At 34.0% G+C, this 130,737-nt stretch overlaps 4 protein-coding genes across 5 annotated transcripts; all 4 read left to right on the top strand.

Annotated features, from left to right (window-relative positions):
* The first annotated feature begins 2,222 nt into the window (after positions 1-2,222).
* On the top strand, positions 2,223-4,449 carry LOC127792098 (peroxidase P7-like). Its single transcript, XM_052322445.1, has 3 exons — positions 2,223-2,523; positions 2,682-2,873; positions 3,779-4,449. The coding sequence occupies exons 1-3, from the start codon at positions 2,302-2,304 to the stop codon at positions 4,328-4,330; spliced, it is 966 nt and encodes a 321-aa protein (XP_052178405.1). The 5' UTR covers positions 2,223-2,301; the 3' UTR covers positions 4,331-4,449.
* Positions 4,450-53,938: 49,489 nt separating this feature from the next.
* Positions 53,939-130,016, top strand: LOC127791916 (peroxidase P7-like). Of its 2 annotated transcripts, XR_008021027.1 has the most exons (4): positions 53,939-54,246; positions 54,378-54,569; positions 54,856-55,596; positions 129,950-130,016. XR_008021027.1 is itself a non-coding variant. In XM_052322095.1 (3 exons), exons 1-3 carry the CDS (start codon positions 54,025-54,027, stop codon positions 55,405-55,407), a joined length of 966 nt encoding a protein of 321 aa, XP_052178055.1. In that variant the 5' UTR covers positions 53,939-54,024; the 3' UTR covers positions 55,408-55,733. The 2 variants fall into 2 exon arrangements, 1 of the variants encoding a protein (XP_052178055.1); XM_052322095.1 differs by lacking the exon at positions 129,950-130,016 and having other exon boundaries at positions 54,856-55,733.
* LOC127791611 (probable aminotransferase TAT2) lies at positions 87,876-90,901 on the top strand. The gene is made up of 4 exons (XM_052321595.1): positions 87,876-88,018; positions 88,240-88,468; positions 88,556-88,649; positions 90,514-90,901. The coding sequence occupies exons 1-4, from the start codon at positions 87,876-87,878 to the stop codon at positions 90,630-90,632; spliced, it is 585 nt and encodes a 194-aa protein (XP_052177555.1). The 3' UTR covers positions 90,633-90,901.
* On the top strand, positions 128,291-130,016 carry LOC127791917 (peroxidase P7-like). Its single transcript, XM_052322096.1, has 3 exons — positions 128,291-128,597; positions 128,729-128,920; positions 129,207-130,016. The coding sequence occupies exons 1-3, from the start codon at positions 128,376-128,378 to the stop codon at positions 129,756-129,758; spliced, it is 966 nt and encodes a 321-aa protein (XP_052178056.1). The 5' UTR covers positions 128,291-128,375; the 3' UTR covers positions 129,759-130,016.
* Positions 130,017-130,737: the final 721 nt, after the last annotated feature.

Here is a 130,737-nt window from a genome sequence, read left to right as displayed (position 1 = left end):
GTTTGGAGGGTAAAAAAGTTATTTTAAGAGGTTCTCTCTACAAAAAAATCTATTCTGTTGCTCTCTCTTCCCTTCCTTTGCTCTCATCGTCTTTCTCTCGCTGTTGAACTTCTTGCCGTTGCATTCTCACCCTGCCGTTGACCTTCCTGTCGTTGCATTCTCACCCCGCCGTTGACCTTCTTGCCGTTGCATCCTTACCACCTTGTCATTGTTGCTTTACCTCGCTGCTCTCCCTTTTCGTGACAGTCAACAAAGATGCAAAGGAGGTCGCGCGCGTGAGAGTCGACGAGAGGATTGTTGGAGAATGAAAGGAAAGAAGAGAAAAGAGAAAGGAGAAGAGAAAAAAGACAAGAGAGACGAAAGCCTCACAAAATTGATAAAAATTACATACATCAATTAAAGTGGGGTGCACAAAATCGCACTCACTAAGTGACAAATGCAAATAATTATCATCATTGCTTTATTTTGTATTCAAACTATAGTTTACTATCTTATTGTAATCAGAAATAATATTAAAATTATGATAAAAAGTAACATTTTGACAAAATACCTTGGTTTTGGGGAGACAGCTAGCAAAAGGACTTAGATGGGGCAGTAGTTGGAAGTTTGACATTTAGGGCAAAAGTGATCTCACCTACCACCTCTACGCATATAAATAATTAAATTAAAAATAATAAATTGCACCAAGGCCATTGTAGTTTAAACCATTTGTAAAGAGATTTCTTGTTACCTAAAAATATTACCTCATTGGGTCCTAATAATTTTATTTTAAATTTCATCTCGTAGACGTGACCATTGTAACACAGTTACAAACCCCTTGTGAGGTATTGCATTTAGTTACTCAAATTTGACATTTAAAAAAAAACCCATTTAAATTATTAATTTAATAATAAAAGGGTTTAAATTGTGTGAAAAAAGAAAATTATCAAAACTTTAAAAATATATTTTCAAATTACAATTTTTTTTTTCTACAAATAGAGTAAAGTAAGAGAACTTTAAGTGCAAGTATAATTACTCGATTATAAAAAAAATATTAAAGAGAAGACTTTTGCCTCTTAACTCATGCTTTACCAAACCATATCCACATTATATATCCTTATCATGGGGACCAATGACACATGCATGTGTCTACTTCTACGTTAATTAAATCTATATAATTAGAGTGGAGTTTGTCAAACATAATTTACTCAGAAGCAACATATATATCTATATATATCTATATATATGTAAAATAAAGTCAATTCTCCATTGACTAACTCTCTCTCTCTCTCTCTCTATTCGTGCTCTTTCTTTTTTCTTTTTCTTTTTTAAATAGAAAGATACATATAGACAGGAGGAATTAAGCAATATTATCTGGAGGGGCAAAGTCTACAGCCAAAAATAACAAGAACAAAAATGGATATTGTGATTGGCTGCGTCTACTCTCACTAAATGGACATGGACTAGAATTTTTCCATTAAGAGTAAATATATATTATGTTTTCAAAATTACAATGAAATTTACTTTTATCTCATAGACAGTGGAATGCAAATCATGGAGGCCAACATCCACCACCACCACCACCACCACCACCAGTGAAGTGATCCAAAGAATCAATTAAATAGTAATTATAGTACTAATCATGGAGATTCCTTAATTTCGTCTCCGGTCAATCTCAAATGTTTATCAAAAAAAAAAAAAAATGTTCATTTTACCCTTACATTAGTTATAATACTTAATTAGCAATCAATATATATAGGGGCAAACACACATTTTGTTAACTTGAAATCTGAATTTGGCCTCTAGTTTTCAAAATAAAATCATTATCTTAAATTAGTTGGGAGATGAATCAACAATCCAGCTAGAAGAAATATATATATATATATAGGTACGACGGATGGCTAAGATTTTATATTATGTTAATAAAAAAATTTAAATTCGAGCAATTATAAAAAAAAATGAAATAAAAATTAATCAAATTTAGAATTATTGATTTACTTTTAATCATTAAAGGTAAGAGCGACATGCGCCAGTGCTACTTTAGAAGTGGAAGACCACCCTGTGAAGTAAACCCTTCAGGATAAAGCTAGACCTCCAAATTAACACCGCGTGGTAGCAGCCAAGTTTGAATCTCTGTCTCCGCCTGCCTGTCTCCACATCATCTCTCTCTCTCTCTCTCTCTCTCTCTCTCTCTGCATGGACCAACTAAATATTGCTCTATAAATAGAAGTCCCCATGCAAATTAAATCTCTCACCCAGAAGAGAAGATCAGTAGTAATCAATCATTTAATTAAGCTCATATATATATATATATAGCCAGCCATGGCGTACATTAATACTATTGCCGACTTCTTGGCCACACTGTCCTTGGTTTCTCTACTAGCCTGCAGCCACGGCAGCGCCCAGCTTTCGCCAACTTTCTATTCCAGCACTTGCCCTAATCTCCAGACCCTCGTGCGAGACGCCATGCGCCAAGCTGTTAACAAGGAGGCTCGAATGGCCGCCTCCATCCTTCGCCTCTTCTTCCACGATTGCTTCGTCCAGGTGTCCACAGAACGATCTTCATCCATCTAATTAATAAGTTCCATATATATATTTGATTTAGTTTTTGTTAATTCGTTTTCGCTGATTACAAGTAGTGTGTGTGTACGTATCTGATTACGACGAGTGTGTAAATCCATGCATGCATGCTTATTCTTCAGGGCTGCGATGCGTCGATTCTGCTGGACGACACGGCGACTTTCACCGGCGAGAAAAACGCTAACCCGAACAGGAACTCGGCGAGAGGGTTTGAAGTGATCGACACCATTAAAACTCGGGTGGAAGCTGCCTGCAATAATACCGTGTCCTGCGCAGATATCCTTGCTCTCGCTGCTCGAGATGGGGTTGTGTTGGTAGGCACAGTACTCTTCACACACAACTTTAATTAAATTTAAAAATAATTAAAGAAAAAACACTCATTCCAGAGGTTTGGCCTGCCTAGCTACAACTAGTGGGTATATATCCATAGTAAATTTATTTTATTTTTTTAATTTAATATCATAACACATTATATATTTCATTGTTTTAATTAGTTCTACAATATCATATATTTAAGTAATTAACTAAGAAAATTTTGTGCTATAACATATTCCAACTAACTAATTGTCAAACTCATTAAATTAAGATGGATAAAGTCTCTTTTACAAGTATATTCTATTTATATTAATTAGTTATTTGGATAATAATTTAAACTTCTAATCTTTAATCAAAGATCAATATGAAGATCTAATGAGTTTATCTTGACTCAATTTTTTTTTTTTTGAAAACTTTTATTTTCTTATAGAACTATTTCATAAATATAATCTATTAAGATAATTTTTAATGTCCTCTTTGGAAAGTTTCATTAAAATTACCCCCATTTCTATATTCCTGTTTACTTTTTTTTTTTATGACTCTAATTAAACATTTTAAAATGTCATATAATGAGTCACCATTTTCTTTTTCTTTTTTTTAGTTACCCATGACCTTTTGTTTTTACTATTCTTTTTTCAGATTGACACATATATTATATATTTAGGAGGGGCAATTTTGAAAAAGTTTTACAAATATCACGTTCTATATGCAATTTCTTGCAAACTTTAGATGGGTCATTTTTGAAAAAGGTTCACAAATATCATGTTCCACATGCAATTTTACAAACTTGAGAGGGAGCAATTGGGTCAACATATTATTAATTGTTAGTTAACCGACATGTTATTGATCATGAAAAATGATGCATTGTGTCTAATGAATGAATGAATGAATTAATTGGTGGCAGCTGGGAGGGGCAACATGGACAGTGCCACTAGGCAGAAGAGACGCAAGAACCGCCAGCCAAAGCGCAGCCAACACCCAAATCCCTTCCCCATTTGCCAGCCTCTCAACCCTAATCTCAATGTTCTCCGCCAAAGGCCTCTCCGCCCGGGACATGACGGCGCTCTCCGGCGGCCACACCATCGGCCAAGCTCGCTGCTCCACCTTCCGAACCCGAATATACAACGAAACCAACATCGATCCTAACTTTGCAGCCACCCGGCGGCCCAACTGCCCGGCCTCCGGCGGCGACACCAACTTGGCCCCGCTCGACATCCAAACCCCGGCCCGGTTCGGCAACGACTACTTCCAAAACCTGGTGGCTCGGCGGGGGTTGCTCCACTCGGACCAAGAGCTCTTCAACGGCGGATCACAAGATGCGCTTGTGAGGACTTACAGTGGGAATAATGCAGCTTTTTCCAGTGATTTTGCAGCTGCGATGGTGAGAATGGGCAACATCAGTCCCCTTACGGGAACTAAGGGAGAGATTAGGAAGAACTGTAGGGTGGTCAATTAACTGGTTTAATTTGGCTAAGGCTTTAGAGAACTCGGAGAGTTCTTATGGGGTTGTAACAAGCTTTTTTCTTTGTTTTTGTAATTTTATTTTCTATGTAAGGTTCTTGGGTTGACTTTTTTTTTTTCTTTTTCTAATTTTTGTTTTTGTTCGTTTATCTTCTGTTCTTTTGGTAACCTTATTTATTTATTTATTTTTGACGTAAATTGAGAGAACCCATACATGTTAAACAACAGAGAAAACATAAGGGATACAAGAGGCTTTTTAATTTTGTCATTCAATTTTGTTTTGAGAGGCTTTCTTTGGTTGTACCCTTCGGGTAACTTTTTAATTGATTGTAGGTGAATTTATTGTTAATTAATTGGACTGAGTTTTACTATATAACTAGGGGTTTAGGGTTATTTATTTTAAAGAATTATTTTAAGAATACAATTCTACGGTCATGTTTATGTATCTCTAAGTGAAAAATTGAATAATAACGTCAATGGGTTGTAATTATATTTTGATCGTATTACTTTAAATATGACATAAAAGATAATAATCTAAATATAATTAACACTACAAAAAAAAGAGTTATGAACGATCAAAAGCTAACGATGAGATTAATTTTGATGGTTAATATAGTATTATTATTGACTAAATATAAATCATATCATTATAAGATAAATTTTAACAACAGACTAAATTAATTAGTCGTCGTTATTAAACCATTTTTCTGTCGTTATTGACTAAACTTTTTAATTCAAACCATGAAATAATATAAAAGAATTATTAATATTTAAGTACTACTTATATAAACAATTCTAATATAATTATATTTTTCTATAAATGCACAAATATTATTATTTTATTAGTTATCATAATAATAAATTATTTTATTTTTTTCAATTAAATAATTAATATTATTTTTTTCATAACTAGTTGAGAGAGAGAGAGTAGATGTAATGTAAATGTATTCAATGAAAATGACATCCTTTTATTGATTCCGAAGTTAGAGGCCACTTAGAGTTAACTACAACTTCTAGGGTTGTATTCTCTTCAAGATTATGAGAGAAAAAATTAAAAAAAAAAAGAAAAAAGAAAGAAATGGTTAAAAGTTAAAACTAGGTTTCATTTGAGAATGATGTCAATTTTTATATCTATTTTAGTTACTGCCTTCTTATGTGTAGTTGAAAACATTTATAGCAACGAAGAAGAAGAATAAGAAGAAGAAGAAAGATGATCATAGAAATTAATAAAATGCTAAAAATGTGAACACAAAAACACTAATTTAAATATAAAAAAAAAACAAGAATGTATAACTTTTTGAAATGGAGGACAAATTCTGTTTTATTTTTGTAAATTCTCTCTTTCACATTAATTTTGTTTACAATTTATTGGCCACAACTTTTGGGCCTTGGTTGTTATATAAAAACTGAAGTTAATAATAATGTAGTTGATTTCTTAAGGCTTATGAAATCAAATTGGTTGTTAATAATGAAGTTAATAATAATAAATTAACAAATTGGTTGTTAATTTATTGGCCAGACAAATTTTGTTATAAATAACCAACTCTATTTCTTAAGATTTAGCTAAACGATGTTATTGTTATATTGTTTAGGTGAATTATAAGATTTTGTTATTCTTTTACGAAATAATAGCACCTAGTACTAAAGAGTGGATGAACAAATTAAATAGTTATGTTAAATAGTGATTACTCTAAACTTTTCATTTTATTTAGAGAGGCAAAAGTGTCATGAACCCAATTTAGCAGATCTATGGTTTGCAACTAGAAAGAAATGTGAGAAGTTGGTGGAGTCGAAAGAACAAGAAACATATGTTAGTAAAATAGTTAATGACACCTGTTTTAATTTCCTTCTTCAATTTTTCTCATCAAAGTATATTTAATGTGTATTAAATTATATCATGAGCATGTTTTGTAGGATCAATTCGTTCAAATTATCCAATCGAATCTAGAAATGTCTAATCTAGAAATCATTGAGACTTGTTTCGGCCCCCCAATTGAAGAATCATGTTTTTTTGTATGGTGGTGGGGTGGGACTTAAAGAACTAAAACCCACGACTTCAAGGAAAAATGAATTGGAAGAAAAGAATAAAAGGCTTAAAGATTGTGTGGAAGCTCTAGAAGTTGCATTTAAGGAATTCATGTAATCTAGGAGTCAAGATCAACCTTCTACATCTCAGCCTACTCAGGTAATATATATTTCTTCATTACATCCAGCTTCATGGCTTCTTTTGGAGCCAATTTGGTAAATAATATGATTAATAAATGTAATCACACCCTTGTGGATATAATGAGAAGTATGATTTGTGTTTGTCAAATTTTGTTATTGGGTTATGGAGCGTGTTAGTCAAATTTTGTTGTGTTTTGGTGCATTTTAGTGGTTGTATGTTATGTAGCTTGTGATGGAGTCATTTTGTGCTTTGTTAATTCTATTTTTAATCTTTTATAAAGAAAACATGAACACATCTTTGACTCTAATTTCATATTTTATTTTTTTCTGTAGGCCAATGAGACAACAAAACTCTAAAAGAAGCAACTTCTGTCTTGGACTACATGAACAGTTCTATGAAAATAATTTCAATCAATTCTTTGACTATAGTGTTTTGGTGTACATTTTTGTATAGTATATACGGTTGTCAAAGTGTTGCTTTTCGTTGAACATATTTTTTGGTGTAGTTTGTGGACAATTAACACTTATATAGATACTACTTTTGGTGTGTAAATGCTAATGGATAATGATGCTTTTTATTTTGGTAGAACATATATTACTTTGAAGTTAGTTAAATGACATGTTTAATTTTATGAATTTTATTCCAATTTGACATGGATAATGATATATAGGTTTGATAGTTTACATCAAAACAGAATGTCGTTGTCACTGATGACTAATTTCCCTTTTTACACTATTAACGACGAGAAATATTGTTGTTATTGATTTATATTTTGATAGCTAAATAACATTTTTTAATGATAAGAATTATACAGTCACTAAATGTTCACACTATTAATGATAGGAATTACTGTCGTTATTATTAAGGGGTTTGGTAGCTAAAAATTATTTTTAACAATGGGAATCATATGATCGTTAATTATTCACATTATTAACGATGAAAAATATTGTCGTTATTGAGTTATAATTTGGTTGCTGATAATTATTTTTAACGGCAAGAATCATACGGTCATTAATTATTCACACTATTAACGACGGGAAATATTGTCGTTATTGAGTTATAATTTGGTTGCTGATAATTATTTTTAACGACGAGAATCATACGCTCATTAATTATTCACACTATTAACGATGGGAAATATTATCGTTATTAGGTTATAATTTGGTTGCTAATAATTATTTTTTTACAACAGGAATCATACTGTAGCTAATACAATTAACGACGGATTTATTATTCTCGTCGTTAAATTCTTTTATCTGCGGAAGCAATAACGACGGGCGACGACAGGAAAATTCTCATTGTTAAAATATTTTAACGACGGGGAATCAACTTTCAACGATTGATTTTCTCGTCGTTAAAACCTGTTTTTCTTGTTGTGAGTATATGTGATAATAATTAATAAAGACGATTTAAATCTAAAATTAAAATAACCAATCCTATTTAATGAATTTTATGATTATGATTATTATTTTGTGTGATAATATGAGCTAGCTAGCATATATATATATATACTAGGGAATGCCCGTGCCTAAAGGCACGACGTAAATAATATTTTGTAAATAATATTATTAAAGTTGTATAATAAAAAATAAAAAAGTTAAATTAAAAAAAATAATTTACAATTTGAACAAATTAAATTAAAAGTTAAATATCAAACAATACATATCAGTTAGTGCTATTGCTGCCAATCAAATATAAAAAAAATAAAATATCAAATACTACTGCTACTGCTGCAAAATAGAAATTAAAATTAAAATACACACCAATTAGTGCTACTGCTGCCAATCAAATTATAATCTATATAATAAGAGAGGATAGTTTTTGAAATTGAGAAATAAATGTGAGGGGGATATTTTTGGATGGTTGAGATAGCTTTTCTAAAGATTTGATGGCTGAGATTATTGGCTTTTCCCCCTCAAACGCATCACATCCCATCCTCCTTTCTTCTTCTTTGCCACTCCCTCTCTGTCAAACCCACTTTCTGCCAGCCTCCCCCATTCTCTCTCTCTCTTTCTCTCTCAAAGGCCCTGCATCGTCGCCCTTGCAGCCCATTGTCGTCACGCCCCGCCAACCCAGCTCAAAGGTATATATATGTGTATCTCCATCTCATATATATCATTCCTTATCTCTCACTCCTCACTATGTATGTATATAGTGAATGTAAGGCCTCTATTTTTGGGTTGAAGTACAACAGTTATGGACAATATCACTATTTTTGGTCAAGTAAGTTTTTTTTTTTTCTTCATATAATTTTAAGTACCTCTCTTATAATGTAAGGCCTATTTTTAAAAAAAAAAAAAAAATTATCATATCTAATTTTCTTCTAATAGAATGTTTTTTTCCTCATACTTTATAGATGGATGGAGACTTACACCGAACCGTAATATCAATTCCCTTTACTAATTTTTTTATTTATGTGTATAAAGTTTTATTTATCACTCTAACATGTTTGTATGTATAGGTTCAATTTCTTCAAGAAAGAAATGTTAATGTTGTTATTCGCGATGAGCGTGACCTTAATACTATTCGCATTCGTGAGGTAAGAATATACATTTTCTTACTATTTAAAAAATAATTTATAAATATATTCTAGTTATTTTTTATTATAGGCAAAGGCAAAGGAAAAAGAAAAGGCTATCCCTTCTGGAAAAAGAAAGAAAAAAGCACATCATGTGGTATGGTTTCTCAACAAGTTTTAAAAGTTTCTTTTACGAATATTATCATATAGATTTTTTTAGGAATTACATAGTGTCATATACTCTTTTTTATGTATATTTTTAATTTTTTTTTTCAAATATTTATTCAAAATTCTTTTTATTGAATGTGAAATATTTTTCTAAAGCATGTTAAAGTAAGCATTAATCTGAATTTTTAATATGTTTGTCTATTAAAAAGAGAAGAAAACGAATAAGAGAAGAAAATATATAAGAGAAAAACATAAAAAAAAATAGGAAACTACATAATATAGTTTTTTTAATTTTTTATTTTCCTTATAAGAAGTTTTTAAGGAAAGAATAAGAAGAGTGAAAAGGAAATTAGAAAATATTACACGCTAAAGAGATGGGTAATGTCTTTAAACTAACAAGTGCATACTCTTAAAATATTCCCATTATAGGCACACAATAATAATGTGTTATCAAAAGCTGCATTGGCCCAGCGTGCACGACGAGAACGTGAAAAAAATCAAAAGTCATGTTCTGCATATCAATTGGGACAACGTTTGCGACGAGAACGAGAAAGATCAAGTGAATGTATTAACCCAAGACAATTTTCTTTAACACCAATTCGTCGCGATCGCACTCGCCTGGAGTGGGAAACAATAACTGAAGATTCTTATTCGGCACAAAAACGAATAATGGTTACCCATCATTCTACATGTTCGTTTTCTATACCAATCACATCTTTGGCTCCGCAAAGGAATCGATAAGCTATTGTGTATAATCTTGAAATATATACCTTACTCATACCGTTTTGTTTTACAAATTTTTATTTATACACAAATATTCATAGGTCTACTCCTATAAATCAATTTCTTCAAGAATATTTATGTACGGATGATGAATTAGAAGATATGCCTATGAGTACATCAATTGACGTCCGAGTACACAAAGATTCTTACCGTCATTATCTTGGCAAGATGGATGTATTATGTCCTTATTGTTCAGCCTTACATTGGATAGATGAAAAATTGACAAAATCATCTATGAAGCGCCCCTTATTCGGAACTTGCTGTTTAGAAGGAAAGGTTAGGCTACCTTTACTTATTACACCCCCTCCACCACTTCAGGCGTTGTATGATGGGAATAATGATCAATCAAAATCATTTCAAAGTTATACTCGAGTGTACAACGCAGCCAATGCTTTTACGAGTCTTGGTGCTACATTAGATCCTAGAGTACTCAGTGGAATGGGCCCTACATCATTCACAATTCATGGGGAATTGCGACATCGAATAGGATCGCTACAACCACAACCAGGGCAGGATGCGAGTTATGCTCAACTATATATCTATGACCCTGATTCAGCTTTAGAAATTCGTAATCATAGAAATCCTATCTTGAGAAGGGATGTTCTCAAAACTATTCAGGATAATTTGTTGCAAGTCAATGCATTTGTAGATAAATTTTGCCAGGCTCATGTCATTTTACATCAATTAGACTCGGCAGGACACAATATACCTGCTCATCTTCATTACAATTCAAGAACTGATCGACGTCGGTATAACCTACCAACTGCAGATGAGATTGCGATTGTAATACCAGGTGATGGAACATAGGCAAGTTGAATGAGAGATATTATCTTACATTTTCGAGGAAATAATGAGTTAATGCAAATTAATGAATGTCACCCAGCATATTTGCCATTACATTATGTTCTATTATTTCCATATGGTGAGCTTGGATGGGAACCTGAGCTGAAATTGTGGAATGTTCAGTATGATCGACCTTCAACTGATCGACTTACTCAAATGAATTTTTATAGTTATCGTTTGTTTGAACGACCCACAGAGTATTCAACAATTTTAAGAGGTGGGAAACTATTTCAAGAGTTTTTGGTAGATGCTTGGGCTGCAACTGAGCAAAATCAATTGACATACTACAAGCTTAATCAAGGGAAACTTCGGGTTGAGCTTTACCAAGAGTTGTCGGATATGGATCTAGATTATGTACGACCTGGTCAAATTGGTCAAAGGTTTGTTTTGCCATCTTCATTTACTAGTAGTCCTAGACATATGTTTGAAATTTTTCAAGATTCAATGGCTATCACGCGATACAACCAACACCCAGATATTTTCCTGACCATGACTGCAAATCCCAATTGGTCAGAAATTACTTCAGCATTATTACCACATCAAAAACCTATTGATCGTCCTGATTTAATTGCCCGTGTTTTTTAGTTGAAGAGAAAATGTTTGATGAAGGTGATAGAAACAAATAAAGTGTTTGGAAATAAAGTTGCACATGTTTTTACAATTGAATTTCAAAAACGAGGCCTCCCTCATATGCATGCACTTTTATTTCTTAAAGGCCTAGACAAAATTCGGACATGTGCTCAAGTAGATAAATTAGTCTCTGCAGAATTTCCAGACCCAAAAGATGATCCTATGCTTTTTGAAACTATCAAATGTTGTATGGTACATGGACCGTGTGGTGCTCGAATTTCGCAAGCATCATGTATGGAAAATGGTAGATGCACTAAGAGATACTCTCGAGTTTTTACAGAAACAACAACTATGGATCAAGATGGATACCATATCTATCGTCGTCGCAATAATGGTCAAGTACATACTGTGAAGGGGCAAGAAGTTGATAACAGGGATGTCGTACCATATAATGCATATCTTTCTAAACTTTTCAACTGTCATATAAATGTGGAAGTTTGTGCTAGAATGAGATGTGTCAAGTATATACATAAGTACATTTATAAGGGTTATGATCGTACAACGATGGTGTTAGGAATGATAAATCAGATTCAACAATATCTCGATGCAAGGTATATTGGCCCTCCAGAAGCTTCTTGGCGAATATTTGGTCATCCTTTGCATGCAGAGATGCCAACAGTTGTACGATTGGCACTTCATTTACCTGGAATACATCGCGTTGTTTTTAACCCAGAAGAATCATTAGAAACGATTCAATCTAGAGTTGGTCAACAAATGTCAACTCTTACTGGCTTCTTTGCATATTGTGCTGGTAGTGAAGATGAATGTCCATTCACTTATCAAGAATTTCCACAACATTATGTTTGGCTCAAGTCTGAAAAGAGATGGAAATCAAGAGAAAGGGGATATGCAATTGGTAGAATGTATTTTGCTAGCCCTAATTGTGGTGAAAGATTTTATCTACATTTGTTACTAACCGTTGTTAAAGGACCAAAGTCGTTTCAGTCTTTATGCACGGTCGATAATGTTGTGCATGATACATTTAAATTAGCATGTGTTGCAAGGGGGCTTTTAGAAGATGATGAAGAATAGATACAATGCTTGAAAGAGGCTGTAGTTATGAAAACTGGATATCAATTGAGGAGATTGTTTAGTATTATTCTCACCCAGTGCTCTCCACTAAATCCATGTGCATTATAGAATCAATTCTCAACGCATATATGTGATGATCTTGCACATAAGATTCGTACATTGTTTGCCATTTCTAACCCAATTGAGGCTCAAATTAAAGATTATGGTCTCTATCTTTTGAATCAAATGCTTCATGAATCAGGCAAAAGTTTAATTGACTTCTCACCCATGCCACAACCTACTACAAATTGGAGTGCAATAGTTGGTAATCGATTGATATTCGAACATCGACAATTGCAGAGTGAGGCACAACAGACAAATCCACAAATTTCCATTTATTGTCTCAACAATGGACAGCGGAATGCTTATAACACAATCAATTCTTCATTTTTTCAAAATAAAGGAGTTGTTTTCTTTCTGAATGGGGGTGCTGGAATAGGGAAAACATTTTTGTACAATACGATAGCATTAAAATGTCGCAACCTTGGGCATATCGTTATTACTGTGGCTTCATCTGGAATTGCATCATTGTTACTGGTTGGAGGTCGCACTGCACATTCAACATTTTCCATCCCATTAGATGTGTTGGAAAATTCAAATTATGGGCTTAGTAAACAATCATTACAAGCTGAGTTATTTAGAGAAACAAAACTAATAATTTGGGATGAAGTTCCGATGCAACATAGACATTGTGTTGAGGCGGTTGATTGTACATTGAGGGATATTTGTGATAGTGACAAACCATTTGGGGGTATTACTGTTGTTCTTGGTGGAGACTTTCGACAAATCTTACCAGTTATACCCAAAGGAGTTCGTGAGCAAATTGTGAATGCATCATTAAGACACTCTGTTCTATGGAAGCATATACATATCTTAACTTTGGATTTGAATCATGAAGATCGTGAAAATGCTAATTTTGCAAATTTCTTGATGGAGGTAACACTACTATAACATTTGTGCCATATTATATAGATTATTTTAAATTAATAAATTGTGTTTTCATTCTTATTTTTTTTATTGATTTCACTTTTTTTAGATTGGGACCAATCCTCAAGAAATCGTTAACCTTCCATCAACAATACACAAATGTCAAGATTTGAATGAATTACTCTCTATAGTTTACCCACGATTGAACATAATAGAGACGTCAACCCCAACATTTTTAACTGAACGCACAATTCTATCTGCGCGTAACGATGATGTCAGTGACATCAATACTACTGCATTGAATATCTTTCCAGGGAGATTACATACTTATCTTGCAGCAGATAAAATGTCTGAAGATAATGAAGTCGATCCTACTATTACAAATAGATATCCTAATGAATATTTAAATTCATTGGATCCTCCTGGGTTGCCAACTTTTAAGTTAGAGTTGAAGGTGAGTTGTCCTGTAATATTGTTGAGAAACATTGCACCGAAAGATGGACTATGTAATGGTACAAGATTGATGGTTACTAGGTGCAACACTCGCATAATTGAAACTCAAATTTTAACTGGAGAAAAGTTTGACAATTTGGCATTCATACCAAGGATATCTTTGGCACCATCTTCTTCAGAAATGCCTTTCCAAATGACAAGACGTCAATTTCCAGTCCGATTGGCATATGCCTTGACCATTAATAAATCTCAAGGACAATCTGTGAAATTTGTTAGAGTTGATTTGCGCATACCAGTGTTTAGCCATGGGCAATTATATGTGGCATTGTCTAGATGTACATCATTTGATCGTATAAGTATTCTGCTCCCTAAAGATTGTTTGGATTCTACTACAAATATTGTTTATCTTGAAGTGTTGTTGTAGTGTTCAAAAGGTAACCATGTAGATTTATTTCTATTAATTATATAACTTTTTTTAAAATTTAAATTTGATAATAATTTGAAATATGGACTTCTATAGGATTGGATGGAAAAATATATGGAGCTTAAAAGGAGAAATACAACTGTCTTGCTTCGATAGTGATGTAATAAGGTAATTTCAATCTCAAAGTATATTTTGATATGTATATTTCCAATAAATGTACTAGTCTTTTTTTTTTTTATTTCACAAATTACCAGATTATTGTGCATGTTTCTCATTGGGGATACATACAAGTTGATACGAAGACTTTTTGGAAAGTAATGAGGAGGAAGTTCGGGCAAACACATGTTTGAAGACATGTTATTGACACATTTTTTTGTAAAACATACATATTTTGTAAAGGTTTAACCTACTTTTTGTAAAATTTTAACCCACTCTTTTGGTGAATGACAATATAATATTTATTTTTTTTATATAACTAGGGAATGCCCGTGCCTGAAGGCATGGCGTAAATAATATTTTGTAATAATACTAGGGAATGCCCGTGCCTGAAGGCACGGCGTAAATAATATTTTGTAAATAATATTATTAATGTTGTATAATAAAAAATAAAAAAGTTAAATTAAAAAAAATAATTTACAATTTGAACAAATTAAATTAAAAGTTAAATATCAAACAATACATACCAGTTAGTACTAATGCTGCTAATCAAATATAAAAAAAATAAAATATCAAATACTACTGCTACTGCTGCAAACAGAAATTAAAATTAAAATATACACCAATTAGTGCTACTACTGCCAATCAAATTATAATTATATAAAAAAAATAAACATTATATTGTCATTCACCAAAAGAGTGGGTTAAAATTTTACAAAAAGTAGGTTAAACCTTTACAAAATATGTATGCTTTACAAAAAAATGTGTCAATAACATGTTTTTAAACATGTGTTTGCCCGAACTTCCTCCTCATTACTTTTCAAAAAGTCTTCGTATCAACTTGTATGTATCCCCAATGAGGAACATGCACAATAATCTGGTAATTTGTGAAATAAAAAAAAATATAGATTAATACATTTGTTGGAAATATACATATCAAAATATACTTTGAGATTGAAATTACCTTATTACATCCCTATCGAAGCAAGACAGTTGTATTTCTCCTTTTAAGCATCATATATTTTTCCATCCAATCCTACAGAAGTCCATATTTCAAATTATTATCAAATTTAAATTTTAAAAAAAGTTATATAATCAATAAAAATAAATCTACATGGTTACCTTTTGAACACTACAACAACACTTCAGGATAAACAATATTTGTAGTAGAATTCAAACAATCTTTAAGGAGCAGAATACTTATACGATCAAATGATGTACATCTGGACAATGCCACATATAATTACCCATGGCTAAACACTGGTATACGCAAATCAACCCCAACAAATTTCACAGATTGTCCTTGAGATTTATTAATGGTCAAGACATATGCCAATCGGACTGGAAATTGACGTCTTGTCATTTGGAAAGGCATTTCTGAAGAAGATGGTGCCGAAGATATCTTTGGTATGAATGCCAAATTGCCAAACTTTTCTCCAGTTAAAATATGAGCTTCAATTATGCGAGTGTTGCACCTAGTAACCATCAATCTTGTACCATTATATAGTCCATCTTTCGGTGCAATGTTTCTCAACAATATTACAGGACAACCCACCTTCAACTCTAACTTAAAAGTTGGCAACCCAGGAGGATCCAATGAGTTTAAATATTCATTAGGATATCTATTTGTAATAGTAGGATCGACTTCATGATCTTCAGACATTTTATCTGCTGCAAGATAAGTATGTAATCTCCTTGGAAAGATATTCAATGCAGTAGTATTGATGTCACTGACATCATCATTACGCGCAGACAAAATTGTGCGTTCAGTTAAAAATGTTGGGTTGACGTCTCTATTATGTTCAATCGTGGGTAAACTGTAGAGAGTAATTCATTCAAATCTTGACATTTGTGTATTGTTGATGGAAGGTTAACGATTTCTTGAGGATTAGTCCCAATCTAAAAAAAGTGAAATCAATAAAAAAATAAGAATGAAAACACAATTTATTAATTTAAAATAATCTATATAATATGGCACAAATGTTATAGTAGTGTTATCTCCATCAAGAAATTTGCAAAATTAGCATTTTCACGGTCTTCATGATTCAAGCGCATATTCAAATCCAAAGTTAAGATATGTATATGCTTCCATAGAACAGAGTGTCTTAATGATGCATTCACAATTTGCTCACGAACTCCTTTGGGTATAACTGGTAAGATTTATCGAAAGTCTCCACCAAGAACAACAGTAATACCCCCAAATGGTTTGTCACTATCGCAAATATCCCTCAATGTACGATCAACCGCCTCAACACAATGTCTATGTTGCATCGGAACTTCATCCCAAATTATGAGTTTTGTTTCTTTAAATAACTCAGCTTGTAATGATTGTTCACTAAGCCCGCATTTTGAATTTTCCAACACATCTAATGGGATGGAAAATGTTGAATGTGCAGTGCGACCTCCGACCAGTAACAATGATGCAATTCCAGATGAAGCCACAGTAATAACGATATGCCCAAGGTTGCAACATTTTAATGCTATCGTATTGTACAAAAATGTTTTCCTTGTTCCAGCACCCCTATTCAGAAAGAAAACAACTCCTTTATTTTGAAAAAAATGAAGAAGTGATTGTGTTATAAGCATTCCGCTGTCCATTGTTGAGACAATCAATGGAAATTTGTGGATCTGTCTGTTGTGCCTCACTCTGCAATTGTCGATGTTCGAATATCAATCGATTACCAACTATTGCACTCCAATTTGTAGTAGGTTGTGGCATGGGTGGGAAGTCAATTAAACTTTTGCCTGATTCATGAAGCATTTGATTCAAAAGATAGAGACCATAATCTTTAATTTGAGCCTCAGTTGGGTTAGAAATGGCAAACAATGTACGAATCTTATGTGCAAGATCATCACATATATGCGTTGAGAATTGATTCCATAATGCACATGGATTTAGTGGAGAGCACTGGGTGAGAATAATACTAAACAATCTCCTCAATTGATATTCAGTTTTCATAACTACAGCCTCTTTCAAGCATTGTATCTATTCTTCATCATCTTCTAAAAGCCCCCTTGCAACACATGCTAATTTAAATGTATCATGCACAACATTATCGACCGTGCGTAAAGACTGAAACGACTTTGGTCCTTTAACAACGGTTAGTAACAAACGTAGATAAAATCTTTCACCACAATTAGGGCTAGCAAAATACATTCTACCAATTGCATATCCCCTTTCTCTTGATTTCCATCTCTTTTCAGACTTGATCCAAACATAATGTTGTGGAAATTCTTGATAAGTGAATGGACATTCATCTTCACTACCAGCAGCACAATATGCAAAGAAGCCAGTAAGAGTTGACATTTGTTGACCAACTCTAGATTGAATCGTTTCTAATGATTCTTCTGGGTTAAAAACAACGCAATGCATTCCAGGTAAATGAAATGCCAATCGTACAACTGTTGGCATCTCTGCATGCAAAGGATGACCAAATATTCGCCAAGAAGCTTCTGGAGGGCCAATATACCTTGCATCGAGATATTGTTGAATCTCATTTATCATTCCTAACACCATCGTTGTACGATCATAACCCTTATAAATGTACTTATGTATATACTTGACACATCTCATTCCAGCACAAACTTTCACATTTATATGACAGTTGAAAAGTTTAGAAAGATATGCATTATATGGTACGACATCCCTGTTATCAACTTCTTGCCCCCTCACAGTATGTACTTGACCATTATTGCGACAACGATAGATATGATATCCATCTTGATCCATAGTTGTTGTTTCTGTAAAAACTCAAGAGTATCTCTTAGTGCATCTACCATTTTCCATACATGGTGCTTGCGAAATTCAAGCACCACACGGTCCATGTACCATACAACATTTGATAGTTTCAAAAAACATAGGATCATCTTTTGGGTCTGAAAATTCTGCAGAGACTAATTTATCTACTTGAGCACATGTCTGAATTTTGTCTAGGCCTTTAAGAAATAAAAGTGCATGCATATGAGGGAGGCCTCGTTTTTGAAATTCAATTGTAAAAACATGTGCAACTTTATTTCCAAACACTTTATTTGTTTCTATCACCTTCATCAAACATTTTCTCTTCAACTCAAAAACACGGGTAATTAAATCAAGACGATCAATAGGTTTTTGATGTGGTAATAATGCTGAAGTAATTTCTGGCCAATTGGGATTTGCAGTCATGGTTAGGAAAATATCTGGGTGTTGGTTGTATCGCGTGATAGCCATTGAATCTTGAAAAATTTCAAACATATGTCTAGGACTACTAGTAAATGAAGACGACAAAACAAACCTTTGACCAATTTGACTAGGTCGCACATAATCTGGATCCATATCCGACAACTCTTGGTAAAGCTCAACCCGAAGTTTCCCTTTATTAAGCTTATAGTATCTCAATTAATTTTGCTCAGTTGCAGTCCAAGCATCTACCAAAAACTCTTGAAATAGTTTCCCACCTCTCAAAATTATTGAATACTCTGTGGGTCGTTCAAACAAACGATAACTATAAAAATTCATTTGAGTAAGTCGATCAGTTGAAGGTCAATCATACTGAACATTCCACAATTTCAGCTCAGGTTCCCATCCAAGCTCACCATATGGAAATAATAGAACATAATGTAATGGAAAATATGCTGGGTGACCTTCATTAATTTGCATTAACTCATTATTTCCTCAAAAATGTAAGATAATATCTCTCATTCAACTTGCCTCTGTTCCATCACCTGGTATTACAATCGCAATCTCATCTGCAGTTGGTAAGTTATATCGACGTCAATCAGTTCTTGAATTGTAATGAAGATGAGCAGGTATATTGTGTCCTGCCGAGTCTAATTGATGTAAAATGACATGAGCCTGGCAAAATTTATCTACAAATGCATTGACTTGCAACAAATTATCCAGAATAGTTTTGAGAACATCCCTTCTCAAGATAGGATTTCTACGATTACGAATTTCTAAAGCTAAATCAGGGTCATAGATATATAGTTGAGCATAACTCGCATCCTGCCCTGGTTGTGGTTGTAGCGATCCTGTTCGATGTCGCAATTCCCCATGAATTGTGAATGATGTAGGGCCCCTTCCACTGAGTACTCTAGGATCTAATGTAGCACCAAGACTTGTAAAAGCATTGGCTGCGTTGTACACTCGAGTATAACTTCGAAATGATTTTGATTGATCATTATTCCCATCATACAACGCCTGAAGTGGTGGAAGGGGTGTAATAAGTAAAGGTAGCCTAACCTTTCCTTCTAAACAGCAAGTTCCGAATAAGGGGCGCTTCATAGATGATTTTGTCAATTTTTCATCCATCCAATGTAAGGCTGAACAATAAGGACATAATACATCCATCTTGCCAAGATAATGACGGTAAGAATCTTTGTGTACTCGGACGTCAATTGATGTACTCAGGCATATCTTCTAATTCATCATTCGTACATAAATCTTCTTGAAGAAATTGATTTATAGGAGTAGACCTATGAATATTTGTGTATAAATAAAAATTTGTAAAACAAAACGGTATGAGTAAGGTATATATTTCAAGATTATACACAATAGTTTACCGATTCCTTTGCGGAGCCAAAGATGTGATTGGTATAGAAAACGAACATGTAGAATGATGGGTAACCATTATTCGTTTTTGTGCCGAATAAGAATCTTCAGTTATTGTTTCCCACTCCAGGCGAGTGCGATCACGACGAATTGGTGTTACAGAAGATTGTCTTGGGTTAATACATTCATTTGATCTTTCTCGTTCTTGTCGCAAACGTTGTCCCAATTGATATGCGAAACATGACTTTTGATTTTTTTCACGTTCTCGTCGTGCACGCTGGGCCAATGCAGCTTTTGATAACACATTATCATTGTGTGCCTATAATGGGAATATTTTAGGAGTATGCACTTGTTAGTTTAAAGACACTACCATCTCTTTAGCGTGTAATATTTTCTAATTTCCTTTTCACTCTTCTTATTCTTTCCTTAAAAACTTCTTATAAGGAAAATAAAAAATTAAAAAAACTATATTATGTAGTTTCTTATTTTTTTTTATGTTTTTCTCTTATATATTTTCTTCTCTTATTCGTTTTCTTCTCTTTTTAATAGACAAACATATTAAAAATTCAGATTAATGCTTACTTTAACATGCTTTAGAAAAATATTTCGCATTCAATAAAAATAATTTTGAATAAATATTTGAAAAAAAAACTTTTTAAAAATATACATAAAAAAGAGTATATGACACTATGTAATTTCTAAAAAAATCTATATGATAATATTCGTAAAAGAAACTTTTAAAACTTGTTGAGAAACCATACCACATGATGTGCTTTTTTCTTTCCTTTGCCAGAAGGGATAGCCTTTTCTTTTTCCTTTGCCTTTACCTATAATAAAAAATAAGTAGAATATATTTATAAATTATTTTTAAAATAGTAAGAAAATGTATATTCTTACCTCACGAATGCGAATAGTATTAAGGTCACGCTCATCGCGAATAACAACATTAACATTTCTTTCTTGAAGAAATTGAACCTATACATACAAACATGTTAGAGTGATAAATAAAACTATACACATAAATAAAAAAATTAGTAAAGGGAATTGATATTACGGTTCGGTGTAAGTCTCCATCCATCTATAAAGTATGAGGAAAAAAACATTCTATTAGAAGAAAATTAGATATGATAATTTTTTTTTTTTTTTAAAAATAGGCCTTACATTATAAGAGAGGTACTTAAAATTATATGAAGAAAAAAAAAAAACTTACTTGACCAAAAATAGTGATATTGTCCATAACTGTTGTACTTCAACCTAAAAATGTTTAATTGGCAATGTCATGTTATTTCCAAATCAGTTGCTACCAAATCAAATAATAAAATTTAATATTTTATTTAAATAAATAACTGCCATGGATGGAAAATACTTAACAGGTTATAGTCAAGATGTATTTTAACAATCACATTAAAATAATAAAATTAAAATTAGAGTACAACAATTGTCCAAATTTGAACTTTTATCTTTCCTAGCTGACTACAGTTTTATATAAATGAAATTAAAACCAAAATCAAAGTCTGATATGAATAATTATCACATGGAAAGTTCAAACATAAATTTAGGCAAAAAAATAAATTTCAACAAATAATAATGTCATTTTATAAATAATAATGAATAATTATTTCATACACACATTTATATATATATACACGAACACACATGGCTACAGCCATGGCAACCGTCGCCCGCTGCCTGCCGCCATGGTTGCGGCCATCAATGGAGGGAATCCTGATTCGAGGTCGAAGAATCTTCTGTTCCTGATAGTGAGTGATCGGAAACCCTTGTGTTCCCCCGAGCCCCATGGGTCAGGAACTCTTGGTTGGGGAACACGTTTTTTTTATGTTATTTTAATTGAAAAATATTTATTATAATAAATGAATTCTTTTTGAGTAACCAATTTCAATTTACACTATTGGTTTTTTTACATTGTTGGTTTTTTTTATTTAAAAAAATTTAAATGTTATAGTCCATAATTATTTTTTTTTTAAAATAAAGCTTACACTGTTGATAGTCCATAATTTTTTAAAAAATTGATATTTAGAATACTTAATTGATATTTAAAATTAAATATTAATTTTTAAGAAAAATAAATTTTTAAAAAATTACCACGCATGGAGCATCTTTTGCCGCCCATACAAATATATACACATACTCATACATGTGCTACATAAATATACATGTGAAACTTTATTTGAGAGAATACCATTTGACAGAAAACATTAAACATTAGAGAAAGAGAGAGAAGCAAACATTAGATTTCATTTGAAATGAGCAAATATTAGATTCCAAACATTAAACATTAGATTCCAAACGTAACTTGAATGAGCAGCAAACATTATATTGTTTTTGTGCATACATAAACATTAAACATTAAACAAAGAACAACAAACATTATATAGTCAAACGTAACTCAAATGAGCAAACATTAGATTCCTAAGAACATCAAACATTAGATTGCTTCTATGCATACATATAAAATTTAATTCCAAAATTTGTATACATATAATTCCAAAGAACAATGAACATATATGTATGTAAACAACGAACATCATCGTTTTTGGCGTACATTACATACATACACAGAAGGGGCAGGGGCGACAGGGATGGCGAGGCGAGCTGTGTTGTGGCCGGGTGGAGGCGACAATTGGTGTGAGCAGCTGCAGGGGCGACAGCGGTGGCCGGGTGAGAGCGATGGCAGTTCGAGTGGCCGCAGGGGCAGGGGAGATAGAGAAAGAGAGAGAATGAGAAGGGAAGGGATAGAGGCAGAGCAGCCAGCAGTGGGTTTGGCGCTTTGAGAGAGAGAGAAAGGGAGGGGCCGGGACAGAAGAGAAAGAGTGTGTGCGTGTGAGGATGGGATGATTTTGGGGGGGAGAGGGGAAACATAGCTTGATCTTAGCCATTGATGAAAAATCAAAACCCATCTCAACCATTGAAAAAATGTCCCCCTCACATTTGTGTTATACAATTCAAAAATCTTCTTGCTTTATTATATACATATAATATATATACAAACACACATGGCTGCGGCCATGACAATCACCGCCTACTGTCGGCCGTCATGGCTGTGACCATCAATTGAGGAAACCCCGATTTGGGGTCGAAAAAACTTGGGTTCACGACTGTGAGTGGTCGAGAACCCTTGTGTTCCCCGACCCCTATGGGTTAGGAATTCTTGGTCGGAGATCACGTTTTTTTTTTATGTTATTTTAATTAAAAAAGATTTTATTATAATAAAATAAAAATGTAGAATTAATAAAATTAAAAAAAATATTCATTATTAAACTAATTTCTATTAAACTCAATAAATTAAATATTCTTTTTGAGTAAAATAACAAATATTAAATTTATAAAATAATTATTCATTATTCATATAATTATTCATTATTATTAATATTCATAATATAATTATTATTAGTCATTTTATAAATAATTTATAAATATAAATAATAATATTTTAACAGATAACAAAGTCACGTCTACTGTTGGTGTCTTTTTCTATTTTAAAAATTTCAATTATGGACTATTGAAAGCAAAGGCTAGGTTTAAATAGAAAGTAAAGGCTAGGTTTAGGTGTTGAACGAATGCATTGCATCATTTATAGTAATAATTAATCCCCTCACTCAAGCTTAAAGTATAATTTTATTTACTTGTGATTTCTCTTCTTTCTTTTTTTTTATTTAATTAATTTGGTGCAATCAATCAGTGGTTATGTCGTGTGGCAGTGATCACTTGGCTTTGATACAGAAAGAAACAAAGAGGATAAATCTGTTTGAAAAATTAGAAGATCACGCCCTAAGTGAGTTAATGAAATTTTTAATAAATGTGTGTTCTTTCACCATTAAGTGTTAATGATCGATAAAAATATCATTAAGTGTTAATGATATTTTTAGCAGAATATTATTTTTTAGAAATGCTCTCATAATATTATGTGTATAATTAAATTATTGAGAGAATATCCATCCTGCTTTGCACACCATTTTATATACAAACACATACAGTAACTATAATTAATTAATTAGAAATATCATTAAATGTTCTCATAATTAATTAATTAAATTATTTATTTAATTGACAAATGACTAGCTTTCGTGAGAAACTTCCAAGACACAATGAGTGCCTCCTGCCAGCCCTCAGCATATATACAAACACACACAGTAATTATATACACACAATAGATACATACAAACACACACATTGGATATGCGCACAAACATAAACACAATGATATACAAACACAGTGATACACACACAATCGCGTATATACACATAAACTAAAGAAATATATATGCACAGTGACTATATACATACAAACACAGTTGCGATGGTCCATGACTATATACATACAAACACAACTGCAACTGTCACGATGGAGTTCCAGCGGTTGCGGAATATATATTGAGGAGTGAGAGATAAGGAATGATATATATGAGATGGAGATACACATATATATACCTTTGAGCTGGGTTGGCGGGGCATGACGGCAGTGGGCTGCAAGGGCAACGATGCAGGGTCTTTGAGAGAGAAAGAGAGAGAGAGAATGGGGGAGGCTAGCAGAAAATGGGTTTGACAGAGAGGGAGTGGCAGAGAAGAAGAAAGGGAGGATGGGATGTGATGCGTTTGAGGGGAAAAAGCCAATAATCTCAGCCATCAAATCTTTAGAAAAGCTATCTCAACCATCCGAAAATATCCCCCTTACATTTGTCTCTCAATTTCAAAAACCATCCTCCCTTATTATATAGATATATATATATAGCATAACCCTTCAAGGAACTTTGTTTGGAGTCTAAAATTTGTCCCTCTACTTTCTAATTTAAAGGACCAAACCCTCAGTTTGACTAAATTAATGTGCTTGATTGGTTTTAAGAACAAAGCATCACATGTCCATATATGATTTTTGGGCATGCACATGCAATTGTTTAAGCTTAATTCAACATGTCAACCAAGTCTCCAAAGGAATTAATTAATAAAGGGATAATTATGCTCCATATTATTTTTATGTTTAAAATAAATATAAATAATATTTAACATTTAAAAAAAATATATAGCAAGTGCGTTGCATAAATAAATCTGTCTTCCTTTCTTTTAAGCAAGTCTTGCTTAAGGCAACAACCCTTGACCGTCTCCATATCTCTTTATAGTCTATACCATATATTTTTCTCTCTCATCTCTTTATCCATCTCTTTGTCTCACTCTTCCTCTTTGATTTGGGTATTAAATTTTTATTTTAACTTTTATGTAAATACAGTATATATGCATTTGTAATATTCATAGAAAAATATCTTTAGATATATATTTTTATTATTTTATATATAAATCTTAGAAAATATAGAGGCTGGAAAAATATTTTTTATATTTGATTTATATTATCAGTAATTTAATGATATATTTTTCAAAAAAGTATGTATCATTAGTTTAATTAGAAGTAGATTTTCTAAATATATTTTTGTTCAAGTAGAATTCATATATATTTAGTTAAAGATTAGAAAATAGAATTTTCCTAATTAAAGTTATATCTTTATAATATAAGTTATAATGCGAATTTTTATAGTTGTTTGAATATAATAATAATATTTAGAATAACAAAGAATTCATCTTAAAGCCTATAAATTCTTACAAGGAAGAACACTACCAGAGAGTATATGGCGCAATTCTCACACAGACATTCTGATACTTAAATTAATAAATGATTTGATTGTTAAATAATGACATACTTGGCGATAGGAGTCCTCCTCTATTTATAGAAATGATTTCCTTAAAAGAGGTAAGACTTCTTGTTGGATAAGAACTTTTATTTAGGTGAAAATTGCACAAACTGACCATCCACCAAATAAAAAATCCGTTTCTAACCTCTTTTTTGAAAAAAATCATCTTTGTCATTTCCAAACAAATTAATTGCATGTTATACCCACTTTACCACTTATGACCCCGCCATAGCTGATCACTGACGCTGACAACCATCGACACCACTCATACCGACACCACTTCTGCCGCCACAATTGCCCGATTGGATCGGAATAAAATAATATATTTTTTTGTTAAAAAATTATTTAAAATTATATAGTATTTTCTTTTTAATATATGATCAAGATTCCTGTTTTCATCAGGAATCCTCTCAGCACATACACTCCCACACAGCCCATATACACTCAAATATAATAGATGCCACGGTTAAATCTCAATTCCCAAACTGGAGTCCCTCAACAATCAAATTAGCCATAATGACAACAGGTTAGCACTTATCAACAAGCAGATCAACTGGCATTAAAGTTTTGGTTATTACCAGCCTAAGTAAAGCAACTCTGTGATTTAACCTGCAACAACTCAAACCAATAACATGAAGGGCACAATAACAACAGTTTAGGTTTGGTCGGCAACCAAACTTGATGACCGGGTTTGGTTGTCCACCAAACTCGATTTTAAATTTTAGGCTTTTTTTTTTGATAAATTATACTTTTATTTTTGAATAAATTTATTATTATTATTATTACATGATCTTGATGTTGTTAGTAATTAGAATACTTGATCAATTGGTCACACACCAAGTCAAAGATTTTGCTATTTGTTATGATTTATACATTCAATTAACCCGAGAATCATAAAAAGACATCATTTTAATGTTAAGGAACCCACTAATTTATAGGAAAAATTAAAAAAATTTAAACCGGGTTTACCCGAGTTTTGTTGCCCACTAAACCCGATTTTAAATTTTAGGTTTTTTTCTTTTTTTTGTCCATTGATTTTTTTCCAAGTTACACGATAGTCCCAAAAAGAGATTATTGTATAAAAATTACATTTTTATTTTTTGATAAATTTGTTATTATTATCCTTATATCATCTTGGTGTTGTTATTAATTAGAACACTTAATCATGCATTGGTTGTGTTGGTATTGGCCACACACACCAAGTCAAAAATATTGCTATTTGTTGTGGTCTATACATTCAATTAACCTAAGAATCATAAAAAAATATCATTTTAGTACTAATGGAAGCCACTAATTTACAAAAAAAATAAAAAAAAAAAAATTTAAAACCGGATTTAGTTGGATATAAAACCCGATTACCGGGTTTGGTATCCCACCAAACCCAATTTTAAATTTTAGTTTTTTTTTTTGTCCATTGATTTTTCAAGTTACACGATAGTCCCAAAAAGAGATTACTGTTTAAAAAGTATACTTTTATTTTTGGATAAATTTATTATTATTATCTTTACATAATCTTAGTGTTGTTATTAGTTAGAACATTTGATCATGCATTGGTTGTATTGGTATTGGCCACACACACACCAACTCAAAGATCTTACTGTTTGTTGAGATTTATACATTGAATTAACTCGAGAATCGTAAAAAGACATCATTTTAGTACTAATGAAAGTCACTAATTTATAAGAAAAATAAAAAAAATAAAAAAATTTAAAACTGAGTTTAGTGGAAAACAAAACCCAATCACCAGGTTTGGTTTCCCACCAAACCCAGTCTTCGGGTTTTGTGGGCAACCAAATTCGACGATTAGGTTTTATTACTCACTAAACCTGATTTTAAATTTTAGGTTTTTTCTTTTGGTCAATTGGTTCTTTTCAAGTTACATGACAGTCCCAAAAAGAGATTATTGTTTAAAAATTACCCTTTTTTTTGGAATAAATTTATTATTATTATCTTTACATCATCTTAGTGTTGTTATTAATTAGAACACTTGATCAAGTATTGGTTGTGTTGATATTGGCCATACAACAAGTCAAATATATTGTTGTTTGTTGTAATTTATACATTCAATTAAAAGATATCATATTAGTGCTAATGAAATCCACTAATTTATAAAAAAAAAAAATTAAAATCGGATTTAGTGGGAAACAAAACCCGATCATTGGGTTTGGTGGGAAACAAACTCGATCTGGGTTTTTTTGCCTATTAAACTTGATTTTAAATTTTGGGCTTTTTTTTTTTTTTTTTATCCATTGGTTTTTTTCAAGTTACGCGATAGTCCCAAAAAGAGATTATTGTTTAAAAATTACACTTTTATTTTTGGATAAATTTATTATTATTATCATTACATCATCTTGGTGTTATTAGTAGTTAGAACACTTTACTTGATCATACATTGGTTGTGTTGATATTCGTTATATATACTAAGTCAAAGATATTGCTATTTATTGTGATTTATACATTCAATTAACCCGAGAATCGTAAAAAAACATAATTTTAGTGCTAATGAAACCCACTAATTTATAAGAAAAAAATAAAAAATAAATAAAAATCGAGTTTAGTGGGAAACAAAATCCGATGACCGAATTTTGTTGCCCACTAATAGGGGTGTTCACGGTGCGATTTGGCCAGTCTGAACCATTTTCAGCAAGCCAAATCGCTAGTGCGATTTTCTGATAAAACCAGACCGCGGTCTGGTTTGGGTGCGGTCAAATCGCACCAAACCGCACCGCATTTGCAGTCTAGTTTGGTGCGATTTACCGCGGTTTGAAAATAACTATTGACAACATATAATATATTATAAAACTATTGAAAAGAATGATATATATTATTATAAACTATTATAATCTGTTGGCAATTATAATAGTTATATATTATTATAAACTTGTTATATATTATTACAAAAATATAAGGTGATTTTTATAATAATAAGGGTTGTAGGGGCTGTTGGGGTAATTTTTATAATAATATATTTTTTATATTTTCTCGGGCAGTTTGGTTTAAAACCAAACCGCCAACCATACAAACCGCAAACCGTGCGGTTTGTACAAGTTTGGACCGCAAAAAAAAAAAAAAAAAAAAAAACTAACTGGTTCGGTTTGGTTTGGTTTGGCCGGTTTCCGCGGTGCACCGATTTTTTTGAACACCCCTACCCACTAAACTCGATTTTAATTTTAGGCTTTTTTGTCCATTGGTTTTTTTAAAGTTATGTGATAGTCCAAAAATAAGATTACTGTTTAAAAATTACACTTTTATTTTTGGATAAATTTATTATTATTAACTTTACATTATCTTGGTGTTGTTATTAGTTAAAACACTCGATCATGTATTGGTTGTGTTTGTAGTGGCCACACACACCAAGTCAAAGATACTGCTATTTGTTGTGATTTATACATTCAATTAATCCAATAATTGTAAAAATACATCATTTTAGTGTTAATGGAACCCACTAATTTAAAAGAAAAATTAAAAAATTTAAAACCCGGTTATCAGGTTTTGTTTCCCACCAAACTCGGTCATCGGGTTTAGTGGGCAACAAAACTCAATGATTGGGTTTTGTTGTCCACTAAACTCGATTTTAAATTTTAGGTTTTTTTTTTTCCATTGATTTTTTTCAAGTTACATGATAGTCCCAAAAAGAGATTATTGTTTAAAAATTACCCTTTTATTTTTGGATAAATTTATTGTTAGTATCTTTACATCATCTTGGTGTTGTTATTAGTTAGAACACTTGATTATGCATTGATTGTTTTGATATTGGCCACACACACCAAGTCAAAGATATTGCTATTTGTTATGATTTATACATTCAATTAACCCGAGAATCATCAAAGGATATCATTTTAGTGCTAATGAAACCCACTAATTTATAGACAAAATAAAAAAAATAATAAAATTAAAAATCGAGTTTAGTGGGAAACAAAACCCGGTCACCGGGTTTGGTGGGCAACCAAACTTGGTTCGGGTTTTTTTGCCTACAAAACCCGATTTTAAATTTTGGGCTTTTTATTTTTATCCATTTGTTTTTTTTTCAAGTTACGCGATAGTTCCAAAAGAGATTACTTTCTAAAAATAATTCTTTTACTTTTGGATAAATTTATTATTATTATCATTACATCATCTTGGTGTTGTTAGTAGTTAGAACACTTGACTAGAACATGTATTGCTTGTGTTGATATTGGCCACACACACTAAGTCAAAGTTATTATTGTTTGTTGTGATTAATACATTCAATTAACCTGAAAATCATAAAAAGACATCATTTTAGTGCTAATCGACCCCACTAATTTATAGAAAAAATAAAAAAAAGTTAAAAAATTTAAAATCGAGTTTAATGGGAAACAAAATCCAGCCACTAGGTTTGGTTTCCCACCAAACCTGGTCATCGAGTTTAGTGGGCAATCAAACCCCGAGTTTGGTTGCCCACTAAACCTGCTTTTAAATTTTTTTACTTTTTATTTTTTTATCTATTGGAGGATTTTAATATAACACATTTAGGAACAAATGCTTAAGAATTCAAATTTTGTTAAATAATATGTAAAATTAAATATATTGAATTAAATATTTTATATTATTTTACTCATATATTGTAATATCCCGAAATGTTGGAGACGATAATAATTATTAAATTTCAGTATCTGGGGTCCGTAATGAAAATTTGAGGATTTAAGGTAATTAAATAATAGTAGACATAATACTAATAATAATAATAAATGTGTAAAATATGTAATTTAATTTAAATTAATGAATTAATATATAAATACATATATATATTGCCAATAATAATAATAATAATAAGAATAATAATGATAATGATAGGTTAAATCAAATTGAATTAAATTAAATCAACTAATATATATATATATATATAACCGTGCGTGGCCTCCAAGCTATCTACATTGACCATTTATTTTAAATTGAAACAGAGGTGAGAGAGGGAGAGTTTGGGAGGGATAATATATATATATATATGTGTATGCATATGCGTGCCTTCTGTTGGCCATTTATTTTTGTGGCTTAAAAGCCACTTGGATTGAGTATAAAAGGGCCAATTTTGGCCTTCTTTGAGTCGGCGAGTGAAGGAGAGAAATGAGAAGAAAAATGGAAGAGGCGCACAGCAGCGAGGAAACGAGGAAATTTGAAAATCTTTGAAATTAATTCGCGATTAAAGTGTTCAGGTGAGTGGATAAAATTAGTATAAATATCATATGTCTAAATTATAAATTTTTCACGGTTAGAATTAATTAATTTAAGTCCCAGTTGTGTTATTTGTTAGGAAATGATTTAATTTGCATCGGGAGCACAAGAGAGACTGAAATCAACCATTTTCAGGCAAGCTCCTAACCCTCTCTTCGCGTTATTTATTTCCCTTGAAAGTCTTTGAGGTTTCTTCTACTCTAAACCCTCCCTCACCGTGACTCGGTTCTACGCATAAATAATAATAATCCGCGTAGTAACCATTTTATGACTTTTATTTTATTAATGAGTTTATTGTTAATGGGATAAGCTAAGTAAGGATGTCATGGCGTCTTTTATTTCGACCGTCACGGAGCTTCGTATCGCTCCGCTTTCCTTGGGAATGATGCCGTACCCGTTGGATTAGGTTCTTAGAAAAGTTGTTTATGGTTTAATGGGGTTTTATTAATAATTTATTATGTATGTTGGGATGGCTTTATGTGAATTAAAAGGAAGGAGAATGGTATCGTGATGATATGTGGATATGTACATAAAGGGTTATGAGTTATGGAGAAATGTTATGTAACGTCAAGCTGGGAAGATATAAAGTTAATAGTGTCAGAAAGTGTGTTTAAGGGTATGGGTACAAAGCCACTGACTATCGACCATGGGTCATGGCAGTTGATAGCTGGATGTATGGGCGCTAGTCATCGGTTGTTACGATAAGCGCTAGACGGCCAGAAGAGCTGGTACTCCAAATTCCCGCCTTGGTTTGTGCATTTCATGATGTGTGTGCTACAAGGGGCTGGGTTCCATTCACGACGGGACATGCTTTGTGTGTGATGGGATGTGTGAGCATTTGCATGACCCGGTTGGTCTAAGAGCCAATTTGGGTACCCTAGGTGAGCATATGCATTTAGAGGCATCTCGCATGTGTGAATTCTTATGTGAGCGTTAGCATGGCCTGATGCTTGGTTTATGGGGGCCTTGTCATCACGTTTATGCTACAAAAGCCGTTGCATTTCTTATTTGTTGCATGGTGAGAATGTGCGTTTTAGGTGATAAGTATGGGTGGTAGGCGTGGTCACGGTAAGACCTTGGGGTGAGACCCACGGCGGCGTGATCCACGATGTGGCCACGGTAAGAACTTGGGGTGAGACCCACGGCGGCGTGGTCCACGATAAGACCTTGGGGTGAGACCCACGGCAACATTAAGACCTTGGGGTGAGACCCACGGCAACAGATTATGATGTGAGCAATAGGAATGGGCAAGTTAAGGACATGGTATGGAGGTAGCTTATAAAAGGCTGCCAACAGGTATGTATGCGGGACTCGGGTGCCAATGTGTGACTTATGTGGGCCCCTAGTTCCTTATGTGCAGTTAATTTTATGTTATGCATGTAGAAGTAAGGTACATGTGGATCATGGCATGGTGTGGTTGCATTGGCATAAGTTGCATGGGGTGTCATGGGAAGAGTCATATCCTAAGCCCTCGGCCTTTCTTTTCTAGAGCTTGCTGAGTCTCGCGACTCATGTTGTTTTACATCATTCCAGGTACGTTCATCGGGGTTGAGTCCAGATCGACGTGTCATGGTAGCAAGTGCAGAGCTCTCCCAAACCTAGATCCTGGGTGTCGTGTGCCTGGATGAAAGTAATGCTTTATGTTTGTGAGATGGAGGCATATTACGTAAGCCCAAGTGATGAAAGGTTTGTAAAGATGTTTATGAGATGTTATAATAAAAAGAGATTATGATTTAAATAAGGGTTATGTTATTGTGAGTGTGTTGTAGTTGTGTCATTGTTCGGTATCATTTTAGTAATGACCCTCACATGGATCCTCTTGGTGCTCGGGGGCTCCGGGAGGCGGGCCGTTACATATATTATATACATCAAATTATTTAACAAAATACACATATTATTTTAAAAATAATATATAAAACCATATCGGGTTTTGTGGCCCACAAAACCCGATAACGATGTACAGTTCCGAAAAAAAAAATTTATGCAAATTAGTATAGATTTGGAATGATATCTACCAAAATATGTTTTTCTCACAACCACAATCATTTTATACAGACTTAATAAGCAATGTGAACACAAAAATTATTTAAAAAAATAAAACAAATAGAAATCAAATCGATAGCTTGAGATTGAGTGATATTGTTTGTTGGAGAGAAAGAAACTTGTTGAATGGGACTTCAATAAGGTTGTTGCAATTGATGAAGAAGGTTGAATGACCAATAAGAAAAAAGATTGAATATATGAAAAATGACTAAGTTTGGATAGTTTGTCAATGGAGATGTAACACCCGGTGTAACCGGTGTTAAGAGAATAGGAAAGGAAGTAAGTAAACTTCCAAAAATGCCCTTGAGAAAGAGATGATCCTTGAGATTGAGAATGCCCATGAGAAGGGTATTTTGGTAATTTGGGTAAAGAAATCCAATAAAAGAGTATTTTGATAAATTAAAAAAAAAATTCCTATGTGGAATTAGGTTTATAAGTGAATAAAAATCCCAATTTGGTATTATGAGGAGATATATGGGATTAATAAATTCAAAAATAGTATTTGGGAATTTTGGAGTGATTCCATGAAGGAAATTAATTTTGGGAATAGGGAAAATGGTGGATATTGAATTATTTGAGGAGAATAATTATATTTTCCCTAAGTTAGTGAATAAATGTGGTGTTGCCACATGGATGACCAAGATCAAGAATTGGAAGCCAAGTTTGTGTCTTAGAGTGACACTTGGCATAATCTTTGAAATTTGAGAGGAATCATATATATTAGAAATGTGGGAGCATGTATATATATATATGGATTTATGAGTTGGAGAATGATTTAATTAAATGCAAAAAGAAAGGATAATTGGTCTTTCAAGCATTTAATGAGAGGCATTATGGTGTTGGATTAAAGAAAATCCAAATGAAATGGAAAAATAGTCACCATTAATGTTTGAAATTATGGTGAATTAAATAAATGTAATGGAAAATGGGAAAATGGTCACCCATTAATGCTTGAAAAATGGTGTGATTTATTTAAATGGAAAATGAGGGATTTATGTCTTTCAAGTGGTCTCTCATGTGATGGTGGAAATTAGTCCCATTAAATTAAATGGGAAGGAAATTAATTATGTCTCTCAAGTATGATGTGTTGAAATTAGTTAAAATAAATATATGAGAAAATGACTAATTTTGGTATTGGAAGACTAAAATGATCCAAGGGTTAGGATCAAGTCTTGAAAAGGTGAGATATATCCAATGGCTTATATTTAAGTCTTGAAGATGGATATGAAAATAGTTTAATTAAGTAAATGAGAATTAAATGAAAATTTCAAGAGATCTAGTGGTTGAAATGCATTCTTGATAGAGAATAAATCCAATGGTGGGGATTTAAAGAAAGTAAATGGCATGGATTGCCAACATATTTAAATGTGTGTTTTCTCTTAGAGAGGAGACTTGTTTGTTTTAAATGAATGGTTGAGATTAGTTTTCCCTTAAGCACATGGATTGTGCCTTTAGTGAATGGCTAGGATGCATTCTTGAAATATGGGAAAACTAGTATAAAAGGGCAAGTGTGGGAGACTTGTCTCCCTTTTGGCCATTTGTAGAAATGAAGAAGGAAGAAAGAAGAGAGATAGGAAGAAGTCTCTCATGGAGGAAAGAAATGGAGAAGAAAAGAAGAAGAAGTTAAGGTAAGATTTATTCTTTCTTCTCTCCATTTTAGTATGCTTGTATGCAAAGTAAATTTCTTTTGGAATGCCATTTTAGATGGGAGAAAATGATGTTGGAAGCTCTCTTGAAGTGAAGATTTAATTATTCAAGAAGAAGTAAGGGATGGCCCCATGGGAGGGTGACCTTGCAATGGGTTTTAAATATGTTTCATAAATGTATATGTTGCATTTGGCATGTTCTTTGTGTTCATGAGATTTATGGCCATAGGTTAGTTTGAGAACATGGTTGAAATGGTGGGTTGATGCCTCTAACCTTGGAGGATTGTGAGGGCAAAGAAACCTAGCCACATTTGCATGCATTTGGCATCATATAACTTGCTATGTTCATATTTATTTGGCATTGCACCCTTATTGAGCTTAATAGCTCATGAGGTTTTTACCCTCACATGTAGGTTGTGAAAGCATGGTAAAGTAAAGGAAATGGTGGAATGGCATGTGGAAGCATGGAAAGAATATTCAAGTGTATGTTATGGCTTATGGAAGCCTATGTTGATGTGTTTGATTTATGAGATGTAATGTATTTCATTTTTGTAATGTTTGATTTTATGTTGAAATGAGGCATTGGCTTAGGGCATGTTGAAGCCTAGGTTGGGTGAAAGCCTCATTGTTGGGTATGTTGTGGGAAGCAACCAAGATGTAAGTAAATGATTTTTTTGTTGGAAAAATTAGTGGGTGTTTGATGTATGTTGTGGAAGCATCAAGAATATTGTTTAAGCCTTAATTATGGAGAATAATAGGCTAAAATTGAAAGCATGTGAAGTATTTTTATTCTTTTTAATTTCTGGAAATTTGGGGTGTAAATGCCCAAGAAAAGAAAAAAAAAAAGAAAAGAAAAGAGGTGAAAAAAAAAAGGCAGCAGCAGGCTGTTGGGCGCGCGCGGGGGTGCGCTGGTGGCGAGCGTGGGCGCGCGGATGCGCGCTGGGGCGCGCGGGTGGCGCGCCCGCGTGCGGGTGCGGGGGGCCGCGCGGGGGCTCGTGCAGGCGCGGGCGGCTGCGAGGAGGCGCACGCGCGCGTGCGGCAGGTGCGCGCAGCTTGCGCTGCACGCACACCGTGGGGCCCCGGGCGGGCCCCCAGGCACGCCAGTGGGCCCCGCCGTCCAATTTTTTTTTAAATTTGGACTTTTTGGGGATTTTGTGCCATTTCTTAATTGATTTGGGGCCACGGAGGAATTTTCAAAATAAAGGGATTTTTCGGGCATTTTTGGAGAAAATGCCAAAAATTTGAAAAATTGAAAATTTGAGTTTTTCCTCCAAAATTAGTAATCAATCAATGGATTGATTTAAATGGTGATTTATGGAGCCCGGTAAAATTCTTGGATGGAAAAGAATTAAATAAAAATGAGAAAATGGCGATTGGGCGTCTGGAGGAGATTTTCTTTATAGCCTATGCAGTGTGGTTAAAGCCCAATTCTGCTAGTGAATCCTGGGGTTCAAGGAAGGGAAGGACGAGCTTAGTTCCCACCTAGGGCGTTTCGTCTTGAAACATGGTCCACCCTTCACCTAAGGCCGGGCAGGTGGACAATTCGGGTGATTGTTCATGAGTAACACCCGTAAGTGGGAGCGGGGCGTTACAGGAGAGAAAAAGAGTAACGTGAATGTTGGAAGAGGAGAGAGAGGAAAGGTTATAGGAAAGAGACAAGAGTATTTTGGTAAATGAGGCTAAGGACAATGTGGGTTTTCTATTTTAAAATCTCATTAAGGGTATTTTTGGTATCAAACATAAAAGTGGTTATAAAGTGTAGTTAGTTTGTTTGAATAATCAAAAATGTTTTTTTTTTTATGAAAGGAATAAAAACGATTTTGTACATTTGGTCTAGGATAATTATGAATTCCTCTTTTTATTAAATAAGTCTTATCAGTTGAGAGATTTTTAAAATGGATATCAGAGGTAAAACTGCATGTTTAATTCTTCGTGGGATACCTCGTATTTGATCACCTAGAAGACTTAGTTAAGAGGGGAGGGGGAGGGGTTTTGTAATGACCCGCTAGGGGGTCTAGGCGTTTTCGAGTATTTCATTTTAGGCTCAAAATTTTTTGCTTTAGTTAATTGAAAATTAGAAATATATATTTTTTAAATAAAGTGTAACTGGAAATAAAAATTTGGGAGCCCATTCAAATGGGATTTAAAGATGTGAAAAAAGTTCAAATGAATTGGACCATTGAGATGTCTTAGAATTTTAATTGTGAATGAAGGGGGATTGGGCTTTGGAATTGAGTTAGAACCAAGTGTAAAGTTGATACAAATAAGTGAAGGTTGAAAGAAGAACCGTTGGGCCTCAATTTAGTTGGGCTTAGTTTATTTGAGATGGATAAATGGGTTGGGCTTGAGCCCATTTGCAATTAATAATTGAAATTTAATATGAAATTGAAATGAAATGTAAAATGTCTAAAATGGGTTAATGAATGGTTATGCATGGTAAAAAGATAAGGGCAATTGTGTAATTCCAATTGGGTTGAATAAAGAATATGAGAAAAGAAATAGAGAAAATGGTAAATGTCAATAGTGCCTTTGGACCTTCGTTTGACTGTTGTTAGGTGAGGGGTAGATCTGTCAATTTCTTAGGTAGGCGCAGCGTGCAGCTTCTTCCTCTTCCTTTTGTTTTCATTTTTCTATGCACTGATACTCTTGTACCTTTGCAACGATTTGTTGTTGATTCTTTCTGTTATTCCATCAGCCATCACTTTCTTTTCCTTCTTTAGCTGCTACATAATCTTCTTCATCTATTTCTTTTACTTCATCTCTTTCTTTTACTTCTACTCATTGTTGTTGCTACGTTGTTGTTATTTTTCATCTTCTTCATTACTGTGGCGGAGTAAGTTCAGTGGAAAGAGGCTAGTGGTGTTCTTCTTGGATTTCTTCTTCTCTCTAGACAAGTTTTTCTTACACTCTCTTCTTATATATGTGTGTGTATGTTGCTGTATGTGTTCCCCCTCTCTACTGTTGTGTCTTTGGATTTCTCTACTTGTTTTCTTGTGGTCTTATCAATGTCTCTTTGGGGTTTGAATCATCCCAAGTTTCCTTCGTGAATGGCATTTATATAGCTAGGGAAGGATGAGAACCTTTGCTCGTTCTGCATTCGAATGAGTAGTGTTAAATATATATACGTGTATATCATATATATCCGAATGAGCCCACTATCCATCCGAATGCCTTTGAAAATGTTGTAAATTCATCCAAATCACTCCAATTCATTCGAATGGCTCATAAACCCATTCGAATGCCTTAGCTTATTAAGCCACACATCCAAATATATATATATATATATATACCAAACCCATTCGAATGTTGCATCAATGATAACCATTTCTGTATAGATCATAATAGCAACAACTTCAAGCCCAATTTAGACCTCTATTCATTCTGAATCTATGAAAACTCAAAAGATAAAAGTTATAGATATTTTTCTTTTCTTTCTATATCATCTTGAATCACCTAAATTGGAGCTTGAATGAGAGAGTTATTCCCGGAATACCAAACATTGTCGAAACTATATAGTCACATTCGAATGTATCGCAATAACAGAAACTTCAAACCCGATTTTGACCTTGATAAAGCCCGAATATCTTAAAAATTAAAACATGAAAGTTGTATATATTTTTCTTGGATTTCCATATCATCTTGAATCAGCTCAATCAGAGCTCAGAGGACAGAGTTAGGCCTAAATTACCAAACCATGTCAAAATTATCCAAAATAGCCTCATTCGAATGAATGCCTCCTACATCCGAATGAATTTCATGAAATTTGATCAAATTTCTCTGATTTTTGTCTATAATTCGAATGCAACAGTTTCCTCATTTGAATGAATTTCCTATCATTTGAATGTGCCTTTCAAACTTGCAATTTACTGTAGCGAACCTGATCATCTTTCATTCTTTTTGGTATATCTCCCTGTGATGATATCCGATTTAAGATCCGTTTGATGTGTTGGAAACTAGACTTCATAGGCTTCTATTCGATATACTATTCAAATGATTTGGTTATGTTTTGAGCTCGTAGCAACCTGATTAATTTCTACCATGAAATTCGTAGCTTACTGTTTTCATGTATTCTGACCACCTGGTGTTCTTTGGCCTATAACTTTTTGTTCTCATTTGAAAATTGAGATCTGTTTGTTGGGATGTAAACTAGACATCTTAGGATTCATTTTGATATATTACCCACCTTATTTGGCTTCATATTGATCCCGTAATGGCCCCTTCAATCTTGGCTAGAAATCTGGAATCTTACTGTTTGATTTCCGCATTGTTGTAGTTTTTGTGGAATAACTTTTGGTGGATAATTCCAATTGTAAATCCGTTTGATGTTCTCAAAACTAGAGTTCTTGAACTTAAATTTCAAATTTTGTTTTGGGGCAATTGATCAAATATCAAACTTGAATCAGTCCTTTGAAATCACCTCGCAATAAATCTAAGATTTAAGGAATCATTGATATGAAATTCTTTTTGGGTTGCCATTAGTTCTTATGATTGAGCTATGAGCATGAATGCAAGTAATTGTATATTGGTACCAATTAAATGAATTCAAGAAAATTATAAGATGGGAAAAATAACATATTAAATCTATAATATTCCTCAAATGTTGAATCAAGCTTTAACCTTAAATAACATCTCTCAAAATTATCTCTGTGTTATAATTTACATCTTGAACGTGGTAATGTTATGAAGTAAGATATGATAAATTATCTAATGATGGTAACATACTCGGTATGGGTAAATGGTGTTGAAAGTATGAATATCGAGGAACAAGAATTTAAATGCATATGGTTGACAAATGCATACATGTACATGTTACATATATATATTTTGCTCACCTATTATTTTGCACGGAGGGAAAGGGTACCCTAGAGCACCTGACGTGGGACGAAGTGGCCATAGCTCGACAAATTGGCTCCATATTTATTGTGAGGTTTTTTGGAACTTATGTACTTTTGCATGCATCGATTTATGGCTTGAGAGTCGGGGAAATTGATATTGATAATGAAAGGATGCACTCTTGCATGTATTGATTGATGGCTTGTGAGCCCGTGAGAATTGATATTGACATTGAAATTTTACGCAAAATTGCATAGTAATACATGGTGACATGACATATTAAGTTGAATTGATAAATTCATGAATTATGAATCTTGTATATAATTATGGAATCCTTGATTACTCTTTTTGGTGTCATCATGTTCTTGGATCCTATATATATATTGTTCTTTTGTTCTCGAACTTGCTGAGTCTTGTGGCTCACTTGATCTTCTTTGCCATTCCAGGTAAAGGTAAGACTATTATCGGGGGCGAGTCCAGTAGGACTACAGCCAGGAATAGTGGTATACGAAGACACGTCCTATCTTCAAATATCCTAGTTAGTGATTTGGTGAGGTTTATAGTGATGAGGATTTTTTATGTTTATTGACATTTGAGCCTCTTATTATTTTGTATGGCCATCGAGCATAGAGTCATGAGATATTGAAAATGTAATTAAATCTTATTTAAATTTTCGCTGCTAGAAATGAAATGAGTTGTAATTTGAGTTCAGTTTTATTCTATATCATCTCTGTAATGACCTTCTTTCGAGTATCATGTGCTAAGCGAGAATACTCGGAAGCGGGCTTTACAGGTTTGACTCTCCTAAAGATTCTTCGGAGAGGTAGCTTAGAGGGCCGATGTAAGGGAGGAGGGGGTTTGACTCTCCTAAAGACTCTTTTAAGGGGTAGCTGTAAGAACCCATATTTTCGTGAGGTTGCCACGAAATTTAAGCAAGTTTAGAATATCGAAAAAATGGCTTGATAGTAGTTATAAGTACCGAAACAACTGCAAGGAATGCCTTGGAGTGTAATTGTCTAAGGAAAATGATATGGTTTCGATGAGCGTTCTGAAGTACGATTTATGGTATTAAAAGAAATCGAAATTGAGACGATTTTCGGTACAGCTAAAGTACAGTTTCGATTCAGGCTGAAAAACCGAATTGTAGTATGAGACTTCCGGAAAGTCAACGGAATCTTGAGAGGGCTCCAATTTTTCATAACGATCAACCCTGTGATAGTTTTGGGATGAAACAAGGGTCCTGTGAAGGCGTAGGGACGAAATCGGTCTTTATCGAGTAAATGTCGGTTATTAATTTTGATAAATTGAGATATTGTGTGGCTTGATGGTAATTATTTCAAGGCCTTGGAAGGTCAAAGAGTTATTATCAAAGTTTATAGTGCAATTATCAAAATCCCTTAGTGAAATTAAGGAGAATTAGTAAGGGTCAATGTGTAATTTATACATATATATAAATGTTTATGCTCGTGAGCTGGCTGCCATATTCTTCAACAGATCTCAGATCTGAATTGCGAGAGAGGGAGCTTGAGAGCAATGACTGAGAGCTAGAAGGGAGAGATGAGTGATCAAGAGAGAGGGGTGATCGGCGGAGGTGGCCGATCGTGGTGGCCGGATCAGACGGCTGAAGCAGCCGTGGCCAGTGGCTATGGCAACAATAACCGCAGCCTGAAGCAGTCGTGATGGTGGTCATGGTGGACAAGCAGGTGCAGTTGGCGGGCAAGATGGTGGCAGAGCAGCTGGAGCGGCCGATCATGGCCGGCTGAAGGTGGCCATGGCAGCATGCGGGAGCTGCGAGCAGCAAGCAGGGCCGGCTGGACACAGCGCTCGGCAACGCGCAGGAGCTGGGCTGCAGCGGGCCTGCGACGAGGAGGTGATGCGGGGGCGACTGGCGATGACGGTGTGTGGCAGCTGGGCATGGCTGACGGCTCGGTTACAGGCAGTTCACGCAGGGGAAGAAGAAGAAGAAGAAGAAGAAGAAGAATAAATAAAAGAAAATAGAGGAAAAAGAGAAAAATAGGAAAAAAAGATGAAGAAAAAATATAAAAAAAATATAAAAAATAGAAAATAGTGAATTATTAATATTCTGAAAAATTTAGCAAGAAAAAATTGTTTGGATACACATTTCAGGATGGTGTACGAAAATCGAGGCATGTCACGCATACTGGAGTAACCTGAGAGGCTAAGTCGATGTGAGGAAAATTTCTTAAAAAATTCCAAAAATTCAGGAATGTAATTTTATGAATTGTTATAGTGATATATTTGAGAAAATAATTGAGAAATATTTAGTTTGGATTTATTGAGAAAAAATAGGAAGAAATAGAGGGAAAAATAAAGCAAATGCAAAAAATTATGAAAAAATATGTTTTAATACTTATTTAAATAAAGATGATGATTATGGTGCTTTGAGGCTTAAGTTGAAGTGACTTGTGCGAATTTTGAGATTGACACGCAAATAGAAACTATGCACGTATTTCGAGGCAAGGCGTGAGTATTGAGATAGCCCGATAAGTTTGAGAAGGTAGTACTTCCCAACTGAATTTAGTTTTATGAAAATGCTTGGTTTATAAGTGGTTCGATCCAAAATTTGATTTTATGTAAATGATTTTGTCATGTTGTCATGCCTTGATGTGAGTATGTCATGTAGATTGCATTTACATGTTTTGATTTATGAAATATGCATATGAGCATGATGAGATTCACGGTCATACGTTGCATGGGTTTAGGATTAGGTATTGGCTCCGTTGCTTTGCCAATGGTGCACCCATACACCCCGGTTTGGCAGAGAGACTGGAAAAATAGCAGGTAATCTTAAGGTGCAATCAACACAAACATGAGAGTTATGATGTTATGTGCATTGCATTGTATTCATATGTTTGATTTATGAAATATGCATATGAGCATGATGAGATTCACGGTCATACGTTGCATGGGTTTGGGATTAGATACTGGCTCCGTTGCTTTGCCAATGGTGCACCCATACACCCCGTCTAGTAGGGAGACTGAAAAAATGGCAGGTAATCTTGAGGTGCAGTTGATCCAAATATGAGAGTTATGATGTTATGTGCATTGCATACATACATGAGCATTAAATGTTTTGTTCCCTTACTTAAATGATTCATTATCTAACTTGAGCTTTGTCTCTAGAATATTCAAACGTTCCAGATGGAGATTGTAGCAGAAATGAGGATGAATGAGGCATGAAATGGCATTTAGTAAAGTGCATAATGAGTTGAATATATGTTATGTAGCCCATGTATTTAAGTTCTGCTACTTTGAATTTTGAACGTTTTGAGGAATGATGATGTAGAACCTTATTTGAGGTTATTGTTAGTTGAGAACTTATGTTATGTATTAAGTCATGTCGAGAAATTTATGTCCCCTTAATGTAAGAATTGATTTATGATTAATGTTATGATGTTAGGTTCGATTCTAGCTTCCGCATTTGATATTTATGATGATTCTTCTTGGAGATAAATGAATGAAAATTTTGGAATGGATAAGAGTAATGATATGGTTTAGTCTTAGTTTTAGTAGTATTAAAAAAAAAAATTATCCCAAAATTGTCCTAAGTTTTAGCACGCTCGAAAAATGGGGTGTTACAGTAGCTTAGAGGGTCGATGTAGTGGGGTCTCCTGGAGAGTCTTATATTCTTTGCTCGGGAGACTCTTTTAGGTTTTTGGCTTGGGTTTTTTTTGTCTTTTTTTGTTTATTAATCTTTTTATGTTATTTTATTTATTATTTTTGTTCAATAAGTGAGGAAAGCAATTAATTTGAGATATCCTAATTTTAACTAGTATGAGTGGTTTTTGTCATTTTATTTTATAATGTATGGAATTATATAAAATTAGGTCAAACAATATATAGGGGTATATTTTTTATAAGGCATTGTGTAATATAACTTGTTAAGGTAAATTGTTTTAAGATGTCTTGTTATATGGGTCATTAATTTATACAAAAATTTCTTTTATTTTAAAATTGATCGAGTCAAGGGTTTTTATGGTTTTCCCTTTTTTAGCATTAATTCAAATCCAAAATTAATTTAATTTAAATTAAATTAATTTTTAAACTAAAAAAAATAAAAATAAAAACTCAAAATTGAAAAAAGGAACATGGGTTCTACCTAGCGACTGAAGTAGTCTTCAGATCCAACCCGTTTTTCTATTTCAGATCTCGGATCTAATTCTTGTTGGTAAAATATGTATTGTTTCAAAAAATCTGTGTTAACTGCTAAGTGTTTTTAATTTTCTGCAAGTAAATCTGTGTTAGTTGATTATTGCTTGAAAATCTACCCAAGTTATTCTTTGTGAATTGGATGCCTAGTTATTTGGGTTGAAATTTTGTGTTTCTTAGTCCTTTTTATAGGTTGCATTATTGTGTTGTGCATATTTTTCGTGAACATGACTACACATTTTAAATTCGATTTTTTCAATGGAAAATGTGATTTTTCTATTTGGCAATAAAAGATGAAAGGAATTTTAATTTAACAAAAGGTTTAAAAAGCCATTGATGGCAAATTTCCTAAAACTAACATAGTTGAAAAAAATACAAAATCTGATGAACTTACTTAGACATCTATAATATTACACCTCTCTAATTCGGTTTTAAGAAATGTTGGTAAATTAGAAACCACAAAAGAGCTTTGGGAAAAACTTGAAAAATTATATGTGAAAAAATCCACTCCAAATAAACTTTTCTTACTTGAAAGTTTTTTCAGCCTTAAAATTGACCCCTCTAAAGAGTTAGATGATAATTTAGATGTCTTTAATAAGTTAGTATAAGATATCACAAACTGTGGTGAAATAGTATCCGAGGAATACAAGATAATTATTTTGTTAAATGCCATTCTTGATATTTATAAAAAAAAAAGAGTTAAAAATGCCATTAAGTATAGTAGGGATACGTTAACACCTGAAATTGTTATAGATTCTCTTAGGAGTAAGAAAATTGAATTAAGGAGTAAGAGAAAATATGGTGAGATTCACATGATGAGGGGTAAACCTCAATTTAGGAATCAAGTGGGAGGTAGCAAGAAGAAAGGGAAATCTGAAATCCAAGGGAAAGGTAAGAAGTGTTATAGTTGTGGAAAAACTGAAAAATTCATTAAAGATTGTTATGCTGAGAAGGGTAAACAAAAGGAAAATGAGAGAGATCATAAAGAGGCAAATGTGGCTACCTCTTATGATCCAAGTGAGGTATATTAAAAATGATTAAAGGAGATATGGTGGGAAAACTTGAACCTAGAGCTAGAAAATCTGTTTTTCTTAGATATCTTGAGGAAGTCAAGTAAATTGAGTATCCTCATTCCCTCCACCTCGATCGAGTGAGGTGGAGAATCAAAGCCAACCAGTTAGCCTGAGATAGAGAAATGAGATTTTCGAGATTACCTCAAAGGCTAGAAGATTTTGATGTAGCCTATACTAATTACCAAAAGCTAGTTGACAATGAGCCAAATACATATGAGGAGACCATTAGAAGTAAATACTCTAAGGAGTGGGAAGAAGCAATGAATGAGGAGATGAGTTCTTTCTCTAAAACCAAACATGGGAATTAGTGTCAAAACCTAAAGACAAGTCCATTGTAAGATATGTAAATGGATTTACAAGGTTAAGGAGGGTACTAGCAAAAATGACCCTATAAGATTTATTTGTTAAATCAATTGGTTTTCAAAAGAAGTGTCTTTTGATCATTGCTTATATTTTCAACATCGTAATAAGGACTGTGTGTTTCTTTTATTATATGTTGATGATATGTTTCTAATTGGTAAAGGTATGTGATTTTTTCTACATTTGTTGCATGATTATGCATTTATTGCATGTGCATGCTTGATTGTTGCCTGTGTGTGCTAACCTTATTTGGAAACAAGGCGGAGATTGTTAGGTTGTGTTTCCGAATAAGGCCCAAGGCCAGGGGCGGATCCAGCATTTTGGGGTGGGCTAAACTGGATTTAGGCTGGACTTTTACCTTAAAATTTTAATTTTTGTTATGGGCTGCCCTAGGCTTCAGCCTAGGATAGCTCACATTTAAATCTGCCCCTGCCCAAGGCGATGACAATGTTTCGGGCGGGTATAATCTTCATAGCCTTCGGCCCGTGATTGAAGTATTAACCCATAATCACCACTTACTGGCAACCCAAATTAGAAGTCAGGCCATAAGCCCATTTACCATCTCTTTAATTAGAGGAGAAATAGGCCTTAGCCCATTTGCTCAAGAGATGGAGAAGCCTTAGCCCCTTTGTTTTGTGCAAGCCTATTTTATGTGTGGCCCATGTTACAGCTCATTTGTTGGATGCCTTGGCTGCCTCATATTTATTCCTCTTATCTCATTTGGAGACTTAACTCTTTCTCTTTTCCTCTCCTCTTGTTGGCATCGATGTTTCCTCGTTCATTGACTTTCCTTACCGCTTTGTGCGTCATCTCCTTGTTGATTTGCTTTCTTACTGGTTAGTGTGGTGATTTTCTTGCCATTCTTAGAACGCTCCTCATTGTTTTTCTTCCTCTATATATTCAGTATGTTCGACCTTTAGGAGGTAAGCTTTTACGATTGATATGATTCTTGCTTCTTGTTCTATCTTCGTGATTCTCGTGTTAGATTTGAAGAGTCTACGACAAGTACCAAGAAGGGGGGGTGAATTGGTATATTTAAAAATTCTCTTGATAAAAGGAGATATCGTCTATGAAGACTACAGTTTCGTTAAACCTCAACATCTTAAAACGGAACGATGAGGTATCAACCGTATTTAAGATAATCTTGTTTTGACAATGAAGAACACAAGAATGAAAAATATGAAATCTTTCTTAATGAAAAATTTAAATATAGGAACCAAGAAAGAAATAACGAAATGCTTAAAAGAATGAAGAGGCACTACAAAAAAACAGGTTTTTCGCGGCGATTTTTTTGCGGCAGATTTCAAAACCGCCGCAAACCAAGGTATTTTGCGGTGGTTTTTCAACCGCCGCAAAATATGTTTTTTACAGCGGTTTATCCAATATTTTGCGACGGTTTAGAAAAATCGCCGCAAAATTAATTAATTAAAATTATAAAATTAAATTTAGCGGCAGTTTTAAAAAATCGTCGCTAAACACAATAATAAAAAATTAAAAAATTAAATTTAACAGCAGTTTTCGCAAAACCACCGCAAAATTCAATAATAAAAAAATAAAAATAAATAAATTTAGCGGCGATTTTCGCAAAACCGCCGCAAAATTCAATAATAAAAAAAATTAAATTTAGCGACAGTTTCATTGAAACTGCCACAAAATTAAATAATAAAAAAAATCAAAAATTAAATTTCACGGCAATTTTATCCAAACCGCCACAAAATTCAATAATAAAAAAAATTAAATTTAACTGCGGTTTCATCAAAATCGTCGCAAAATTAAATAATAAAAAAATCAAAAATTAAATTTAGTAATAAAAAATAAATAATTTCAAAATTCAGTAATAAAAAGAATTCAATTAATAAAAAATTAAATTTAAAAAAAATTAATAATTTCAAAATTAAATTAAATTAAATTTTACAAAATAATCTGATTTTTTTTATTTTTTAATCAATTAATTGATTTATATCAATTAATTTATTTAATTTCATTCAATTAAATTAAATAATTTATTTATTTTAAATTTATCAATTAATTTATTTTATTTAATTAATTGGTTTAATACATTTTATGTTCAATTAATTAAGTTAATATGTTAACTCTTATTTAGGTATTTTGAGAGTTCAATTAATTATTTTAATTTAATTCAATTCAATTAAAATTAAATTATTTTTTTATTTTATTTTATTTGGGGCTAAGTGTAATTTGAAAAACTTTAGTTTGTGGGTGCAAAGTGAATTCTGAAAAATAGTGATTCGAGTGTTTTATAATTAATATGCGCGAATATATTATAAGGTGGCTTTCTAGATCAGCTGGCTTCGCGCGCGCACGCGCATAGGGGTGGTCACGAGATCGAAACTTGGCAATTACAATTGCTGGAATAAATTCCAGCAGGCGCGGTGGGTGGGCGATGGCCAGGGGTCGTGGCACGGTGGGCATGCAGGGGCGGGCGGCTGGCGAGTGCTTGTTTTTTGCTTGCATGTGGCAAATAGCGGCGGTTTCAAAACCGTCGCAAAAAAATAAAAAAAACCGTCGTTAAATTATTTTTGATAATTAAATTTAATATTAAATTAAATAATTTAATATTAAATTCAATTAAATTTAGCGGTGGTTTTCAAACCGCAGTTAAAAATAGCACTTAGCGGCGGTTGTACCAGCAGTTGATAAAAATCGTCGCTAAATGCTGCGCGACGACTGTATTAGCGACGATTTTGAAAATCGCCGCTAAATCCCTTTGCGGCGGTTAAAAACAGCCGCTAAAGGCTAGAAAAACCGCCGCGAAAAACCTGTTTTTTGTTAGTGAGGTAAAGGTCACAAGCATAAGAGAACACAAGGAATTATAGTGATTCGGCTTAACTAAGCCTAGTCCACTACTTTAGATCCTCACTAAGGATTTTCAAGCAAAATACTATTACTCTCCTACCACACTAGATAGGCTCTCTAGCACTAAGCTAGGAAGATGCAAACCTCTTACTTGCACAAGCAAGTCTTCTAGGCAAAGCTAGGTATCTCAAAAACCTCCTACAGACAAAGTAGGCCCTCTAACAAGACACGCTAGGATAATGCAAATTGTTACAATATACGAGAGGATCTGAGAAACAATATTCTTAGTTACAAGTTCTCTCAAAGATTAAGACAAGGCATGAAAAAGAATTACACAAGATAAATACAATGCCTTGAAAAGAGAACAACTTTACCAATGAAGCACAAACAACGATTTTATCACTTGGGAGCTTGTAGATTGATTGCTTGGAGTATTTAGAAATCTCCAAAATGACTTGTATTTATAGCCTTGAAAGCCCATATTTGAATCAAGACGTTGTTAGTGGAGAGAGTACTTGAGTGCAAAAGATAAATTAGCTGTTATGTGTCTCTACGAAGAAAACGGTCGACAAATGCAAAGCATCGGTCGATAGATTAGTAAAAATTCAAAAATCAGTCGATAGATCATTTGAGACTGTCGACAGTTCCTTGTGCAAGCATTCTGTCGGTCGACAGATGCATAGGCATCGGTCGATAGATGGCTTGCACACCAAAGAAGCAACAAAGAATGGCATTCTACCGATCGACAGATGTAAGAGCATCAGTCGACAGTTCCTTGGGAAAATATAAGATCGATCGACAAATGTTTGAACATCAATCGACAGATGAAGCCATCCTTCAGAAAACATATACTTCCAGTCGACAGATGCATAACATCGGTCGACAGATGAAGGTCAGTACAAAGGATCGGTCGACAGATGACAAGTAGTCTGTCGACAGATTAAGGTCTTTTAATTGACAATCATTCTATCGGTTGACAGATATAAAACCATCGATCGACAGCTGATCCAATATTTAAAAAACGATCGACAGGTCACATTGACCAGTCGACAGATAGCCTACTGAATTTTAAAACATATGCTTCTTTTTGGAATGAAATGCCTAATGGCTTTTATAACCTTTTGAAAATGATTATGCTTTGAAGATATTTTGATTTTGATAATGATAAATCGCTTTTAATAGAAGAGATTTTGCAAAAGGAATAGATGGTTTTCATCATTAAAACTAAAATCTTTATATTTGAATCATAGATCTATCATGTGATTCATCATCTTGTTCCTTTGTGGACTCTACCTCGTGTAGAGCTTTCTGTTGGCAAGAGGTTTTCGGTTTTTGGCCAAGAGCGAGGGGCGATTTGGGTGGTTCAGGGCTAGGTTTTCAATGGGGCTTGGTGGCCTTATTCTTGGAGTTGCCTAAGTAGTGATTGTTACCCAAATTTGAGCCTTGAATACGTTAATCATGACTGCCAGAGGGAGCTCTTTAATACTTTGTGTATTTTTTGCTTGATTATGTTTTTCGATTATATTGCATTAATATCTTGTTTTGTAGATCTTCCGCTCACACATTGGAAGAAGAAGAAGACTGAAAAGAGAGGGAATAAACATTGGGACTCGTGAACTTTGTCAACGGAAATCCGTTTATGATTATTTTATGTAATTTGTGAAATGGCCCCAGAACCTTTCGCAAATTACAGAAATAGCTCAAAAAATATTTCAGACAATTTTTTCCATTTTTGAAATGGAAAACGGTTCGGAAATGTCGAAACAGCATCTCCAAGCCATTTCCGTGCTTCAAGGTCGCAAATGATGGGCTTATGGTGAAGCCCCATCGTGCAATGGGGAAAGGGAGGAGAGATAGACAGAAATCGACCTACCGTCACCTCCATTGTACCATTGTCGTGGTCCCTAAACCAGTGCTTAAAAACCATAGTGATTTCATGATAGGATTTGCTTATTGTGAAATCACAATAGGGTTGTAGCAATTGGTTTGCAAAGATCAAAGTTGTTAGATCTCTGATGTTACCAAACCAGGAAGGAGCGAGAGGGAGACGAAAGTAAAACAGGAAGTGATGGAAAAGGAGAGACAGCAAGACCTCACCTCTTTCACAGTATCCTCACAACGCCAGCCCATCGAATAACTATTTCTAAGTATAATTATCTTAATATTATTATTTTTTTTAATCTTCTACCCTATGTATATCCGTATCCATGAATTCTTTTCCCAAATCATATCATCTTGAAAATAAGATAGCTTTAAGAGTACAATAACTATAATTCTTTTGGGGATGGATAAAATACCTAAATAGCCAGCTAGAGACAAAGACTTTCCCTTCATCAACTTCATCTATAATTCTTTTGGCTGAGTTTGAGTTTACATGTATATCTACGTTAATCATTGTATAAGAGTTAGTCTATATATCTACGTTAATTATTGTATGAGGCATATGAGATATTTATGAAACTATATCCAGGCATCTCGTAAGGAAGAGTAGATAAAATTACAGGGTAATAATTGTCATTTTCAAAGGTGATGCCTGGATGATTGCTAATCATTAATAAAATGTTAGTTAAAATTCACTAAAGTTGATGAAAGTTTACATTTTAGAACACTTAATCTCTTTGTAATTTTATTTTTGATCCAGAACTCTCATTGATACCATTTTTCAACTGAAAAAATTAGATTTGTATGTTAAAAAAATAATTACGACATCTCAATTAATTTTAAATAATTACACACAATTTTATGATTACAAATTATTAAAAATAAAAATACCTAACTTATCTTTAAATCAGGAAAGTGACACCAATTGATGATTTGAGAGAAAAAAAAAATAGAGAAAAAAGTGAGAAAATGTAACTGCTAACCCTAATAAGTCCCTAAATCAAGCAAAATCTCAATTTATCTCCAAATAGGTGTAAATCTCAATTAGTCCATATATAATCTAAGTGAAATACAATTCATATTTCAATCACAAAACAAATTAGTCTCTAATTTATCTTTAAATTATGAAAGCAAACCGATCTCAAAACACTTAGTAAATATCATTTTTTAATTCAAATTTCAAGCACACAATTCTTTAAGTTTTTTTTTTTTTTAATTTTTCCTCCACATATACAATTTTTAATTGAATTTTCAGATACTACATTGTGCTTCTAATTTCTAAAATTGAAAATTACTTTATTTCAATGATTTAATGATTTTACTAAACTGGTGATTAATTTGATTATGTGATCCAAAATTGAACTAAATTTAGCTTAGGTTATGGACTGATTTGCTTTGCACTTTTATGGATTTAAATTGAGATTTTACTTGGGCTTATAAATTGATTAATTAGGGTTAGTAATTACATTTTCCTTTTTTTCCTCTTTTATCCCTCTATTTTTCCTCTCAAATCATTAATTGGCAATACTATCTTCCATTTAAGAGTAAGGTTTGTATTTTATTTTTAATTAATTATAATAATAGAATTATGTGTAATTATTTAAGATTAATTGAGTCACTCTGATCCTTTTTTTATTCTCTATGTATATCTAATTTTTTTGACAGGAAAATAATATCAAAGAAGATTCTCAATAAAATAAAATATTATAAATTATAAAGTGAATTTAGTGGATTTAACCTAAAATTTTCTTTCCAACTCTACTTGCAAAGAATAACAATTAAAATTGTCCTCAACATGACAAGCAATAGTGGGAATAAGCCCGACCATGGTTTAAAAGTCTTAGTCAAATGTTGCATTTGACATAACACTTAAGTGGCCTTCTACAATTCTCATGTGAAGTAAGACAAAATGATTAATGATATTGTCATTGTAGTTTGTGAAAAATTATTTATAGTAATTAATTTGGATGACTCTTATTTATACTATAACTAATGAAATATTAAATATTAGTCCTATAAAGTCTAATCTCATGAACGAGACAAAAATATATAATATGAAACTAATTTTATACAGAGTGTTCTTTGGTGTTGATCTAATCCCATTTTGTTTTTGCCCAAAAATATATTCCGAATTGTAATATATATGTCATTTGATAAAACCATCATAACTAATATTATACTTAAGAGAACTTCGCACCAATCAAATTTTTTCTTTAATTTTTTTGAGTTTTTGTCTACTTCTCTTATTAAATTTTATCGTATTTCGTTTAGTTTTCATCAAACATTATTTTTTTATATGATTAAATCATCTAATTATTTATCTTGCAGAGAAAGACAAGAAAAAAAAAACAAAAAGAAAACTTCTAGAGAGAAGTTGCGAGGAAGTGAGACTTAGCTTAGGAGTATAAAATGGGATTTTCTTTTCTGATTTAAAACTGTATTGTATAATAGCTGTCAAAACTTTAATGTTTTATTAACCATTTTGTTAAGACCACGTGCCTATATATCAATATTATTTTTTTTTTCTAAATTTGAGGACTCACCTAATTAATTTAATTTGAGTCTGTCTGCCTTTCAAAGTTGAAACCAACCAACAATCCCAAGAAAGTAATAATAAATTAAGTATTAAAATGCATAGTATGCACGCGCAATAAAATACGAAGAAAAGTCATATACCGATAGAATATATAATGGAGACTGCTGGCAGCTCCCACTTTAGAATTATTTTATTGTATGAAAATAGAAATGAAAAATATTTTCGATACAAAATTAAAATAAAAAAATGGGTATTTTTTTAAAAGAACAAGTATAAATAATTCTGAAAAGAGAAATATTTTTCATTTCAAAAATAATTCTGAAACATCAAAATAGTATCTCCGAACTATTTTCGTGCTTCATTGACGTTAATACCACACTTTTGTAACGTCTTTGATTGATTGTTGATCTCAATTGTGCCCAAATTTAGCTACTCGTATTTATATTTTCTGTATTATTAATTATAATAAAATGGTGTTAAAATTATGATAATATATATATATATATAATCTACAAAAATTCTACCATGCTTTCGGTGCAGTTGGAAGTTTGAAACTTAATTAGGGGAGAAGAGAACAAAGGTCATCTTCCCTGCTAGCACTCCACCAGATAAGCACAATTAAATTATTTATTTATTATTGTTATGCCATTCAATATCAACATTAATTATATATGATTCATGATCACGGTGACCCACAAGGTGTTATATATGTCAATGTATGTAGCCCCATCCTGGAAGAATTAATTCAGATTAATGCATTCAGTACTTTCTCCACAAAGCTTTAAGTTTTATTTTTTTTTTTAATTTATTTTTTCGCTTGACAAACTTGTGATCTTTCTTTACTTGCAAATAATTTATATATATATATATATATTTTATAGCCATCCGCGATTGAATTGATATGTTCTCGAGGTTTAATGAGGTTTAGTTAGAGTCGTGTGAACATTTTTTTTTTCTAAAGATAGTAGACATTCCTTTCACGAGTAAATTAACCAAATAATTAATCAATAGTAAGATTAATTACTGTCTTCGAGATCTAGATATGCAAGCACATATATATTAATTAATGGAGATTCCTACATCCAAGAGACTTGTGAATCAGCTAGAGGAATCACGTTTAATTAATATATATTTTTGTACTATAGAATACTAATGTTTTTAGAAATATAAAATGTTAATTAGACATAAGTAGTTATAAAATTAAAAAAAAAAAAAAAGAAGAAGAAGCTAGCTGCAGGTTCTAATAGACCCTTGATATATGGTTGATGCTGAAAATGGTGTTAGGGAGAGACAACTCATTGGGTATATAGCTTCTATGGCACGTACGTATATAATAATAATTCTAAGGAAAGTCAAAAAGCAAAAAGTGTGGTCGAATGAATTCGGTGGAGATACAGTAATATACATATTGGAAGATAGATGGGTTTGATTTTCCTTCTTCTTTGAAATTTTCTATCTCTATCCAATTTAAGTATAATTAATCATAAGTAAACCCTTTTAAGCATAAATTAAGACCTTCAAATTAAGACCCGCTAGCAGCGAAGTTTGAATTCTCATCTTCCTCCTCGTCTCCACGACAACACCACTAACTAACATCTCTCTCTCTCTCTCTCTCTCTCTCTCTCTCCGTGTGCATGTGCATGGCACTGACTAATATGGCTCTATAAATGGAAGAGGAAGACCCCATGCAAACCAAGTCTCTCACCCAGAACAGAAGATCAGTAGTAATATTCAGTCAATTGATTAAGCTCGTATAGATAGATATATTGCCATGGCGTCCGTTGATACTATTACCAACTTCTTGGCCACACTATCTGTCATTGTAACTCTTCTTGCCTTCCATGGCCGAGCGCAGCTTTCTCCTACTTTCTACTCCTCCACTTGCCCTAATGTGCAGACCATCGTACGAGACGCCATGGAAGAAGCTGTTGAAAAGGAGGCTCGAATGGGCGCCTCCATCCTTCGCCTGTTCTTCCACGATTGCTTCGTCCAGGTGTCTGACAGTTCGATCCATGCATATCCATTATTAAATCCATATATATATACACACATTTGATTTTGGTTTCTGTTCGTTTTCGCTGATTACAAGTGTGTAAATGCACGGCATGCTTAATTATTCTTCAGGGCTGCGATGCGTCAATTCTGCTGGACGACACGGCCACCTTCACCGGCGAGAAGAACGCTATCCCAAACAAGAACTCGGCGAGAGGGTTTGAAGTGATCGACGCCATTAAAACCAAGGTGGAAGCTGCCTGTAGCAACACTGTGTCCTGTGCAGACATCCTGGCTCTCGCTGCTCGAGATGGGGTTGTCTTGGTGAGTTAAGTACTTATAAATATTATATCATGGTCATACAAAATTAATTAAGGGGACCCAGCTAGCTAGCTAGCTTAATTATTTTATTTATATAGGCATGCAATAAATCCAACTAATGATAGTTGTGAGTTTTTCTATAAATAAATATATAGGTTTCTCATACATATATACTTACGATTTTTCCATTGATTTTCTCTAAAGAGACAATTAATTAAATCCCATTTGATTTGAGGAGTTATGACAGTGATGTGTTGAATCTGTTAATTAATTAACTAATTGGTGGCAGCTGGGAGGGCCAACATGGACGGTGGAACTAGGCAGAAGAGACTCAAGAACCGCCAGCCTAACTGCAGCCAACACCCAAATCCCTTTCCCATCCGACAACCTCTCCACCCTAATCTCCCTGTTCGCCGCCAAAGGCCTCTCTGCCCGGGACATGACGGCGCTCTCCGGCAGCCACACCATCGGCCAAGCTCGCTGCACCAACTTCAGGGCTCGGATATATAACGAAACCAACATTGATCCAAACTTCGCAGCCCTCCGACAAGCCAATTGCCCGACCTCCGGCGGCGATAACAACTTGGCTCCGCTCGACATCCAGACCCCGACTCAGTTCGACAACGCCTACTACCAGAACTTGGTGGTTCGACGAGGGTTGCTCCACTCGGACCAGCAGCTGTTCAACGGTGGATCACAAGATGCACTTGTTAAGACTTACAGTGGTAATAGTGAAGCTTTTTCAAGTGATTTTACAGCTGCAGTGGTGAGAATGGGGAGCATCGATCCCCTTACAGGAACCGCTGGAGAGATTAGAAAGAACTGCAGGCTGGTTAACTGATTAATAATTTGACTCTGAGGGTGCATGGATTTATACTAATTTAATACGCACAAAACTCCGAAGAGTTGTTTGTGGGATTTGAATAATCTTTCTTTCTTAGACTTATGGGATTGCTGGGTAGTGTGCTTGAATTACATGCAAGTCAGTCCGTATTTAAATTTTCTATAAAATTAAGTTTGTATGGCGGAGGTCGATCGACTTCTTTTGTCATCTTGTTCTTGTTTGAATGATCTTATTGGGGGGGGGGGGGTTCAGTTTTGTTATCTTGTATTTTTGTTAAATTAATAATGTGTTCTTGTTTGTTGGGATAAGCAACATTAAATTAATTGCAATCCTCCGATTCAAATTCAGATTCAGATTTTGTCCATCCCATATTGCCAACTTCCCTCCTACCTTCCTTCTTAGCTAGTCATTCATAGCATATATATTGAGTGAATCAATATTCAATAGAATAGAGTCCACATTAAAACTTATAAGTTACAGTTTAAGTGATTGAATAACAATAAGGTGAAATTCGTATCAATAGGTCGTGACTTTGATTTTTTATCTTGTGCAATGAGGCAAAATTTTCATCTGTGATTTATTTCTCTGCCGAAATCGATGGCACGAGCAGTGAGAGAAAGATCTTAACACCCAAATCTATCTCCCAACTACCAATTAATCGTCTGACATTCGATCGCAATGCCAGTTTCAATTCAATTACTTAAAAGCAGTTAACTATTATATATATTTAATTTAATTTATGCGCAAATATATGCTTATATAATCTATTACTAGAAAGCTAACCATAGCTATACACGTTAATAAAAATAAATAAATAAATGCTTTCAAATGGTATCACTTGGTAGTTGTAATTTTATTTTTATTTTTTATTTTTTACATTCACCTTAATTACTGATTATACAAACTGGCAACTATGAAATTTTAACATGCAAATTTTAATTTTTGTTTAAATTTTAGATTTATTATTATATTTAATAAATAACTAACAGAAATTTTTTTAAAATAAAAAGTTGAAGGCTTCAATATATTTTTATTTATATAGAGACGAGGCTATCCTAATTTTTTTTTTTTTTTTTTATGGGAGCACCGCCCGCCTGATGGGTCTAAAGGCTCCACTCAAGCCCTTTACGCCCAGCTCATGGGCTCAACCCATTGGGCCATATAAATTTTAATTTTATAAAAATATTAAATTATAAATAATTTAATTTAAAATTTTGATAGTTAATTTAATAATTTTAATATTTTAAAAATTATATAGACAATATTACAAAACGATTAATAAATCTTAAATAAATTATCTCATACACAATTGTATACTTTTTACAAAAAAAAAAAAAAAAAAAAATTATCTCATACACAAAAAATCATATTCACCTTAAAAAATTCTAAATATATATCTTGTGAAAGGAATTCAAATTCAAAATATGAATTTTTTTTAGATTTTAAATATTTATAAATTTTAACAACTCCTTACAGATGAAAAATATAACCAAACTTAAGATAATCATCAATCACCTTTTAGTTTTTTAAAACATAATTATCCAATTACAATAATATTAATAATAATAATAACTTAATAAGAAGAAGAAGAAGAAGAAGAAGCGATGCTGCTTAAGATAGAAACAGAACAAACAGGAATCTCAAATACCCGTGTTAAGGCTTTCTTGATTTCTACTTTGCTGTATCATTTATGACCTTTTACATCACATTCTCATGAGCAAATCAAGTTACGCATAAAACAGCTAGTCATAAGTATAACTAACTCCCTTCCTACAAATACAACTGTTCTGCTTAGGACATATTATTTAGAGAGGCCTCAACTCAATCCCCTCCCTTACTTATAATAATGGTTCCTCCAACAACAGGCAAAAATGGAGGAATCAAATAGTTCAATTGGTCCACATCAATGGCATTATCTCCATACTTATTTTAAGTTTCCATCTCCCCCTCTTATTTTCTTGCAAAAACAGCAGTAAAGGACTTGGTGTGCAGAAATGTTTCCTAAAAGCAGTCAAAATCCTGATACCCAGGAAGCCAATGTACTATGGCACGGTGACCTAGTAAAACTATTTCATGGAGGTATACTACGTTCCAGTAACAAGTCAGTAAACCAGACTTTCTCACCTCATGGATGGTATTTGCCATGTCTTCATCACTGAGCAGATTTTGTGACCTCATGGATAGCATATGCCAAGTATCCCACATTACCCGTTGTAGCGCCTGCCATACTGTAGCATCACATTGTACACATATTAGCTCTAAAATCCCGAGCGGATGCCAGCATATTCAGTTGCAATTCTGAAAGATGTATTACCTGATCCGACCACTGCGTGTCATGTAAATATGGTATTCGCTAGTCAAGCGATCGACTTGTTCGGGAGTCAACCCACTACAGCAGAACATTCCGATCTGTTTTGAAGCATCCAGTGTAAGTGTCACTTGAAAATTGAGGAAACAAGGCCTATATAAATAATTGATGAATTTAACAACTGAATACCTGCTTAGTTATGTGCTCCCTGTAGGAAAAGTTTTCAAACTAAACCCCTGTTCTTCTCTCTATACACTGCTCAAAGAAATGAGAAATCAACAACTTTTTATTCATATCAAACTGTAGGGAAATAGGCCCTATATATAGGCAATGAAAACAAAATACAGGGCTGATATTTAATAGAGAAATAAAGTTCCAAAAATAAAACTCCAGTCCAGAACCCAAGGGTCCCTCTTTATTCCATCAGTTTAGAAGCTCAATAGCCTCACATGTACTCCACTAGATTAATTTGACAGTTTTGCTTTGATCACTTCCAACACGCCCCCTCAAATCAAAACGTCCCCATGCCGAGCATGTCTCTTAGTCTGTTGAAAGATTCAATTGACAATGGCTTCGTAAAAATATTAGCTGCTTGCTCCATGGTATGACAGTACTTCAGCTCCATGGTCTTTTGCTTTACATGGTCCTTGAGAAAGTGAAACCGTGTATCGATATGTTTGCTTCTTCCATGTTGCACAGGATTCTTTGTGAGCTTTATAGCTGACTTGTAATCCACGAATATCACTGTAGACTCCTTTTGTGGATGATTCAATTCCTTCAAAACATTCCTCAGCCATATCGCTTCACAAACAGTGAATGAAACTACTGTATACTCTGCCTCGCATGATGATAAAGCAACAATTCCTTGTTTCTTGGATGTCCAAGAAAATGCTATAGACCCAAGATAGAAGACATAGCCAGTAGTGCTTTTCCTCTCATCTAGGTCATCTCCCCAATCACTATCTGAATATCCAACTAACTATGCATCTTCACCATAGGTATAAAAAAAGACCAAGCTTGAGTGTGCCTTTAATATACCTTAGTATCCTTTTTGCAGCTAACCAATGTGACTTCTTAGGTGTCTCCATGTATCGACTCACAAGCCCAACTCCATAGACAATATCTGGCCTCGTGATTGTCAAGTACCTCAAGCTACCAACTAAGCTCTTGTAGAGAGTTGAATCGACGACTTCTTCATCTCTTTCTTTTGACAACTTTATGCCTGTTGACACTGGGGTATTTACAGGATTACAGTCTTCCATGTTGAATTTCTATAAGATCTCATTCATATACTTCTTTTGAGATATAAAAATCCCATCATCTTGTTGCTTTACTTCAATACCTAGGAAGTAAGACATCAATCCAGTATCTATCATCTCAAACTCCTTGGACATGGTTTCCTTGAACTCGGTGATCATTTCAGCGCTATTTCCTGTGTAGAGTAAATCATCAACATAAAGGAAAATGATTAGAGATTCACCTTGATAGTTCTTCTTCATGTAGATAGCATGCTCATCTGGACATCTGGTGAAACCACTTTGATGAAGAAAACTATCAATGCGTGCATTCCAAGCCCATGGTGCCTGCTTTAAGCCGTACAAAGCTTTCCTCAAACGATACACTTTGCTCTCCTCACCTTCTACCAAGAAACCTTCTGGTTGTTGTACGTACACTTCCTCCTCCAGAATGCCATTGAGGAAAGCTGACTTGACATCAAGTTGGTATATCTTCCAGCTGTGGTGAGCAGCAAGTGAAATCAACAATCTTACTTTGTCAAGTCGCGCAACTGGTGCAAAAATTTTGTCATAGTCAATGCCATATTTTTGTTTGTAGCTTTTAGCTACTAGTTTGGCCTTATAACGATCAACATCACCATCTCTTGTGCGCTTGATTTTGTACACCCACTTGATACCAATCGCCTTTTGGTTTTGTGGGAGTGTTGTTAACTCCCAGGTATCATTCTTCTCTATGGCACGGATCTCCTCTTCCATTGCCGACCTCCAACAATCTTCTTCCATGGCCTCTTGGAAGGTGAGAGGCTCATGATCCGCATATAGACAGAAAAGATTGATTTCTCCATTTTCTGTTTGTGAGTAGATCTCTCTAAGGCTTTTCATTTTGATGGGTGTGGAGGATGTATTGCTGCTACCTCCTGCTGAAGGCGGGGATCCTTTCTGGACTGTAGAAGGTGTAGCAGGTTGAGGAGATGCTGTTGTTGGTATTTAACTTTAAGAAAGAAGTTGAAACAGAACTTGAGAACCGATGATTTATTACTCAATCAAAAATACGAAGTCATACATTTCTGTTTTATCACTAGCTCTTTATATAGCAGAGCAGAATGACAAGTAAGTAACTGAAACAAAATAGAATACATAAAACAAGCCTAAAATAAAGATAGAGATAAGCAGGGAGGTTGGAGAAAATAATGGAGCAGAAACTGAAGACTCGGTTCTGCAGTTTATTAAGTGGACTTGGTCTTATAAAAAATACCTTTTTGATTTATTATTTCCAACATTCCCCTTCAAATCAAAAAGCCTTCATCCCAAGCAGTGATCTTAATCTGATAAAGACTTCTGATGACAGTGGCTTAGTGAAGATATCTGCTACTTGTTCCTTTGTATGACAATACACCAGCTCAACTGTCTTTTGCTTTACATGATCTCTGAGAAAATGAAAACGAGTATCAATATGCTTGCTTCTTCCATGCTGCGTGGGATTCTTTGACAGTTTAATTGCTGACATGTTGTCAACACGTATCAATGTAGATCCTTCCTGAGTGTAATTCAGACTTGTCAGAAGATTTCTTAACCATATGGCTTCACATACAGTAAATGAAACTGCCACATATTCAGCCTCACATGATGATAAAGCCACAATTGGTTGTTTTTTGCATGCCCAAGTAAATGCTGTTGAGCCAAGGTAAAAAACATAACCTGTTGTGCTTTTCCTTTCTTCAGGATCTCGACCCCAGTCACTATCAGAATACCCAACAAGTTTCGTACTTTCTCCATAAGCATAAAAAATGCCAAGATTAAGTGTGCCTTTCACATACCTCAAGATTCTTTTTGCAGCTTGCCAGTGAGATTCTCTTGGCACTTCCATGTAGCGACTCAATAGGCTAACTCCATACACAATGTCCGGCCTTGTCACAGTTAAATATCTAAGACTTCCAATCAAGCTTTTGAATAATGTTGATTCAATAAGCTTACCTTCTCCTTCTTTTGTCAACCGAGTATCTGTAGTGACAGGAGTTGCAACAATACTACAATCACTCATTTTGAATTTTCTCAGCAATTCATCTGTGTATTTTTGTTGGCACACAAATATTCCATCCTTGTCTTGTTGAATCTCCAACCCCAAGAAGAAAGACATCAACCCATTATCTGTCATTTCAAACTCATTAAACATATTTTGTTTGAACTCTGTGAATAATCTTTGGCTATTCCCTGTAAACAAAAGATCATCCACATATAAACAGATAACTAGAAATTCACCATCAATATTATTTTTCACATAAACACAAGGTTCATATGGGCATTGATCGAAACCAGTTTGACGAAGATAATCATCAATGCGAGAATTCCATGCACGTGGGGCTTGCTTCAGACCATACAACGCCTTTTTTAATTTGTAAACCTTGTGTTCCTCACCTCTTATTTCAAACCCTTCAGGCTGATGAACATATACTTCTTCTGTGAGAATTCCATTGAGAAAGGCCGACTTAACATCGAGTTGGTATATTTTCCACCTATGAGATGCTGCAAGAGAAATCAGTAGTCTTACCGTATCAAATCGAACCACTGGAGCAAACACTTCGTCATAGTCAATTCCATATTTTTGCTTGTACCCTTTTGCTACTAGTCTTGCTTTGTAGCGAGCAATGCTACCATCAGCATTTCGCTTAATTTTGTATACCCATTTGACTCCAATTGCTTGTTGATTTGGTGGAAGTGTGGTTAATTCCCATGTGTCATTTTTGTTGATAGCCATCATTTCTTCCTCCATGGCAGACTTCCAGCAATCTTTTGTCACAGCTTCTTTGAAATTGATGGGCTCATGATCAACATACAAACAAAACAGATTTGCAGCTTCCTCTTCCATTTGTTGCGTGTTCCTGTAAATGTCTTGTAGGCTTCTAAAATTGACTGGAGAGGAACTATCACTTGAAGAACTTGAATTTGAGTTGGGATGGCTACTACTGCTTTCATGCAAACTGCTATTACTCGCTTGAGAATCTGCATGAAAATTGCTGCTACTTACATGAGAACTTGCAGCTGATGTTGACTGTGTTGTAGGCGTAATTGTGACCGATTGACTCCCGCCTACAGAATGATTTGCTGCTGCATCTTCATGAATCATTGTTGCATCCTCAATAATTTTTTCTTTATCTTTGTCACTGTTCCAATCCCACATTGCTACCTCATGAAAAACAACATCTCTACTCACCATTAATTTTTTTGTTAATGGATTGTAGAGCTTATATGCCTTTGACTCTTCACTATAGCCCACAAAGATACATTTTTCACCATGATCATCCAGCTTCTTTCTCTTGCTCTCAGGTATTTGAGCATATGCGATACACCCAAAAATCCTTAAATGACCAACGCTAGGCTTATATCTGCTCCATGCTTCTTGCGGTGTCATATTTCGAACACTTTTCGTTGGACAACGATTGAGAAGATAAACCGAACAAGCCACTGCTTCAGCCCAAAACTGTTTAGGCAATTTTTTCTCATTGAGCAGTGTTCTTGTCATGTCAAGTATGGTGCGATTCTTTCGTTCTGCAATTCCATTTTGCTGTGGGGTGTATGAAGTTGTCAACTGATGACGTATACCATGTTCCCTGCAAAACTCTTGGAAAGCATTTGAAGTATACTCTCCACCTCTGTCAGATCTTATGGTCACAATCTTACACTTCCTTTCATTTTCTACAAGCGATTTGAACTGTTTAAACACAGTTAATGCAACACTTTTTTCTTTCAGAAAATAAACCCATACCTTTCGACTGAAATCATCAATAAAACTTATGAAATATTTGTTGCCACCAAAAGAATGAGGTTCGATTGGTCCGCAAATATCTGTGTGTACAAGCTGTAAGCATGCATGTGCTCTCCATGATGACATATTGGGAAAAGGAAGACGAGTTTGCTTACTAAGTACACACCCTTCACAAACACGATCTGATAGTTCAATACTTGGCAGTCCATGCACCATACCAGTTGAAGATAACAATCTTAGTCCATTGAAATGAAGATGACCAAATCGCAAATGCCATTTTTCTGACTCACTTTCAGTTATTCCAAGAAAACAAGATGTATTCATAGTATTTAAAGGTAGAGGAAACATACGATTTTTTGACATTTGTATTCGGGCAATGAGTTGCCCATTTGCATCTCTTAGCTGGAGTTGTTTCTTTTCCATATGAATAATATCTCCTTTCTCAAGCAGCTGACCAAGACTAAGAATATTGCTCTTCATCCTGGGAATATAATAGACATCAGTAATATAAATGATATCACCATTGTTTTTATACACCTGGATCTTTCCTTTCCCTGCAACCAGCAACTTCGAGCCATCTCCAAGACTTACTAGTCCACCAGATTCTTCTTTCAGATCCACAAAACATTCCTTTCGACCACACATATGATTAGACGCTCCGGAGTCAAGATACCAGACATTAGTTTGCTCAACAGATTCTTTATGCACTATCAGCAAAGTTGGTTCTTCATCAACGTCATTAGAGGCTTCAGCTAAGTTCAGATGATCTTCAAATTTGCTGGAACATTCAAAAGAGTAATGTCCAAATTTATGGCAATTAAAACATTGAACATTTGCTTTACCTCTGCCATATCCTCCGCGACCTCTACCTCGTCCACGATAAGTTGCTCTTCCACGTTGAGAAGTTTGTCCTTGAACATGTTCACTGTTTGAATTATCAAAAGTGAATTTTGACACCAAAGCTTGATCTGTTGAGTTTGACTGAGAATGCTTCTTTATACGTAGTTCATGAACTCTCAGAGATCCTAAAAGTTCTTCAGTACTCATTGTTTCCAGATTCTTTGACTCCTCTATAGCTGTTACTACATGCTCAAAATTATGAGTAAGAGACCTCAGTATCTTCTCCATTACTCGAACATCTTCAAGCTTTTCTCCATTTCTCTTCATTTGATTGACAATTGCAATAAGTCGTGAGTAATAATCTGAGACTAATTCCCCTTCTGTCATGTGAACTGCTTCAAACTCACTTCTAAGAGTCTGCAATCTCACCTTCTTCACTCTTTCAACTCCTTTATAAATTGTGCTCAGGTTGTCCCAGACCTCCTTGCTGCTTGTTGCTTCAGAAATTTTCTCAAACGTATCATCCTCCAATCCTTGGTACAGCAAAAAGAGTGCCTTCTTATCTTTTTTCCGTTGGTCTCTTAGAGAATTCTTCTGGTCAGCAGTGTAGAGAGCTTCAGCTTCTGAACTTGGTTCAACATAACCATTTGAAACTACCTCCCACAACTCTTGTGAACCGAACAATGCTTTGAATTGGATACACCACCTTTCATAGTTTTCTTTTGTCAACTTAGGAACTTGAAGCTGGACCAAGTTTGATGCCATGAGAAAAAAAGAAACAAGAAAGAGAACCTGTCGCTCTGATACCAGTTTGTTGGTATTTAACTTTAAGAAAGAAGTTGAAACAGAACTTGAGAACCGATGATTTATTACTCAATCAAAAATACGAAGTCATACATTTCTGTTTTATCACTAGCTCTTTATATAGCAGAGCAGAATGACAAGTAAGTAACTGAAACAAAACAGAATACATAAAACAAGCCTAAAATAAAGATAGAGATAAGCAGGGAGGTTGGAGAAAATAATGGAGCAGAAACTGAAGACTCGGTTCTGCAGTTTATTGAGTGGACTTGGTCTTATAAAAAATACCTTTTTGATTTATTATTTCCAACAGCTGTTGCACTTAGCGGTTCTACACTTGGTGAGAGTTCTTCTGGTTTCTCCATACCGAGTTGTACTTTGGGCGTCTTTTCAACGCTCCAGCTCCACTCTTCTTCTTCATTGAACACAACATCTCTGCTAACCACTACTTTCTTTCTTAGAGGGTTGTAGAGCTTATATGCCTTCGACTCCTCGTTGTATCCTATAAAAATACATTTCTCACCACGATCATCAAGCTTCTTCCTTTTGACTTCAGGAACTTGGGCATATGCGAGACACCCACAAATCCGTAAATGTGCCACACTAGGCTTGTAGCCGCTCCATGCTTCTTGAGGTGTCATATTCTTGACACTTTTCGTTGGGCATCTGTTGAGCAGGTATGTAGAGCACGCTACAGCTTATGCCCAAAACTGCTTTGGCAATCCTTTCTTCTTCAACATGGTTCTTGTCATATTAAAAATAGTGCGATTCTTTCTTTTTGCAATCCCGTTCTACTGTGGTGTATAAGCAGTCGTGTGCTGATGCTTTATCCCTTGCTCCCTGCAATACTCTTGAAATGCTTTTGAGGTGTACTCACCTCCTCGGTCAGATCGGAGAGTTACAATTTTGTGGCCACTCTCTGTTTCAACTAGTGCTTTAAAATTCTTGAATGTAATTAAAGCAACAGATTTTTCTTTAAGAAAGTAAACCCAAATCTTTCTACTGAAATCATTGATAAAGGTAATAAAATATCTACTACCTCCAAGTGAAATGGGCTCCAACGGACTACAAATATTTGTGTGCACCAGTTGTAGGGACTCCTTTGCTCTTCAGGATTTGCCACTAACAAAAGGAAGTCTTGGTTGCTTGCCAAGTATACATCCCTCACATATGTGGTTTAGTGGCTTAATCATCGGTAAACCATTTACCATACGAGCTGCAGATAGTAGCTGTAACCCATTGAAATGTAAATGGCCAAAATGAAAATGCCATTTCCAAGTATCATTTTGCATGAGTCCTTGGAGGCACTTCTCAAACAGCGTGTTAAGGTGTAAGGGGAACATGTGATTGCTGGTCATTTGAACACGAGCCACAAGCCTTCTAGAAGCATCTCTCAAAATAAGAGAGTTGCTCTCCATATGTATTATATACCTTTTTCAAGCAGTTGCCCAATGCTAAGGATGTTACTTTTCATGTTAGGCACATAATAAACATCAGAAATATATGCTTTCTTACCATCCTTCTGATAGATCTTGATCTTCCCTTTCCCTTCAACAAGGAGTTTAGTAGAATCTCCCAAGCTCACATTTCCATGCACTCCTACTGTGAGTTCCATGAACAAATCTTTCTTTCCACACATGTGATTACTCGCACCCGATTCAAGATACCAAGCTACATGCTGTGCTCCTGACTCATCATGAGTGAGAAGAAGTGTTGATTTTGTGTGATTCAAAATTGTTTAAATGATTTTTCATTTGCATTTTTTGATTTATCAAATTTAGATTGCATGCTGCTATATGAAATTGTTGAAATGCATTTGTTATTCATTTAATTTGAATTTAAATGCTATTTATATATATTCTGTTGATATGTATGTGGGCCATTGGATATATGTGGGCTGCTGAGTTTATTATAGGCCGAGCCCATATCCGTTTTCGTTTTGCACTTGCTGCTAGCCCAGCCCTTTTATCAGTCCATTCAGTGATGCTATATAAGGGCAATCCGATGCCCTAATCGTTACAAATTTCTCTCACTCTCTTTCTGAAACCCTAAGTCGACGATTTCTTGAAGCGAGACACATCCCGTGAATCCTTCTTTCTGATTTCTGGTTTCGATCGGTTGGTTGGTTGTTTTCATGGTAAGATCGATTAGTAAGGATTGTATTGCTTTAATCTCTATATTGTTTTAAGCGCCTGAGGCGTGAGAGATTGGTTGGCTTAAAGAACAGATTTCAAACCTTGATCACGAGATCGGTTTAAAACAAATATGCACTTGTTTTTGTTTTGTTTTGGATTCTATTTCAATTGTATTTACAATACCGTTTTTGCTTCCTTTCTTGAGATCTTGTAATCGACTGTAAACTTGAGAAATCTAGTGGATTGACTAGAGGTGGAACCTCTACCGTGAGTAGGATCTATTGATCTGAACACCTATCTTGCTGTGTCTCTATTCGTGTGTGTGAGTTGTGGTTGCAATCTTTCGTTTCTGTGTTCTTGTTTATTACGCTTGATCTGTGTTTGGCCGAGAAAATAGGTTGGTTAAAACATACAAGTGGTATCAGAGCCACAGGGATCCAAGATCCCGGTTAAGCTGTCTTAGATTCGAAAGGTAAATCACAAATCTGGTAAGATCTTTGAAGAAGTAAGGGTTTCTCTTTCTCATACACCGATTTGCCCTAATTTTTTTGCGAATACACTTGTCCGTTTTAGTCTGTTAGATATGTGATGCATGCCCTAAATATTTTGTATATTCTTGATCTTCAATAAGTAATCTGTTGCTTACTTTATTCTGTTATATATATACTGTCGAGTGTTCTTGTTATATTTCAAAAACCTAATTTAGGTCTAATTAATTTTTTATTAATTTTTTCTTGGGAAAATTATTTTTTCAATCTTTGACCTCATATTCAAAACCTAAATAAGATTGATATCTTATTTGTTTTCATCTTTGTTTGTTCCTATCTCTACTTTGATCCTGTTTGATTAGTCTCAGTAAATTCAAACATCACTTATAAATACCATTCTGTTTTATTGTTCATATAAATGGCTCCATCTAAGTATGAATTAGATAAATTTGATGGTAGTGGTGATTTTTCATTGTGTCAAAAGAAAATGACTGCCATATTGGTTCAAAACTAATGCTCTGAAGCACTGGATGAACCTTCTATAATTGAGAAAGATAAAGTAGAACCCCCTCTTACCCCTGAAATGCGTAAAATGGATATATTAGCCTACAGTCTAGTTATTTTAAATCTTTCTGATAAAGTCCTTAGATAAGTAAACAAAGATAATACAACTTTAAAAGTTTGGAATAAGCTAGAATCTCTGTATATGACTAAATCTTTAACTAGTAAGATTTATTTAAAAGGAAAATTATTTAGTTTTAAAATGAATACCTCTAAATCTCTAGAAGAAAACCTAGATGACTTTAATGTCATTGTAATAGGTTTAGAAAACATAGATGAGAGTATTTCTGAAGAAAACCAAGCTATAATCCTTTTAAATGCTTTGCCTGAGTCATATAGAGACCTAAGGACAGCTATGCAATATGGTAGAACCTCCCTATCCTTAGAGGATAAGGATATAGTATCTGCCTTAAGATCTATATATCTTGAAGATGATAAGAAAGATAAGAAGATAAATAGTGCTGAAAGCTTAAATGTAAAGGGTAATTGGGAACAGAAATCAAAGAATAAAGGCAAAGGTAATTCAAGGGGTAGAAGTAAAACGAGGTCTAATTCAAAATCTAGAGGAACTAGTAAGGGATCCTTTAAAACAAGAATATGTTGGTATTGTAATAAAGAGGGTCACGTAAGAAAGAATTGTTACAAAAGAAAGAAAGACCTAGAAAATGAAAACTCTAGTAATCAAGATGCAACAAATTTATCTGATGGATATGATAGTGCAGAGGGCCTAATTCTGTCAGAACATGCCATAAGTGATGAATGGATTTTAGATTTAGGTTGCACTTTTCACATGACACCTAAGAAAGACTGGTTGCTTAACTTCCAGCATATAGAGGGTGGAAAAGTCCTAATGGGTAATAATCAATCCTGCAATATAACTGGTATAGGGTCAGTTAGGTTTAAAATGTGGGATGGAGCATATAGGACTTTAGATAATGTGAGGTTTGTGCCTAACCTTAGAAGAAATCTTATTTCCCTAGGCATGTTAGATTCAAATAGAGGGTCTTATAAGTCTGAAAATGGTATCCTTAAGGTGTTTAAAGGATCCATGGTAGTTCTTAAAAGAATCCGTAAGCAAGGATTGTATGTCTTGCAAGCAGAGACTATCTCTGATAGTGCAGTAGTTTCATCTTTTGAAAATGATGACACTGTTTTGTGGCATAGGAGGCTAGGTCATATAGGAATGAAAAGTTTACAAGAATTAAGTAAACAAGGCATCTTAGATCCTAAGAGGATTAATGATTTACATTTTTGTGAGACATGTGCCTTGGGCAAGTCTCACAAGTTGTAGTTTGTTCCTGCAACTCATAAGTCCAAAGATGTCCTAGAGTATGTTCATTCCGATCTTTGGGGATCTCCCCAAGTCCCTAGCTCTCTTTCAGGCGCCCAATATTTCCTTTCCTTTATAGATGACTATTCTAGGAAGGTTTGGGTCTATTTCCTTAAGCATAAGAGTGAAGCTTTTGCTAAATTTAAGGAATGGAAGACATATGTAGAACTACAATCAGGCAAGAAATTAAAGACTCTTAGAACAGATAATGGTTTGGAATTCTGTAATCAAGAATTCTCAAATTTCTGCAAACAAGTAGGCATTGCAAGGCATAGAAGTTGCAGTGAAACTCCTCAGCAAAATGGTGTTGCTGAACGCATGAATAAAACTATTTTAAATAAAGTTAGATGTTTTTTGAAAGACTCTAACTTGCTTAAGAAATTTTGGGCTGAAGCAGTTTCAACTGCTTGTTACCTCATTAATAGGTCTCTTTCATCTGCCATAAACTTTAAAACTCCTGAACAGTTGTGGAGTGGGAAAATCCCATCGTTAAACCACCTTAGACCATTTGGATGTATTGCCTATGTCCATAAGAAAGAAGGGAAGTTAGACTCTAGAGCCAAGAAGGCTGTATTCTTAGGATACCCTCAGAGGGTAAAATGATACAAATTATGGCTGATTGAGGAAAAAAAGACTATCATCAGCCGGGATGTAGTATTCAAAGAATCAGAATACTATACCTCAAATAAGGTGAAAAATGCCAAGGTAGACCAATTTGATAAATTTCAGTTTGAGGTGGAAAGGGATAGCCTTAGCGATAAGGTAGTGGAGTCTAGCCTAGAGAGTCCTCAAGTGTCTAGTTCTCCACAACTTGCTGAAACTGAAATAGATAATGAGGATAATGAAAATTCAGCTGAAATCATTCCTGAATTGGATGATTATATCCTATCTAGGGATAAGGTAAGGAGAGAGATTAAACCTCCTGCTAGGTATGGCCATGCTGATGTTATTGCCTATGCTCTTAATATTAGATATTCAATTGAGCATGATGAACCTGAAGCTTGTTCTAGTAAGTATAGAACTAATTGGTTAAAGGCAATGAAGGAAGAGATGGAATCTCTTCAAAAGAATAATACCTGGATACTTGAAAATAAACCTAAAGATCAAAAGGTTATAGGTTGTAAATGAATATTTAAAAGGAAGCTAGGTATTCCAGGAGTAGAACCAGCCAGATTTAAGACAAGGGTAGTAGCCAAGGGTTTTTCCCAAAGAGAGGGCATAGACTACCATAAACTGTTCTCCCCTGTAGTAAAGCATACATCTATAAGGTTAGTTTTAGTCTTAGTAGCCTTGCATGATCTAGAGCTTGAGCAATTAGATGTTAAGACTGCCTATCTTCATGGAAACCTTGAAGAAAAGATATATATGGATAAGCCTGTAGGTTTCATAGAAAAAGGTTTGCTTGTTGCAAATGTCTCTTTATGGTCTAAAGCAGTCTCCTAGACAATGGTATAGGAGATTTGATGAGTTTATGCTCAAAGAAAAATACACTAGGTGTAACTTTGACCATTGTGTCTACTTTAAACAGCTTAAAGGAAAGCTATTCATATATCTCCTTATATATGTAGATGATATGCTTATAGCATGTAAGGAAAAGGGAGAAATAGATAAATTGACTCAAGCCCTAAAATCAGAATTTGAAATGAAAACCCTAGGAGCAACCAGGCGTATTTTAGGTATAGATACCAATAGAGATAGAAGAAGAGGTATTTTGACCTTGTCACAATCTGGTTATTTAAAGAAAGTGATAAATCTCTTTGATATGGAAGGCTGTAAACCTGTTAAAACCACTATTCCTCCTCATTTTAAGCTTCAAGCTGTAAAAGGAAAATTACCTAAGGAAGAAGCTGAGTATATGAAAAAGGTTCCCTACTCTAATGCAGTGGGAAGCCTCATATATGCCATGATAAGTACTAGACCTGGTATAGCCTATGGAGTTAGCCTAGTAAGTAGATTCATGTGCAATCCTTCTAAGAAGCATTAGTCAGCTGTTAAGTGGGTTCTTAGGTATTTAAAGGGGTCAATAGATAAAGGTTTAGTGTTCAAATCAAATGCTGAAAATTCCAGCTGCATTTAGGGTTATTGTGATTCTGATTTTACAGCTAGTTTGGATAAAAGAAGGTATTTATTAGGATATGTTTTCACTATAGGTGGAAATATGATAAGCTGGAAATCAAACCTCTAGCACATAGTGGCTTTATCAACCACTGAGGCAGAATATGTTGCCTTAACAAAAGCTATGAAAGAAGCTATTTGGTTGTAGGGAATATTTAGAGAATTAGGTCTAGGTGACCAGATCCCTAAGGTATTTTGTGATTCCCAAAGTGCCATTCATCTCTCAAAGAATAGTGCATTCCATGAGAGAACCAAGCACATAGATGTGCGCCTTCATTTTGTTAGGGATGTTATATCCAAAGGTCAGATTAAGGTAGAGAAGATTTCTATTCTAATAAATCTAGCAGATATTCTAACTAAGTCTATCCCAATAGCTAAGTTTGAGTAGGCCTTAGATTTGCTCGATGTTCTTCCAACGTAGCTGAGGAAGACTTGTAGGGATCTCTAGTCATTTATCCACTATTTAATCCATTCTTGAATCAAGGTGGAATTTTTTGATTTTGTGTGATTCAAAATTGTTTAAATGATTTTTCATTTGCATTTTTTGATTTATCAAATTCAAATTGCATGCTGTTATATGAAATTGTTGAACTGCATTTGTTATTCATTTAATTTGAATTTAAATGTTGTTTGTATATATTATGTTGATATGTATGTGGGCCATTGGATATATGTGGGCTGCTGAGTTTATTATGAGCTGAACCCATATCCGTTTCTGTGTTGCACTTACTGCTAGCCCAACCCTTTTATTAGTCCATTTGGCGATACTATATAAGGGCAATCCGATGCCCTAATCGTTACAAATTGCTCTTGTAACGACCCAAATCTAATTATGCAATGTTTATTATGTGTTGAGGTTGAATTAGTTAGCCTAAATGTGTAGTGGGTAGTTTTCGTAATTATTTTCTAAGTATTTGGATGTTTGGGTGTGGTGTATGTATATATTTAAAAATTTATTGGAATATTCGGATGGGCCATGAGGCTATTCGAATAGGCAAAGATGCATTTGGATTGGGTGGTGAGATATCCGGATGAGGGTTGCTTTGCATTTGGATGAGAGGGAATTGATTCGGATGATTTCTTTGAGTTATGCGAGTGATATCCGGATGGTTGGAGGCATATCCAGATGTCTTTTTGAGTTTTTGTGAGTAACATCTGGATATGGGGTTGTAGCATCCAAATATGAAGTGTTGATATTCAGATATGAGTTTTTGTATCCGGATGGCCATGTTTCAGCAATGCTATTCGGATATGATATGCCCATACTTTTGACATCCATAACATTTAACTGCATTTCTATATTTCTCCCCCTCAAACTTATCCTTCTTCTTCCTTAGGTTTCTTTTTTCCAATTCTTTCAATCTTTTTCTACTGAGGAACCTTTTGAATTTCCTAGTAATAATCATCTTCATCATCATCATCATCATCTTCATCATCATCATCACTAAACGAGTGTGAAACTTTGAAAAGAAGATTCTTATCTCTATTTATCTCATCATCATCTCTCTTCATCATGATCTCGTGAGTCATGAGAGATCCAACCAAATCATCAAAAGATAAGTTATCTAAGTCTTTAGCCTCTTGAATGGCGATCACTTTGGGGTCCCATTCCTTGGGTAGACTTATAAGGATTTTTCTAACTTTCTCTCCATTTGAAAAAGTTTTTCCTAAGACCTCTAAATTTGTGACAATATTATTAAACCTAGTAAACATTTCATTAATAGGTTCCCAAGATTTCATAGAAAAAAATTCATACTCATGAATTAGTAAATTTACCTTTGATTCCTTGACTTGACTGGTGCCTTCATGAGTGACCTTTAATTTGTCCCAAATCTCCTTAGCCGTTTTGCATGTTGAGACTCGGTTGAACTCTTCGACGCAAAGAGCACAAAACAAAGTGTAATACCTTGCTTTTCTCTTACCGAGCGTGTCACTATGTTGGGGCCCAAAATATACATAAATTATTTTTTTTCTTTCTTTCTCGGTACATAACTTAAACCTTAAGTACCAAATTCCAAACAAAATCCCCAGCAAATCATTCACAATATACGGAAGCGATAATCGAAACCTGATATGGTACATACCCGAATTCACCTTATATTATATCATAAAGAATCCGTACCATATATTATATCATATTCTCAAATATAAAATACATGGAGATTCCATAAACATTCTAACAAGACTAATAATCAATAAAGGATAAGCGAAAACATATATGAATCAACTCGCTGATTCCATCGGCCACGCCATCACATGCCATCTCATCTCAACCTGCTCTTTGCCTAAGTTGCAAGTTTAAACTGGAACGTTGAATATTCTAGGGGCATAACCCATTAGAAGATGAAACTTCTAGTGAGGGTCCAAAACACACACACACATATATATATATATACACGAATGCATGATGCATAACATGATCAACATGTGCCCTTAATATAACTTCCCAGGCCCACCAGCCCGGCACGGAATCCTGGGCAAATCCCGAACTTTTGCAGAATAAGCCTAACATTATTCCATCATTGCCCTAGGGGAATTACGGCTACACTCTGGGGGTGACATCCCATTCCCATGCACAAACATTAATATGACAATAATATCGTGTCATACAATTATCATGACTTTCCATGTAATATGACAAAATGAATATTGCATTAATAATAACATGCATATATAACAAATATATCATGAATATAGGTTCTTGTGAGAAAACCACTCACAAAACCGTAGTTAGGATAGGAAAACTCACATTTGCCCAAAGATTAGGACACCTCGAAAAGCATGCATCGCCTTGATATGCGTGCTTGACCTCGATTCTTGTGCCAACTCTCAAAAGTTGCACCAATCACATCATTTCAACCACCCCAATCATAAAAAATGATATTTAATTACTAAATATCTCAATATTCCATTTATTTCATTTTTTCTTTCATTTTCTCTCATTTTTCCTTTTAAAAATCCGAATAAATACCATCGAGACTATTTTCTCAAATATAATTCCACAACAATTCATAATAGACTATGAAATTCAAAAAAAAAATACTGGACTTACCTGAATGGTGCGTTTTCACGCAAAATAAAGCTATTTGATGCTAAAACTGAGACATCGGGAAGTCCAAATTCAAATCTTTTTGCACAGGCCTCTAGAGCTTGATTTTAGAGGAATTTAGCAAATTTTTTTCAGAATTTTTGGAGCTTGGACGCGCCCTCACACGCCCCCTAGAAGTTAGCTCATGCGCACCCACTCGCGGGGCCCAGTTGGCGCGTGCACTGCACTCGCCAGTCGTCTTTTTCGACGAGATTCCAACCAACTCTGGTTTTTTTGCCATATTTGCTTCGTTTGAGCTCCGTTTTGCCTCCCGTTTGAACCTATGGCTTCCTCTTTTCGCCCTCTACTGGATAATAGCTTAAACTCGATCGATTAGAGTCATTTTTTGACTGCTCAACTCAATTTTCCAGCGAAGCTCATTTTTCCGTTGAAACTTTATATCTCTTTCATCTCTCAATGAAAATTGCTCAAATTTCACAGAAATGATCCTCTGGATATGGGGAACAAAAGCCCATTATCCGATGCTCTCAATTTTTTCCCAAACTCTCGGATCTGAGAGTTTAATTTTTCTTTTCCTTCGGCCATTCGAAAAATCTCTATTTATAGGCAACCCCGAACCTCCAAATGCCCATGGTTGGTCGATCCAATCTCCCTGAGGCTTCTACCTGTCCCAGATTAGTCCAAAAACACCACCAAACACGGATTCAATGCATCGAAATTCTGGCCACGAAACGACCGAAAATCATGCAAAATTGGTCATCCTCTTGGCCAATGTCAGCATAAGCTCGACCCAAGAGCATCCTAGGCTACTTTCCTTGACTCTTTCACTACCAAATTCGGTGATGAGAGGTGGTGGAGGAAGCTTGGTCGACCATGGCAGAATTTGCTATTTGTGCAATTTTGTAAAATTGCACTTTGACCCCAACTTCTTCCCATTTTGAACTTTTGGTCCTTTCCTTGAAGCCCCTGAGCTTCCCAGTACTGCCATTGCGACCTAAAAGTTCTATATTTTTCATTGCATCCCCGAAGATTCCAAAAAAATATCATTTCGACCTTTATTCGGTAAAATTAAGAAATTGCACTTAGGCCCGAATCTTTATTTTGGCAATAAATCCTTTTGTTTCTTCCTAAAACCACTGAAAGGTTATTCTTTATGAAAAATCGAAGCCCCCTCAAGCTTCCATTGACTTCTTGGAAGTCGTCTATAACAATTCAGTTTTGCAGCCTAATTGGTAGCTACTATTTTGCTGTACCAAAAATTATTCTCGATCCGATTTCTTTCGGCACTATAAATCCTATCTCAGGGTGCTTGTTAATGCCACATCATTTTCCTTTGGCATCTCGACTCCATGACACTCCAGCAGTTGATTCAGTCATCTATACGGTAATAAATTACCGTTATACCTTTCATTTATCCTTAAATTCCATTTTTGCCCCCAAGATAATTTACCCTCGAGTCCTTTAGAATTTCTCGGGTATTACACAAAGTGTTCATGGCTCTTGCATTTATCTCCATATCTCTTCTTTCCTTTACTGTCCAAGTCTCCATATTTTCCATATCGGCCAGTGTAACCTCTTTCTTAATCACTTGCACAAGGCTTGTATCCTGCATAAGATAGATAAGCATTTTTGTTTTCCAAAAATTAAAGTTAGTACCATTAAAGAAAGATGGACGAGTCGTGCTTTGACCCTCAACTTTTGATGAGCCAAAAATATGTGCCATTTGACAAGATCTTTTTCCCTAGGTTGTTAAACCAATGAAAAATAGTGGGAACGAGGCTCTGATACCAATTGTTAGAATGGGAGGTGCTATGGAACACATCAAGAGAGGGGGTGAATTGGATATTTTAAAAAAAGTGAGGATTATTAAAATGCTTGAAATAATAAATGAAATAAAACCACAAGCAAGAGATGAACACAAGAATTTATAGTGGTTCGACTTAACCCAAGCCTAATCCACTACGTTAGCTCCTCACTAAGGATTTTTCAAAACAATCCACTATCAATCCCCTACTCAATCTGAGTAGGTCCTTCAGTCCTCGACTAGGAAATTTACAAACCTCCCAATCAAATGGGCTCTCTAGCTATACAAGTTAGGAAATACAAGAAATATACAATTGGAGAGAATCTAATAGATGAATCTCTTAGTTACAATGTCTCTCAAAATTAAACAAGGGTTAAATGAATGTATACAAATTTAGATCAAAGCCTTGAAGAGAGAAAAATAAAGCACAAACGATTTTAAATACAAATGAGAATAACAATAAGCTCAAATCATTTCATTCCCGTCCATTAGCCTTCTCTTGATCATCCTTGAGTTGTATTTATAGGCTTCCCAAAAGCTTTGGCCGAAACTAGCCATTGGAAGCTTTTTGTGGAAAGAGATAGTCGACAGAAAAAAATGTATAGTTGACTATATTTTCAAGTAAAACTAAGACATAGTCGACAGACAAGAAAGAATGGTTGACTATCTTCTAACACAAATTACCCATAGTCGACAAATACATTCACATAGTCGACATATCCAAAAATACAAAGAAATTTTATAACATTATATATATACATAGTCAACAGAAGAAAAAACATAGTCGACTATCCTTACATAATACTTGACAGAACATAATATGGTCAACATAAGCCATACATAGTCGACTATTGATAAGCATAGTCAACAGCACTAAACCACATAGTCAACTATCCATAGACATAGTCAACAGAACACAAACACATACTCGACTATTCTTTTTATAAAAACTGAATTGTTAAATGATAACATGAAAAAATAATATTTGAATCATAAAATTCTTTAACATTGAACTCTCTTAACTTTATTTCATCATCAAAATATAATTGTTTTTCATCATCAAAATTATATCAAAGGAAAAACATCAATCTCCCCCTTTTTGATGATGACAAAACATTTTATGAAATACCCAAAAGTCTCCCCCTTTTTGTCATAAATCAAAAAGAATATATTTGAAAGAATTTTAACACAAGATTAGGAGGGGATTGGACAAAACATCAATGGGGTAAGAGCACATTTGAGAAAAGACAAATTTTTACAAACTCCCCCTTAATAACACATATAAAAAAGATTTATTCTTCCCCTTGATCAAAGCATAAAATTTGAGAATCATTTTAACACTATAACTCCCCCTTAATTTTAGAAACTAATATGATTGAAATTTTGGATACACATTCTTAAGTAAAATCATAAAGGCAATACATGATTCAAAATCATCATAAACATCATAATCATGGAGAGTTTAGGGATAGAAAATATACCACCAAGATTGAGTTTAACAAACTCTCTTACTCTTAGTTGGCAAAAAAATAAGCATATTTTGGGGTTAATATTCTCCTTCAACCCCCTTTCCTTCATACTTGATTCATCTATAAACATTTCACTTTGAGCTTCATGTAGATATCAAGCAAACCTACAAAAAATAACTTATCCACAAGATTTTGGTGCCCAACCCTCTTTGGGGTCACCATAGTTAGCATTGAAAATTCCTTTTGGAACCCATATTTGTTTATATCTTGTAGGATGGTTTCTTATAAAGCATTTGTTTACAGAATGCCCACATTGACCACAATAATGACATGTGATTTTAGAATGTGAGGCAAAATTTTGTTTTCTTTTCACAAAGCCACCTTGCCCTTTTCTTTTTTTATGAAAATCTTTTCTTTGAATCTCAAGAGCATTTTTCAATTCTTCTTTCTCTTTGTCGGTTTTTTCAAGAGATAATTTTAAACATTTATTTTTCTCTTGAAGTTCATCATTTTGAGCTTTGAACATTTTCTTCTCATTATTCCAAGAATCTTTTTCTTCTTTCAATAAGCTCACTTCTTTATCTAAAGATTTTAATTTCTTCTTTAAGACATTGTTTTTCATACTGATATTTTCAAATTCTTTCATCAAATCATTGAATGCATCATGCAATTCATCAAGAGTAAAACTTAAAATTAAATCACTAGAATGGGAAGGATTCTCTTCTATGCTGGTCATAAGACACAGGTTGACCACTTCCTCCACTTGGGATTCATCACCAGAAGAAGAATCATTCATTTTCTTTTTAAACTTCTTCTCATACCTCTTAAATGATGGACATTCGGATATGATATGCCTATACTTTTGACATCCATAACATTTAACTGCATTTCTATATTTCTCCCCCTCAAACTTATCCTTCTTCTTCCTTAGGTTTCTTCTTTCCAATTCTTTCAATCTTTTTCTACTGAGGAACCTTTTGAATTTCCTAGTAATAATCATCAAATCATCATCATCACTAGACGAGTGTGAAACTTTGAAAAGAAGATTCTTATCTCTATTTATCTCATCATCATCTCTCTTCATCATTATCTCGTGAGTCATGAGAGATCCAACCAAATCATCAAAAGATAAGTTATCTAAGTCTTTAGCCTCTTGAATGGCGATCACTTTGGGGTCCCATTCCTTGGGTAGACTTCTAAGGATTTTTCTAACTTTCTCTCCATTTGAAAAAGTTTTTCCTAAGGCCTCTAAATTTATGACAATATTATTAAACCTAGTAAACATTTCATTAATAGGTTCCCAAGATTTCATAGAAAAAAGTTCATACTCATGAATTAGTAAATTTACCTTTGATTCCTTGACTTGACCGGTGCCTTCATGAGTGACCTCTAATTTGTCCCAAATCTCCTTGGCCGTTTTGCATGTTGAAACTCGGTTGAACTCTTCGACGCAAAGAGCATAAAACAAAGTGTTCATGGCTCTTGCGTTTATCTCCATATCTCTTCTTTCCTTTATTGTCCAAGTCTCCATATTTTCCATATCGGCCAGTGTAACCCCTTTCTTAATCACTTGCACAAGGCTTGTATCCTGCATAAAATAGATGAGCATTTTTGTTTTCCAAAAATTAAAGTTAGTACCATTAAAGAAAGGTGGACGAGTCGTGCTTTGACCCTCAACTTTTGATGAGCTGAAAATATGTGCCATTTGACAAGATTGTTTTCCCGAGGTTGTTAAACCAATGAAAAACAGTGGGAACGAGGCTCTGATACCAATTGTTAGAATGGGAGGTGCTATGGCACACACCAAGAGGGGGGTGAATTGGATATTTTAAAAAAAGTGAGGATTATTAAAATGCTTGAAATAATAAATGAAATAAAACCACAAGCAAGAGATGAACACAAGAATTTATAGTGGTTCGGCTTAACCCAAGCCTAATCCACTACGTTAGCTCCTCACTAAGGATTTTAAAAACAATCCACTATCAATCCCCTACTCAATCCGAGTAGGTCCTCTAGTCCTCGACTAGGAAATTTACAAACCTCCCAATCAAATGGGCCCTCTAGCTACACAAGTTAGGAAATACAAGAAATGTACAATTGGAGAGAATCTAAGAGATGAATCTCTTAGTTACAATATCTCTCAAAATTAAACAAGACTTAAATGAATGTATACAAATTTAGATCAAAGCCTTGAAAAGAGAAAAATAAAGCACAGACGATTTTAAATACAAATGAGAATAACAATAAACTCAAATCATTTCATTCCCGTCCATTAGCCTTCTCTTGATCATCCTTGAGTTGTATTTATAGGCTTCCCAAAAGCTTTGCCTGAAACTAGCTGTTTATGATCGTTGAAATTTGAAAAACGAGCCGTTAGAAGCTTTTTGTGAAAAGAGATAGTCGAAAAAAGATAATGTATAGTTGACTATATTTTCAAGTAAAATTAAGACATAGTCGACAGACAAGAAAGCATAGTCGACTATCTTCTAACACAAATTACCCATAGTCGACAAATACATTCACATAGTCGACAGATCCAAAAATACAAAGAAATTTTATAACATTATATACATACATAGTCGATAGAAGAAAAAACATAGTCGACTATCCTTACATAATAGTCGACAGAACATAATATGGTCGACAAAAGCCATACATAGTCGACTATCTTCAGGCACATAGTCGACTATTGACAGGCATAGTCAACAGCACTAAACCACATAGTCAACTATCCATAGACATAGTCAATAATAGAACACAAAAACATAGTCGACTATTCTTCTTATAAAAACTAAATCGTTAAATGATAATATGAAAAAATAATATTTGAATCATAAAATTCTTTAACATTGAACTCTCTTAACTTTATTTCATCATCAAAATACAATTGCTTTTCATTATCAAAGGCAAAACATCATATATATATACACTTATTTAATTGCTTTGAGAAATGGGTTTGTGTGAATAGAAAGTTAATTGGAGAGAGATAAGCTCAAGGGTAGTGGCCAATCCATGGTTTCTCAAATTGGTGTTTGTTAGTTTGGGATTGATTTGATTGGGTCAATGGAGATTTACAAGTGATTTTGGGAGATTTCCCCTTTGGTGACTCTTATGTCTTCGAGGATTAATCTGGATGATGTATTGAGTCTTCGCATTGGCTTGGGAGGGTTTGTTCACTCTCCATTTCCTTCATGGAATGAAGCTAGGCCATCCTTGGATAGTGCCCAGTTTAGGTTTGTTGTGTTCGAAAGTAATTGCATGTGTTTTCTTTTATTTCCAGTATATTATCAGTTCATTTACATGTAGGGGATTTGGATATGCATTTGGAGGTTTCATGTGATTGGTGTGCTTGGCTACAGGCATATTGCATCATATGTGATTTCCTATATGGGCGAGCAGGGCTTGATGCATGGCTTATGGGGGTTATGTATCATCGTTTATGCTCATTATGTCTCTGCATCATACTTAGACACGAGCACTGCATCGTATGTGATTTCCTAAATGGACGAGCAGGGCTTGATGCATGGCTTATAGGGGCTATGTATCATCATTTATGCTCATTATGCCACTGCATTATATTTGCGAATTGCATGGTTACTAGCGCCGTGTGGGTGAGTTGTGATGGTTTTATGGAGGCAGCTGGTGTGCCAAAAAGATGAGTTTGCAGTTGCAGCTGGTGTGCCTGATTTACGGACGCAGCTTACTTACCAGATTTGTATGTACAGCTTCGGGTTCCGATCGCATTGGCCCGAGAGAGCTTTGGCCCAGTGAGTTATTTATTCTACCTTTCAGGGCAGTGACAAGTTTGTAATAGGGACTTGGGTGCTGAGTGTCTTATGTGGGCCCCAAGGACCAGTATGGGTATATTTTATTATGCTGTAGTTTTGTATATCTATCATGTGATTCATGGACATGTGTTGTATGGTTGGTTGTCATGTTTTGCATGAGTTTTGCACTTGGGTACAAGTTATTTTTAGCTTTCATACTCTTGTCAGCCTTTCCTTTCTTATATGCTTGCTGAGACTTGTGATTCACTTTTGCTTCTCTTCATTCTAGATAAGGGCAAGGCTAAGTGTGGGGGCAAGGCTAGTAGTCCTTGAGCTATCCAGATAGGTGGTGTACAGCGCAGTCCTAGTAGATCCTGGTTTGGTGGATATCTTGTGATTCTGTGCCATGGATGTTTAGCTTTTGAGTACTTGGCACAGTTTTGTATGTGTATATGTATATACCATGTAACCCTGTGATTGGTTGTCTTTCATATGCATGCCTAGGATGTAAGTTATGCTTTCGTTGTTATTTCTCCAGTATGAGTTCAAGTGATCCTAGTTGAGCATGCACGGCAGGTCATGGTAGTTTCTTTTTTATTTTCTCTCCCCCTCGTGGGCTTTCGCTCAGGTTCTTCAGCTTGGCTGGGGTTTCCGGGCTGGGGTCTCACAGCTCTCACTTTCTTTCTAATACCCTAAGTCGGTGATTTCTTGAAGCGAGACACATCCTATGAATCCGTCTTTCTAATTTCTGGTTTCGATCGGTTGGTTGGTTGTTTCCATGGTAAGATCGACTGGTAAGGATTGTATTACTTTAATCTCTATATTGTTTTAAGCACCTGAGGCATGAGAGATTAGTTAGCTGAAAGAACAGATTTCAAACCTCAGATCTGCACTTGTTCTTGTTTTGTTTTGGATTCTATTTCAGTTGTATTTGCAATACTATTTTTGCTTCCTTTCTTGAGATCTTGTAATAGAAATTTAGTGGATTGACTAGAGGCGGAGCCTCTGCCGTGAGTAGGATCTATTGATCCGAACACGTATCTTGCTATGTCTCTATTCGTGTGTGTGAGTTGTGGTTGTAATCTTTCATTTCTGTGTTCTTGTTTACTGCGCTTGATCTGTGTTTGGCCGAGAAAATAGGTTGGTTAAAACCTACAAGAAGGATAGTATCATTACCATCATCATTTGTTGTTTCTGCAACATTGGCTTGTTCGTCCGCTTTGTGCCAACAATCCAAAGCATGGTGCCCGTATTTTCTATAGTTGTAGCACTGGATATTTTTGGTGTTACCTCTTCCGGGAGTAAATTTTCCACGTCCTCGTCCATGTCCACGTCCATTAGAACTTTGATGCTCCTCTTGACCTTGCCAATTTCGTTGTTGTGTACATCGCCCCTTGCCTCTACCACGACCATGGTTAGAACTGGGGTTATATTGATCATTACAGTCAATTTTGACTCTAGCGCTTGTTCCATAACAATGGAGTTAGCATTCTTCTACATTCGTTGCTCATGTACTTGAAGAGAACCCATCAATTCCTCGATCTTTAGCGTCTTCAAGTCCTTAGACTCTTTGATCGCTACGACCACATGCTCGAATTTAGGTGAGAGTGATCGAAATACCTTTTCAATTACACGGATGTCATCGATCGCCTCACCATTTCTCTTCAAGCCATTCATGATCACTAGCAGCCGTGAGAAATAATCGGACACCTCTTCACCTTCTTTCATGTGAAGGACCTCAAACTCGCCTCGTAAATGTTGGAGGCGGATCCGTTTCACCCGATCAACTCCTTGGGAAGATGGTAGCAAGGATCTCCCATGCTTGCTTGCTGTTTGGTGCTTTAGCAACCTTCTTGAAGGTAGACTCGTCCAATTCTTGATAAAGTATGGACAAAGCCTTTTTATCCTTCTTTCTTTGCTCCTTAAGAGTCTTCTTCTCATTGACAGTGTATGCAGCTTCTTCTTCCAGAGTGGGTTCCTTATACCCATCAGTAATAAGCTCCCATAAATCTTGAGACCCAAACAAAGCTTTTATTTGGATAGACCAGCTCTCATAGTTATCTTTTGATAACTTCGGCAATTGCTGTTGGAATAGCGTGTTGGCCATTTTTGAGAGAAAAGATAGAATAGAACGTGGATGGGACAGTTGTGCTTAGGTACCACAGTGTAGGAAAAGTTTTCAAACTAAACCCCTGTTCTTCTCTCTACACACTGCTCAAAGAAATGAGAAATCAACAACTTTTTATTCATATTAAACTGTAGGGAAATAGGCCCTATATATAGGCAATGAAAACAAAATACAGGGCTGATATTTAATAGAGAAATAAAGTTCCAAAAATAAAACTCCACGTCCAGAACCCAAGTGTCCCTCTTTATTCCATCAGTTTAGAAGCTCAATAGCCTCACAGGTACTCTACCACATTAATTTGACAGTTTTTCTTTGATCACTTCCAACACTCCCAAGATAGAGGTGATCCCAACTTTTCAAGGTTTTCACGCAAGGCAGTCCGCATTCCAATGATTCGATCAGCCATGCCCTAGTGATAATTATCAACGCATCAAAGTTTCTGAATTCACAAGTATTCTAATAAAATCATGCAATGGGCTCAACATAATATACACATATAACAAAATTTTTTGCTAAGTTCATGAGAAAGAGCAAGACAAAAAGAGTGTCCCGAGCAAACATTCTCCAATTCTTAAAGAGACATGTCAGAATGGACAATTCAATGATCACGTCACAAAGGAATCAACCACCGGGTGAGCAAAGGATGGTTACTCTTTCACTTTTTTTAATTCTAAAAGATGTGGTTATCTATAAGTTTTTTATAAAAGAGTGCTAGCTACCAGGAAAAAAAATCATTTTTTCTTGATAAAGTACTGCCACAAAACTGTTTATGTATATAAAAAGGAAAAAGAACAGCAATACTGTATCTACATCTCATTCAAATTAGGTCCAAGAACTTGAAGGCCGGGTGATTAAGTGATGCTTTTCAAATAAAAAGAATGATCAAACAGGATCTAAAGAACACTAATAATTCAATTTCTCTATATGTGGTTCATACTTTATGCAATCTAAATTCAATAGGTTTTAGAAGGCAGAATGATTAGTACCATCATCTGATTTGCAGAATAGTCATCAGTTTTCAGAGTAAAATATGTTTACCACTAAAAAACTTCAAGTACCATTTGAATATGCATGTCAAGTTCGTACAAGATGTGTAAATAAAATCCAGAATTATGTTTCACAAAAGGAGTTAAATCTTAACTTCTAATTAACCAATAATATAGAGAAAACTTACCTATTCTGAATATCCAGCTGAAATACCAAAATAAGCAAGTCACTGATGATACTTTCTCTCACACCAAGTCCAATAAAAGAAATTAACTAAACCCTTCAAAAGTGGAGGCATTTTTAAGAATGTTATTGTGGTAATTATTGGCTAAACACAGTGTCCATGACTCCATGGAGTACTTTCAAAGTAAGACTGAGGTTGCACCCCAAACCTTGTCCTTGAAATGCTATTCAGTGAATTATTCAACTATGGCTTCTGAACTGTATTAGCCCTAACTTAGCATTGCCATAGGAAGCATGACCACTTGCTCTAGATACACATCCATCTCATTTAGTTATAATAGTCAGATATAGCAGTATGCCAACCCTGCGTAGTAGGATTAAGGCTTGTGATTGTTGTTGTCGTTGGATATAACAATATCTTTTAAGAGATCATACATAAAGGAGAATGTAATTAAAATAAAATTACCTTAACTTCCTTAAGCCACAACTTCTTCAAGTCTGGGTCACTAAGTACGATAGAAACAATCACTGCACCATGAACAGGTGGACTACTGTACATGGGTCTGGCAAGCTGCTGTAACTGACTTTTGACAGCAACGGCTTGTTTTTCATCTTCACAGACCACACTGTATTCAACAAACAAAGACAGCAGAAAAGGTAGTACTTTAATATCTCTGCTTCTAGACTAGATTAACATAGAACATGGACGCTTATGAAGCTCATCTTCCATAAAGTGAACAATAGAAGGTACTGAGTATAATCAAGAAATGACACTACATCTCCAAAATCAGATACAGCATTTTTAACATCTTTAAAATAAAGGGTGTAGAGTATGGTTTCTATTACTCATAACATGCTTTTTGCCTTTCATAAGGTTGCAGTCTATGCATAGTATTGTTGTGCAGTTCTTAAGGTTGCAGTCTCTTGCAATGGAGCTGTGCTTCAATCATGATAACCTCTAGCTAACACCAGGATTTTAGAATTTTTCTGTAAATGGTCTACCACTAATTGGAATTTTGGGGATGAAAATCAAGTTGATCAGATTGGTAAAGTCCACTTAAAATGATCCAATCAGTTTTCTGGGCCTAGGTCCATCTCAACATTCATTTATGTATGATATGAAAAGGCGTAGAGAGTCTATAAGTTATTGAGCTGCTTGATGGAAGGGTTTAAGGATCCCAACCAGAATATAGTTTCTATATAAATAGAAAACTGTAGTGGTTTGCCCTATTGAAAAACTACCGTACAGTTATTGGAGAGGAAGAGGGAGCACCTAATCAAAACACGTGAATCTCCTAGTGTTGTTCCAATCTATTAGTATCCACCAATAGTTTGCCAAAGAGAAAATTCAGATGGTTGTGGATTCTGATATTTCTTTAACCCTCTTTCAATTGTGTGCTTTGTTTTTGGAATTGCATAATAGAGTACATCCAACACAAGAAGCTTGAGATATCATAAATGAGTTATTCCTCTAATACATTGAAATTTTACCATGTCATCTTTTTGTAGTTCCGTTGAGATTTTTGCCACACTCTAAATCTAACTTTCAGTTAAGTTTCCATACAGCCGCTTGTTTTTTTCCTCATTGAAAATGACATGATAAATCATCTCTTTCTACACTTTCTTGCAGACGTAGGAAAGTTTTTTCTAGGGCTTTGATTCCATTGACTTTGGAATGTTTATCCAATCTAAGCCTATGTGGGCATAACCACAAATTTTCAGATCTGTTTCCTTTGATTACCTCTCAAATACTTTTCCCCCAGCTAACTCAAGTAGGATTTTTCTACAATAAGAAATGCCTTCGTAATTCTACATTTTAGGATATTATCATATAAATTACAAATATCAATGCACAGCCCTCCTCTTGCAGATCTGCATTAAGACCAAAAGTATAACATCTGATTTAATCCCATATAATGCTTTACATAATCTTAACAACTTGGGTAGTAGTGCCAATTTTATTGTTCCTGCACATGCCAACAGAAGGAATATTGGGCTCAGACAAATTTTATGAAAAACCCAAATGCACACCTACTGTGCCAATCCTGAATCATGAAAAATTGATCAATAGCATCAAAATCTAATAACCATGATGATACAAGAAAAGCAATATCAGCTTATATATGTGCCCCGCGCAAGGCATTATAACACTGACATCATATGCATTGGACTAACTAATAACTAAAACATCACATAAGCAAACTCATATTGATACGCTAAAAAAAATAAATAAAATAGAATACTCTGCTGACAGAGGACAACCTACTTTTTTGTATCCTAGGGATGCACTGCAGGGTGATATTAGTTGTCCTGAATATATGAACCAGAGTAGAATTAGGGTTTGTAGAAATGTTGGACTCCAAGAATGAAATTCAATTTTGATAATTTATTGGATGCAAATAGAAACTCGACCAATACTTATAGTGTTAAAGGTGTTACTTCTTATTACAACTATCTCAAGCCAGCTGAAGGAGAACGGTTTCATTTTGTAGTTGATAATTTGTAGTTGTATGAATTCATACCATCCTTCTACTCATTTTGTAGTTGATAATTTGTAGTTGTATGAATTCACACCATCCTTCTACTCACTTGAATGCATGAACTGATAATTGAACACTGAGATAACTTCTGTGAATAATCATAATCAATACCCCATTAAACAATGTCTAAGAGAAAAATAACAAAAAAGAGTCATTTCAGGGAACACTGCATGTGCTCGGTTGGTTTATGTGCTCCATATGAACCATGCTTGGAAATACAATTTTGTCTTTTAAGGAGATCACTTATGTTCTCAACATATTATGGATAGCGAAGGGTTTATTTTTTTTGTACTCAAGTGATACTTATTGCAAGCATATAAATGTACATGATAGATATATCTTGAAAATTCATGAATTCTGTTGTGTTGCAAAATGAAATTTCCTATTTTATTCTTTCCTCCCAGGTTGTTGAGACCCTGCAGTCCTATATCAAGATCACTGCCGATCCTACAACTTTTGTTCAGGCATGTACATATGGACTTCTTTCTAAATAACATGTTTAATCTACCGAATTTTATAGCTTTCACAGGGTTTAATAGGCATTAGCAACAAAGTTGACTCATTACTTTTTTCCCAACAAACCAAGTACATTGCCGTTGTAATTACACACATCATGACTATGTGGTACAGATTTAAAGTCAGTGTATTGTAGACATGATTCTGGTGAAGGGTCAAAATTAATATTATTTTATGTAAAAAAAACTTAAACTGGAAGAAGCGTTCTGCAGAATTTGCGGGCATATGATACCATAACCTTTCATGTTACTTACTGAAGGTGTTTTTCTTTTCGTTGGTAGTGAAATCTAATTGGGGTTTTCTTGGTAACTTTAGACCAGCATTGACATTTGACAATTTTTTATTAGTTCTAAAAATAATGCACATATATATTATGTTAAGCACATTGACTAGAGGGTAATGCCTTGATAACAACAGTACGGTTACTCTTTTATGACCAGAAGGTTATGAGTTTGAATTGTGAAAACAGCTTCCTTATTAAAAAGCAAGAGATAAGGCTGCATAGAAATACGACCTCCCAAAGTGGGGAGCCCCATGCACCAGAGCCGCCTTCTGTTAAACACATTGGCTATATGCTAAGCAGGACAAGGTGATACTCGATCTGTCTAAAGATTAAGGCTACTTTCTGGTCAATTCTGGACTTGCTTGCTGTAATAAGATTTTTCAAATGATCATACAGGTATAAGTCTAAATAAGATGTGCTTTTCTGCTGAATATAAATTGTGCTTTAGAATTAGTCTGCTTTGATGTCCATGTGAACTACCATAATTCTCTGACTGTCTTTGCTTCTGAGATAAAGTATTGCTCTAGGTGGAAACAATCAAATGATGATAATTATACCAACACCTATGATAACAAGAATATCGTTCTGCTTTTTGTAAAGGGAGCTGTACCTCATATTCTTGAGAAGACTACAGAGGATTTCTTTTTGAAGATTAGAAATATGCTCAGAGAAGCTGCTAACATTTGCTATGATAGACTCAAGGAAATCCCTTGCGTTACTTGCCCACATAGACCTGAAGGAGCCATGTCTACAATAGTCAGTACAAACTTTGAGATTTTATTTTTCATGAGCTAAAGTAAATGAGTGGAAAGTCATTTCCGTGTTATGACTGCCATGTTCCAGGTGAAGCTCGACCTGTCATTATTGGAAGACATAAGTGATGATCTGGATTTCTGTGTCAAGCTTGCGAAAGAGGAATCTGTGATTGTTTTACCAGGTAATCAATATGGTTCTGCATTGTTTACTTTGTGTTTCATAACATTTTCTAATCATCTAACATTCAAATGATGGGGGATTTTTACTTCACCTGCTATTGATTTTTCCCCATTCCAAATGAGAATCTTTTTCTTCACATAGTTGTGCGACTCATGAACTTTTTGTGCACCGATGATGCTGCTCCATCTCTGATTGGATAGCTGGTTATGTCTGACTGTGCACATCCTTGTTTATATGTGCATTTTTGAAGGTAGAAACAATTCCGATAAAGTCATTCCACATCACTTTTGTGCCATATATTTTGGGATTTTTTTAAACCAGTTTGGATACTTCTTCTAATGGAGTTTATTTCGGCTTTTTGGTTAACGATTAGAAGTGTTACTAAATGTGAGCCTTCATGGCAGTGCTCCATGCCATAATTTGGGGATCTCCTTTTTGAAAACATTTATCGTAAAGACTGTTCACTAACTCTTACGATTTACATCTTGCTTTCAAAACTTCATTTGCTTGACCTTCCTTTTCTATTATTTATTTTTCCCAAATTCACTAGAAATTATTCTCTTGAGTGACACATAGGGAGGTCTACCTATAGCAGTCTGTCTTTCCATCTAAACTCTTGTGTTTGGTTTAGTTTATCAAGGTGTGGTCTTTGTGTGTGCACTCATTTTCACGAATCAAACCTAATTTAATTCATACTCATATTAAGCAGTCCAAATTTTCGATTCACTCCAAAACATTGAATTTAAAAGGGAAAAAAAAAGGCTTTTTGAGGGTCCCAATAAGAAATCTTTAAAAACCCTTAAAATAAATTTCTAAATCACTGCAACTCAAGATATGAATGTAAAAGTCATTTATTTTCACTAAAATAAAATACATGCTTTAAGTGAAAACAAAGTTCGTATAATAGGTTTGGCATGTTTGATACACTTGATATTGTCAAAACAAAACCTATACATGCTTCTAGTGCGTCACATAAAAGCATGCATAACATCTACAAAACATAACATGCCTAAAAATAATGAAGCTTTCGAAACCTATGCGTCAAGAACTTATTTTCCTTTCGAAATAGTTGTCTTATCTGGAATGTTTGAATATTCTAGGGGATGAATCCAAGTTAGAAGATGGACTTTTTAAGTGAGGAACCCTCCAAAAATAAAACATTTAAATAAAATGTGTGCAAAAAATAAAGTGCAAGTTTCTACTCTGCGATATCACTTGCGACAATGTTGACATGCTTCCAAAAGTTTTCTCAACCGGCTCTCTAAACGCCTCTTGGAAGATCCCCGACTGCATCATCTCAAGCTTGAGCTGTAGAGCAAAATAGCATGACCATACATGATCTATGAGAATGAAAAGTCAAATAAAGTACATTTCCAAACTCATGCAACACGAAAAAGCCATGAAATAAAAGTTTGTGCATGGTAGAACCTCACCTTGGGAACTCTTAAAGTGAAAATCTTGCTTGTTATTTCTAGGTTTCCAACTTCTCCTTGCCTCACCTTGGTGGAAACATCTTTTTCCTCCTTGTGCTCTCTCTCTCTCTCTCTCCCCATAAAAGGGACCTCATGCCTCCCCCTTCCCCCCCCCCCCCCCCAAAAAAAAAAAACCCTTTTTTTTGTTTTTATATTTATTATATACTTATACACACACGCATATGCATATATATTTACTTTTTCTATATATTCTATATATTTATAGAATATATATATTTGATGTATCTATATTTTTTAGAATATTACTTTTTGTATGTGGTTACCTTCAAGACAAGAGGGAAGAAAGTTTCTGCTTTCCGTGCATATTTGTTGAACATACAAAAGTTACATATTCATGGAATCGAACTCTTTCTGATAACCTCTCTGCTACAGGGTCTGCCATGGGGCTGAAGAATTGGCTACGGGTAACGTTCTCAGTTGAGCCATCGCTGCTTGAAGACGGCCTTCTGAGGGTGAAAACTTTTTACTTGAGGCATGCCAGGAAGAAGTAACATCTCTTCTAACATAGGTCTTGAATATTCAGTAGTTAGGAACTGCAGATTGAATGTTTTGTTACTGAAGTTTTAAATGGTGCTGAACCATATATATGTGGCCATTCCGGTGAACCTTGGAAGTTGAAATAATCTGCTATGCTGAGCTATGGGTTTTCAGCCTCATCCATTGTCTTCTTGCAGTCTGGGAATGTGAACTTACAAATGCAAAGGATAGGATTGGATAGGAGAATCTGTTTTTAGTTCAAAGTGGTTCCCAAGTTGACAGAACAAAATTTTTCTGCTGAAACTATTATTGAACAGAATCTGTTTCTTTGTTTTCATTTCAAATGATGCGATTTCTTTGAATTCGCTTAAACTGTTAAGAAGTGATTTCACTCGGCCATGTGATGGTGCCTTTGCAAACATTTATTTAGAGACGTTGTAGAGTTTAGATGGGTGAGCCGATTGAGTTTTTTTTTTTTTTTTTAAATTCTGCAGCCACAGTGAAGTGTTGCCCTCTATCTAGGAGCTTTTTGGGATGGCCCTCCAATTTTTAAATTAGAAGAAGTGGTTGTGGGTTAATGGAAACTTAGAAATTAGAGAGAAGGAAAATTAATGAAGGAAAAGATTTTTAGTAAGTTTTAAAATAAAGTTTAAGGTTTAAACTTTTTAAATTTGTCTTTTTGGTAAGATCTCTTTCATATTCTATTGTTGATTTCATAATCTGTAAGGCTTAATTGTTTATAAAATATGGTATATGTCAAACCTGTGCTGTGATCATTAATGATAATTATAAGAGGACAAGAGTTTTAAATCTACACGTACTCTTATATGTGTATGTCTCACAAATCATATAATATGAAAATGATTAATATAATATAATATGATGATTATATGTTGAGTTGGTGACCCTTTACATTTAAAAATAAAATTAGATGTAATGAATACGAATACAAGCCCTTTTCTATTTTGCTCCTCCTTCGGCAAAGAAATCAGTCGCCGGTGCTTGCTGCCTCCTGTGTGCTACTGATTGACAGAACAAGAAGAAGACGAGAGCCGAGAGAGACACACGCAGACACCAGACAAACAGAACAAGAAGAAGACGATCGAGATGAACAGCTGCAGAGACGAAAAATAACTACGAGAAGAAGAAGACAAGAACACTGAGCTTCCTTTCAAAATATTATTATATTTTGCTTGTTGGCTTGCTGTATGTTTTTTTTACTTTTATTATTGCTTGCTGCTTGCTGCTTGCTTTTTACTCTATAAGAGAATAGTTTAAAATATTGCTTGTTTCGTGCTTTTTACACTAGAAGACTTCAAAATATTTTTATTTTAATATATTTTTTGTTGCAAAAAATCTCTTCAAAATAGAAAGGGTTAGTGCAATAGAACGAATCAAAATATAGATCAAAACATAATCGTAAAGTAAACAAATACAAACTCCCTGTTTTGACCGTTCAAGACTCAGATCTGAAAGACTAGTTACCACTCTTGATAACACCAACGAATAGGAACCACAAGCCACTAATGAAGCTCTCAAACCGTAAGCCCAGAAAAGCTCCAACACCTCTCTGCCAAACCAGCAAAGTAAACCCTCTCTCACTCATGGGCGTTGAAATTACTATAAAAAACTCCATAGGTTTAGTTTCTACCCCCAAACTTTCTACTAAAGCATATGACATAAACGAATGCGTTGACCCAGGGTCTATCAATACATGCATAGGGGTATCCAATATAAAAAGAGTACCTTGTACAACTGTCGGATCTGTCCCTACATCTTCCTTGGTGAGGTTGTAGACGCGTCCCTGACGAGCCCCACGAGCCTCCCCTACTTTTTCAGCTGGTCCTTCTACTTGTCCGAGTTTCAGCTTCTTCGGGCAGTTCCTGGAATAGTGCCCTGGTTGATCGCACTGGAAACACACCACCTTCGTTAGGTCTTTCACCGGGGGTGTTTCTTTTCTCTTGCGACAGTCTCTACTTATGTGTCCTCGTTCTCCGCACGAGTAACAGCTGGATGTCCCTGCCAAGCATTTCTTTCCCGGATGGTTCTTCTTGCACTTGGGGCATTGCCTGCTATTTTGGGAGCTTTTATTTCCCGATTTTTGTTCCGAGTTTCCCTTCGTTTCACCAGACCTAATGAGCTTCACTTAAAGAAGATTCCTTTTGGTTATCAAAGCTTTACTCAAGGCCTCTTCATAGGAGTCGATCGACCAAGTGCTCAAGGAATGTAGCAGCTCTACTCGAAGCCCTGACATAAACTTATGTGCCTTTTTCCATTCATCGGCATCATACATTGGCACGTATTTGATGAGCTGATTGAATCGAGTGTCATATTGAGCCACCGACATTTCCCCGGTCTACTTTAGGTTTGCAAACTCCCACTTCTTTTCCTGCCTCCAGCTAAGAGGAAAATACTTATCATTGAAGGCCTTATTGAATGCCTCCCAAACCGATACCAGAGCCTCATCGGATTTTGATCCTTGCCTTGAGTGGGATTGTTGTAAAGCTTGTTCTACTATCTACCACAATCTTCCAGCTTCTTCTTCCAACATGAAAGTGGCACAATTCAATTTGTCCTCATCATTGTACTGCAGATGTCGAAGCAACTTCTCTATTTGCTCTAACCAGTATTTGGCCATGCTGGGGTCATCATGTGGTTTTCCCTTAAACGTTGGTGGTCGCTGTCGTCGGTACTGTTCTAGCACATTGTCAGTGTGCCTGGCCGGTTCTCCCCTAGTTGTGTGGGTTACGAGATTCTCTAGGATCTTCTCAATTCGATCCAATCGTCCTTCGGGGACTGTTGATTCTGTCTCTTGTTCCTCAGTTCGAACGCTACTACTGTCGGCGCGACTGTAGCGACGATTTCCACTATTTCTTACATCCTCGATTTCCCGATTAGGGTTGACAGGAGTCATGTTCCGTTGTTGTCTTGTAGTTACCATCTAAAAGACAAGACAAAATCTCACTCCACGAGAATTTCTTCAAAACGAAATTTCATTTCAAAATACGATACATATAACATCGTTTAAGAAAAGCACGCATCACACATTTGACACACTAATAAGCGAAATAAAATCGTCCATGATTCTTCCTATGGGCTGGCTGACTTCCAAACCCAAGCATCGTCGTTCGCTATGTCGTCTTCAGATTCAGCTGTAGGTCCCTCAAGGTCGTCGTGCACAGTTGCTTCTTCTTCTTCGTCGTCCAAGTCAAGGTAACCACCGCCCATCATATTGGCTTCGACTGCCTCGATGTCATCCCAATCTTCATCTAAGTCCAACATTTCGTCTTTTTCTGCTTCAATCCCATCATACATGTTAACGACGTGGTCACGGAACTGTTAGCAATAAAAGTATAAGGATGCATAATTTCCTTGAAGGTGAAGTCCTTCAGCTAGGTCTTTCCAAACCCCTTCCATGTGATTTATCAAAAATTCCACCTGGGCGAGCATCAGGGTTAGCCGTACGAAACTGCTAGACGACACATCTCTTAGTATACCTTCGAGAAGATCAAGGTGACCAAAGATGTCTACCATTATTGGTTCGTTGTCCACCCATCGGCTGGTCCAGTGGCTCACCCAGAATAGCTCAAGGTAGTCTCCTTCTATTCTGACATTCAAAAATCAATTAGATTTTCATTATTCATCAGGAATAGTAGACAAATAGTGTCTGTACATGAATCGTACACTAGGTAAGCTCCCAGGAAAGAGAGGTGACTCACAAACGGACACACTTAAGTACCAAATCTTTCCTTAGTCAGAACTTTCCTAGACATGTACTTTCACTACAGCACACTTAAGTTCATAATCCTTAGATAGGGATTTCTTAATCTAAGTTTTTCAAAACCTTGGTTTCATAGATCCCAAAATGATCTATCCTAAATCTCCAAATAAAACTTTGTCTCTGATACCAACTGTAACACTCCTCCTTCCAGGGCATTAATATATGCTAGGATTTTTTTTTCTTTTTAAACATAAACTGACAATAAATCCTCAACATAACTTTTATTTAATAACACTCCCAAACATAGTAAAGGAATGATACAATTTAAACATAAACGGAAGCAAGATCAGAACCTGCATGAAACCTCGAAAACATAACCCGGGTTCATCAATATCATTTACCCAACACATTTATTTAAAATCTAAATAATACAACCGAATGAAACATATGGTCTAGCCCCACATGGGACCCACAAAATTTCTATCGCGATCAGGCCTTGATCACCTGCTTGCCCTTCCGGCCGCTTGCCTCACCTGGAATGTGGAATATTCTAGGGACATAGTCCAATATTAAAAGATGAAATCTTCTAATTGAGGGTTAGGCAAGTAGAAATGAATGAATGATGCATGGACATTTATAAGCAGACATCATTAGTGTAACTTTCCTGGCCTACCAGCCTGTCACGGAACCCTAGGCAAAATCCTGAACCTCTGCAGGATAACCCTAACGTTGTTCCATCAATTGCCCTCGGGGAATTACGGCTACACTCTTAGGACGACATCCCAACCCCATGCACAAGTTTCAATATGACGATAATATCATACCTTGTGAGTATCACAACTTTCCATGCAACAGTATATGAACCAATATGACGAAATTGATCATAACATATGTAATTATCATGAATAAAAAGGTAATCATATTGAATATGGTTTATGGGAATAAAACCACTCACCTTTCACAAAAATCGAGATACCTCAAAAAGCGTGCAAACTGCCTAGATTTGCGTGCTAACTTTGAAATTAGTACCAAATGTTTCACCTCAAGTCTAAAGGCACCCTAGGCAAGATATTTATTTAAATAATCAATAAAACTTTTTTTTTTAATTTTTTTCCTTTTTCTCTATTTTTCTTTAATTATTTCTCTCTAAAAAACCAAAATAATTACCTACCTCACTTTTTTTTCAAATATTTTTTTCAATGAAAATCCTAAAATAATTTTTCCAAAATATTAAAAAAATTCAAAAATTAACAAGGTCCTACGCGCCCGCACGTGCCAGCGCATGATAGGGCGAGTGAGACTAACGCGTGAGCTTCACGCGCCAGTCATCTTCCCCAGTGACGGCACACTGAAAAATTGAGATTTTTGCACCTCGCTAAACTACAGGTTGAATCAATCTTAGGGGTACCTGAATCGGCTTGAAAGGAGTTTGGGAAGTGCCTCAACTTGAAGCTCGAAGATTCGACCAGGCGGACCCCCTAGGGTTCCGACTAAGCTTCGATTCTCCTTCGTTCTGCTCCGTTACTCACCAAATTCTTCAGAAATGCTCTCTAGCTTCAATTTCTTGAAAATTTTTGCCATCGTTGAGCTCTATTTATAGGCGATGTTGAAGCTTCAAATGGCCTTGGATGCCTTGCCCATTGCCTTAAAAGTTCTCACCGCCCCTAGATCGACCGAAAAGCATCAAGGATTGCTTGCAAAAGCTAGTTGTAGGGTGCGATTTTTCGACCAGCTTTCTTAGCCGATTTTCTTGAAATTTCGGCCACTCCGGTGGCCCTTGTCGGGTCATCATCACTCCTTGGCCCTCCCTAACCATTGCCCATGCAACCCCAGAAGCTTTTGCCGATTCCTTGTGTCTTGGTCGGATTCCATGGCCAAGGTTTTCATTGTTTTTCACTTTGGCCCAAACTGTTTTGGTTTTCTCAATTTGCCCCTCTTTCTTATAACCCATGGACTTTCCTTAATTGCTATTGAGTCCCTCAAGTTCAAATCTTTCAATTTCTCTTTTGAAACTTTTTGAAAAAATGACATTTTGACCCCCCTCAAGCAACTTTAGAAAATTACACTTAGGCTTCTTTCTTCATTTTGACCTTAACCCTAATTGTTTCTTCTTGAAACCACTGAAGGGTTGTTCTTTATGAAAAATCAAAACCCCCTCAAGCTTCCATTGACTTCCCGGATGTCTTCTTTAAAGATTCAATTTTTGCAGCCTAAATGGCAGTTGTATTTTTGCTGTACCGAAAATTGTTCTCGATTTGATTTCTTTTGATCTTAAAAATCCTGACTCGATATGCTCCTTAAAGACATTCATTTTTCCTTAGACATTTAAGCTTCAGGGTTCACCCTTCGGCTGGTTAGGTAAATTTTTCGATCTTTTCAGATAGCTATTTTTCCCGAATTTCCATTTTTCCTTTAAAATAAAACCCAAAGTTCTTAGGTATTACAAATACACTATCACACACACACCCAATGCAAGTTATGCCATGCAACATGCACATTAAAGCCTGTAACACATACACGGCCTCCTGGCCCACATAATAATCATAATACATATCAGGCCCGTGACTGAAACCTGTATCCACAGAAACTGTAATAACTCTGGGGACCATTGGTCCTGCCATACTAATGGCTATAGTCAAATACTTATACATACATAACCTTCGCCCATTGTCGTCACCAATGAACGCACTCCCCAGTCGTCACCGAAAGAGTGTAAACCCCAGTCCGGCTAATGTGCACTGGTTTTGGGGGATATCCCAGCGAAGATTCTCCACACTACGCTATAATGCTCATGAAATGCAACAATTTTAGTGGCCACATTCAAATGCTTGTGCAATAGATAAAGTATATGCTCCATGCTCACTCATGTATGAAATGTGGTAAGCTCATACAAATCATGTCCATGATGTACAATTACCACTCTTTCCAAATCATGTCATGCCAAAGCTTAGCATTCATAAAATTAAAGACATCTACATACCATCATCATTGCCATGCTTTCTTTAAAACTTCATTAGAACTTTGGCATTTAGAATTATAAAGATATACACCCTAGCATTGATTCAACACATTTTTGATCGTTTGGGACCAACCATGACAAGAATACACAAACACAAAGCATGGGAGAAGACCAATTCTCTACCATGCTTAATTTCAAGAACACACCATTCCTTAGGAATTGTGGGAGAATACAAACCCCACTTAAGCTCATAACAACATGGACAAAACTTAGAAGCCCTCAAATTCAAGAATTTACCCCAATATAAAACCAAAACCCTACTTCACCCAAAACTTGATTTCTCTTCCCCAAAACCACTACCAACACAAAAACACCATACTTTACAACCTTTACACACTTTCAATCTCTCACTTCAAGGCTTCAAATTAGGGAATTTAACCATAACTTAAAAACCCCCAAATCTAACCCCAAGAGAGAATTTAAATGACCATAGAGAAGATATGGGAAGAGGAACTTGCCTTTACTAGCTTCCTTAGTTGATGATTGGATGACTTGAAACCTTTGGAAGATGAGATTTGGCTTGAAAATTAAACAGGGAATTTTGAAAATGGAGAAGGAAAAGGCCCACGAGAAGGCTTCACATTTTGCTTCCATTTTTTCCTCTCCAATTTTCAGATTTATGTGCTTATATACTTCCCCAATTTCCTTTTAATTCTCACCACATAAATTCCTTTAACTTTATTTATTTAAGTTCCAACTTAAATCTCCAACCTAGCATTTAAGTCTTGGACTTTTCTCTTCCCAAGTCCATGCTTCTAGAAGCCAACTTCAATTATATTTTTGTCTTCCGAAAACACCACTTCCTCCATCCCAATTTTGGCCACTTTTTCTGACTTTTCAACTCTTCTCATACTTGACTTTTCCACTTCCCTCATTCCTACACTAGACTTAGACTTTTTCTCCAAGCCCACCATTTACTTTGCTTTGAATTTTCAACCACAATTAGAATAACTCCCAATTTTCTATCCCCACATTATACCCACATAATTTATTGAAAATGCATTAAACAAGAAATTTACCTACTCGACTCTTCAGATAAAAATCACTAGTTTCTCCCCGGGTAACCCGTCGCTAACTCTCAATTCCTGACAATGATTAGATTAGGCTTATTAACCTAAATATTCTAATAATTAAATTACCAAAGAAAAATTAGAACGTTACATCCTGGTTCACTTAGCTCGCCCTCTACCTTAGCCTTACCCTTACCTGGAATGATGCAAACAAACATGAGCCATAAGGCCCAGCAAGTATAATTGGAAGAAAGCGAGCATAAGAGTCATGGATGCCATTTAAGGTACTTTCAAAAGATAGTATAATAAAACATGCGTCCATGCTCATATGCAATCTTTTTTAAAACCATAAACATGAGACCAAAGTCAAAAACCAAGAGACTGAAGTCCATAATGTAAACTTGGGACCGAAATCCATAACGTAAGCTTGGGACCGAAGTCCATAACATAAACTTGGGACCGAAGTCCAACTTTAAGCTCAACACTTTCTCTGCGGATATATCCTGCGGACTTGTCCGCTGCACGCATCATGAGGCCTTTACACATTCTTAAAAACCACTTTCATGCACATGTTTCATGTATCATCGTAACATGCAAATTTGTAATAATTTTTCATATATAACTGACATGCGAATAACGAAACAATAAGCACAATAGGACAACATTCATGCAAGATAACATCAAATCCTTGCATGTTCTCAATAAAGCATCATTCCCAAAGAAAGATAGGGTGATACAAAACCTTATTTGAGACTCAAGAGGTATAATTGAGAACCATGAAATAATTTACTAGTAAAAGGGGAAATAACTTGTAAAATAGGAAAATAACTTGCAATTTAAAAAATTAAGAGGTAGGATCTTTCAATAACAAGAGATAGAGAATAGAACTTGTAATTTAAACATAACTTGAGCAAAGAGGAACTGAACTTGTAAAATAGGATAAGAACTTGCAAACATGAACTTGACCAGAGGGAGAAACTGAACTTGTATATTAATAAGAAAACTAAGATCTTTCCTCTTAATTGAAACAAAGAGGAAGAAGAACTTGAAAAAACTAGGAAGAGAACTTGCCTCAAATATCTTCTTAATTCTTGCAGCATATTAGGGTTGCTTATCTAATATAGTCCAAACTCACACGGACAAACTTTCCCTTAATTCCTCCAAAAATTCTCCCTAATTTCTCTCAAATTTTCTCTAAAATCTCCCCCCATTCCTCAAGCATTTAGTGGCTTATTTATAAGCCAAGGGGTAGGAACAATACAAGGGTTACGTGGGAGCATCAAAGAAACATTTTCTGACAGCAAAAAGGGAGCTGGACGCGTGGCTAGAAGAGCTAACCACCTGGGCGTGTAGCAGGGCCTGGCAGGGCCCTACGTGGCGTGCCTGGCAGTGCATGGGTGCGCAACCACAAGCATACAAGCTGCGTGGCTGCGCGCGGGTGCCTGGTCACGCGGACGCTCATGAGCTGGTTGCGCAGCCACATGCACTACAAAAAATTAGAGTTTTAGCGACGAAAATTTTCGTTGCTAAATTTTTTAGTAACAGATTTAGTGACAAGGGCCGATACGTCTCTAAAGTTGGCGTCGCTAAAATTTAGCGACGGAATATAGCGACGAAGGCGTTTTACTACGGATTTAGCGACGGGCATGACCCCATCGCTGGTTAGCGACGACTCCCAAACCCGTCGCTGGTTAGCGACGGGCCCCACACCAATCGCTACTCAACGACGGGCCCCACTCTGTCGCTGATCAATGACGAGCCTCATTTCCGTCACTGATCAGTTATTTTTTAAAAAAATAAATTGCGACGAGTAAACAACCCGTCGCTGTCAGCTATAAAAAAAAAATAAACGTAAATAAAAATTTTAAAATTATTAATAATTTATATAAATAAAAAATTTTAAAACGTTAAAAAAACAAAATTTTTAAATTATTTTCTATAATAATTTTAATAGATAAAATAAAAATAAAATTTTTAACGTAAATTAAAAATAAAATTTTAAAAATTTATAATAAATAAATATATATTTATAAAAATATATATTTAATTATTATTCAAATTTTTTTATCTTTTATATTTATTTAAAATAAAATTTATATATAAATGAAATTAATGATAATTAACAATTTGTTTTAATTAATTATTATAAATTAAAATATATTATTTAAAAAAAATCAAAATTCATATTAATTATTACAATAACAAAACTGAATTTATAAGTCAAACTGATTAATTTATAAATATTCAGTTACAATCATCATCATTACAATCATCATCATTTTGTTCCTCATCATCAAAAAACTTATTACTCGATCCTGGTTAAATCCACTGTCCAAATTGCTGATAAGACGGGCCAGGTTGTTAACGCCATCATTTGTCTATTCATCTGCTCTTGCCACGCAATCATCTATTGCTGCCACTGATGCAGCTGCACATTCTCATTTCTTACCTCTGTCACCTCAGTCAGAGCAAAATGCAACTCTGCATTCATCCGAGACTTGGTGGATTGCAGCTGATTTTCCACCTCAATAACCTTGGTTTGAGCAAAATGTAACTCTTCGTTCATCTGGGTGACCCTCAATCTCATTTGTTCTAATTCCGTCGACAAACCATATGAATCATTGGAACTGTTATCAGATCCAACCGGGAAGGACTGCCTACCTTGAGAGCCAAGACCGTAGACACGACCCTTCTTGTTCCTACCAGAGACAGCTTGATAAAAAATCTAACGTTCGTCGATTGTAGGTGGAGAGGATGACTCACTACCGCCGGCTGATGCTAAAGATGCCTCTGCACTTAATCTCTCGAACGCCTCCTATATAAATTAAAATATTGACGTTGTCAACTAATAAAAAAAATTATTAAATTGTTATATTTATTAAATTGTACAAACTACAATTATCACGACGGCCTTTGATCTATTATCAACCGACACTTCTTGTCCTTGATCATTCTTTCGAGTGTGGGTTCTCCTAAAAATCTCAAATTTATTGGGCTCGCAGTCTAATTCTCTTGCCTGCATGACAAATATATGAAAAAAATAAAAAATAATATAAACCATTATATAAATTTATAAAATTTACATTTAATTAGTAGAAAAACTAATTATCATCCTTCTTCGACTCTCTGAAAGGAATGGATCCACCTGTGTGGACTGACCCACCAGTCTCGGATGCGCGATTCTTTTTGTTTAGTTCTACTCTCTTCTTGTATTCATTTTCATCCCACTTGGCCTGTAATGTTCGCCGCACCATCAGATCCATCCATTCCCTCTTATCTACACCTCCTTTAATTTTATTCAAATTATTTCTAAAACTTCTCCGACCAGATTTATTCCAAGTGATCCATATATGATCACTCTCATCGGGTTTCCATTTAAACTCCTTCTACAAGAAATTAAAAATGAATAAATATGTATACAAATTTAAATTGAAACTTTCTATAATTAAGAATTGCAAATAAACTTATGCTAAATTCGTTTAGCCACATCCATCGTGTTAATTCAAGCACGTCATCCCAATGAAGCCAAGCTTCAGTGTACCGTCTCTTCTAAATATTGGACTGTACACCTGGTGGGCCAATCTCGAGGAAAAACTATAAAACCAATATTTATCATGTAAGAAATTGCATTTATATGTAAAACAATCACAAACAATTCATTAAAAATAATATAATTAAGATACTCACTAATCGTAGTTCTGATTGCAGGATAACTCTACTCAGTGATCAACTCAGTCGGTATTAATTGGCTCAGATGAAGTCTGGTTAACATTCTGCGCAGGAAAAGATGTCGAAGGATGTGCATGTGGTGTCGACATAAATGAGTATGGATATGAACCTCCTATGGGATGAAAAGTAGACCCAGGATAGGGGACAGAATGTGGTGCAATCTCAGGTGGGTGGGACTGTAGTATAACCCATATGATATGGCATAGAAGGGAATAGTTGTTGGAACTAAGGCATGGGAACGAAAGCATGTGGGTGTGATGGCTGAGGATATAAAGGAGTAGACGAAACAGCATGTGTGGAAACAGAAGAAAAAGACTGTGAACTAGCACTACTAGGATCTAGGGAATGTGTGTCCCTATAAGATCGACGTCTTCCTCTATCCCTACTACCCCTACCCCTGCTTGGTTCGGGAGATGAATGTCCTGACATCTGTTTTTGAAATTACATAAAACAAAAAAACATGATAAAATGTACAAGATCACAAACATTAAAAAATATAAAAGATATTATATCATAATATATATATATATATATTTAAATTCACATGTATTCATAAATATATTAATTTTCTTCTACAAATTCATCACTATCTATGTCATCAAACAATAACTCTTCTTCGTCATCTCCTGATATAGATTCTTTCTCTGCATCATCATCTTCTTCTTGCTGAATAATATTTGAAACATCTATTTCCTCGACTATCCCATCTAAATCTTGTAAACTACCTCTAAGGTCATCATTTTGATCAATTTGTAGAAGTTTTGGTATTTCATCCTCCTGGAAAGATTCTTTCATATTAGCCTCAGGAGCCGTTATTGTAGGTCATGTCTTTGTTTTAATAACAACCATTCAATCACGTTTATCATGGAAAGTGCTAGGGTATGACGCTTAATACACTTATTCAACTTGTTGAGCAAAAATGAAAGGATCATATTTCTTATACCTTTTTGATGATCGAACCTCGATAATACCATACTTTTCGTGGATTTTGGTTCTCCTAGGACTTAAATCATACCATTCACATTTGAACATAACTACCCCTTCGATTGGTAGGCCTGCATATTCTAATTCAATAATATCTAAATTTTTTCCGTAATAATAGGTCTTTGAGGATCCAACCCTTGTCCCAGGCATGCAAACACCAAAATTTTCTATAGATCTACTAGTACTCCATTCGACGATATGAAATTTATATCCGTTCATGAAATACATTGGCCAATACCACACGTTTGGAGTCAGTCCCCATCCTATATTCTGAATTAGTAGATCTGTAATAACTTGAGTATTCAAATTAATCTGAGAAAATATTTGATTCACTTAATGTATTTTTAAAATTTAATTAAAAAATAATCTAATATGAAGTAACATACTTGATGATGGAACCACTTAGAAAAATGTTTCTCAATTTTTTTGTCTATTTCTGCGTCTATGATATTTGAATATAGCTAACGCAATAGAATGGTGTACATGCTGAAAAATTTAAATGATATATCAATCATTTAATATGAACCAAGAATAAACTTATAAATATATTCATTTAAATTTTAATTCTTACTCGATATAAGGTTCGACCTCCGGAGTATTCAACAAGACATATAATTTGGCGGCTTCAAACTATTTCCTATCCATCCACCTGATTTTCATTACTCCCGCAGCACAACCTGGATAATTGAACACGAAAATTTATGGATATGAAGAATCTCCCCCATCGTCATTTCGAGGGACTCTCATTCTTCTTGATGGAACATTTGGTGCAAAATAATATGAACCAAATGTGGACGTCTCCTCAATTAAATATGCCTCACATATGGATCCTTCTACACAAGCTTTATTACGGACCTTCTTCTTTAAAGTGTTGAGAAACCTAAATCATTCGAAAATCTCATCAATATAAAAGAATTTTATTATCTTTAAAAATTAACGATTCAAATTATACCAGACGTACCTTTCAAACGGATACATCCATCTTTATTGTACTGGTCCCCCCACCTTTGATTCATAAACTAAGTGCACTGGGAGATGCTCCATTGGGTTAAACTATCTGAAAATACACGCTCTAATTTGCATAAAATGATGGGTATATTTTGTTCCATGACATTTAGTGTTCAATCCTCAATATTGTTGAGCAAATATCTTTGAAAAACTGGCATAACTTAGTGATCGGATTCCAAATTCGATCTGGTAATGCTGTAAATACCGTTGGAAGTAATCGCTCCATGAAAACATGGCAATCATGACTTTTTAACCCAACTAACTTTGTGTTTCTCATATCAACGCACTTACCTAATCTGGAAGCATATCCATCAGGGAGCTTAAGTTCTTTTATCCACGTAAAAACACTTAACTTTTAATTCCTTGTGAATGTGTATTGGTCCTTAGGTTTCCAATATTTTCCCCTGCAACGGTCTATTAGTTCAAGCTCTTTGCGCCTACAATATTCTTTAAAGTCCATTCTAGACTTGGTATTATCTTTAGTTTTACCTTTCAAATCCATAACTGTATTGAAAAGATTGTCAAAAATATTTTTCTCAATATGCATGACTTCTAAGTTATATCGGATCAAATTATCTTTCCAATATGGCAATTCCCAGAAAATGCTTTGTTTTGTCCAATTGTGCTCAACACTATACCCAGACATCACACAGTCCTGTAACTGGAGGATAGAAAAAAAAATTACAGACTCTCTGAAAAATGGTATCTCCAATTAACCGTGGTGGTGGAGAAGAATTATCAACTCTGTTTTTCTAAATGCACTTGTATTTCTCCGAAAGGCATGATCCATAGGCAAGAATTGTTTGTGACAGTCAAAAAATGATGTCTTTCCACCATACTTGAGGTTGAAAGCTTTAGTTTTCTCCATACAATATGGACACCCTAATCTACTCGATGTCATCCAACCAGATAACATTTCATAGGCAAGAAAATCATTTATGGTCCACAATAAAGCAGCCTTCATGAAAAAAATATTTTTGGTTGATATATCATAAGTCAGAACACCTTCATACCACAATAATTTTAGTTCATCAATTAAAGGCTGTAAGAACACATCTATCTTGTTTTTCGGATTTGATGGACCTGAAAAAAAAAAAAAAAAAAAAAAAACTATTTTCAAACATAATTCAGGAGGCAAGTTATACGGCGTCACAATAACCGGCCAACAAGAATACGGCCGACCCGAATTACCATATGGAGTGAATCCATCTGCACAAAGACTAAGCCTCACATTTCTAGAATCGGCGAAGAAATTAGGATATTTTTGATCAAAATGTTTTCATACTTCCCCGTCAGACGGGTGAGACAAGACACTAGGCTCCCTCCGACTTTCATGATGCCATCTCATGCTCGCAGCTGTAACCGTAGAAGCATATATTCTCTGCAGTCTTGGTATGAAAGGCAAATACCACATTTTTTTATAAGAAATTTATTTAAATTTTCCTTTCCCACTTCTTATAGGTTTAAAATGAGGATGACCGCAAAACTTACAACTCATCTCGGATTCGTCATCCTTGTAATACAACATACACCCATTTGTACAACAATCAATCTTCTGATAACCGAGGCTAAGCTATGAAACCAATTTCTTGGTATGATAAAAATCAGTTGGCATCCGATTACCAGTTGGCATTGTTTAATGCATAAACTGCATGATTTCATTATATCCATCTTCAGGAATGTTGTAATCAGACTTTATACTCAACATCCTAACTGCAGTAGAAAGTTCACTTTCTACTTCGCAGTTTGGATACAATGGAGCTTGTGCAGTAGATAACATGTCATAAAATGCTTGTGCATTTTCATTCGGTGCTTCATCTACATTGTAAGTCTAATAACCACTTCCAGTACCAGTCTATTGCATTATATATGCCGCATTTGATGGCCCAGCCGTATCCATTACCATCTGTTCATAAATAAATTAAACTGATCCCTAAAATTATCTTCTTTATAATATTCATTTTCAACAACCGGATGAGGCACAACGGGCACTTCTTCACTATGATGCATCCAATAATAATAACCTTTCATGAATCTATGTTTACAAATATCTTTTTTCACCTCATTGACTAATTTAAACCATAGACACTCGCATTTCATACAAAGGCACTTTAACTTTCCTTCTAATCTTATAAAACTTCCTTCGATAGACACAAATTGAATAAACTTATCGACACCCTTATAAAATTCTCTAGTAATCCCGCCCCTTCTTGGGTTACACCTATGATCAATCCATTTACGATGCGATGGAATTTTCATTTTAAATTAAATAATATGTATGACCAAAAAAATTATCCTGAAAATTTACAAAACCATCATTTAGTACGTAATTTATAATTGCACTTTCAGACGTACACTACTTTAAATTTTTTACCAAGTAACAAAAGTTTAACCAAATAATTAATAACATTATATTTGTAGTTATAATTTTAAAATTGTATTAAATAAATAACTAACTCGACAACTATATTTTCGAACATGCAACTGTTATATTTAAATATATTATTTATCGTTAAACTAATTATTTTTTACAATTAAACTAGACTAGACCACAAGTTTTTATTTATTTCAATTATGTATTATTGTATAATTTTGTTAAGATTAGTCTTCATTAAACGTAAAGTTAAACCCTGCTTAAATCTTGAAACTCACCCATTATTATTAAAAAAATAAAAAATATATATTTAATATTTTAAATTTATAATATATAATTAATAAAATTAAATTATTTTAATTTCTAATAAGAGATTTAATAAAAAAAAATAAAGTTAGAAAATTAAGCTATATTCTTAAGAACAAAACTAATACACAATTTTTTTTTATGAATAATTATTTTAATTAAAATTAAAGTCAAAATATCAAAATTAATTAAGAAAATATTGATTTGGCCCTACAAAAATTATTTAACAACCAAATTTATAGTAATATTAATAACTTAATATAAATTTAAATTTTATTCCAAATTTACAATTAACCAAACCCCTGAGAACCAAAGCCCCGACCACACCACATTTAAAACCCTAATTGTGATTATTATTAATTTAATTAAAATTATATATTATTATCTAATTTTATAAAGATTATACATTTAAAACCCCCATTGTACAAAATAATTTTATTTAATCCTACTATAATTATTTAACTATATTATTAATATTAATAAGATAAAAAATTTTAAATAATACTAAATATAAAATTAAAATTTTATTTAAAATTTATTAATAATTTATGTTTAAAATACTCACCACTTGAACCCCTAACTGTCTCCATTTTATTATTTAATTATAATTTTTTAATAATTAAAATTAAATTTTTAATTTAAATTTAACATTAATTAAACCCCATATATCTTATATATCCCAAAACATGAGACATGTAAGAAAATTATATAACTCTTTAAACTTTGCCATTAATTTTTGGCATCGCAATTCATTAGTATTTAAAAATATTGAGTATGAAATAAATTAATTTGATACCTCATAACTCTCACAATCAACATGCCAAACATAAATAAAACTCGATCCACACCTAATGCCAAACATAAATTAATTTATGAATTTTATACAAACAATTGCAATTATAATGGGATCAACATAGAATATTCCATGTTTGATTCTAGTGCTTGTCATGCCGGTGACTAGAACATTGAATTAAATAATCACATCACAAATTAAATCATTTTTGAGTTACAAATTAAATCACATCATAAATTTTAAATTAAAACATTCAAGAATCCACTCATTTAAGGTTTTCATTTTAATTCTAATGTTTAATGTTTTGATTTTTCTTTAATTCTAATTTGCCTAAATAATATTGATTAAACTTTCAACGACTTAAAAACTAAACAAAATCACCTAATATACATATATTATTAAAAATTAAAACTCCTATTCTTATTATTCATTCTATGTGTCAAAAAAATGAAATTAAAAACAGTTTCATCCACAAAAAAATTAAAAATAAAAAAATTATGTTTTAACTTAGAAACAAAAAAAAAATTCCAAACGAAATTTTACTCAAAAATTTTATTTTTTTTAAATTTATTTAAAATCATTATAAAATTTATATCTATTTTTAGATTGAATAATTATTTTGGATATTAAAAATAATAATTACAAAAAACTCTTCTATTTTTTGATTTACAATTTTTTTTATCTATTTAAAATATCATCTCTACCTACTTTTATTAATTTCTTATCTTCCTTATAATTTAAAATCTAACGTATAAAAGGCACAAGAAGAAGAAATTCTAATTTTTCCTCTATTAAAACTCTTACAAATTATTTAATTTCCTATATTAAAACTCCTATTTTTATTCATTTCTCTTATTTTTAATCATTTTATTAATTATTTAATATAATTTTTTTTATATTAAACTTTTGTTTTTAATTTAACACCCCCTAATAGAGGCCCTCTCCCCAAGTCACTAAGTTTTTAACTATATATTATTTTAAATTTAATTTATTTATTTAGATCACATAATACATAATAATAATTTATACAAAATATATCATAAACCCCCCCCCCCCCACAACAGCCGCCCCTCCGCCCACATAGTCACTAAATTTTTAATTATATATTATTTTAAATTTAATTTATTTATTTAAATCACATAATACATAATAATAATTTATAAATAATAACATAAATAATGTAACGGCCCGTCTCCCGGAGCCCCCGTGCACCAAGAGGATCCGTGAGAGGGTTATTACTAAAATGATACCGAACAATAATATAACTACAATCCATACACGGCCCTTATTAAAATCATAATCTCTTTTTATTATAACATCTTATAAACATCTTTACAAACCACTCATCTCTTGGGCCTATCTGGGCTTTCATAACATACGACAAACCCAAAAATGTAAACTTTACCCTTAACAGAAATACAACACCTAGGATCTAGGTTCAGGAGAGCTCTGCACTTGTTATCATGAAACAATGGTCTGGACCCAAACCCCGTTGAACGTACCTGGAATGATGTAAAACAACATTAGTCGCGAGACTCAGCAAGCTCTAGAAAGAAAGGCTATAGGTTTAGGATAGGACTCTTCTCATAACACCCCATGCAACTCATGTTAATGCAACCACACCATGTCATAAGCTATACGCACCTTACTTCTACATGCATAACATAAAGTTAACTGCACATAAGGAACCAGGGGCCCACATAAGTCACACATTGGCACCTGAGTCCCGCATACATACCTGTTGGCAGCCTTCTATAGGCTATTATTCCATACCATTTGCCTTACATGTCCATTCCTGTCCCTCACAACATACTTTGTTGCCATGGGTCTCATCCCAAGGTCTTTAAGTTGCCATGGGTCTCATCCCAAGGTCTTTATGTTGCCGTGGGTCTCACCCCAAGGTCTTATCGTGGACCACATCGTCGTGGGTCTCACCCCAAGGTCTTACCGTGACCACGCCTATCACACATACTTATCACCTAAAACGCACATTCTCAACATGCAACAAATAAGAGATGTAACGGCTTTTGTAGCATAAACGTGATGACAAGGCCCCCATAAATCAAGCATCAGGCCATGCTAATGCCCACATAAGAATTCACCCATGCGAGATGCCTCTAAATGCATATGCTCACCTAAGGTACCCAAATTGTCTCTTAGACCAACCGAGTCATGTAAATGCTCACACATCCCATCACACACAAAGCATGTCCCCACGTGAATGCAACCCAGCCCCTTGTGGCACACACATCATGAAATGCACAAACCAAGGCGGGAATCTGGAGTACCAGCTCTTCTGGCCGTCTAGCACTTATCGTAACAACCAATGACTGGCGCCCATATATCCAGCCATTAACTGCCACGACCCACGATCAACAATCAGTGGCTTTGTACCCATACACTTAGACACACTTACCGACTCTATTAACTTTATATCTTTCCAGCTTAACTTTACATAACATTTCTCCATAACTCATAATCCTTCATGTACATATCCACATATCATCACATTACCATTCTCATTCCTTTTAATTCACATAAAGCCATCTCAACATACATAATAAATTATTAATAAAACCCTATTAAACCATAAACAACTTTTCTAAGAACCTAGCCCAACGGGTACGGCATCATTCCAAAGGGAAGCGGAGCGATACGAAACTCTGTAACGGTTGACATAAAAGACGCCATGACATCCTTACTTAGCTTATCCCATTAATAATAAACTCATTAATAAAATAAAAGTCGTAAGATGGTTACTACGCGGATTATTATTATTATTTATGTGTAGAACCGAGTCACGGTGAGGGAGGGTTTAGAGTACAAGAAACCTCGAAGACTTTCACTGAAAACAAATAATGCAAGGAGAGGGTTAGGAACTTGCCTTTATGCAGCTATTTCTTGCCTTTCCTGTCCTCCCACTGCGAAGTAGCGTTTCCTGATAATTAATGAAATCATAAATTCCAATTATGTATTATCAACAAACATATACTCCACTTATATATATATTATTAAAACCATTCTCCTATATTCACGACCACCCACAATTCACTGCTAACTCAACCATAACATATTTATCTACATATATAATATTCCTTTGCTTATCACCACATCAAGCCCAACTCAATTACTGCTCACTTTCCACGATTAAATGGTCACCAAAACTCACCCTCCACATATATACATATACTTACACCCATGCTCACAGACAAAATATTATACACTCTCACGCACACAGCGCCAGTGTATTTATATACTTACACACCAAACTTAATCACCCAAACTTAATAAAATTAAACTTATAATTAAATTCTAATCATACAAATTAATAATACATAATTTTCTACTTACCAGAATAATTAAATCACAATTAAACTTGACTTAATTTCCAACTTCTCCCAATTTTCCTTGCCCTTTCTAGCCTCAACGCGCCATTTTCTTCTTCCAGATGCTCCCTGCTCGCTCACTGATTTCCTCCCAGCTTGCTACCCAAGCTTATTCCATTTGCACACAACTCAATGGCATTAAAGCCATAAAAAGACATGGCCAGGACAAGGCCACGCCATGCATACATACATATAAATATATATATATATATTAAGTAATTAATTTAATTTAATTTAATTTGATTTACTTTCTTATTATTACTATTATTATTATTATTATTACTATATTTTATTTTATTATTTTCATAAATACTTTCAATTAATTTAATTAATCACCTTAATTTCCTATTTCTTTAAAATATCATAAATAAATATTTCTCAAAAATTTCTAAATATTCTAAAATATCCACAAACATCCAAATTAATTATTTTTACTTGTCTCCAAATTTTTGGGATGCTACAAATAATACTAACAAATATTTAAAATTATAACAAAAATAATACTAACAGATTATTTATAAAGCTGTTATAAATAATACTAATAGATTTGTTATTATTTCTATTGTAAATAGATTATTATTTTTGTTATAAATATAAATCTATTAGTATTATTTCTATTATAAATAAACCTGTTAGTATTACTTTAACGAATACTCATCAACATAAATAACAAAATTAAATATAAATAAACAAATTTACTTAACAAATATTAACATTAATAAATAACAATTAATTAATATTATAATAAATATTAACATTAACTGTTAACAGAAATATTAACGTCAACAACATTAACAGAAATACAAACATTAACATCTATTTACAACTTAACAATTAATCAAATAGTGCCTATTATGTAAATAGTTAACAGAAATATTAAAATTAATAACATTAACATAAATATTAACATTAACAACTATTTACAACTTAACAATTAATCAAATAGTACCTATTATGTAACAAACATTCAATATTGTAATTTAAATTTTAAATAATTAACAACTAAAAATAAAAAATACCGTCAAATCTTGATGAACTTCGAATGTAAATCACACTAAAATAAAATCACTATCGCGATTTCAGTGAGAGTGAGAGTGAGATAGTAAGGAACGGAGAAGAGATAAAGCAAGAGGAAACAAAATTAAAAGGAAAGGCACACTTGGATGAAATTACAAAGAAGAGATGAGAGGATCGGAGGGGAGAGGAAGCGGGGAAGCTTTAAAGGGAGAGGGAGAGGGAGGGGGAGGATGGGGGTACTTATTTGGGAGGGGCAGGTGGGGTGCGTAGCCCCCGTCGTTGACTTTGGGGTACCGCGCCCCTTCTGCTCGGGGGCGCGGTGCCCCAGGATTAGCGACGGGCACTACCCGTCGCTAATTAATATATATTAATAAAAATATATATTAATTAATTATTTTAAATTAATATATAATTTTAAAAAATAAATATATATTTTTAAAATATAATTAATTTATAGTTATTTAATTTTACAACATTAAACTAATCAAGAAAAAAATATTTTACAATCAAGAGAGAAGAAAAATGAAAATAATTTAATAAAAATAAATCAATTAAAATTATTTAAAGAATAATGACCAAAAAATAAATAAAATATTTTTTAAGAATTTGTAAATTTATTATTAATTGTAGAAGAAGAGATAAAAATTTATTTTTTATTTTTTAAATGATTAATAATATTTATGTTATAAATAAATATAATTTTACTAATTAATTTAAATTAAAAATTAAAAATATTTTGTAAACTAAAAATGATAAGTATTTTGAGAGGAAACTAAAATTAACAATCATCTACGACGGATAGTCACCCATCGTAGATGGAGAATTAGTGCCGAGTGATTTTTAGTCATTGGAAAATAAATTCTTAAAAATTAATATATTTTTTTAACTAATAAAATCAATATAGTTCTTTTATAGATATTTGATTTTACGACTTCACATTAATTAAAAAAACAAGTATAAAAGATAAAGAACTAAGCAAAAAAAAATAATAGAAATAAAATACTAAAGAATAATTATTTATTCCAAGTGCATTTAATGCAGCTCAACTGTCTTCAATAATTTAATTGTTAACTATAAATACTTAGATGCTGCGGCATTAATTAATTATAGGGTTAGAGAATATTCATTACAAGTGTTCAAGTGTTATAACTTACGGGTTCTTATGTTTTATCTCTAATGTTTTAAATTGACACAATTTTTCAATTACTATTGTTGCATTCATTATTATATGATTATTTTGTAAGCCTTCAATCAATTGAGAAATATTGTAGAAGTTTAATTCTTATATTAATTATCTCAATTGAGAAATATTGCATTTTCAAATCAAATTTTAAATTTAATTTAAATATTTTATAAATTTCACATTAAAATTTTATTAATATTTTGTTAAACGTTAATTTCAACAACATTACTAAATTGTTGAATTATATAGCATGACATCATATAGTTAATGATGAAATTTAAAACAAGTGAATTGTACATATCATCTAAATATCGTGGTTATTATTTTTATTTTATATACATATTATTCATTTAAAAAAATGGGTATTCGCTAATGGATAACATATTACTCAATAATGAAGATCAATATCTTTAAAAAATGTATGTGTATATAGGGCACATTTAGATTTTAATTTATGTACTATTAAGTTTTCTTTGTACAGTCATTTTAATTTTGTGTTTTTTAATTACACTTATTTATTTTTATATATGTATTTTTAATTTAATTCAACCACTTTACTTTAATGTGTAAAAAAAGAAGAAGATAAATACAAGTAAATAGATGTAATCAAAATAACGTAATATATCAGTTATCACAATTAAAAATGTATATTTAAATAAATTGCGTCAACAATATAAATTTAATTACTAAAATGTGAAATTAAAGTTTGAATTTCATGTTTTATAAAAAAATTTCAAATTTTTACACATTTTTTAAAGTGTAAAAATTATGTTTTGAAATTACCAATTTTTTATTTTATTTTCTTTTTTTCTTGCGACATATTTATTCCATTGCTAAAGTTTGTTATTTTTTTAGCGACAAATTCCTTCGCTAATTTCAATGCATGCCTCAAAATTGAACGCGTGCCAAGTCCTATCCTCCCCTCATAAGCATGTCGCGTGACAGCACTGGGATATTAATCCCGACAATAATTAAAAGTGTTGCACCTTGGAATCAAACTACCAAAGTTTTGCGACAGATGCGTTCTCGTCGCTAAAGTTTTGTATTTTAAATTTATATTTTTTTTCTTTTTTTACGACGGATGCATTCTCGTTGCTATTTTTTAATTTTAAATTTATTTTTTTAGTTCCTTTTTAACATATATGCTCGCCACATAGCAGCGCTGGAATATTACTCCCAACTATTATCTCAGACTCTTTATTGGATTTGAACCCCCAACATCTCATGATCAAGTTTCGCGCACGGGCTATCAATCTGAAAGTTTTCTTGTTTATTGATGTATATAAAATATATTTATAGTATTCTCTTCTATATATTTCAGAATTATATTTATACACCAAAATTTTTCAAATTTATTTAATGGTATTAATTTTAATATATAATGTTAGTAAAGGGAAATGAATATTAATTTTAATTTTATTTAATTATTAATTCAAATAAAACTTTATTAATTATTATATTAGCATTAAAGAATTATGTTATGTTTAAATGTAAAGTTTTTAATTAAATTTTTAACTTTTTTTATTTTTTAGCGATGGGGTTAACCAGTCACTAAATTTTAATTTTAATTTGATTTTTTTTAATTTTTTTTATTTTTTCTCGATGGGTTTGACTTGTCGCTAAATTTTAATTTTAATTTTAATTTTTTTTATTTTTTAGCGTCGGGATTGGCTTTGTTGCTAAATTTTATTTTTTTTAATTTCTATTATTTTTTAGTGACGAATTTGTCCCCGTCGCTAAATTTTAATTTAAATTTGAATTTTTTTATAATTTCTTTTATTTTTTCACGACAGATTTGACCCATTGCTAAATTTTAATTTTAATTTGAATTTTTTTTAATTTATTTTATTTTTTAGTGACGGGTTTGTCCCCGTCGCTAAATTTAAATTTTTTTTAATTTCTTTTATTTTTTAGGACAGGTTTGTCCCAGTCGCTAAATTTTAATTTTTTTAAATTTTTCTTTAATTTCTTTTATTTTTTAGCGATGGGCTTGGCCCCTAGCTAAATTTTAATTTTTTTTTCATTTCTTTTATTTTTTAGCGACGGATTTATCCCCATCGCTAAATTTTAATTTTTTTGTAATTTCTTTTATTTTTTAGATACGAATTTGGCTCTGTCGCTAAATTTTAATTTTAATTTAATTTTTTTTTATTTCTTTTATTTTTTAGCAACGGATTTGGCACCGTCGCTAAATTTTAATTTTTCTTTTTAATTTCTTTCATTTTTTAGCCACGGCCTGTCCGTCGCTAAATTTAGTGACGGGTTGTCCGTTACTAATTCCATCACCAAATTAAAAAAATATTTAAAAAAATTAACGACGAAAATTCCGTCACTAAACACTCATTTTCTTGTAATGATGGCTGCGCGCGGGCACCTTGAAACGACGCCATTGGTGCCTACCTGGCTGGGAATAAAAATTCCCAGCTTGCCTTGCCTTCTAGCAAGGCTCGAACCCGGTCTCCCCACCTGCACATGCGCACATCAACCACCTACTCTAGACACCCCCTTGGTGTATAAATTGCACAAATTATTTTTAAGGTATTTTCACTTTCCAAAATTACACTTTAACCCCAAATTAATTTATTTTAATCTTTTCTTATTTCCATAAATACTTTCAAACAAAATAATTAATTACCTATTTCCTCAAAATAACATAAACTATTATTTTCCCTTAAATCCTCAAATATTCCATAACCACCTCAAATAATTTCAAATAATTACCAAAACTCACTTGATAAATTTTAATTTTTTTCTCCAATTAATTCCCTACTCCCAAATTCACATTAATTCAAATAAACGGGTCATTACACTTTCTCTCTTCCTCTCCTCTTGTCGGTGCCAATTTTTTCTCATTCATCGACTTTCCTTGCTATTTTGTGCGTCATCTCCTTGCTGATTTGCTTTCTTACTGGTTTGTGAGGTGATTTTCTTGCCATTCTTGGAACGCTTCTCATAGTTTTTCTTCTTCTATGTATTCGGTATGTCCAATCTTTGGGAGGTAAGCTTTTACGATTGATATGATTCTTGCTTCTCGTTCTATCTTCGTGATTCTTGTTCCTTTGTGGACTCTACCTCGTGTAGAGCTTTCTGTTGGCAAGAGGCTTTCGGATTTTAGCCGAGAGAAAGGGGCAATTTGGGTGGTTCAGGGCTGGGTTTTCATTGGGGCTTGGTGGCCTTATTCTTGGAGTTGCCTAAGTAGTGATTGTTGCCTAGATCTGAGCTTTGAATGCTTTAATCGTGATTGCCAAAGGGAGCTTTTTAATACTTTGTGTATTTTTTGTTTGATTTTATTTTTCGATTATATTGCGTTAACTTCTTGTTTTGTAGATCTTTTGCTCACACATTGGACGAAGAAAAAAAAAGAAGAAGAAGACTGAAAAGAGAGGGAACGAACATTGGGATTCGTGAACTTCATCAATGAAAATCCATTTCCAGTCATTTTATGTAATTTGTGGAATGGCCCTAGAACATTTCGCAAATTACAGAAATAGCTCAAAAAATATTTCAGACAATTTTTTTCATTTTTGAAATGGAAAACGGTTCAGAAATGTCAAAACAGCATCTCCAAGCCATTTCTGTGCTTCAAGGTTGCAAATGATGAGCTTATGGTGAAGCCCCATTGTGAAATGGAAAGAGAGAAGAGAGATAGAGAGAAATCGACCTACTGTCACCTCCATTGTCCCATTTTCGTGGTCCCTGAACCAGTGCTTAAAAACCATAGTGATTTCATGATAGGGTTTACTTATTGTGAAATCACAATAGGGTTGTAGCAATTGGTTTGCAAAGATGAAAGTTGTTAGATCTCTGATGTTACCAAACCAGAAAGGAGCAAGGGAGATGAAAGTAAAACAGGAAGTGATGGAAAAGGAGAGACAGCATGACCTCACCTCTTTCACAGTATCCTCACAACGCCAGCCCATCGAATAACTATTTCCAAGTATAATTATCTTAATATTATTTTTTTTTTTTAATCTTCTGCCCTATGTATATCCGTATCCATGAATTCGACTTTTTTCCCCAAATCATATCATCTTGAAAATAAGATAACTTTAAGAGTACAATAACTCGTGTTGGGGATGGATAAAATACCTAAATAGCTAGCTAGAGACAAAGACTTTCCCTTCATCTATAATTCTTTTGGCTGAGTTTGAGTTTACATGTATATCTACGTTAATCATTGTTTAAGAGTTAGTCTATAGATCTACGTTAATTATTGTATTGAGTCATATGAGATATTTATGAAGCTATACAGGCATCTCGTAAGGAAAAGTAGATAAAATTACAGGGTAATAATTGTCATTTTCAAAGGTGACGCCAGGATGATTGCTAATCATTAATAAAATTTTATTTAAAATTCACTAAAGTTGATGAAAGTTTCCATTTTAGAACACTTAATCTCTCTGTAATTTTATTTTTGAACACTTAATCTCTCTGTAATTTTATTTTTGATCCAGAACTCTCATTGATACCATTTTTCAACTGAAAAATTTAGATTTGTATGTTAAAACAATAATTACGATATCTCAATTAATTTTAAATAATTACACACAATTTTATGATTACAAATTATTAAAAATAAAAATACCTAACTTATTTTTAAATCAGGAAAGTGGCACCAATTGATGATTTGAGAGAAAAAAAAATAGAAAAAAAAAGTGAGAAAATGTAACTACTAACCTTAATAAGTCCCTAAATCAAACAAAATCTCAATTTATCTCCAAATAGGTGTAAATCTCAACTAGTCCATAATCTAAGTGAAATACAATTCATCTTTGAATCACAAAACAAATCAGTCTCCAATTTATCTTTAAATTATGAAAGCAAACTGATCTCAAAACACTTGGTAAATATCGTTTTTAATTCAAATATTGTCAAGCACACAATATCTTTAAGTTTTTTTTTTTAAAAAAAAAAATTCCTCCACATATACAATTTTTAATTGAATTTTCGGATACTATATTGTGGTTCTAATTTCTAAAATTGAAAATTTATTTATTTCAATGATTTAATGATTTTACTAAACTGTTGATTAATTTGATTATGTGATCCAAAATTGAACTAAATTTAATGATTATGTGATCCAAAATGCTGTCAAAATCGGCCAATTTCATGCTCCAAATGAGTTAAAAAGAAGTAAGAGACATCATTTTAGTGCTAATGGAACCCACTAAGTTAATTATAAGAAAAATAAAAAAAAATTTAAAACCGGGTTTAGTGGGAAACAAAACCTAGTCACCAGGTTTGGTTTTCCACCAAACTCGGTCATCATGTTTTGTGGGTGTTCCTTCCTAACCAAAGGAGGACGATTGGAGGCGAGGCGTGGGCTCCGGTGACGAGTCCATCTGGGGGGCGGCTGGCACTTCTAAGCACTCCAACGATCTAGTGAGTAGTAGAGTAAAATGAGACAGTATATCAGTAGGTCAGAGATAAGAACATACCTTGACTTTGAAGAGAGCTGATTGATATAGAATGAGGAGATGTTCTCCTGCATGCATGAGAACGTGTGTTTGAAGGTGATGGGATTGGCTATTCGGCGCCGGTGGTGGTTCCCAGGTGGTAGCATGGTGACGACATGACCCTCATTAATGTGGATGAGATCCGTCATTAATGAGGATGAGATTTGAGACGGTTGTGCGGATATCCAATGGGTTTGCAATGATGTCGTGGTAGGCTGGTGCTAGGCTAAAGCTGGGTCCAAAAAAGAGATCAAGTTGGGCGGAGATTGAGCTCGGACGGTCCAGTGGGCAACCAAACTCGATGATCAAGTTTTGTTACCCACTAAACTCGATTTTAAACTTTAGGGTTTTTTTTTTTTTTTTTTGTCCATTGATTTTTTTTAAGTTACATGATAGTCCCAAAAAGATATTATTGTTTAAAAATTACACTTTTAGTTTTGGATAAATTTATTATTATTATCTTTATATCATCTTGGTTTTGTTATTTGTTAAAACACTTGATCATGCATTAGTTTTGTCGATATTGATCACACACCAAGTCAAAGATATTGTTGTTTGTTATGATTTATACATTCAATTAACCTGAGAATCGTAACCCAGTCATCGGGTTTGGTGGGTAACCAAACTTGGTCCAGATTTTTTTGCCTGTTAAACTCGATTTTAGATTTTGGGCTTTTTTTTTTTTTTTTTTTTGTCCATTTGTTTATTTCAAGTTATGCGATAGTCCTATAAGAGATTACTGTTTAAAAATTATACTTTTATTGTTGGATAAATTTATTATTATTATCATTACATCATCTTGATGTTGTTAGTAGTTAGAACACTTGACTTGATCATGCATTGGTTGTGTTGATATTGACCACACACACTAAATCAAAGTTATTACTGTTTATTGTGATTTATATATTCAATTAACTCGAGAATCATAAAAAGACATCATTTTAGTGCTAATGAAACCCACTAATTTATAGAAAAAATAAGAAAATTTAAAACTGGGTTTAGTGGGAAATAAAATCCATCCACCGGGTTTGGTTTTCCACCAAACTTGGTCACCGAGTTTAGTGGGCAACCAAACCTGATGACCAGGTTTTGTTGCCCACTAAACCTGCTTTTAAATTTTAGGTTTTTTTTTTTTTTTTTTGTCCAATGGAGGATTTTAACATAACACATTTAGGTGCAAATACTTAAGAAGTCAAATTTTGTTAAAGAATATGTAAAATTATATATACATATTAAATATTTTATATTATTTTACTCATATTTTATATACATCAAATTATTTAACAAAATTCTCATATTATTTTAAAAATAATATATAAAACCATATCGGGTTTTGTGGTCCACAAAACCCGATAACGATATACAGTTTCAAAAAATAAAATTCATGCAAATTAGTATAGATTTGGAATGATATCTACCAAAATATGTTATGCTCACAACCACAATCATTTCTACACAGCCTTAATAAGCAATATGAACACAAAAATTATTTTAAAAAATAAAACAACTAGAAATCAAATCAATAGCTTGAGATTGAGTGAAATTGTTTGCTGGAGATAAAGAAACTTGTTGAACGGGACTTCAATGAGGTTGTTGCGATTGATGAAGAAGGTTGAATGACCCAACAAGTAAAAAGATTGAATATATGAAGAATGACTGAGTTTGGATAGTTTGACAATGGAAAGAAAGAGAGTAACGTGAATGTTGGAAAAGGAGAGAGAGGAAATGTTATATGAAAGAGACAAGTGTATTTTGGTAAATGAGACTAAGGGCAATGTGGGTTTTCTATTTTAAAATCTTATTAAGAGTATTTTTGATATCTTACATAAAAATGGTTATAGAGTGTAATTAGTTTATTTGAATAGTTAAAAATGATTTTTTTTTTATAAAAGAAATAAAAACGATTTTGTGTATTTGATTCAAGATAATTATGAATTCCTCCCTTTATTAAATAAGACTTATCTGTTGAGAGATTTTTAAAATGGATATTAAAGGTAAAACAACATGTTTAATTCTTCGTGGGATACCTCGTATTTGATCACCTAGATGACATAGTCAAGAGGGGAGGGGGGGTTTGACTCTCCTAAAAGGTAGCTTAGAGCTTAGAGGGCCAATGTAGGGGGAGAGGGGTTTGACTCTCCTAAAAGGTAGCTTAGAGGGCCGATGTAGGGGGGCGGGGGGAGGGGTTTGGCTCTCTCCTAAGGGGTAGCTTAGAGGGTCGATATAGTGAGGTCTCTTGGAGATTCTCATCTCCTTTGCTCAGGAGACTTTTTAGGTCCCTTAGCTTAGTTTTTTTCTCTTTTGTTTATTAATTTTTTTATATTATTTTATTTATTATTTTTGTTCAATAAGTGAGGAAAGCAATTAATTTGAGGTATCCTAATTTTAACTAATATGAGTGGTTTTTGTCATTTTATTTTATAATATAAGAAATTATATAAAATTAGGTCAAACAATATATAGGGGTATATTTTTTATAAGGCATTGTGTAATATAACTTGTTAAGGTAAATTGTTTTAAAATGTCTTGTGATATGGGTCATTAATTTGTAGAAAAAAATCTTTTATTTTAAAATTGATCGAGTTAAGGGTTTTTATGGTTTTTCCTTTTTTCAGCATTAATTCAAATCCAAAATTAATTTAAATTAAATTAAATTAGTTTTTAAACTAAACAAAATAAAAAAACTAAAAATTGAAAAAAGGAACATGGGTTCTAGCTAGCAACTGGAGTAGTCTTCAAATCCAACCCGTTTTTCTATTTCAGATCTTGGATCTGATTCCTGTTGGTAAAATATGTATTGTTTCAAAAATTTACTGTGTTTTTTACTTGTGATTATTAACTGCTAAGTGCTTTTAATTTTCTGCAAGTAAATCTGTGTTAGTTGATTGTTGCTTCAAAATCTGCCCTAATTGAAGTTATTTTTTGTGAATTGGCTACCTAGTTATTTGGGTTGAAATTTTATGTTTCTTAGTCCTTTTTATAGGTTGCATTATTGTGTTGTGCATATTTTTGTGCATATTTTTCATGAACATGGCTACACATTTTGAATTGGGTGTTTTCAATGGAAAATGTGATTTTTTTATTTGGCAATAAAAAATGAAAGGAATTTTAGTTCAACAAAAGGTTTCAAAAGCCATTGATGGCAAATTTCCTAAAACTAACACAGCTGAACAAAATACAGAATTTGATGAACTTGCTTACACACCCATAATATTGCACCTCTCTGATTCAATTTTAAGAAAGGTTGGTAAATTAGAAACCACAAAAGAGCTTTGGGAAAAGCTTGAAAAATTCTATGTGAAAAAATCCACTCCAAATAAACTTTTCTTACTTGAAAGTTTTTTCAACTTTAAAATTGACCCATCTAAAAAGTTAGATGATAATTTAGATGTCTTTAATAAGTTAGTATAAGATATCACAAATTGTGGTGAAACAGTGTTAAAGGAATACAAGACAATTATTTTGTTAAATGCCATTCTTGATATTTATAAAAGAATTAAAAATGTCATTAAGTATAGTAGGGACACGTTAACCCTTGAAATTGTTATAGATTCTCTTAGGAGTAAGGAAATGGAATTAATGAGTGAGAGAAAATATAGTGAGATTCACATGATGAGGTGCAGACCTCAATTTAGGAAGCAAGAGGGAGGTAGGCAAGAAGAAAGCGAGATCTGAAACCCGAGGGAAGGGTAAGAAGTGTAGTTGTGGAAAAATCGAAAACTTCATTAAGGTTTGTTATGCCGAGAAGGGCAAACAAAAGGAAAATGAGAGATATCATAAAGAGACAATTATGATCAAAGTGAGGTATATTAAAAATGATTAAATGAGATATGGTGGGAAAACTCGAACCTAGAGCTAGAAAATGTGTTTTTCTTGGATACCTTAAAGGAGTCAAGTAAATTGAGTATCCTCATTTCTTCCACCTTGAGTGAGATGGAGAATCAAAGCCAACTAGTTAGCCTGAGATAGAGAAAGGAGATCTCGAAGATTACCTCAAAGGTTAAAAGATTTTGATGTAACCTATGCTAACTACCAAGAGCTAGTTAACAATAAGCCAAATACATATGAGGAGGCCATTAGAAGTAAATACTCTAAGGAGTTGGAAGAAGCAATGAAAGAAGAGATGAGTTCTCTCTCTAAAACCAAACGTGAGAATTAGTGTCAAAACCTAAAGACAAGTCCATTGTAGGATGTAAATGGATTTATAAGGTTAAGGAGGGTACTAACAAAAATGACCCTGTAAGATTTATTTGTTGAATCAATTGGTCTTCAAAAGAAATGTCTTCAAAAGATTTATTTGTTAAATTAATTGTGTTTCCAAATAAGGTCCAAAGCAGTGACGATATTTCGGGCAAGTATAATCTTCATAGGCTTCAGCCCGTGGTTGAAGTATTAACCCATAATCACCACTTACTAGCAGCCAAAATTAGAAGTCAAGCCATTAGCCCATTTACCATCTCTTTAATTAGAGGAGAAATAAGCCTTAGCCCATTTGCTTAAGAGATGGAGAAGCCTAAGCCATTTGCTTTGTGCAAACCCATTTTCTGTGTGGCCTATGTTACAGTCCATTTGTTGGATGCCCTGACTGCCTCATATTTATTCCTCTTGTCTCATTTGGAGACTTAACTCTTTCTTTCTTCCTTTCCTCTTGTCGGCGCCAATTTTTCCTCATTCATCGACTTTCCTTGCTGATTTGCTTCCTTACTGGTTTGTGCGGTGATTTTCATGCCATTCTTGGAACATTCCTAGTCATTTTTCTTCCTCTATATATTTGGTATGTCCGACCTTTGGGAGGTAAGCTTTTATGATTGATATGATTCTTGCTTCTCGCTCTATCTTCGTGATTCTTGTTCCTTTGTGGACTTTACCTCGTATAGAGCTTTCTATTGGCAAGAGGTTTTCGATTTTTGGCCGAGGAAAGGGACAATTTGGGTGGTTCAGGGCTGGGTTTTCATTAGGGCTTGGTGGCCTTATTCTTGTAGTTGTTTAGGTGGTGATTGTTGCCCAAATTTGAGCCTTGATTGCGTTAATCGTGATTGCTAGAGGGAGCTCTTTAATACTTTGTGTATTTTTTGTTTGATTCAATTTTTTGATTATATTGCGTTAACATCTTGTTTTGTTGATCTTCCGCTCACACATTGGAAGGACAAAAATAAGAAGAAGAAGACTGAAAAGAGAGGGAACGGACATTGGGATTCGTGAACTTCGTCAATGGAAATCCATTTCCAGTCATTTTATGTAATTTGTGAAATGGCTCCAGAACGTTTTGCAAATTATAGAAACAACTCAAAAAATATTTCAAACAGTTTTTTTCATTTTTGAAATGGAAAACGGTTCAGAAATGTCGAAACAGCATCTCCAAGCCATTTCTGTGCTTCAAGGTCGCAAATGATGGGCTTATGGTGAAGCCCCACCATGCAATGGAGAGAGAGAGGAGAGATAGAGAGAAATCGACCTACCGTCACCTCCATTGTCCCATTGTCGTGGTCCCTGAACCAGTGCTTAAAAACCATAGTGATTTCATGATAGGGTATGCTTATTGTGAAATCACATTAGGGTTGTAGCAATTGGTTTGCAAAGATCAAAATTGTTAGATCTCTGATGTTACCAAACCAGAAAAGAGCGAGGGAGTTGAAAGTAAAACAGGAAGTGATGGAAAAGGAGAGACAGTATGACCTCACCTCTTTCACAGTATCCTCACAACGCCAGCCCATCGAATAACTATTTCCAAGTATAATTATCTTAATATTAATTTTTTTTTAATCTTCTGCCCTATGTATATCCGTATCCATGAATTCGACTTTTTTCCCCAAATCATATCATCTTGAAAATAAGATAGCTTTAAGAGTACAGTAACTCGTGTTGGGGATGGATAAAATACCTAAATAGCTAGCTAGAGACAAAGACTTTCCCTTCATCAGTATATTTCTGTTGGCTAAGTTTGTGTTTAAATGTATATCTACGTCAATCATTGTATAAGAGTTAGTCTATATATCTACGTTAATTATTGTATGAGTCATATCAGATATTTATGAAACTATCCTGCAGGCATCTCGTAAGGAAGAGTAGATAAAATTACAGGGTAATAATTGTCATTTTCAAAGGTGAGGCCTGGATTATTGCTAATCATTAATAAAATGTTAGTTAAAATTCACTAAAGTTGATGAAAGTTTACATTTTAGAACACTTAATCTCTTTGTAATTTTATTTTTGACCAAAACTCTCATTGATACCATTTTTCAACTGACAAAATTAGATTTGTATGTTAAAAAAATAATTACGACATCTCAATTAATTTTAAATAATTACACACAATTTTATAATTACAAATTATTAAAAATAAAAATACCTAACTTATCTTTAAATCAGGAAAGTGACACCAATTGATGATTTGAGAGAAAAAAAATAGAGAAAAAAAGTGAGAAAATGTAACTACTAACCCTAATAAGTCCCTAAATCAAGCAAAATCTCAATTTATCTCCAAATAGGTGTAAATCTCAATTAGTCCATATATAATCTAAGTGAAATACAATTCATATTTCAATCACAAAACAAATTAGTCTCTAATTTATCTTTAAATTATGAAAGCAAACCGATCTCAAAACCCTTAGTAAATATCATTTTTTAATTCAAATTTCAAGCACACAATTCTTTAAGTTTTTTTTTATTTTTATTTTTCCTCCACAGATACAATTTTTAATTGAATTTTCAGATACTACATTGTGCTTCTAATTTCTAAAATTGAAAATTACTTTATTTCAATGATTTAATGATTTTACTAAACTGGTGATTAATTTGATTATGTGATCCAAAATTGAACTAAATTTAGCTTAGGTTATGGACTGATTTGCTTTGCAATTTTATGGATTTAAATTGAGATTTTACTTGGGCTTATAAATTGATTAATTAGGGTTAGTAATTACATTTTCCTTTTTTTCCTCTTTTTTCCCTCTATTTTTCCTCTCAAATCATTAATTGGCAATACTATCTTCCATTTAAGAGTAAGGTTTGTATTTTTATTTTTAATTAATTATAATAATAGAATTATGTGTAATTATTTAAGATTAATTGAGTCACTCTGATCCTTTTTTTATTCTCTATATATGTATATCTAATTTTTTTGACTGGAAAATAATATCAAAGAAGATTCTCAATAAAATAAAATATTATAAATTATAAAGTGAATTTAGTGGATTTAACCTAAAATTTTCTTTCCAACTCTACTTGCAAAGAATAACAATTAAAATTGTCCTCAACATGACAAGCAATAGTGGGAATAAGCCCGACCATGGTTTAAAAGTCTTAGTCAAATGTTGCATTTGACATAACACTTAAGTGGCCTTCTACAATTCTCATGTGAAGTAAGACAAAATGATTAATGATATTGTCATTGTAGTTTGTGAAAAATTATTTATAGTAATTAATTTGGATGACTCTTATTTATACTATAACTAATGAAATATTAAATATTAGTCCTATAAAGTCTAATCTCATGAACGAGACAAAAATATATAATATGAAACTAATTTTATACAGAGTGTTCTTTGGTGTTGATCTAATCCCATTTTGTTTTTGCCCAAAAATATATTCCGAATTGTAATATATATGTCATTTGATAAAACCATCATAACTAATATTATACTTAAGAGAACTTCGCACCAATCAAATTTTTTCTTTAATTTTTTTGAGTTTTTGTCTACTTCTCTTATTAAATTTTATCGTATTTCGTTTAGTTTTCATCAAACATTATTTTTTTATATGATTAAATCATCTAATTATTTATCTTGCAGAGAAAGACAAGAAAAAAAAAACAAAAAGAAAACTTCTAGAGAGAAGTTGCGAGGAAGTGAGACTTAGCTTAGGAGTATAAAATGGGATTTTCTTTTCTGATTTAAAACTGTATTGTATAATAGCTGTCAAAACTTTAATGTTTTATTAACCATTTTGTTAAGACCACGTGCCTATATATCAATATTATTTTTTTTTTCTAAATTTGAGGACTCACCTAATTAATTTAATTTGAGTCTGTCTGCCTTTCAAAGTTGAAACCAACCAACAATCCCAAGAAAGTAATAATAAATTAAGTATTAAAATGCATAGTATGCACGCGCAATAAAATACGAAGAAAAGTCATATACCGATAGAATATATAATGGAGACTGCTGGCAGCTCCCACTTTAGAATTATTTTATTGTATGAAAATAGAAATGAAAAATATTTTCGATACAAAATTAAAATAAAAAAATGGGTATTTTTTTAAAAGAACAAGTATAAATAATTCTGAAAAGAGAAATATTTTTCATTTCAAAAATAATTCTGAAACATCAAAATAGTATCTCCGAACTATTTTCGTGCTTCATTGACGTTAATACCACACTTTTGTAACGTCTTTGATTGATTGTTGATCTCAATTGTGCCCAAATTTAGCTACTCGTATTTATATTTTCTGTATTATTAATTATAATAAAATGGTGTTAAAATTATGATAATATATATATATATATAATCTACAAAAATTCTACCATGCTTTCGGTGCAGTTGGAAGTTTGAAACTTAATTAGGGGAGAAGAGAACAAAGGTCATCTTCCCTGCTAGCACTCCACCAGATAAGCACAATTAAATTATTTATTTATTATTGTTATGCCATTCAATATCAACATTAATTATATATGATTCATGATCACGGTGACCCACAAGGTGTTATATATGTCAATGTATGTAGCCCCATCCTGGAAGAATTAATTCAGATTAATGCATTCAGTACTTTCTCCACAAAGCTTTAAGTTTTATTTTTTTTTTTAATTTATTTTTTCGCTTGACAAACTTGTGATCTTTCTTTACTTGCAAATAATTTATATATATATATATATATATTTTATAGCCATCCGCGATTGAATTGATATGTTCTCGAGGTTTAATGAGGTTTAGTTAGAGTCGTGTGAACATTTTTTTTTTCTAAAGATAGTAGACATTCCTTTCACGAGTAAATTAACCAAATAATTAATCAATAGTAAGATTAATTACTGTCTTCGAGATCTAGATATGCAAGCACATATATATTAATTAATGGAGATTCCTACATCCAAGAGACTTGTGAATCAGCTAGAGGAATCACGTTTAATTAATATATATTTTTGTACTATAGAATACTAATGTTTTTAGAAATATAAAATGTTAATTAGACATAAGTAGTTATAAAATTAAAAAAAAAAAGAAAGAAGAAGAAGCTAGCTGCAGGTTCTAATAGACCCTTGATATATGGTTGATGCTGAAAATGGTGTTAGGGAGAGACAACTCATTGGGTATATAGCTTCTATGGCACGTACGTATATAATAATAATTCTAAGGAAAGTCAAAAAGCAAAAAGTGTGGTCGAATGAATTCGGTGGAGATACAGTAATATACATATTGGAAGATAGATGGGTTTGATTTTCCTTCTTCTTTGAAATTTTCTATCTCTATCCAATTTAAGTATAATTAATCATAAGTAAACCCTTTTAAGCATAAATTAAGACCTTCAAATTAAGACCCGCTAGCAGCGAAGTTTGAATTCTCATCTTCCTCCTCGTCTCCACGACAACACCACTAACTGACATCTCTCTCTCTCTCTCTCTCTCTCTCTCTCTCCGTGTGCATGTGCATGGCACTGACTAATATGGCTCTATAAATGGAAGAGGAAGACCCCATGCAAACCAAGTCTCTCACCCAGAACAGAAGATCAGTAGTAATATTCAGTCAATTGATTAAGCTCGTATAGATAGATATATTGCCATGGCGTCCGTTGATACTATTACCAACTTCTTGGCCACACTATCTGTCATTGTAACTCTTCTTGCCTTCCATGGCCGAGCGCAGCTTTCTCCTACTTTCTACTCCTCCACTTGCCCTAATGTGCAGACCATCGTACGAGACGCCATGGAAGAAGCTGTTGAAAAGGAGGCTCGAATGGGCGCCTCCATCCTTCGCCTGTTCTTCCACGATTGCTTCGTCCAGGTGTCTGACAGTTCGATCCATGCATATCCATTATTAAATCCATATATATATACACACATTTGATTTTGGTTTCTGTTCGTTTTCGCTGATTACAAGTGTGTAAATGCACGGCATGCTTAATTATTCTTCAGGGCTGCGATGCGTCAATTCTGCTGGACGACACGGCCACCTTCACCGGCGAGAAGAACGCTATCCCAAACAAGAACTCGGCGAGAGGGTTTGAAGTGATCGACGCCATTAAAACCAAGGTGGAAGCTGCCTGTAGCAACACTGTGTCCTGTGCAGACATCCTGGCTCTCGCTGCTCGAGATGGGGTTGTCTTGGTGAGTTAAGTACTTATAAATATTATATCATGGTCATACAAAATTAATTAAGGGGACCCAGCTAGCTAGCTAGCTTAATTATTTTATTTATATAGGCATGCAATAAATCCAACTAATGATAGTTGTGAGTTTTTCTATAAATAAATATATAGGTTTCTCATACATATATACTTACGATTTTTCCATTGATTTTCTCTAAAGAGACAATTAATTAAATCCCATTTGATTTGAGGAGTTATGACAGTGATGTGTTGAATCTGTTAATTAATTAACTAATTGGTGGCAGCTGGGAGGGCCAACATGGACGGTGGAACTAGGCAGAAGAGACTCAAGAACCGCCAGCCTAACTGCAGCCAACACCCAAATCCCTTTCCCATCCGACAACCTCTCCACCCTAATCTCCCTGTTCGCCGCCAAAGGCCTCTCTGCCCGGGACATGACGGCGCTCTCCGGCAGCCACACCATCGGCCAAGCTCGCTGCACCAACTTCAGGGCTCGGATATATAACGAAACCAACATTGATCCAAACTTCGCAGCCCTCCGACAAGCCAATTGCCCGACCTCCGGCGGCGATAACAACTTGGCTCCGCTCGACATCCAGACCCCGACTCAGTTCGACAACGCCTACTACCAGAACTTGGTGGTTCGACGAGGGTTGCTCCACTCGGACCAGCAGCTGTTCAACGGTGGATCACAAGATGCACTTGTTAAGACTTACAGTGGTAATAGTGAAGCTTTTTCAAGTGATTTTACAGCTGCAGTGGTGAGAATGGGGAGCATCGATCCCCTTACAGGAACCGCTGGAGAGATTAGAAAGAACTGCAGGCTGGTTAACTGATTAATAATTTGACTCTGAGGGTGCATGGATTTACACTAATTTAATACGGACAAAACTCCGAAGAGTTGTTTGTGGGATTTGAATAATCTTTCTTTCTTACACACTTGTGGGATTGCTGGGTAGTGTGGTTGAATTACATGCAAGTCAGTCCGTATTTAAATTTTCTATAAAATTAAGTTCGTATGGCGGAGGTCGATCGACTTCTTTTGTCATCTTGTTCTTGTTTGAATAATGATCTTATTGGGGCGGGTTCAGTTTTGTTATCTTGTATTTATGTTAAATTAATAATGTGTTCTTGTTTGTTGGGATAAGCAACATTAAATTAATTGCAAATCCATTCAGATTCAGATTTTGCCCATCCCATATTGTCAACTTCCTTCCCTCCTATTCCTATACCTTCCTTCCAACCCTAAATTCGTCATTCCTCATCCGATTGGGCCAGGGATCTTAGCACCCAAATCTATCTCCCAACTACCAATTCATCGTCTAACATCCGATCGCGATGCCAGTTTCAATTCAATTATTTAAAACCAGTAACTATTATATATATATATATTTAACTTAATTTGCGCACAAATATATGCTTATATATAATTTGTTACTAGAAAGTTAACCATAGCTATACACGTTAATAAAAATAAATAAATAAATGCTTTCAAATGGTATCAGTTGGTAGTTGTAATTTTATTTTTATTTTTTATTTTTTACATTCACCTTAATTACTGATTATACAAACTGGCAACTATGAAATTTTAACATGCAAATTTTAATTTTTGTTTAAATTTTAGATTTATTATTATATTTAATAAATAACTAACAGAAATATTTTTAAAATAAAAAGTTGAAGGCTTCAATATATTTTTATTTATATAGAGCCGAGGCTATCCTAATTTTTTTTTTTTTTTTTTGGGAGCACAGCTCGCCTGATGGGTCTAAAGGCTCCACTCAAGCCCTTTACACCCAGCTCATGGGCTCCACC

Source organism: Diospyros lotus, chromosome 15, assembly GCF_014633365.1.
Source record: "Diospyros lotus cultivar Yz01 chromosome 15, ASM1463336v1, whole genome shotgun sequence".
In the NCBI taxonomy this organism is placed as follows: Eukaryota; Viridiplantae; Streptophyta; class Magnoliopsida; order Ericales; family Ebenaceae; genus Diospyros; species Diospyros lotus.
This window is presented reverse-complemented; position numbering and strand designations above follow the sequence as displayed.

What these genes read in the sequence shown, in the direction of transcription:
- LOC127791917 (XM_052322096.1), top strand. Translation starts at nt 128,376, where the DNA reads ATGGCGTCCGTTGATACTATTACCAACTTCTTGGCCACACTATCTGTC. An exon ending in TCCACGATTGCTTCGTCCAG is followed by an intron (nt 128,598 to 128,728) that starts GTGTCTGACAGT and finishes ATTATTCTTCAG; the next exon opens with GGCTGCGATGCGTCAATTCT. An exon ending in CTCGAGATGGGGTTGTCTTG is followed by an intron (nt 128,921 to 129,206) that starts GTGAGTTAAGTA and finishes AATTGGTGGCAG; the next exon opens with CTGGGAGGGCCAACATGGAC.
- LOC127792098 (XM_052322445.1), top strand. Translation starts at nt 2,302, where the DNA reads ATGGCGTACATTAATACTATTGCCGACTTCTTGGCCACACTGTCCTTG. An exon ending in TCCACGATTGCTTCGTCCAG is followed by an intron (nt 2,524 to 2,681) that starts GTGTCCACAGAA and finishes CTTATTCTTCAG; the next exon opens with GGCTGCGATGCGTCGATTCT. An exon ending in CTCGAGATGGGGTTGTGTTG is followed by an intron (nt 2,874 to 3,778) that starts GTAGGCACAGTA and finishes AATTGGTGGCAG; the next exon opens with CTGGGAGGGGCAACATGGAC.
- LOC127791916 (XM_052322095.1), top strand. Translation starts at nt 54,025, where the DNA reads ATGGCGTCCGTTGATACTATTACCAACTTCTTGGCCACACTATCTGTC. An exon ending in TCCACGATTGCTTCGTCCAG is followed by an intron (nt 54,247 to 54,377) that starts GTGTCTGACAGT and finishes ATTATTCTTCAG; the next exon opens with GGCTGCGATGCGTCAATTCT. An exon ending in CTCGAGATGGGGTTGTCTTG is followed by an intron (nt 54,570 to 54,855) that starts GTGAGTTAAGTA and finishes AATTGGTGGCAG; the next exon opens with CTGGGAGGGCCAACATGGAC.
- LOC127791611 (XM_052321595.1), top strand. Translation starts at nt 87,876, where the DNA reads ATGAGTTTGAATTGTGAAAACAGCTTCCTTATTAAAAAGCAAGAGATA. An exon ending in TATATGCTAAGCAGGACAAG is followed by an intron (nt 88,019 to 88,239) that starts GTGATACTCGAT and finishes GTATTGCTCTAG; the next exon opens with GTGGAAACAATCAAATGATG. An exon ending in ATCTGTGATTGTTTTACCAG is followed by an intron (nt 88,650 to 90,513) that starts GTAATCAATATG and finishes TCTCTGCTACAG; the next exon opens with GGTCTGCCATGGGGCTGAAG.